The following is a 144179-nucleotide window of genomic DNA, read 5'->3' on the forward strand; positions in this document are numbered from 1 at the left end:
TTTAGCACACCAATCTACCAAGTCGATGTTCTTGCCACAATGAACATCCTCAGCTAGCTGGATTGTTGACAATACCTTGGTTTCTCTTTTGTCATCACAACTCACCAGCATCACGAGTTGTCATTGAAGAGTATCCAAGATATTTATCCAATCAGCAAAAGGAACCAAAATATCATTAATCCGGTCAAGAAAAATCAAGCTAAGCATGAAGTCACAATCATCTAAATGGATTACCTCGAAATCTTCCATGCTTTTTGACTTGTCTATTCGTAGTTTAACTCCTTGTGCTACTCCCACAGTTGGGACTTCTTTGGAATTAACAATTTTGATATTCTTGTTTGAATTGCTAACTAGGAGAGCAAGTTTACCCACAAATTTCTCTAATATGAACAAATTAGATGTAGCATATCGATAACAGCACTCCTCTTTTTGTTTACGATGTTGATGTCTACAACATCAACCCTTTCTACTTGCGATCACTCTTCACTTTAGTGGAATTGAATATCATTGATTCAAGCTTCAATAGACTCTCCTTATTGGACTTCACTTTCTCTCATTTACTGATGTGGATCTCGAGAATAATGTGGTTCCAAAAAAAATTGCTTTTAGTATTCATACGACCATGTCACAGCCATGTTTGCCATACGACCATGTGGTTGCCAGTGTAACTTTTGGGAATCATGTCCCTATTTGAAAATTTAAGTTTTCTTTTCCAATTTTATAACTTTACCTTTAAGTCCCTACATCCAAGTCTCAAATGCAACCAAACCAAATTACAATTTAAGCATATAAATCATTCATATTACTCACTTATTATTATACACCACAAGCATATTGAGTTTATGTTTAAGTTCTCAGAATTTATAATGTTTGCAAATTTTTCGTTTTAGTCCTTCATACTTATTCACACGCTATTTAGCCTATGTGCATGCCAAACTAAACCAAAATTTCAGCATCATACTCTTCTCCAAGCTTGATGATGTGATGAGATGAGCCGACCAAGACCTCAATATTAACTTTCCAAATCTATGTTCAACCTACGCGTTAAAAATAAATGCGTTAAGCCGGTGAAGGCTTAGTAAGAATATCAATAATTAAATTTTTTTTTTATTTGTAACAACTCATTTTTAGTAGTGTTGGAAACAGTGGTTTCAAGACCACAAATCCGATGAATGAATATGTAAATATTATTATTTAATATTTTCGAGTCTAATATAGTGTTATAATAAAGTTTGATTTGATCATTTATGTTATTTGATCGAATAATTAGGTTCAAGTGGTAAATCTTTAAAGTCAAGTAGGTTTAGAAAATAAGGTATTGGGACCTCGTTTCAATAAAATGAGCTCGTAGATATTTTATAAAATATTTACGAAGCGTTATTAGGGGAATATTAAAATTTGGTTAAGAAATTTTAATGTTTAAATAGTTAATTAAGTGAAAAGGGCTAAACTGTAAAAGATGCAAAAGTTGAATTCTATATGTTAAAGGAGTCAAATGGCTAAGAAATTTTAAATTAAAGGACTTAGTGGGTAATTATACCATGTATGTTGATAGTGGACAATGATGGGCATAATTTTGTCATTTTTAAGGTTATTACTACAAGGGAAAAATGGTAATTAATTAATAAATTAAGATAAAATAAAGATGAAAACAATGTCATCTTCTCCAAGAAAATGAACAGCTGAATTTTCCATGGAAAGAAACCAAAGCATTCGGCCATTCTTGATTCTTCATATATGGTGAGTAAATTTTGCCCCGTTTTTAATAATTTTTATGTTTTTAAGATCGTATTAGCTTAATCTAACCCGTGGGTCAAATTGCAAAACTGTTAAATGTTATAAGTTATTTCCTGGATTAATTTAATATGTTTTTGAAGACTTAAGATTGTTAAGTTTGGTTGTTAAATAAACAAGTTTTGTTAAGTGATTTTTGATAATTTTAATGTTTAGGGATTAAATTGTTGAAATAGTAAAGTTTAAGGTAAATTGTGTGAAATGGAGAAAAATATGGGCTGATATGGAACCCTAAGAAAATTGGTTAACATGAAATTTTATTAATTGTGGTGAAATTTCAAGTTTTGGGTTTAGGGACTAATTGCATAAAAGTTAAAATATTATGGTTAATTTTGTAAATTTTCCAATAATAAGAGTTATAAGTTAAATTAATTATTTTAAGTTATTGAATGGTTTAATTGAGTGAAATTTTATTATTTAGATCACAAAATGAACCAAACAGATCAAAATCGAGGAAAAGTTAAGTGTTGGATTAGTCGTCGACTTCGTTGTTACAACTGTATTTGTCGAGGTAAGTTTGTATAAGGAGGGAAATTATTATTTTCCGTTTTTGAATGAATGTATATAGTTATTTATGTTATGTTTAAATTAATTGATAAAGATGTGATAAATTATTATTATGGATCAAATAGAGGAATTAATCAAATTAAAGGATATGTGAACTATTACCAATGTATTTGGTGATTTGTTACTATGATTAAGGTGAGTCATAGTGTTTGTTGCGCAAATTGTAAGTTTCTTGAAAATAAGTTATTGTTGTTGGTAAATTGTATAAGTACATGTGAAAGTTTATATGTTGTTATAGTATATTAAATATTAAAATCAATTCATATGAAAGTGATTAATAGATGGTGATGATCCTTGTGATGGCACATTTACAGTATAAATATATTTTGAATTCATATTATGTGTATGGAAGCGATAAAGTGCCCTTAATTGATAAATAAGTATAAAAGTAATGGATTACATAAAATACCCGGTTGAACGTATTAATCGCTAAGATACGGTTGGCATGCCAATAGGGTTAGTATGCGCGCTTGTATGAGATTTGCAATTCAGTGCCTCTGTTTGCACTTCAGTGCCCCGTAAACACTTCAGTGTCCCTGTTCACACTACGGTGCCACTGCTTGCACATTCGTGCCATTGTTTGCACTTCAATACCCCTGTTATGCATCTATGATGCCTCTGGTGTGGTGTAGTTACCCGAGTATCTGAGTCAAGTTACTAGTCCATTGGGCTATGAAATAATTGAATTACAATCTATTTATGTGCTTATAAATATTATGGCATATATATACTATTGGTAAGTGAAAGATATTATAACGAGTTTCTTAGTTACAAGTATAGTTTCTTACCTTGAGTAAATGTAACACCCCTAACTCGTATTCGTCATTGGAGTAGGGTTACGGAGCATTACCGAACAATCGAAATAATAAAACATTCATTTCATACCTCTTTGTATACATAATCTAATTACATTCAATCACATACATAACGTCCCTTGATCGAGACCTCGAGGCCCTAGAAATACTTTAGAACAATTTAGGACCAAATTAGAAACAATTAGAAAGTACAAGAAAAAGATAGAAAAATTGGACTGCAGGGGTCACATAGTTGAGACACAAGCCTGTGCCTTAGGCCTTGCAACAATCAAAATAGGGACACACAACTGTGTCCCAGCCCATATTCTCACCCGTGTAAATCTTTGAGTTGGGTTACACAGCCAAGCCACATGACCGTGTGCCAAGCTGTATAACTCTCGAATTAGCCACACACGTCCGTGTGCTAGGCCGTGTAACAGCTTGACCTACATGCTTTAAAGCCTACAGGGGACACATGGCTGTGTCACCTGGCTGTGTGTCACACATGGCTGAGTCACACGCCTGTGTCTCAAACTGTGTGGACATGAATTTGCCAAAAAACAAGCCTTTTCCATCACCAATTCAAACAACCATCTAAAGGCCTTTAAAACACCTAACCAAAGCATCAAAACATGACTAAAACCAACACGAAATGACCAATTCAATAGTCCAAAACCATTCAACCAATATGCCATACAAGGCAGCTCAATTGCAAACATACAAACTTATTAAAACATGCATATGTTGATCACATTTCTATTGTCAAACATAACTCAACTTTTATCAAGCCATACCTCAAATATGATCATTAACACTTCAACATAGCTTACCATTTGAGCCATACCTTTCATGCATCATAAGTTCCAAAATGACACAAACTAACCAATATCAAATGGTGCCAAAACAACTTATACATGACAAAATCACCTATTATGCATACATGACATCAAAACACAAACACATTTGGTTATTATGTACACATTCATTAAACACCATTTTATAACATCCTAAATACATTCCAACCTCAAATTCAACTACGTATGTTTATACATGCCACTACCCTAGGAGATACAAAAACTACCAAAGTCGATGAAAAGTGTGAGCTGAAGGTTTGATCCGTCCAAAGTGTCAACAACAATGATCTATAAAACAATCCACAAGAACGAATAAGTTTATAAAGCCTAGTAAGAACATAGCATATCATTTAATCTAACAATAAATTGAATACGATTCACATGTTATTCGATTCAGAATTACCGAAGTCTAAACAAGGGTACATATGTGCAATTCAGGGGTATTAAAGTACAAATAGTGGAATGTATGTGAAATTTAAGGGTACTGAAGTACAAACAGGGGCACGTATGTGTATTTAAGGGGCACTGGAGTATAAATAGGGGCATGTATGTGTAATTCAGGGGTACTGAAGTACAAACAGGGGCATGTATACGCATTTCATCATTATTCTTCTAAAAAGATAGTAATTAAAGCATCATAATACAAGTACACAAATAGAGATTCATTTTGTATTAAAACACTATGAACTTACCTCGACGATATGAGCGTAACAACGAAGTCGATTAATTCGAGGCTTTAGCTTTTCCCTGATCTAAATTCGTACGAGGTCTATCTTGATCTAAATAGATAGATTCAATCCATTTAACACTTCTATAATTCAATTCAATTCAATCCATATTTCATATTTTTGCAAAATTACCATTTTCCCATAGCATTTAAACTTTTTACAATTTAGTCCTTAAGCTTACAAATTGGAATCTAAGCATTTTCATCCTTTTCTCAAGATAGCCAATTTCTCTAGGGACCTATATCAATCTATAAAATTCATCGTTTCACAAACTTACCATGAACTTTTATCATTTTTACAAATAAGTCCCTAAATGTCATTTTCATCCAAAATCATTTTACAAAACTAGTTTATTTATCAATAAGGACTTATAATCTTCCATTAAACATTAAGAATCATGCAAGAACATTCATGGAAAAATCCTAAATCTTTAATAGTTTTGCAAATTGATCCCTGGGCTAGCTAGGTTAAGCTACAACGACTTCAAAAACATAAAAATCATTAAAAACAAAGTTGAAATTCATACAATGCAAGCAAAATGACCTAGCCGAATACCTAGCAAGCTTCCATGGTGTTTCCTTATTTTATTTTCGGTGATGGTTGACAAAAATGAGAGAGATGAAGTGATTTTATCTTTTAGTTTAATTCTTAATTATCAAATTACCATTATAACCTTTAAAATCTTTAATAATTTCATCAAAATCATGCCATTCACATCCACTATCTTCATGAGTGGTTTAATTACCACCTAAGTCCTTTCACTTTAAAATTTCATAGCTATTTGACATCTTAACTAATAGAAGTCTACTTTTTCACCTTTTTACAATTTAGTCCTTTTTACGTAATTAAAGATGTAAACGTCAAAATTTCTTAACAAAATTTTTATATGACCTTACTAACATTCCATATAAATTAAAATAATAATAAAATAATAATTTACTCATCAAATTTTTGGTCCGAAAACCACTGTTTTGATTCGCTGAAACGAGCTGTTATAGTAAATGTGATTTATGGTATGGAAAAGTTCTTTGAAATGGACTTTGTGTTGATGTATTTGGATTTGAAAGGTAACATTTGAATTATGTGGACGAATAATTTATATAGTGAAATTATTTTCATGATATGAACGGGTAATTAAAGTTTTACAGAGTATATAACTATATGAAATGATCTATGATTTAAAGTAAGGATATGGAACATATGATAAGCATATTTAAAAGAAAATAAAGGTATAAGGAAGTCATGTGATAGATGAATGGTGAAATTGAATGCTTGATATGTTATATGCGTATTGCTTCACCATAGGAAAAGGGAAATACGAGCTATGGCTAAACGGAATTACTTATAGTTGATTAATTTATTACAACTGGCAAGTTTAACTCTGTAACATCCTAAATTAAGGCCTAGTCGGGATAGTGGTTTTGAGACCACAAATCCGATGTTAAAATATTTATTTTATGATCATTTCAGGTCTAGGATATGAGAATGAGCATGTGTTAAAGTTTCATGAAGAAATTCTATGCGTAAGGTGTCCAATTGGAAATTAAGGACCAATTTGAATAAATAGCAAAACTTGGGTACTAGAAGCAATTTGAATGAAATTAATTTGGAATATTAATTAACGGTCCCTAAAGAATAATTTACCCAATTTCTAAGTTTTTGGACAAAAATGGGCATGCATGGAAAATTATAAAAGTTTAGTAAGGAAGGGCATTTTGGTCATTTGGCTAATTAAAGAATAAAAAGGGAAAAATAAGTCAAAATCATGTCATTCATCATCTTCAAGCTGCCAAAATTTGCATGCTTTCCATAGCTAGGGTTTTCAACATTTCAAGCTCAATAGTAAGTGCTCTCTAGCCCCGTTTATAATGCTCTTCGTATTTTTGAGATCCTCGTAACATGCTCTTTCTATTTCTACCCATATCTCATGCTAGGGTTCATGTTTAGAAAATTACCCATGCATGAGATGTTTGTGTTTTGATGATTTATGAAGGAATATGAGAGTTTAAAGGATGGTAAACAACTTTTACTAAGTGGTTTTTCATGGAAATGACTTGAAGGACTAAATTGTAAAAGTTGTGAGAATGAGTAGAAAAATATAGAATGAAGGAAAAACATGGGCTGCTATAAGTGTGAATAACATTCAGCTAGGCTTGGGTAGCCAAGGAATTACATGTATTTCATTATACGAGCCTCAGGACCAAATTGTAAATATTGTAAAAGGTTAGGGGCAAAATAGTTATTTTGCCCGGGGGTGAATTTTAATCCTAAAATGAAAAATATGATGTATTAATAGTCTAATTTTATTGATATAGACCCCGAGGAACCAATTTCAAAGGTCGACCGTGGAAAACAAAAGGTTTCAAAATAACCGAGACACGAATCCGAAATGACTATCAAGTAAGTTCGTATAACCTGAAGTAAACTCTTAATATACTTGTAATGCATGTTCTTAAATGTATGACAATTTAAATATTCATTGCATAATAATCTATGAAATGTTTTAGTGTAAATGAAAAAGATGATAAATGTCTCGATTGAAATAAAAAGGGAAATTCGGTGGATAATTTATGGACTACATGGCATGAGATCCTGCATGTCTTGCAGAAAAGTATTTAATTCGGATGAGTAATTCAATAATCTCAAAATAGAAAGGATCTAGCCCGAACGGGTGTTCCTTGAGTGATCGAGCCTCCCGAAGAATATGGATGCATTAAGGATTTAGCCTGGACGGGTAATCTAATTGAGGACTGAATTTAGCTTGGACTGGGAATTTAGATCCGAGCTTATGAGAGCAATTGTCGTTAAAAGAGATTTAGCCTAGACTAATAATCCTGACATTGCTCTATGAGTTATTACTACGGGGGATTTATCCTGGACTAGTAATCCCACCGTAAGATGTAAGGTTCGCGAGGGTGCGTACTTGAGATGATCACTTGTATGACTTGACGGTAATTGGGCTATCCATCAAGATTTCTGAGAAATTTAATGGGATTAACATGAGAAATAGAGATGGGAATATTGAATTGATGAGCTTATATAAGACTAATGATATGATGCATTGTTATGAGACTAACTTGATGATTGAGTGTATGTGATAGGGAAACTATTTTATTCGTTTTGGAATCATTATCTAACATGGTTGTATACTAATTAACCGATAAGTTTACTTTCCAGTTATTCAAACTTACTAACCATATAAATGCTTACCCTCTTCTCTTTTCCCTATCTTACAGAGCCCGTGGACTCGTGAAGATTGGAAGACGGTTGGAGAATCAACACACTATCAACTTCTTCCGCTTTGGTATATAGATACTTTTATTTTGTTTAATGGCATGTAAAGGGTTTTTGGTTATTTTGTTATATGTGTCATTTGGCTAGCCAATGTAAGGGCTTAAATGGTATACTTATTCTTTTGTAAATGGCAATGAGATATGGCTCATATTGATGTAGGTTGTAAACCTACTAATGATGCATGTTTATGTTTAAATGTTTCATAAGATATGATAATGAGGTTTATCATGGATGGATGCATGAAATGGGACTTAAGAACTTGAGAGTGGATATAACATATAATGGTATATGGTTATAATATGGCCTAAGTGTAAAGTGTAAAATGTGCTATGTTAATTCCTAATATGCAAAGGATAATTTAGCATGTACTTAACTAACGAGATGAGGTTAACACGAAATGAGTTGTGCCAAGGTTGTTTAAGAGTATAATTAGGCATGTTAAATACTATTAAAGTCTATAAGTGTGTATGGTTGTTAGCGGGTGACCAAAGGCTTGGAAAATAGCCCTAAAAAGGTCCACACAGGTAGACACACGGGCATGTGTCTAGGCCGTGTGTGACACACGGTCAGCCCCTATGGGCGTTTTGCCTGGCCGTGTATCCCCTGCACCTAAAAGTTTTAGGTCAGTTCGCGTGGTAGTAAACACACGGGAAGAGATACGATCGTGTGTCTCAATTGTGTGGAGGACATGGCCTAGCACATGGGCGTGTGCCTTGGCCGTGTACCTCAAAATGAATGATGACATCATAAACAAAATGTTCGAGTTTTTAGACACAGGCGACGACACGGGCGTGTCTAGGCCGTGTGATGGACACGTGCATGTGCTTGGCCTTGTGAAAGCCCTTGTAGGTTCGAAATGGAAAATAAATCCAATAATTCAACACGGGTAAGGGACACGGATGTGTCCCCCAAGTACATAGGCGTGTGCCTTGCCTTTACACGGGCGTATGAGGCTTAAGCCTAGGAATTTTTATAAAATTTTCTTAAGTTCTCGATTCTGTCCCGAATCATTTTAATGTATGATTTGGACCTCGTAGGTCCATAATGGAGTTAATATGATTTTGTTCAATTGGTTTGAATTTTTAAATGAAAATTTATGACTCGTCTTTCCGAAATGTTTGAGTTTGTGTCCGGTAACGCCTTGTACTTTGTCCCAGTCTCAGGTATTGGTAAGGGGTGTTATATTTAGTGGTATTAGATCTACGGTTTAGTCGATTCTCAGACTAACATAGCATGTCTCAGGTTTAGCTATACATGCCATTATACAAGTTATGATAGTGTGGCATCTCCTAACCTTTTTAATTGTATTTGAATATAGTAAATGTCTTTCAATCAAGCCTAAGATAAGTTTGAGGGAGTCGAGAGCCATGCTCCAGCTTCTGTACAGTGATCTGTTTCTAGTTATAGTAGAAGGCCTATGTCTGAAGGCCGAGAAGAGGCTATAACAGCCTTTTTTGATATAATGGATGAGTGGTTCGAGGAATACCTGAGAAACCGCCCTGAAATACCACGTCCACCTCCACATGCTAACCGACCTGATGAAGTACCAAAGGTTGTTGAACCAGTGAGAATTGGTAAGGCCCTAGTGGATAAACTTAAGAAATACGGGGCTGAAAAGTTTAGGGCTAAAGTTGAGGATGATGCTGAATGAGCTGAGTTCTAGCTTGAGAATACTGTGTGAGTTTTGGATCAATTTTCATGTATACCCGAGGAATGCTTTAAGTGTGTTGTATCTCTTTTGAAAGATACTACATACAACTGGTGGAAGACGATATCCTCAGTGGTACCAAAGGAAGACATTACATGGGAGTTTTTCCAAGCTAAGTTTAAAAAGAAATACATCAGTCAAAGGTTTTTAGACTCAAAGCGAAAGGAGTTCCTGGAACTCAAACAAAGAAATAAGACTGTGTCAGAGTATGAAAAGGAATTTGTAAGGTTAAGTCAGTATGCAACGGAGTGGGTTCAATCAGAGATAGAAATGTGTAAGCGCTTAGAGGAAGGCCTGAATGAGGAAATTAAATTGCTGATTGGGATCCTATAAATACGAGAATTTTTCACATTAGCTGGTTGGGCCAAGAAGGTCAAAGAACTAAATAATGAAAGAAAGCAAGCCAAGAGAGAAGTTCAAGTTTCGAGTAAGAGGTCTTGCGGCAGAGCGCACTCCTTCCCCACAAAGAAATTGAGAAGTCATCAAGAACGTTCCACTTCATCAGTAGGATATTCATGTAGAGCAAGAAGCTCCAAACGACATAACTCGAAGTCTTCTTCCCTTATGGTAACTAGTGTGGGAAGCGTAGATGATCAAAAGCCAAAGTGTAGAAGCTGCAATAAATTTCACTTCTGAGAGTGCCGAATGAAGAGTAGAGCATGTTTTAGATGTGGGTCTCTTGACTACTTTCTCAGAGACTGCCTAGAGCGAGCTAATAAAGCGGTTGAATTAGCCCCGTAGGAAAATGCTCCTATTTCTTGAGGTAGACCCCTGAGACATCCCAGAAGTGCAAGTGGCAATCGATCTGTTGCTAAGGATGCTACTGTAAAATCAGAGGCTCGTACCCTAGCAAGAACTTATGCAATACGCGCTCGAGAGGAAGCCTCAGCTCCCGATGTCATCATGGGTACGTTTTCTATCTATAATACTCGTGTCATTGCCTTAATTGATCCAGGGTCAACCCATTCGTACATTTGTATGAACTTGGTGTCTAGCATGGATATGCCTGTAGAACCTATGGAATTTGTGATTAAGGTGTCAAACCCTCTAGGCAAGTCAGTCCTAGTTGATAAAGTTTGTAAGAATTGTCCTTTGACAATTCAAGGTCATGTTGTCTGGCTAACCTTATGTTATTGTCATTTGATGAGTTTGATGTAATACTTGGCATGGATTGGTTGGCTGTGCATGATGTGATTGTAAATTATGGTAGCAAGTATATCGAATTGAAATGTCCAGATGGTGTGTTGGATACTCTACCGGTTGTGATTATCTCAATGATGGCTCAAAGCTATATGAGAAAAAGGATATAAAGCCTACCTTACTTTCGTGTTGAATACTAAGGAATTTGAGTTGAAGTTGGAATTGGTACCGATAGTATGCGAGTATCCGGATGTATTTTCGGAAGAGCTACCTGGATTACCTCATGTTAGAGAAGTAGAGTTTGGTATTGAGCCAGTGCCTGGGACAGCTCCTGTCTCTATTGCTCCGTTTAGAATGGTGCCAACTGAACTGAAAGAGTTAAAAGCACAGTTGCAAGAACTGACGGATAAAGGTTTTACAAGACCGAGCTTTTCGCCTTGGGGTGCTCTAGTATTATTTGTAAAGAAGAAAGATGGTTCGATGAGGCTATGTATAGACTACCAACAACTTAATAAGGTAAATATCAAGAACAAGTATCTGTTGCCGAGGATTGATGATCTGTTTGATCAATTGAGGGGAGCCACTGTATTTTCTAAAATAGATCTGAGATCCGGTTACTACCAGTTGTGAGTTAAAGAGTTGGACATGCCTAAGACCGCTTTTAGGATGAGGTATGGTCATTTCGAGTTCCTGGTCATACCTTTTGGTCTAACGAACGCCCCAGCCATGTTTATGAACTTAATTAATCGTGTTTTCTGATCATACTTGGACAAGTTTGTTGTAGCATTCATTGATGATATTTTGATATATTCCCATAATGAGTCCGAGCATGTTGAACATCTGAGGACTATTTTACAGAACTTGTGAGACAAAAAATTGTATGCTAAGTTCAGCAAAAGTGAGTTTTGGCTTCGAGAGGTAGGATTTTTAGGTCACATTTTTTCGGATGATGGCATCTGAGTTGATCCGAATAAGATATCTGTTATTGTTGAGTGGAAGCCGCTGAAGAACGTAACCAAAGTTAGAAGCCTTTTGGGCTTGGCCGGCTACTATCGACACTTTGTAAAAGGATTTTCGATGATTGCAACTCCTTTGATGAGGTTGCTACAAAAAGAGGTTAAGTTTGAATTGTCAGAGAAGTGTCAGCAGAGTTTCGAGAGATTAAAGACATTACTGACCGAAGCTCTAGTACTAGTATAACCTGAGCCTGGAAAAGAATTTGTGGTTTATAGTGATACGTCCTTGAATGGACTGGGCCGCGTATTGATGCAAGAAGTTAAAGTGATAGCCTATGCTTCGAGGCAATTGAAACCACACGAGAGAAATTATCCAACACATTACTTGGAGCTAACAACCATTGTCTTTGCCCTAAAAATTTAGAGACACCATTTTTATAGTGAGACATGCAGTGTATTCACTGATCACAAGAGTTTGAAGTACTTGATGACTCAAAAGGAATTGAATCTGAGATAGCGGAGATGGTTAGAGTTGATTAAAGATTATGAGTTGATCATTGACTACCACTCAGGAAAGGCGAGTGTGGTCGCTGATACACTGAGCAGAAAATCCTTGTTTGCTTTGAGAGCTTTGAGCACGCAATTGACTTTGTTGGATGATGGTTCGATTTTGTTAGAGTTAAGAGCTAGACCGACATTTCTAAAAGAAATTTGCGATCCTCAGATCAATGATAGTGACTTGCAAGCTAAGAGAGCTCAATGCAAGTTAGGCACTGAATCAGATTTTCAGATTGGTTCCGATGGTTGCTTGATGTTCCGGGATAGGATCTGTGTACCAAGAGACTATGAGCTTATTCGGAAAATTTTGAAAGAGGTACATGATAGTCGTTTGTCTATTCATCTGGGAAGTACCAAGATGTACAACGATTTGAAGAAAATGTACTGGTGGAATGGCATGAAAAGAGGCATCTCTAAATTTGTATTGAAATGCTTGACATGTTAACAAGTCAAAGCTGAACACCAAGTACCTTCAGGTTTGTTACAGCCTGTGATGGTCCTTGAGTGTGTAACACACCTAACTCGTATCCGTTGCCGCACTAGGGCCGCAAGGCATTACTGAACATGCACATAGTTCCGAACATTCACACATTATCACAGGCCTTATCTTATATATATAAGAAGGGCATAAAACTAATTAAATATAAACATGTTACATTTACAAATCACAGATTAATCACCTTAACGGTAATCGAATGCTATAATAAAAAAAAGTTTATAGCTTTTATTTAATAATTCTATACAGTTGCAGGTTTAACCACTTAAGGCATATTACAAGATATTGTGCCTCTTAACAATTATGGCATAATTAATTTCACAAATAATCAATAATAACACACTAAACATTTAAATAATAACAATTCTATCATTTAAAATTAAGTTAAAAACTTAGTAAATGCACATCTGCATGCAAATATTTTATAAATGTATAAGTTATTTATAAAATAACCATTTTAATATTAATACATACTCCACATGTACTCCCTATTTATTTTAATCAACTAAACCTATTTTACAAATTATAATAAGTACATATCATTGTTCCAAGCCGTAAGGAATTACCGAATACACCTTATACATATATCTTACTTGTCATTTAACTAGTAGGTTATGAACTTGGTTCATTTTACAACCTTTATACTTTGTATAGCTGAGACACATAACAACTTATTAAACATTCTATAACATGAATATAATCTTAACATGAGTTTAATCCAAGACCACATAACAACTCGTCCTTTTACATCATGACCTGCCACACTTAACATGAATATATATATATGCCGAAATAATATTCATTCATAATCAACATTTCTAGCTACCATTTAACCGAATAAACTTGCCAACAAAAGAAGTTATTACTTTCAGTACAAGTCAATACCGTAGTATTTCAATCAAGGTAACATATCAAGTATATTTTATACTTACCAATTTGTCAAGGCCAAATCATTCAAAATACATCCTTCCCATAAATCAACTTCAACGCAAAAAATACATATCACCAAAAACATTCAACCATAGCACTTAATATTATTATGAAAATGAACACAAACCATAACTAAACTTAACCGATTTTAAGCAAGGTAGTTAAGCCATTTTCTCATGGCTAATATACATTCATTTCCAGAATAACTACCCCAAGACCAGCCTATACATGCCATAATTTAAGTTTAGCTTAAAGGTACTAAAGCAGTAGACAGTGCGATGAACTTGGCTGACAAATCCCTGAGCTCGCAGCTCACTTCCAAAAATCTATAAAACATAGTATCATAATACACAGAGTAAGCTACCGCAGCTTAGTAAGTCATAAGAAAATAAACAACTCATTATCATAATTAACTCATATTAAATATACAAATTGCATTAAAAACATTAACCACCTAAGCCGAATACATGTACAATCGTTTAATGCAACACAAATCAATTTCCCAAATCCAATAATCACAATATCCACACATCCATTTATTCTTTTATGCAACTTAAAAGTCAACTATTAATATCTCATATATATAATACTTAAGTAACCAAATATACAAATCTTATATACATATATTGAATTAGATTTCAATGTTACACAAATTAATCATTTACAAGCCGATTACACATATCATTATCCATGAATTTTTCATTTGCATTATACATGATTTATAGCTCATAACAATAATACTTTCTTACCTTATCTTAAATAAATATCAAGTTAACTCATACTTGACCATTTAGCTCATATTATACAATCTGAACACAATTACCTTTTCCCGATGAACCATTCGCAATTGGATAGGACACTCAAATAATCACATAAATCGTACAATGCCAACGTCCCAGACGTGGTCTTACATGTAACCACATATCGATGCCACTGTCCCAGATAGGGTCTTACTCGTAAACACATATTGAAATCACAAATCGATGCCATGGACTTACTCGCACACATATATCAGAATCCTATGTCATGACATACGTATCCTAGCTATTCCTAAGGTTCATACGGGGCTTTCAGACGACGTATCTCGGTCGAATCGAACACAGAAGTGTAGTAGCCACATTTAATCATATTTGGCCATAGTATATTTAAATTCTAACATTTCATAACAGCACATAAATATAATATTAAATTACTAATAAACACATTTATTTGCTTATAAACTTACCTCGGACGATACAAAACAGAATCAGGCAGCTAGTCGACGACTTTCGTTTTTTCCAAATCCAAATCCGATTTCTTTAGTTCTTGATCTAAACATATTCCAATTAAGTTCATTCAAACATATTTTCATTCAATTTAGTCCAAAAACACATAAATGGGCAAATTACCATTTTACCCTTGACATTTACAATTTTTTTTACAATTTAGTCCCTATTGCACAAAACACAAGATATAAAAAATTTCACAACACCCAAGTTAGACCTTATAGCGCCCATGCTCATACAAGTCCACATATTTTATCAATTTCACATTTTAGTCCCTCAGATTATTATTTTTGCAATTAAGTCCTATTTACTCAAAATCATCAAAAACTCCAATACAAAATATGTTAATCTAAAACATATCTTTCATTTTTCATCATCAAACAACAAAAATCACAAACTATCAACAATGACACAGCTCCAAATATTCATCAAAATCAAAAATTAAAGCTTGGATTTTGTAGTACTCGAAGCAACGGTCTCAAAAACGTAAAAATTATCAAAAACCGAACAAAAACGAACCTTGAATGAGCTTAAATATTGACCGAACCCTAGCTTGCTTTCTTTTCTTTTTATTTTGTTTGGTTTCGGCTACCAAGAATATGAACACTCAAATGACTTTGTTTATTTTATGTTTTATATTATAATATAACATATAATAATTTAATATTTAATTTACTTATATACCTTTACTAATATCATATAAAAACCATGTAACATATATCTTATGCCGTCCCACTTACTTATTAATGGGATATTTACAACATAAATGTCCCAACTTAGAAAGCCACTAACAATTTGGCCCTCATGCTTTAAACTATCAAGTTTTTAATTTACGCGATTAAGTCCTTTTATTTAATCGGACACCTAAACGACAAAATTAAATCACGAAAATTTCACAGATATAAATTCACACAAAATAAACACGGAAAATAATTTAAAAATATTTTTCTAACTCAGATTCGTGGTCCTGAAACCACCGTTCTGATTAGGGTCTAAATCGGGCTGTTATAGAGTGGAAGTGGGATAAGATTACTATGGATTTCGTGATTGGACTACCGTTGACCTCGAAAAAAGAAAGATGTTGTTTAGGTTGTGGTTGATAGGCTAACAAAGTCGTCTCACTTTATTCCAGTACGAACTGACTACTCACTTGACAAGTTGGCTGACTTGTATGTATCTGAGGTTGTGAGATGACACGGGGTACCGTTATCGATTATTTCAGATAGGGACTTGAGATTCACTTCAAGATTTTGGAAGACTCTGCAAGAAGCATTGGGTACAAAGTTGAATTTTAGTATGGCTTTTCACCCACAGACCGATGGTCAATCTGAATGGACGATTTAGATTCTTGAAGAAATGTTACGGTATTGCGTTCTCGAATTTTAAGGTAGTCGGGAAAAATACTTACCATTGGTGGAATTCGCCTACATTACAGACGAGTTTGAAAATGGTACCCTATAGGGCCTTGTATGGCAGGAAGTACTGAACTCCACTGTATTGGAAAAAACTTAAAGAAAACTAGATTCACGGAGTTGATCTCGTTAAGAAAACTGAGGAAAAGGTTAAAGTGATACGGAATTGCTTGAAAGCGGCATTATATAGGCAAATGTCGTATGCTGATTTGAAAATAAAAGAGATCGAGTTTCAAGTTGGAGATAAAGTGCTCTTGAAAGTGTCTCCATGGAAAAAGGTATTGAGATTTGGCCGGAAAGGCAAACTGAGTCCGCGATTTATCGAACCATATGAGATCACTGAAAGACTTGGACCATTAGCCTACCGTTTAGCATTGCCACCGGAATTGGAAAAGATTCATGACGTATTCCATGTATCCATGCTGCGAAGATATCGATCAGACCCTTACCATGTGATTTCACCTATGGAAGTTGAAATTAGATTGGACATGACTTATGGTGAAGAACCGGTCAAGATTTTAGCTCGAGAAGTCAAACAGTTGAGGAATAAGAATATAGCCTTGGTGAAAGTTTTATGGCGTCAACACAGAGTGGAAGAGGCTACATAGAAACCCAAAGAAACCATGAGAAGTCAATATCCAAACCTGTTTACTGGTAAGACTTTCGAGGACGAAAGTCCCTAAGGGGGAGAAATATAACATCCCGAATTAGGGCCTAGTCAGAATAGTAGTTTTGGGACCACAAATCCGATGTTAAAATAATTATTTTATGATCATTTGAGGTCCAGGATATGAGAATGAGCATGTGTTAAAGTTTCATGAAGAAATTATATGCGTAAGGTGTCCAATTAGAAATTAGGGACCAATTTGAATAAATAGCAAAACTTGGGTTCTATAAGCAATTTGAATGAAATTGCTTTGGAATATTAATTAGAGGTCCCTAAAGAGTAATTTACCCAATTTCTAAGTTTTTGGACAAAAATGGGCATGCATGGAAAATTATAAAAGTTTAGTAAGGAAAGGCATTTTGGTCATTTGGTTAATTAAAGAATAAAAAGGGAAAAATAAGCCAAAATCATGTCATTCATCTTCTTCAAGCTACCAAAATTTGCATGCTCTCCATAGCTAGGGTTTTCAACATTTCAAGCTCAATAGTAAGTGCTCTCTAGCTCCATTTTTAATGCTCTTCGTATTTTTAAGATCCTCGTAACATACTCTTTCTATTTCTACCTATAAATCATGCTAGGGTTCATGTTTAGAAAATTACCCATGCATGAGATGTTTGTATTTTGAAGATTTATGAAGGAATATGAGAGTTTAAAGAATGGTAAACAACTTTTACTAAGTGGTTTTTCATGGAAATGACTTGAAGGACTAAATTGTAAAAGTTGTGAGAATGAGTAGAAAAATATAGAATGAAGGAAAAACATGGGCTACTATAAGTGTGAATAATATTCGGCTAAGCTTGGGTAGCCAAGGAATTACATGTATTTCATTATACTAGCCTTAGGACTAAATTGTAAATATTGTAAAAGGTTAAGGGCAAAATAGTTATTTTGTCCAGGAGTGAGTTTTAATCCTTAAATGAAAAATGTGATGTATTAATAGTCTAATTTATTGATATAGACCCTGAGGAACCAATTCCGAAGGTCGACCGTGGAAAACAAAAGGTTTCGAAATAACCGAGACACGAATCCAAATCGACTATCAAGTAAGTTCGTATAACCCGAAGTAAACTCTTAATATACTTGTAATGCATGTTCTTGAATGTATGAAAATTTAGATACTCATTGCATGATAATCCATGAAATGTGCTAGTGTAAATGAAAAGATGATAAATGTCTCGGTTGAAATAAAAAGGGAAATTCGATGGATAATTTATGGCCTACATGACATGAGATCCTGCATGTGTTGCAGAAAAGGATTTAACCCAGACGAGTAATCCAATGATCTCAAAATAGAAAGAATCTAGCCCGGACGGGTGTTCCTTGAGTGATCGAGCCTCTCGAAGAATATGGGTGCATTAAGGATTTAGCCCGGATGAGTAATCCGATTGAGGACTGAATTTAGCCTGGGCTGGCAATTCAGATCCGAGCTTATGAGAAAAATTGTCGTTAAAAGAGATTTAGCCTAGACTAGTAATCCCGACATTGCTCTATGAGTTATTACTACGGGGGATTTAGCCTGGACTGGTAATCCTGCCGTATGATGTAAGGTTCGCGGGAGTGCGTACTTGAGATGATCACTTGTATGACTTGACGGTAATTGGGCTATCCATCGAGATTTCTGAGAAATTCAACGGGATTAACATGAGAAATAGAGATGGAATTTAATTGATGAGCTCATCTAAGACTAATGATATGATGCATTGTTATGAGACTAACTTGATGATTGAGTGCATGTGATAGGGAAACTATTTCACGCATGTTAGAATCATTGTCTAATATGATTGTATGCTAATTAACAGGTAAGTTTACTTTCCAGTTATCCGAACTTACTAAGCATATAAATGCTTACCTGTAACACCCCGTACCTGAGACCGTCGCCGGAGTCGGACACGAGGGGTTAACGGGCTTAATCCACTTATTTGCACAATTCATTTTAAAATTTTCCAGACAGTTGGCTAACTGTGTCACTGACACCTTAAAAATCATATCTTGAGTTCCACAACTCAAAAATTAGTTTCATAATTTTTACCTGAAACTAGACTCATATATTCATCTACAAATTGTTTTCTAGAATTTTTTATCAGGCCAATTAGTACAGTTTATTAGTTAAAGTCTCCCCTGTTACAGGGTGCGACTACACTGACATTTTCACATTACGACTTGGATATCTCCCTGTACAGGGCTTCAATACTGATGCCGTTTGTTTCTACAGAAACTAGACTCGAAAAGGAATCTGTACATATATGGCATGACTTCTAATTATCTCTGGTAAATTTATAATGAATTTCTAAAGTCGGAACAGGGACTCCAGAAACCGTTCTGCCCTGTCTCATGAAAACTTAAATATCTCTTAACATACTGTTCATATGATTGTTTCGTTACTTCCCTATGAAAATAGACTCATCAAGGTTCGTTTACATAATTTATTCTCTATTTAATTCCATTCCTACTATTTTTAGTGATTTTTCACATCCACGTCACTGCAGCCGTCAGCATCTGTCTTTAAGGTAGGCTTTACCTATTTCATAGTTTCCATGATTCAACTAGCCCTTTAACATAAATAGCAAAAAATATGATCATGATTAACCGTCCCAATGGCTAATCGTTTCCAAACATTTCCATACCTCTTAATGAAAAACATACAATGATTATAATACCATGCCCAAAGTATACTTAAGCCATTTTCGCATGGCTATCCAAATTTACACAAAACCGAAAGGTACATGACCTACAGCAAAAGGGTAATCCTATACATGCCATTTCAAAATTCAACCAAAAGTATACCAAAAGGAGCTTTGATAGTGTGGGAGACTTGACTTCAAAATCCGAGTCCGATAGCTGAAGAACCAAAATCTATAAAACAGAGAATCAAAGAAACGGAGTAAGCATTTAATGCTTAGTAAGTTTGAGTCATAAATTTAGACACAACCAAAGTATAGCATTTATGTAGCCAAACAGATAATTTCACATGCACAAATTCTCAATATCATACTTACTTCACATTACCAACCCTTATATTCATACACAAAGATCAACTTAGCCAAAGTCCGGTAACTCATTTATCAACTGAGCGAATACTTATTTGTAAGGGCTCAACTAATTCAAAGCACATACAAAACATACCTCATTGTTGGGATTTCACAAGCGTATTAACTGGAATTTTTACAGCAAGTTCATTCATTCCCTAATCACGTACCTTTGGAGTTTAACCGGATATAGCTACTCGTTCAAATGCCTTCGGGACATGGCCCGGTTATAGTAACTCGCACAAATGCCTTCGGGACTTAACCCGGATTTAGTATCTCGCACAAATGCCTTCGGGACATAACCCGGATTTAGTAACTCGCACAAATGCCTTCGGATCTTAGTCCGGATATAGTCACTTAGCACAAAGCCTTCGGGACTTAGCCCGGACATCATTCGAATAACCATGCACATTTATCAATAAATCATGACACATTCGTACTTCATTTTCATTAGCAAAACTCAAACACAAGGCACTTTTCACACTTGCAAATTTCGGCTCAATAGCCACACACAAAAAGCATGATTTTAATTTGCTTAAAACATGATCTAATCAAAGCATAATCTAAGTTCTATTACTCAAGAACTTACCTCGGATGTTGTCGAACGATTCCGATGGCTATTCGACCACTTTTTCCTTTCCTTTATCGGGTTTAGTTCCCCTTTGCTCTTGAGCTTAATTTAACAAATAAATTGATTTAATCATTTGAGCATCGAAAAGAGGAACTCAAGGTACTTAGCCCACATATATTTATTAGACATTAAAGTCACATATGTACGGAATCATGAATCAAACTCAACACATTAGTTAATACTCTCCTTAGCCGAATTTTCTAAGTCAAGATAAAGCCTTCAATATGCTTACCTATGGCCGAACAACACATCAACCTATGTACTCATTCATGTGGCCGATTATGCATGTCTATGTTGAGGCCAATTATATACTCAATACCACACACAAATGGCATACCTTTTACTAACTAATGCATTACATATTATAACTCAATACGCATCCATCATGTACTCCATAACTGAAACACCATCATATGTAAGTATATACCTTGAGATATTGTATATGTCATACCAATACGTCATGTGCAAACATATATATATATATATATATATATGTGCAAGAGCCGAATCTCAAAGTTGATTATAACTAAACATGAACATAAATCCAAAACACAAATCTTACCTACCATGCAATAAGCATAAATCATACTTATGGATATACCATGGCTGAATATATCACAACACCATACCATTTCAATTTTGGTCATGGTTAAACAAAGAACTTAATGTCTCACTCAAAAATGCTAAAAAGAAAATCCAAGAGTCATCAATCCACCATCACATGTATCATTATCAAGCTTCATATTTAGCATGCAATGGCATTAACACAAAATCCACCTTGGCGAATATCATCCCCATGACATAGCAAAGATTTGAACCATGGGCTAATTAGAACTCAAGCTAGCAACTAAAAATATGCATGAATCTCATGGCACAACCTCAAACATACCTTAATCTAGATACAAGTATGGCCAAACCTCTTCCTAATCCTCTTCCAAACCAAACATGAAGCAAGAACTCCTTCCTTCTTCCTTAGAATTTTCGCCAAAAGAAATGAAAAGGATGAACAAATTTTTTCTCTTTTCTTCAACGCATCGGCAATGGGGGGACACTCACACACATTCTTTCTTTTTTTTTTCCATTTCTTTATTACCCATACTCCTTATTTTATTTTTCCTAACATACCTCACTAACATAACATGTTTGTGACATGTTTCCACTCATAGCATGGCGGCCACTACTAATTAGGGGGAAATTTGACATGCAAGTCGTCCCTTTTGATTACATGCACTATTAGATCCTTATAGATTAGCCTATCACATTTCAAAAGTGTCACACAAGTCCTACTAGCTGAATTCACATGCAATCGACTAAATCGAAGCTTGAAATTTTCACACATTCATAATTACATATTCTAGACAATAAATATTACGTTCAAACATTTCGGTGACTCAGTTTAGCGGTCCCGAAACCACTTCCCGACTAGGGTCAATTTTGGGCTGTCACAGATTGGAAGCCTCCTAGGAATGTATCAAAGGTTAGAAACTTTTTTGGTCTCGCTAGTTATTATAGACGATTTGTAGAGGGATTTTCCATGATAGCTACTCCATTGACAAGATTGCTACAAAAAGATGTCAAGTTTGAATGGATTCAAAAGTGTCAGTAGAGTTTTGACAAGTTAAAGGTATTATTAACTAAAGCTCCTGTCTTTGTACAACTAGAACCGGGTAAAGAGTTTGTGATTTACAGTGATGCGTCCTTGAATGGACTAGGCTGTGTACTTATCCAGGAAGGAAAGGTAACTGCTTATGCCTCTAGATAGCTAAAGCCACATGAGAAAAATTATCTGATGCATGCTTTAGAACTAACTACCATTGTATTTGCGTTGAAAATCTGGAGACATCACTTTTATAATGAGAAGTGCCAAATATTTACTGATCATAGAAGTTTGAAATACTTGATGACTCAGAAAGATTTGAACTTGAGGCAAAGAAGATGGCTAGAGTTGAGTTTAAGGATTATGAACTAGTGATCGATTATCTCTGGGTAAGGTAAATGTAGTTGCTGATGCATTGAGTAGAAAATATTTATTTGCATTAAAAGCTTTGAACACTTAACCTTATTGGAAGATGGTTCTACCTTAGCTGAATTAAGAGCTAAGCCAATGTTTCTTGAAGAAATTTGTGAAGTTCAGAAAGATGACAGTGAGTTGCAAGCCAAAAGAGCTCAGTGTGAGTCGGGTATAGAGTCAGATTTTCAGATCAGTTCTGATGGTTGTTTAATGTTCAACAATCGGATATGTGTACCAAAGAATGATGAGCTTATTCTAAAGATTTTAGAGGAAGCACATTGATACGATCCGACTACATGATGAATCGAATTGTATGTAAAATGCCCAATCATCTACGAGAAGCAATGATAATTTAGTTTAATGAAATTGATATGGAATGAACTTGTTATGAAAAATTAGTAGCTAGTTTAAGCATATATGGTATGAAAAAGGTAAGGTGGAAAAAGTAGGAATTTGTTTTGGTTCGAAATAGTGAGATGTGAAAAGAAAGAATTAGTTTTGGAACCAAATGGTTAAGAAAGGAAAATGGATTGAAAAAAAGTGCAAATAAGAACCAATACCGATTTGGTATCGATCCGTTGCTTACAAGCCCTTTAGTTTGGTTTAAGAGTGGTTAAGGTGACCACGACCCACTATCTAGCAAGTTAGGAACCTTGGTATGTTTGAACACCACATTACGAGTAGTGATAAGTTTGGTTTTCGACAAAGAAAACATATGACACAACTAGCACACTAGCTAGCCAGCGAATCCTTGAACGAAAATGGAGAAAAGTTTTGCCTCACAAATTTGGCAGCATAACATTAACAAAATGTCAAAAAAATTTTCCATTCAATAAGCTAATTACATATATTTATAGTGTCAAAAAAAGGCTAGCTGAATGGTCACTTTTAATGAAGCTAATAATGAGCTCTAATGAAAAATCACAACTTTTGAAATTCTAACCCGAGTACTCCAACCTTCAATGTGATTTACTTCTTCAATTAAGTTGCTTTCAAATTCTTTTGAAGTCTCCATGACCAACCAACCAAAAAGACACCAGCTTCTTTGATGGAGAATTGAATGTATGTAATGATTACTCATGAAGAAAACGATTATAGAAGAGGAAACAAAGATGCTGCCCAATTTAAGGAAGATTAACACTCTCCTTTAATTAATAAAACAAATTCTTAATGATGTATAAAGCCTCTTTGTAACAGCCCCCTCTTTTGTAACTGAAATCTCTTGAAAAGTCACCTTATTGAATGGATAACACCTTTAAATGTAATGGATGTGAGCTGGAAAGTCACCTACAACTAACACATGTAACCGACACATTTATTCAATTATTAAACTTAAAACAAATTAACAACTAACTTAAATAAATGAACTATCACTTATGCATCATTTATTCCAGTAACTAGTTTAATTAAGAGAAGCATTATTAAATGAACTTTAGCTTATGCATCAATAAATTATCCTAGTAACTAGATTATTAAAAGAAGCAACTATTAAATCAAGTTCATAAAAAACTCAATTAATTAAACTAAAATGAGTTGTATTAATAACCAGCAACTCATTTGTTAAACTAAGATGCTTAAATGCAAGGATTAAAATGCAACTAAATGCAAAGCTAAAAAATAAAAAGTTCAATTTAGCTGGAACGGGTTCAAAGAGCTAGAATTAAGCTGAAATCGCTTTGCAATATGTTGCAAGGATACTTTATTGAACTGGTCCCAACTCATTCTATTTCTCCAACCAAAGCTTCGCCCCACAATTGGTTAACTATGGCCAAAATGGCCTCTTTGAATTGCTTAGCTCGAGCTCGAGTAATTGGTCCTTGGGGCAGCACCGTTGAATCCTTGCTGGAACTTGGTGTGCTTTGGGTCGTGATCGTATCATTCCCCCTTCTTTGAAACAACTTGTCCTCAAGTAGAAATCTGCGTCAAAAGGGGTTAAATTCGACACATTAAAAGTCTCACTAACTTTAAATTCACCAGGCAAATCGAGTTTATAAGAGTTTTCATTGACGTGCTTAAAAATTTGGAAAGGACCGTCTCCGCGAGGTAACAATTTTGGTTTTTGTTGAGCCGAAAAACGCTTCTTGTGCATGCGAACCCAAACCCACTCTCCGGGTTGGAAGACCACTCGTTTTCATCCTTTGTTAGCGTTACGCACGTATGACTCAGTTCTTGCCTCAATGTTATTTCGCACCTTTTGATGTAATTCTTTGACAAAGTCATCCTTTTTCTTCGCATCTACATGAACCAATCGATTAGTAGGCAAAGGTAATAAATCTAAAGGTGTCAATGGATTGAAACTATATACAATTTCAAAAGGCGAATATTTGGTAGCAGAATGGACGAAGCGGTTGTAGGCAAACTCGATATGTGGTAGGCAATCTTCCCTATCTTATGAACTTACACTTACATTTGTCAAAATATCTATATTAGTACATTGAGGACAATGTACATCTTAAGTGTGGGGGGGTATTAATTTCATTATCAGAAAAATCCCTGAATGACTGCCTTGTTCTATTGAAAAGCTCTCATATCATATTTAGGATAAATTTTGAGTGATTTATGATTTTGATTGATATATCTTGAATTAAAACATAGGCATTTATGTATTGAGTGTTTAAACTTTAAGACATTAGAGAATCAAGCATGATAAGTTGATTTTTAAGAATTTAAAATTTTAGGTTGTTTCCCCAAAGTTTAGGTATTACTTTGAGTTGGAATTCACAAGTTTTAAACTTCAAAAAGCCATAATGCTTGTGAGATTTTTGAGCCTTTTGAGCAACTATTAATTCTTTCATGCTCACTTTTATTATTGCTTTGAGTGCATCAGTAATGAACTGTTATTCTAGAACTTGCTTGATTATGCATGTCAAGACCACACTACTTGATTTGATATGTCAAAATGAGAAAGGCACTTAGGTTTAACCCACTCACTCTACAAAAGCCTACCTTCACAATTAACCCTTAGTGAACCCCTTTGAGCCAAACAACCCATTTCTTGTATTACCCTTAATATTAACCCTTAATCCATTATTGTTGAAATCCCCTTAAATTAAATTTGATCCCTATTTTTGTCGAAATTTGAATTGAAATAGTTGCTCAGCTATGTCTTGTTCTTAAAAGTTAGTCTATGTTATTTAACTTGTTCTTAAAAAAAAATCTGTGTATACACATTAGTAGTAATCTTTTGTTGTTGAGCTTAAGTATTTAAATTTCATATTCTGAGAAGAAGCTCTGTTGTACACAAGCAATGATTAAATATTTTTCTAGTTAAGTAATTTTTCAATTCGGTCTTGATTCTAACCAGCTTGTGACCACACCCCCCAACTAAGCCTCGTTACAACCCTTTAAATACCTTTTGATTGATGTATCATCTCAATTTATAGTGGTGGAGAATTGATTTTCATACAAGCCTATGGTAATAATTTTTCATTATTGACTATTGAGTGCTTTATTTATTGTCCTTAAACACCTCGAGTGATTTGAGTGAATCTTTAGTGAGGATGTGAAACTATGTAATATTCTGAATCAAAGGTAATTACTTAGATGAGGGGAGACACCTATGTTTTCAAGATAAAATGTTCAACTTGGAATGTTGAAGCTTTAATGTTCTTTTAGTTGAACTCTCAATGTATGATTACCTGTGGATTATTTTGAGATATTTTCGATAGAGATTATAAGTTGAGAAGAATTTATTTTGATTATGTGGTGAGAATTTTGCTTGAGGACAAGCAAATGCTTAAGTGTGGGGGTATTTGATAAACTGTAATTTATACATATTTTTACCGCATGCTTAACGTATTTTATGGATGATTTTTCCATAGAATTGGTGAATTCGATGCTCCTAATGCTTTAATTTCATGTTTTATAGTTAGGTGAGCATAGGAGAGCGAAAGGAACAAGAAACTGGCTAAAAACGGAGAAAATGGTCCAAAGTAAAAAATCAACATGGCCTGGACTTCCTCACACGAGCAGAACACACAAACGTGCCATTCTAACAGGCTTGAGCAAGGCCTGAAGTAATCGCACACGGGCGTGTCCTTGCCAAGCCCAAGTTAAGTCCAATTCAGAAAAGGCTAATTTGGAGGGATTTTACGCATCCCAAAGCCTACAAATACACCGTAGAGGAGGAAGAAAAGAGGACACAGAGAAAAGGAGGTAGGGAACTACTCAAGGGAAGTCAATTGATCCATCTCAGAAGCCGGATTCACTATCAAGACTGAAGATCTCCCATCAATTTCCCTTTAGAAGTTTTGGGTTTCCTTTATGTTTTGTATTCTTTATTCTTCTAAGATGTTTTCCTTTTTAGTTATGAGCTAAATCCCCTAAATACCTAAGGGGAATGAAACCTAAGATGAATCTTGTTATTATTTTCTGAATTGTGTCATAAATATTTAACTTGCTCTTAATTATGTGTTCTTAATTCTTGTTTTGATATCCTAGGATACTGATCAAGATAAGCTCTTATTCAGAGGAGGAATAGACCCTGTCTAAGAGTACATTTGTCATAATTAAGCGGAGTTGATTGCGCACCAAGAGATAGGGTGACAAGATTTTTCTGGATTTGGGTGAAACCTAATAAAGGGATTCATAGATCTAGTTAATGCAATCCTAGGGTGTTAATTAGAGAAAAGTCTCAATTATTCAATCTAGGGATTAGACGTTACTAGTCTTGAATAGGGATAATAACATAACTTAGGGATCTCTACGGAACAAGTTAAATGAATAAATTGTCCGATTCGAAGTCAGAATAACAAGTGAAGTCTAGGTGGATTCTTCCTTAGGTATTATCTTAATTCAACCGGTTTTCCATAAGTAATTCCCCAATTCTATTTTTCTTGCATTCTTAGTTTAGATAATTAGTTAGTTAAAACAAACCCCCTTATTCTTAGGCTAGATAATAAAAAGACAGTCATTACTAGTATTTTTAGTTCCTTTGGGTTCAACAATCTGGTCTTGGTAAAACTATACTACTGTTCGATAGGTACACTTGCCTACATCGTGCAAGAACGATTAATTATAAATATATAAAACTTACCTGTCACGAAAATCACGATCAACCCTCCACTCACAGCACCACAGTCAACCTGGATAGAATGTGTCTAATACATTCAATTGTCAAGGGCAGAAAGATTGATGTTGTTGCAATGCTCCAAAATGAAAAATGGAATTTTGGTTTTCCCGTCGTTGGCGATGTTACTGTGCCGACAGAAAGGGATCATTGCCTATGATGATAATGAGATCTTGGAAAATAAGGGACCAATCAATGAAACATCTATTGAAAGAATGACATGTGGCATAGATACGCCAACAATGAAGAAGGCAGAGACCAGCAAGACAAAGGAAAAACTAAGGCAGAGACCAAGGGGACGAACCTAACTACAGAAACATTGTTGTTACGCAAAATGAAGGATATTGAGAAGTTGGCCAATTCCATCAGCAATAAGCAGATCAGGTTTGTTGCTACATGGGTAGATCAGAAAATTTATTCTACGCTGATACTAGGGCCTAAAACAACTCTATTATAGCCATATTACGTCAGTTAAGCCCCACCCTACTCCCAAAATTTCTAGTATTCCCGCCGATTATACAAAAATCAGTTATCTTATTATACAAAAATCGGATAACATTTCTATTTATTTCTAATGAAAATAGACTACTAAGGAACCTATAAATATAAAATATGACTTATAATTCTTTTTGTACAATTTCTAGTGACTTTCCAAATTTGGAAGAGGGGATTAAGAAGTCACTCTAAACGAGTCTTACAGAAATTTAAATATCTCAGAATATAGACTTCCTTTGCTTCTCTATTTCTTTTCTATTGAAATAGACTTGATAATATTTAATTCTATATCTCATAACCATTTAATTTCATTTCTATAATTTTTAGTGATTTTTCAAAATAACATCACTGCTGCTATTTCCTAACTGTTCCATGGCCAACTCTTACTCTTTCATAATTTCTTTGCATCAAACCGCATTAAGGCATACATAATACCAAAACATGTTCTTATTTAGCTATATCATAAGCTAATCATTACCAAGTATTCACATGACATTATTTAATCATATCATAAGGACATACACACACAATAGCCAAGTCCCTATACATGCCATAACTTAAAGTATTTCTAGTCACAAAATATTGAGATAGCTCGTTGATAGTGTGAGGCGATCTCTGACGTCCTTACGATTTTTCGAGTTGGCTTTGCAATACTATAAAAAGAGAGAAAAGAAAGGGAGTAAGCATAAAACTTAGTAAGTTTGCGTGTAAATAAATAACAACATTCTAAATGAATTATCAAGATAACCTGAACCTTTCGAACATGGACTTATCTTACCTTCCATTTGGTACACTCTTTGAATATTCCGTTGAACCTTTTGGAATACTAAGGACACATGGGTACCTTTCCTTTTTAAACTTACCATTTCCATGTCTTGACATCGTCTTACGTCGTATCCATGCCTTATGAACTCACCATTGCCATGCCTTGGCATGGTCTTACATGGGATCTTTGCCTTATAGTAGTTTATCAATGCCATGTCTTGACATGGTCTTACATGATTTTCTTATCTTGTAGAACTTACCAATGCCATGCCTTGGCATGGTCTTACTTGGTATCCTTAAACCCTAATGTCATGACATTTATATCCTACACATTCCTAAGGTTCAATCGGGACTTTTAAGTATCATTTATCCATCAATTCTTGCTTCAATCATCAAGGAATAAATTTACAAAATAAATATATAGATGCTGAAAAATAACATGATTAATTATAAAAAATAAAACATAGCATTTATTTACCGAAAACTTACCTCGATACAAAATACGATCAAATATTTTGATTTAGTCCTCAACCATTTTCTTTCCTCGGTCTAACCCCGAATTTCGTTATTCTTGATCTATAATAGCAAATTTAACTTATTTAATATTCACATTTGTCAAAACAATCCTTAACTCTAACTTTGGCAAAATTATGATTTTGCCCCTAAATTTTTGCATATTTACACTTTTTCCCCAAGCCTCGGAAGTGAAACTTTATCCCTAATTCTTATGTTTTATGACATGCTGATAATTTATTTACCTACAGCAACATCAAATTCCCACTCTAACATGTACTTATGACCATTAGGTATTTTTACCGATTATGTCGTTTTACTCATTTTCGCTGAAAATCGCTTAGCTCAAGTCCTTTAACATAATTTCAAGCTTCATATTCTACCATAAAACATCAAAATAAACACATTTCACCTATGGGTTTTTCTAAATATGAACTCTAGGTTAAATTATTGCTAGAATAAGCAAAATCAAGTTACCGGGACTTTAAAAACGTAAAGAACATTAAAAACGGGGCTTGGAATCACTTACTATGAAGCTTGGATCCTAGCTATGAAGAACCCTTGAAATTTCTGCCTAACGAAGAAGATGGGCACCTTTTGCCATCTTTTTCCCTTTTTTAATCTTTTAATTACCAAATGACTAAAATACCCATAATTAAAACTTCAGTTATTTTTATCTATGTATGTCTATTTTTGTCCATGAAAACCTAATGGTCTAATTACCATTTAAGGACCTCTACTTCAATTATACTATTCAATTTAATCCTTCAGCATCTAAAACTCATATTTATCAACTTTTACAATTAAGCCCTAGTAGGCAAATTAAGCATGTTATCTATAAAATTTTCCATCGATACTCTAACACATGCATCTAATCACTCGGTAAATTATAAAAATTAATCGAAATAAACTTTTCTATCTCAGACTCATAGTTTGGTAACCACTGTTCCGTTTAGGCCCTATTTTGGGATGTTACATCACATCACAAAACATTTCCATATGCACATGCATAATTATATGGGCTTATAACCAATTAGCCAATATAGCCAATTTGTATGGCTACAAATTACATCCAACCTTTAGCCTTCACAAGCCAATGCATTTAACCAATTCATAATGACTCATAAAAAAATAACCAAGTCACTATACATCCAGAAACTTAAAGGGGTTTGCTTTCACTTATACCTAACATGATAGCTTGATAGTGTGATAGCATCTCCGGCGATCTCCAACCCGAGCTAGCTAAATTAACCTATAAGAGATGGGAAAAGAAGGGGAGTAAGATTTAAAGCTTAGTAAGTCCATATGAAAATAATAAGTATTTTATTAACATGCTTCTACCAATTCTCACAACATGATCTCAAGGTAACACAATCATATTTTCACTTTTTTTTAGTTATATTCATGACAAGCTGTCCACTTGAGTCATGGTCACTCAATTATTTATAACTTGAGCTACAGAATTCTAAATTATGATCTGCTAAAAGAATTTGAAACTAGACTCATATATCTTACTACCATGAAATTTTTAGAATTTATCAATTATCCAATAAGTACATTTTATTCTTAAAATTTACCAATGTTTTGTTGTCCAACAGTTCCGACCCCTCTTCACTAAAAATTAATTATCTCTACATACCGAGCTCAGATGATGTTCTTGTTTATTTCCTTTAATAATAGACTTATTAAAAATTTTAAGCATATAAATTATAACCCATAATTATTTTTTTACATTTTTAATTATTTTCCAATTTAAAATAGGGATTCTAAAATCATTCTAACATTGTCTTACAAAAATTCAAATATCTCATAATATGAAATTATTTTGCATACGAAGTTTCTTCTATGTAAGACTAGACTCAATAAGATTTAATTTCATATTTTATTTAGTCTCTCATTCGATTTCCACAATTTTTGGTGAATTTTCAAAGTTGGACTACTTTTAGTGCAATATAATGATAACTCTCATAAGTTCATTTTCAACTAATCATGAACTCACCATTTCATGGATTCCATGTTCAGTTACACAATGTAAGTTAGCATGATATTGCAAAAAAATTCATAATCATAATTGATACATCTTAGCTCACCAAAGTCTCAACATTTCAAAATCTCAATAACCATAAGCTTAGTATTCATACATGTACCCTTTCAACATTTTCCACATATTCATTCTTGTCTTTGACATACCCTTTTGGGACTATCATCAAATCATGCTTTTAATTACCCATTGAATGCTTGGAATACTATTGGATATGCGAAAAACTTGCACATGAGTGCCAGATATACTTACGTAGCCAAAGTTACCTCATAACATGTAACACTCGAAATAGAGCTACTCATGGGCCCGCTAGCTTAAGCTATCGGTCAGGGTGTAACTATGGTAGCTTCTCACACAAGCATTCACGTATCCAAACTGCTCAGGACTACCTAGCCGCCAGTAGGACATACAAGATCAGTACCTGGAACCAAATTACATGTATCTCGTACATCATGAACTCAGACCACTCAATGAGCTCAGATGTCACATATATATCACGAACCCAGACCGCTCAATGAGTTCGGATTCCTTAATTCCTATGACATGTCACTTATATCCTAAACTATTCTTAAGGTTCAATCGAGTTTTCAAAATAAAATGATTTTCAATAATTATCTTTTGTAACTTGTTTTTAAAAGCTTCTGTGACGATCAATGTTTTTAAAATGTAATAACGAATTGGTAAAACACATATTTTGCTAATGGAATCGATAATTTTTGCAGTAATAAAATAAACTAGTTTTCCATAAAGATCTCAATGAGTTTTACAAAACCCACTCTGATGTGACATCACAGATTTGGCCATAACATCTAGGCCGAGTATGGGGTGTTACATTTAATGGTATCAGAGCCTGGTTACAAAAACTCAACTGTGGATTTGGGTTTTTCCTAAAAACATAAATTTCAAAAGAATTGTTTCACATAGTGGAAAATATTTTGTGGTGTTGTTTTGGAAGGTGTGGTCTACCGAGTTCTCTGGCGCCGATTCTGTAAGTCCTCTAAAACTATTATTTTAACTAAAATACTGAGATTGTTATTGATAATAGATTGTACTGAAACCTTTATTAGGGTACCTAAAACTATAGTAAGACTTCGATCTGCGAGAATAAACAACTCTGAATTACTGATGTTATTTTTCATAAAACATTTGTTAACAAACATTGGAACGATAAAACTGATGCATAAAGCTATTAATACAGATAATATGCGAATCGACTATGAGCACCAGAGGTACTCGTGGAAGACGTAATATAGACCGTGGCGGAGGCTATGGAGGTGCTCGGGTTGGGTCTTCGGCATCAGGTCATATGCCCAATGTTGAGACAAGAGCGGCACTGGCTTCACCGGTGACTGAGACTGGGTCACATGATCGTGTAGCTGGGGACAACGCACTGTCCCAAGCTATGTTACGTATTCTAGAGAGGGTCGCTGGGCCTAATACTGGTACTGTGGGCTGTAGGTCGGTGACGGAACAACTGAGGTCTAATGGGGCTGAGATCTCTAAGGGTATCGCTAGAGTTTCCCCTAACGTGGTAGAATACTAGATAGAGGCCACGAGGAGGATTTTGGATGACCTCGATTGCACCCCAGAGCAGAAACTAAAAGGTGCACTGTCGTTGTTGAGAGATGAAGCCTATCAGTGGTGGTTTATTGTGAAAGAGGGGACTCAGTCCGATCGAATAACTTGGGAGTTTTTTAAGAGTGCATTTCAAGGGAAATATGTGGGCGCTAGTTATGTGGATGCCCGCAAAAGGGAATTCCTGAACCTGACTCAAGGGGATAAAACTGTAGCTGAGTATGAGGCAGAATTTCTGCGATTGAGTCGTTACGCGCGTGGCATGCTGGCCACTGAGTATGAGTGTTGTGTTTGTTTCAAGGACGGCCTTAAAGATAGTGTGCGAGTTTTGATAGCTCCATAGAGGGAGCAAGATTTTGTAGTGTTAGTTGAAAAGGCGAAGATCGTTGAAGATGTAAAGAGCATTGAGCGCCAGGATCGTGAGAAGGATAAGGGAAGAAATAAGAGGGTTTAGGAGCCCTCAGGTTCAGCAATGATATAAGGGAAAAAGGCCAGAGTTGATGCTTCGGTCAGAGTTGGGCCCCCTTTTGCTACTTTTGGGTTGCAGCCTTGTACAGTTTGTGGGAAACGCCACCAGGACGAGTGCTGGGTGTAGAAAGGGGATTGTTTAGGTGCAGATCTATAGAGCACCGTATTAGGGATTGTCCGCAGAGGCATGTTCAAATGCAAGCTATTAGTATGGGTACTGTTCAGCTGTAGAGGGTTTTCAGCAACCACCGAGAGGCTAGTGATCAGCTAGAGACGAAAATGGTACGGGCCGTGGTCTAGGGGCACCGAGGAGAGGTGCGAGTCATACTGAGGCGAGGCAGCCAGCACTAGTTTATGCTGTACGTCACCGGGTATGTTATTACATGTATGTTCTTTATTCATTATGTACCTTACACTGCATTGATTGATATTAGTTCTACGCACTCATATATAGCATGCTCTGTGTCTAAGACTTTGGTGTGAAGTGTGAAAACACTGCAAGCAAGGTATTGTGTTGAGTTAATTAGGGCAGTCAATGAGAGTGAACAAACTTTTTAAAGATGTGCCTTTGGAGGTTCAAGGAATGATTATTTTAGCAGATTTAATAGAGCTTCCTTTTGGGGAATTGAACCTGGTACTAGGTATGGACTAGTTGGTTAAGCATTAGGCGAACTTCGATTGTGCTTCTAAGTGAGTGGTCTTGAAAGCTGTGAAGGGCAACGAGATTGTTGTAATTGGGGAGCGTTGGAATTATATTTCGAATGTGATTTTTGCGCTAAGAGCTGAGAAGATGGTTCATAAGGGTTGTAAAGCATATTTAGCCTATGTGAATGCATCTGGGACTAAGGATGCATCAGAACAGTTAAAGATTTTCTAAATGTCTTTTTAGATGAGCTACCGGTGTTACCTCCTAATCGTGAAGTTGATTTTGGGACAGAGCTCTTGCCTGGTACAACTCTGGTGTCATCGCCCCTTATAGAATGGCATTGAAGGAGCTCGTGGAGCTCAAATTTCAAATTCAAGAGTTACTGGATCGAGGGTTTATCCGCCCAAGTGTGTCTCCGTGGGGAGCACCGGTGTTGTTCGTGAAGAATAAGGATGGAACTATACGCATGTGCATCGACTATCAGCAGCTGAATAAGTTGACTATTAAGAATAAGTACCTTTTACCGAGGATTGACGATCTTTTCGACCATCTTTGAGGAGTTTTGATTTTCTCTAAGATTGATCTCCTATCGGGCTATCATCAATTGAGGGTTAAGGAGACTGATGTATACAAGACAACATTTAGGACTCGTTACGGTTATTATGAGTTTCTTGTGATGCCGTTTGGGCTGACGAATGCACCAGCAACTTTTATAGATTTGATGAACCGAGCATTCCAACCCAATCTAGATCAGTTCATGGTGGTATTTATAGATGACATTTTGGTGTATTCGTGGACTGAGGAGGAACATGATGCACATCTTCGGGTTGTTCTGCAGATTTTGAGGGAGAAGGAGTTGTATGCTAAATTTAGTAAGTGTGAGTTCTAGCTACATGGGGTAACTTCCCTAGGTCATGTGGTGTCTATTGAGGGGATTAGGGTTGATCCTCGGAAAATTGAAGCAGTTCTAGATTGGAAGCAACCTAAGTCGGTGTCAGAGATTCAAAGCTTTTTGGGTTTGGAAGGGTATTATAAACAATTTGTTGAGGGTTTTTCATTGATTGCTGCACCCCTAACTAAGTTGTTGCGTAAAGGGGTACCGATAAACTGGACTAATAAGCAGCAAGGAAGTTTTGAGAAGCTTAAGAAGGTTTTAACTAAGGCCCCTATCTTGATACAACCAGAATTTGGGAAGGAATTCACTATCTACAGTGATGCATCACATGTTGGTTTGGGGTGCGTGTTGATGCAAAAGGGTAAGGTAGTGGTACTCGTACTGAAGATTTAGAGGCATTACCTATAAGGTTAGAAGTGTACCATTTACACAAATCACAAGAGCTTCTAGTATCTCCTTACTCAAAAGGAGTTAAACCTTAGGCAGCATAGGTGGGTCGAGTTGCTTAAGGATTATGACTGTTCGATTGAATACCATCTTGGCAAGGCTAATGTGGTAGCTGATGCACTGAGCCGTAGGGCTATTTCTGATTTGAAGGTGATGTTTGCCCATCTTAGTTTGTTCGACGATGGTAGTCTACTAACTGAGCTTCAAGTTAAACCAAATTGGATTGAGTCGATTAAAGTTCAGCAGTTGGAGGACGAGTCACTGGGTTCGCGGTTCTGACAGATAAAGGATTGGGAAACCTCAGATTTTGGGCTGAATAGTGAAGGAGTACTAGGTTTTCGTGGGAGAGTTTATGTACCGAAAGATGCTGGTTTAAGACTGTCTATACTGTAGGAGGCACATAGTAGTCCTTACGCTATACATCCTGGCAGAAATAAGATGTATCGAGATCTTCAGGAATTGTACTGGTGGCCAGGACTTAAGCTGGAAGTTACTGAGTTTGTGAGTAAGTGCCTGACTTTTCAACAAGTTAAGGCAGAGCATCAATTGCCTTCAGGATTTCTCCAGCCAGTTAAGATTTCGTTGTGGAAGTGAGAGAGGGTAATTGTGGAATTTGTTAGTGGGCTTCCCCTAACGCCTTCTAAGAAAGATTCGGTGTGGGATATCGTGGATCGATTTACTAAGTCTGCCCACTTCATAACTGTCCGTACTAATTACTCACTATAGAAGATGGCTAAGCTATATGTGTTTGAAATTGTGAGACTGCATGGGGTACTGGTTTCCATCATATTCGACAGAGATCCTCGCTTTACGTCACGATTCTAGAAGAAGTTGCATAAAGCACTGGGTACAAGGTTGGATTTCAGCACTGCGTTTCATCCTCAGACAGATGGTCAGTCAGAGAGGGTGATCTAGATTCTAGAGGATATGTTAAGAAGTTGTGTAATTGACTTCAGGGGTAGTTGGGAGGATTATTTACCATTGGTAGAGTTTGCGTACAACAATAGCTACCATTCTAGCATTCAGATGGTAGCTCACGATGCATTATATGGTCGTAGTTGCCGTACTCCTTCATGTTGGACAGAGTTGGGTGAACGGCGTGTTTTGGGTTTGGAGCTAGTATCTGATATCGAGGATAAGGTCATATTGATTCGAGATCGATTAAAAGATGTATCAGATAGACAGAAGTCTTACGCAGAAGGTTAGATTGATTCGAGATCGATCAAAAGATGTATCAGACAGACAGAAGTCTTACACAGATTTGAAGCGTAAGGAGATTGAGTTTTCAGTGGGGGACTTGGTGTTTTTTAAGGTCTCGCCATGGAAAATGGTGCTGAGGTTTGGTCCGAAGGGCAAGCTCAGTCCTAGGTTCAATGGACCTTATCGTGTATTAAAACGTGTAGGACTGGTTGCCTATCAACTTGAGTTGCCTCCAAAGTTGGACCAGATTCATGATGTGTTCCATGTCTCTATGTTGAGGAGATATCGCTCTGATCCTTCGCATGCTGTCTCAACTGAGGAGATTGAGGTTAGACTGAATCTGAAGTTTGAGAAGGAGTCGGTCCAGATCTTAGACCACGATGTAAAAATTCTGAGGAGGAAGTCAGTTTCACTAGTTAAGGTGCTTTGGCGTAAGCACAGCTCCAAGGAAGCTACGTGGGAACCTGAGGAGGCAACGCATCAGCAATACCCTCACTTATTTTGATCAGGTAAATTTTGGGGCCAAAATTTCTTTTAAAGGGGTAGAGTTGTAACACCCCAAATCCTTAATAATTGTATCGGTGTGTTTTGTTGTGTGTGGCTTGCTTGCTTTGTTGGTTAAGGGGGTTCCTGAGGGTGTGAGAAGTCCTGGGTTCAACCCTAGGCTCTAGGAAAATTTTAGGATTTTTATTGAATAACCTTGGTGCTAGGGGGCTTTTAAGTTAGTGAGGGCGTGGAAAAACATGAATGGCGTGTTGGTCAAGTGGAAAAAGGGCATGTGGGGTGTTCTAGAGGTCTTGAGTTTGAGTCATATTGCACACAGGGATGTTGTTTTTGCTAGGTTCCATGGAGGAGTCCTAGGCTGACCAAACTGGGTTGCTTGATTGAGTTTGAATGGGTGGTTAGGAGAGAAAATCTAGGAGAAAATGGAGGGGTTGGTATATGGATCAAGTTGAGGGTTGTATAGAGAGATTTCAGGATAATTATGGGGAGATGGGGAGTGAGGAGGTAGTTGGCCGAATGTGGGGCTTCTCAGGATGCTAATTAGGTTTTGTTACTCTAGTGTGGAAATTGTGCTTCTCTTTTGGGGTGTTAGCTGTCTGTTTTGGTGTCTTTTCTCTGAATTTTCATTCTTTTTGGGTTTTGGGAATTTGGGGTTTTATTTTGAGTATAGTGAGTGCTATTTGATTTTGGTCTTCTTTCTTTTCTCAATACTGTTTGTGCCGAACTCTTGCTTATCTCTCAACTTGGCTCAGTGTCTTCCTTTGTTGACCGAGCATCTGCTGTTGGCTACTATTTTCTTCTTTTATAAGCCTAGGGGCAAAAATGTAAATATGACAAAGTTTAGGGACAAAAATGTAACTTTTCCATAATATGATTTTTGGGAAACAATGAATAATGTGACTAATTAATAAGCTAAATGTGATATTATAGATCAAGGAAAATGAGATTTGGACTTGATCGGGGAAAAACAAGTATTTGACAGTTAAGTCCTTTTTTCACCATTTTTGGTATCGAGGAAAGTTCGTGCAATAATAATAATGCAATGTTATACTTGAATGTTAATGCTTGATATTACATGAATTGTAAGTTCATGTGTAAATAATAAGATATGTTACAGATTTTAATGCTTTAATGTCATATGAATTTAAATGCTTATTTGCTATCATGAATTATATGCCTTGATATTCCATGAGTATATGGTTGGTATTATGGATATCGTAAACGATGTTACAAGCAAGTTTGTGTAACATCCCATACCTGGCCTAGACGTTATGGCCGAATCTGTGATGTCACATCGGAGTCGGTTTTGTAAAACTCGTTGAGGTCTTTATGACAAACTATTTTATTATATTTACCGCAAAAATTACTGGTTCCATTAGCAAAATATGTGTTTTACCAATTCGTTATTACATTTTAAAAACATTGATCGTCCTGGAAGCTTTTAAAAACAAGTTGCAAAAGATAATTGTTGAAAATCATTTTATTTTGAAAACTCGATTAATACCGCTATCAGCTATGAATCAATTTAAATAAATCTGCAATTAAATAATAATTTAAAATAGCCAAATTACATAAAGTTTAACCCAATTAAAACTACAATTAAAAAAATAGTACGTAATATAACGGTGGTGAGGCCTTTCTCGAGTCCCTCGCAGCACCGACCCAGCTAAAGATTACCTACGTATGTAAACAGCAGAGTGAGTTTATGAAAACTCAGTGTGAATCACAATCTGGGCCTAAGACCATATCAGTAACAATATCAGTGTGGGCCGTGGCCCATTCCAGTACAGTACCACACATGCATATTTAAAACCTACCCAACCATTTTCTACACTCCAGTTCGCCCAGCCCTACACTCTATGTGGGGATTAAATCGACCCACCCATCCCTACACTCTAGAATAACGTACCGTTTACGACACTAATAATGTTTGCAGCAGAGCTGCCAATAGTAGGCATATAGCCTCTCAGTAGCCAATCATTTTTGCCCCTAGGCTCATAAAATGAAATTTATTCAATTTCTTTGTACTTTAAGCCTAGCCGAATCATTTTCTTAACAATAGTAGCCCACAATTTCCACTAAATTATACTTTTATGACAAAGTATATAACTTTTACAAATTAGTCCTTTTTAGCGTTTTCACTGAAAACTACTTAGCAAAAGTCATTTAACACACAAAAAACGTTCATATTCCTCCATTAAACATCAAAATAGCATATGGGTAAATTGTTAAACATCAACCCTAGCTCAAATAAATGGTAGAAATAGCTAGATCTTGTTACGAGGATTTCAAAAACGTAAAATCATTAAAAACGAGGCAAGAACGGACTTACAATCGAGCTTGAAAGCTTGGAAAATCCTAGCCATGGTTTCTCCATGCAAGTTTCGGCCATAGCTTGAAGATGGACAAAAATTAGCTTTTAATTTTGTTTTTAATTCATATTAACTACTAAATAACCAAAATGTCCCAAACTTAAAAATATTCTATTTCACCTATTTCATTTCCATTTTTGTCCACAAAAGTAACCAATGGTATAATTACCATATAAGGACCTCAAATTTAAAATTTCATAGCAATTAGACACCTTTAGCTTCTAGAATTCAAGTTTTGTACTTTTTACAATTTAGTCCTTTTGACCAAATTGAGTGCCCAAACGTCAAAATTTTTGAACGAAATTTTCACAAAATCATCCCGTGAAATTGTAGACCATAAAAATATAATAAAATAAATTTTTTTACATCGAATTTGTGGTCTCAAAACCACTGTTCTGACTAGACCCTAAATCGGGATGTTAAAACTCTCCCCCCTTTAGGGATTTTCATCCCCAAAAATCTTACCAGAAGAAGTTGCTTTCAAATTTCAGAAAACACTTTCACTAACTTGTCAGAATCACGAATCGATTTAACTTCGTATATCTCTTTTCAATAACCTTTTAACTTTAGCACACAGTGCCAAAGCATATCGTCAAAAATCTAAGTTACTCTCTTAGACTCACCATCAATCTACAAATGTATTACAATGCCAAGATACAACTGCATACTCATAGTTTCCTGTAGCTATTTCCATAATTGGGATATAGCCCTCGAATTTCAATCCGAAAAAAAATAGAAACTGATACTTTTCATAATCGAATAATCCTAGAAACATCTTACTCGATTAGTTTGTTAAATAAGAAATCAGTACACGTACGATTAATCAAAATCCGATAAAATCTTCCTTTTCGGAGATAAAGATAATTCAGATACGAAATCTATAGTGTTTCCATCTCATTTTCATTTTAGAATCATCACTGACTGTAATAGTCCTTAATACTCTTAAAGTTCAGCTTTTACCTATTGACAAATCGACATTTGAATACAGATACAAAATATCATGTAACATTCACAATCACTAGCGCATCTACTTTATATAACTACACATTTTATTACTCTTGGATGAACAGACTAGCTACTATTGAGCCTCGTACAACACTTTTGCATAAATTTTGGATTCATCAATACGCAAATTCTATCTCAAAATAACAATAATAACAGGAACCATGTACGACCTGACATTCAACATCAGAAGTAAACTCACTCTGAATCCATTTAAATTATAATTCACTATCACATTTTTGAGCTTCTCAGTTTCGCAAAGTAAACCTCGCTTTAACAATTAATATATCTACAATTAGACCATTGTCAAATAATATTAATCAAGTAACTAGTACTCATAAAAAAAGCGAAGATTTTCCATCCAGGTATCTGTAACTATAACTGCTTTCTCCATGATTGATCGATAATTTCCTGAAATCTTTCAATACCTCAAGTCATCAAAACTATCTTAAACTCAGATATTTTTCTGTGCCAACAAATACATTAAACTCTTATGATCAAGAAACATGTAACAATCTTTGTCGGACAAACAATGTCATCAAATTCTTAATATAGACGTAGTAGTGACCGTCTCTAAATCACTAGTTGAGTAGTTCCTTTTTAATGTGACATTAACCGTCTGAAAACTGGAACCATCACTTTACATTCTAGTAATAAAACACATACCAATCCATTCGATAGTGCATCACTGAAATTCATAAATTCAATTGACCAGTTCACTCTGATAAAACAACTGAGTTAATTTCAACTGTCAAATAATAACATACCAAAGTTCTCTTTTCTTCTTGTTGATAAAGCAACTCAAACACACAGTCTTTCAAATTTCTCTTAACATGCTAATTAAAGGTCTAGCAACCATATTAACTCAAGGAAATAGAATATTTGATTTAATTCATTGACTTTAATCAGACTTACCTGAGGGAAGAATCCATCATATAATTTTTAGCTTGTGCTCTTATTGTTTATACCTTTTCCAAAGACAATTCCTTCCATGAAAATCAGAGAAATCCAGACACCAGAATCACCCCATTCCTATTGTCGAATCCAGGAATATGATCATAATAAACATAGTCGTCACAGACTAAAGAACATACTTTAAAGATGAGCCATGTCCGATAATTTACACAATAAAGATGATAAGAGAACCCAAATATGATATCATAACAGAAATCTGAGAACATAACCCATAAGGAAATAATTATAAAGATCAGGATGATCCCCTAGAGAAAACGAGAAGAAAAACACTGCTTACAAGCTCTGGACTTCCTTTGTAACAGAGATAATATATTTTTCGTATATACTTATAAGATAAAGCAACATCCAGTAGAAACATAAGAATAACCTCACATAAATTTTCACCACCGTCTTTACCCCAGCATATTAGAATAGAATCCCAGAGAGATAAGAAAATGTCAATTGTAATTCAAATAGACTCACAGTGCTTTCATCTAACATTAGAGTTAGCCAAAATTTTCATAACATAAGAACTTCATCAAAAAATGAGCAATCACACACATATCTCTGAGGATAAAAGAATATATAGAATATCCAAAAAAGATCGCCATTTTCATTTCAACTGTAACTGTCGTACACAGACATCTTTACTACTCAATTATTATTTCTCTGACTAATTCTGTCATCAATAGCCTTGTATTATTCCATTCACTAACGAAAACCAATTCAAGAAAAATTTCAGCATACTCATACTTTAGACATCATATCTGAATAAGTCAATTAGTCGAGATTAACTTTTTCTCTAATTGTGATATCGAGTAATTCAGATGATCTTTAAAACACTGACATCTCTTACGGAACTATATTCACTTGCCAAACTATTCTTGACTCCGTATGCTTTACTAATTATTTCACCTTTAGTTTCCCCACTTATGAATTTATTCAATGTAATTCTCGTGAATCTTCATCATAAAGCAACACTGGTAAGGGGGTGAGGTCGTAAAGCCTCTAACTTGACTCTCATAAATACACACATATGACTTTGTGTTCATCATTAACATAGCATCATCCTAATCATATAATTCACCTCAGGCAAATTAACATACGTATTTATGTTACACGAACTTACTGATTGCATTTATTCAGACAATTGCACAAAACACACATTTCGTCAATTTTGAGTAACTCTATTTATCATTTTCACTTAATCAACCTTGCTGAGCACACAACATCATATGAATGCTAAACAAACATGGATGAACATTTCATCATATGAGCTTTCATTTCATTTCACATTTCCACATTTCTCAACTTAGGGTTATCCAATTTCATACTTTATCACATACATATCATGAACTTCTATTCATACCTTCCCAGATTTTAACACATCGTAAACACATTTCAATCATCTCAATATCATTTTCAGCAATACTAAAAATAGCTCGGTTGGAAGTCATCTCTATCTTAACAAAATAATTTCTTTAAAGTCGGGAGATATCGCACTATCACAAGTAGTAATATGGTATGTATAGCTAGACTCACATATGCTAGGTTAGTCTGAGAATCGACTAAGCCGTAGCTCTAATACCACTAAATGTAATACCCCTTACCTGTACCCAAAGCCGGGATAGGATACGAGGCGTTATCGAACACATACAGAGTCATTCATGCAAAACTGGTGTAACACCCCGAACCCTAGACCATCGCCGGTGTCGGACACGAGGGGTTAACAAGCCAAATCCACATATTGCACCCACCAATTTGACATTTCAGACAGTGGAAATCTGCGTCCTCGTCGCTTTAAAATCATATCTCGAGTTTCAAAACTCTAAACCGATTCCATACCCCATAATGATCATCATACAAACGATTATAGAATCATACTAAAACGTATATAAGCCATTTTCGCATGGCTATCCAAGCTTACACAAAACCGAAAGGTACATGACCTTCAACAATAGGGTAGTCCTATACATGCCATTTCAAAGTTCAACCAAAATTATACCAAAATGGAGGCTTTGATAGTGTAGATGACTTGACTTTAATGATCCCAAATCCGATCAGTAACGAGCAAAATCTATAAACAGAGAGCCAAAGCAACGGGTAAGCATTTTTTATGCTTAGTAAGTCTCAAGCAATAAAATCAGCTTTAACTAAAGCATTACATTCACATAGCCAAATGAATCATTTCATTAATACACATTCACATAATCATACTTACTTCACACTTCATCATTATACACTTTCACAAGATATCAACCAATTCAATAGTCGGAAACTCGTTAGTCGATTGAGCGGATGTTACTCAAACATATCGACTTTTCCAATGCACATATAAACATACCTTATTCTTTGGGCTTTTCGAGCGTATTTAATTAAATTTATTACAGCAACCAACGCTCACCTCCAGCCCAAGCTTCTTGAATACAACCGGATATAACCACATGCACGAATGCCTTGGTCTTAGCCCGGATAGAACGACTTGCACAAATGCCTTGGTATTAGCCGGATTTAACAACTTGCACGAATGCCTTGGTCTTAGCCCGGATGTAGTCACTAGCACAATTGCCTTGGTCTTAACCGGATATAATTACTAGCATAAATGTCTTGGGACTTAGCCGGATATCATTCAATTGCTCATGCACACATATACATCAATAATCATTACACATCCATATTTCATTTTCGTTACTAAGGCTCAAACACAAACATATCACTAGCATAATCGCCTTGGGACTTAGCCGGGTATCATTCAAATACTCATACACACATAAATCAATAATCATTACACATCCATATTTCATTTCACATAATTCGAGTAGGGTCATTTCTTGAGGACTTACCTCGGATGTCGTCGGACGGCTTCAACGGCTATTCGACCACTTTTTCCTTCCCTTTATCGGATTTAGCTCCCCTTTGCTCTTGAGCTTAACGAATACAAGTAGAAGTATTCAATATTTTTATCAATAATGTTTACTTGTCAATCACATTCGACATCTCATATCATCTCGCTTTATTATAATTTATCATTCAACCTTTAAACCAAAACGCCATTAAATGACCACATATACATACATCCATATATTTAAGCTCAAGAATTTTAATATAACATCAAGTGCTCAAATTACTCATGTGGCCGATTATACATGGTCATAATACACAAAAATCAAAAATAAATTCCAAGACTTTCACATCATATATGTACTAAGCCGAATACGTTGGCCAAGTTCACATACATTCTTCAATAATTCCTTCTTTAAACAAACACATCTAAGCCTTCCTTTCATATTATCAACTCCAACCATATACTGTAGCACCCCAAACCCGGCCCAGACGTTATGGCCGAATCTGACGTGCCACATTGGAGTTGAAACCCACGTTCCGTTTTAGTGTTTTAAAACCATACATTTTATTGAGTTAACAAAGTGTATGGAAGCTGGGCACCAGGTAGGTATCCGAGACAGAGGAGGTGAGCCATGAAGGCTGCTCAAGTACCAAGCTCTTTAATTGGATCCAATCCTAGACATGCCCACAACCATAGCCACACTTTGTTATATCGAGTTTAAATTTGTTTAAGTGGACGTCTTTGATAAATCGATTAATCGTGGTGTTGAGATATTTTGAAAACAAGTATCATTTTGAAAACACGTCCTAAGTCTAGTGTAACACCCCAAACCCGAGACCATCGCCGGTGTCGGACACGAGGGGTTAACGAGACAAATCCTCTTAAAGTACCGACCAATTTGGCATTTCTGGACAGGCTGGAAAACTGCGTCACCGTCGCCTTAAAAATCATATCTCGAGTTTCAAAACTCGGAAACTGGTTTCGTAAATTTTCCCTGAATTTAGACTCATATACCCATCCATGGAGTTATTTTTAGAATTTTTTGTTGCGCCAATTGGTACAGTTTATTAGTTAAAGTCACCCATGTTACAGGGATCAACTGCTCTGACATTCGCGTGTTACAACTTTAATATCTCTCTGTACAGGGCTTTAATACTGGTGCCGTTTGTTTCTAATGAAACTAGACTCAAAATGGAATCTGTACATATAAGGCATGACTCCTAATTCTTTCTGGATAATTTATGGTAAATTTTCAAAGTCGCGACAGGGGACCCAGAAACTGTTCTGGCCCTGTCTCACGAGAACCTTAATATTTCTCAGTATACTGCTCATATGGTCGTTTCGTTTCGTCCATATAAAAATAGATTCATCAAGGTTCAGTTCCATAATTTACTCACTATTTAATTCTACTTCTACTATTTTTAGTGATTTTTCAATCTCATCCCACTGCTGCTGTCCGCAACAGTTACTGCAGTAGACTATGCCAATTTCATGAATTTTTCCTTGGCCTTAATCATCCATCATACATGACACAAATTATGACCACCTTATCAAAATTTGAGTTTCTAAGACTCGTGGCTATAGGTTCTAGCATCCCACTCGACGACCACATAGGCCATTTTCACATGGCTTAAAGTTTACAACCCACAATTCGACAAAATATAATAGCCTATACATGCCAAATGTTCTTCAACAACAAAAACAATACCACAAGATTTCAGCCGGTGTGATGACTTCAACGACGGTTCCGAGCACGCAACAATACGAGTCCAAGAGACCTAAAATGGGTGACAAGAAAACACCGAGTGAGTTTACAACTCAGTAAGTCATAAGCATTCATCAATCCACCGATAAAGTTACTACTACATGTACAACAAATGAGGCTAGGTACTCGTCCATATCGAATCTATACCATAATACCTCGGACCTTTCGGTCCAATCTCGTACCAATTCATACATCCACATTTCATATTCTACACAACAAGATAATCAAGCATTTTACACATTAACTCATTTTCCAGCACAACCATACAATTTCAATCATCACATAGATTTAAGGCTTACCAAATTCAACCCCAAGCATGAACGTATTCTCTATTCGTCATGAGCTCGAGGTACTTACCGATCCGCTGTCCATACTCAATTCAATCGAGACACACCCTCCATATATATAGAGTACGCACACACAGTACTTATTACTTGATTTCGCACACTTAGTGCCACGTAATTTAAGCCCGCACACAAGTGCCATACCTCCGAGCTCGCACACCCAAAGGTCAGTATTTTTTCAGCTTGCACACTTAGTGCCATATATTTCCAGCACACACACTTAGTGCCGATCTCGTCACCATACACACGTATTGCCCGCACACTTAGTGCCGAAAGCAAACTTTCTACACATTTCACTATTTCTTTTACATTCAACAAATGTCATCACTCCATACACATACATTTTCATTTATATATATATATCATCCCATTAAACACAATTGCATAAATTTTACAATCATTTAAGCAATATCAAATACGTGCTTAATGACTTACTTCGTGTTGGGTAAAATAGTTCCAAGTCGGCTACTCGATGACCTTCGTCTTTCCCTTGCTTGATTCTCCTTCTTTAACTCCTTGAGCTTAATCAATAAATCACTAGTTTAACCATCTTGCTAAACATTCATAATTCAACTACACATGCATATGTATGCTTGTATATTCGGCAACCATTCTTACTAATCGCCCATTTGGTCGATTATACACCTAACCGAATATGAACCAAAAGTTGATTCAACATTACCTACATACTCACTTTAATGGCGAATATATATATATATGTACAATGTCAACTAACATCTTTTAATCACCTAATTTCATCTCATGAACATTTAATCAAATTTTCCCAATCTAGCATATATTTTCACATCCATTTGTAACATCATGTACAAACACATATACACATATATCAAAACACAAATTTTACCTATCATGCAACAAGCATAAATCGCACTTATGAGCATGCCATGGCGAATACATCCCACACCATCCCCTTTCAATTTTTGGTCATGGTTAAACAAAGAAAACTCCATGTCTTACTCAAGAATGCTAAAAGAAATTTCAAGAGTAGTCAATCCATCATTACATGTATCATCAACAAGCTTCACATTTAGCATGCAATGGCTTTAACACAATATCAACCTTGGCCAAATACCATTTCCATGGCATAACAAGGATTTGAACCATGGGCTAACATGAACATCAAGTTAGCAACTAAAACATGCATGAATCTCATGACACAACCTCAAACATACCTTAATCTTGACACAAGTATGACCAAATCTCCTTCTAGTTCTCTTCTAAACCAAGCATGAAGCAAAAATCCTTCCTTTTTCCCTTAGTATTTTCAGCCAAGATTTGAGAATGGATGAACAAATTTTTTCCTTTCTTTTCCTCTACTCACGGCAACAAAAGGGGGCATCCATGCTCATTTTTTTCATTTCTTTATTTTTTCTACATAATCCACTAACTAAACATGTTGGAAACATGTTCCCTTGCCCATATTCTTGTCATGGCCGGCCACTCTTCCCTTTTTTTGGGCAAATTGACATGCAAAACCACTCTTTTGCATGCATGTACTATTAGACCATTGTAAGATTAGCCTATCACCTTTCAACAATGTTTCATACAAGTCCATTTTAATAAATTCACATAGAAATGATCAAATTAATGCATGAAACTTTCACACATGCATTTACTAACATCATAAACATAGAATATAACTTTTAATTACTTATAAGACTCGGTTTAGTGGTCCCGAAACCACTTTCCGACTAGGGTCAAATTAGGGATGTCACAACTCTCCCCACTTATGAAATTTTCGTCCCCGAAAATCTTACAGTAAATAGGTTTGGGTATCGCTCTTTCATAGAGTCCTCGAGTTCCCAAGTGGCTTCTTCAATTCCGTGTTTATGCCACAACACCTTCACTAATGGGATTTTCTTATTGCAACTCTTTTACTTCACGCATCGAATGCGAACCGGTTCCTCTTCATAGCTCAAATTAGGTGAATCTCAATCTCGAGACGGAGCGATTACGTGTGATGGATCAGACCTATATCGTCAAGCATCGAGACATGGAAAACGTTGTGGATCCTTTCAAGCTCGGGGTAAAATTAATCGATGCGCTCATGGTCCAACTCGTTCGGATACTTCATACGGACCGATGAACCTCGGACTCAATTTTCCCTTACGGCCAAATCTAAGCACCTTCTTCCAAGGTGAAACTTTGAGAAAGACCTTGTCTCCAACACGATATTCAATATCTTTTCTTTTCAAATCCGCATACGACTTTTGGCGATCCGGCGACTTTCAAACTTTCACGAATTACTCGAACTCTTTGCTCGGCATCCTTAACCAAATCAACCCGAAGAATTTACCTTCATTAAGTTCAGTCGAGAATAATGGGGTACGGCATTTACGACCGTATAAAGCCTCGTAAGGCGCCATCTTAATACTTGATTGAAAGCTATTGTTGTGCGAATTCAATCAAAGGCGATCTGTTCCCATGAACCACTAAACTCAAGGATACAACATCTCAACATATCCTCGAGTATTTGAATTATCCGTTCGGATTGACCATCGGTTTGGGGGTGAAAGGCGGTCTGAAATGCAACTTGGTACCCAAAGCTTCTTGCAACTTCTTCCAAAATCACGAGGTAAATCTCGAATCTCTATCCGACACGATGGAAATAGGCACCCGTGTAATCTCACAATCGAGAAACGTACAATTCGGCTAGTTTGTCCATTGAAAAATCCGTGCGTCGACGGGATAAAGTGAGCCGACTTAGTCGGTCTATCGACAACGACCCAAATTGCATCCTTCTTACTCGCGACAATGGCGGTCCGGATACAAAGTCCATTGTGACTCGATCCCATTTCCACTCGGGTATCGTGATCGGTGAAGTAATCTGAAGGCACTTGATGTTCCGCTTTCACTTGTTGACATATTAAACATCTCGAAACAAAATCGAGATGTCTCGTTTCATACCATGCCACCAAAACCGACGTTTCAAATCGTTGTACATCTTCGTACTCCCGGGTGGATTGCCATTCGGCTACAATGGGCTTCGTTCAAAATTATTGGAATAAGTTCGAATTCTTTGGAACACAGACGACTTCGAACCTCAAACAATCGTCATCATCGATTTGAAATTCGAGTCCTTGTTGAACACACTCATCCCGTTTTGCAACCAACTCATCGTCGACTTTACGAGCTTCACGAATTTGACGTATCAATAATGGTTTGGCTTTCAATTCAGCTACTAACACATTGTCGGGTAGGATAGACAAGTGTACATTCATCGCTCATAAAGCAAATAGTGATTTCGGCTTAAGGCATCCGCAACCACATTAGCCCTTCCGGGTGATAATCAATGACGAGCTCATAATCTTTTAACAACTCGAGCCATCGCCTTTGTCGCAGATTTAAGTCTCTTTGGGTCATCAAATATTTGAGACTTTTGTGATCCGAATACACATGGCACTTCTCACCAAATAAGTAATGTCGCCATATCTTTAAGGCGAATACGATGGCGACCAATTCGAGATCATGGGTCGGATAATTTTTCTCATGTGGCTTTAATTGCCTCGACGCATAGGCCACAACTCGCCCTTCTTGCATCAATACGCAACCCAACCCAAGTAGGGATGCGTCACTATAAATGACAAACTCTTTGCCCGATTCGGGTTGCACTAGAATTGGGGCTTGATCAAATAAGCTTTCGATTGATCGAAACTTTTCGACATTTCTCCGTCCATTCGAACTTAACATCCTTTTGGAGTAACCGTCATTGGCGTGGCTATCGTCGAGAAACCTTTACAAATCGTCGGTAATAACAAGCAAGCCCCAAAAAGCTCCTAACTTCGGTAACATTCCTTGGTGGTTTCCAATCGACTATGGCGAAATTTTGTTCGGGTCCACCCGACACCGATGCGGACACCACGTGCCCCAAAAGCTAACCTCTTTCAACCAAAATTCACATTTCTTGAACTTTGCGTATAATCGCTTATCTCGTAAGATTTGCAACACTAGCCTCGGTGTTCAACATGTTGATTTCATCTCTCGAATAGACCAAAATGTCACCGATAAATACAACTACGAACCGATCCAAGTATGGCCTGAAAATTCTATTCATTAAATCCATAAACACTGTAGGGCATTAGTGAGCCCAAACGGCATCACCAAGAATTCAGTAGTGACCGTACCTTGTTCTAAAAGCGGTTTTGGTATGTCCGATTCTCGGACCCTCAACCGATAGTACCCGACCTCAAATCTATCTTTGAAAACACCGAGGCTCCCTTTAATTGATCAAACAAATCGTCAATTCGTGGCAATGGATATTTATTCTTTATCGTCACTTTATTGAGTTGACGATAGTCGATGCACAACCTCATGGTTCCGTCCTTCTTCTTCACAAACAATACAAGTCGCCCCATGGAGAAAAACTCGGTCGGCGAAACCTCTATCCGTCAATTCTTGCAATTGAACCTTCAATTCCTTTAATTCCATTAATGCCATACGATCACGGGCTATTGAAATCGGCGTAGTACCGGTACAACCGATGTCGAATTCCACTTCTCGAACCGGTGGCAATCCGGTAACTCCTCGGGAAAAACATCTGAATACTCACAAACCACTGGTACCGATTCGAGTTTCCTTTCCGTCTCTTTACTTCCAAACACATACGCAAGGTATGTTTCACACCCTTTTCACATACCTCCGGCGGTCATAGAAGATATTATCATTGGCGCTCCTTTTAAATCGATGAGACTCGACTCGACTACCTCATTATTTGCACTCCTCAAATCAATGGTTTTCCTTTTGCGATCCACCTTTGCATCATGTACTGATCACCAATCCATACCAAGAATAACATCGAATTCATGAAATGGTAGAAGCATCGGATCGGCGGAAAAGCAGATTCTCGAATTATTAGGGGCATCTCTTGCACACTTTATCAACAAGCACGTATTGACCCAAAGGGTTTGACACTGAATTACGAACTAAGTAGACTCAACGGTAGAGTCTTCTTTGGATGCTAAGGTTTCACATACATATGAGTGAGTAGAGCGGGGTCAATCAATGCAATCACAATAGTATCAAAGAGAGTAAAAGTACCAGTGATAACGTCGGGGAGGATGCCTCCTCTCGTGCGGATGGCATATGCTCTAGCAGAGCACGGGTCTCGGATCGGACGGTAGTATTAGAGGCTCCTCTCGATTACCACCCCTACCTCCAGAGATTCTCGGGGCCTACCTCCAGCCGTCGTTCCACTAGGTCTTGCACCTTGCGTCTTATTCCTCTCATCTAGCTCGTGCAATCTCTAATGAAGTGGTCCTTGAACCGCATCCATAACAGCCCTATTAACAGACTTACCCCAACATTCACCTAGGTGTCGTCTTCCACATTGGGGGCATTCAGGTCTCTCTTGACGATTATTGCCCACACTAGCTACTGAAGTAGCTTGGGAGTCCGTCAATGGTCGGGCTCTAATGGAAATTCCATGATGCGTCCTCGACTTACTGGTGTCCTCCTTGAACCTCTTTACAGCCGAGAACGGAGCTTTACTCGTCGATCTTTTACGGTAATCTCTTGTTTCAAATTCAGCCTTCTTCTTCTCCTTCCCAAGTTCTTCCGCCTTGCAGGCTCGTTCGACTAGTGTCACGAACTCCTTTATCTCCAAAATTCCCACTAGTAACTTTAACTCTTCATTCAATCCTTCTTCAAATCTTTTGCACATCGCAACCTCATCAGCCACACACTCCCGAGCATACCGACTAAGTCTTACGAACTCATGTTCGTATTCGATCTGATCATCCGGCCTTGCTTGAGTTCCAAGAATTCCTTACGCTTATGATCGATGAACCGTTGACTAATGTATTTCTTTCGAAATTCGGATTGAAAGAAATCCCAAGTAACTCGTTCATTTGGGACTATGGAAATTAAAGTCCTCCACCAATAGTAAGCTGAGTCTCGCAACAAGGATATAGCACACTTAAGACATTCATCGGGTGTGCATGACAGTTCATCTAACACTCTAATGGTGTTATCGAGCCAGAACTCGGCCTTTTCGGCATCATCAGTAACTATGGCCTTGAACTCCTCGGCCCCGCGCTTCCTAATCAAGTCCACAGGTGGTTTACTCAGCCTCACAGGATCAATAACTGGAGGCATTGTGGGCTCTTGGGGTGGAGTATTTAAATTCGGGAATGGTTGGACAGCCGGGTTGGTTCGGGCATATTGCGCGACCCACTCATTCATCATAGTGAAGAAGGCTTGTTTCGCCCCTTCATTTTAATTATTCGCGGATGACTGAGGCTCAACAGGCGGTGTCCCTTACGCGGGAGCAGCCGCTACACTTTCAACGTCATCCGCCAAGGGTCTCTCTACCCCGGGTTCCATTTACTAATCAAAACAAAAATTTCAACCGTCAAGTCATCACATTTTAAGCACTAACAATTTGGCATGTATAGCTAGACTCACACGCGCTATGGTAGTCCTAGAATCGACTAAACCATAGCTCTGATACCAATTAAATTGTAACACCCCAAACCCGAGACCATCGCCGATGTGTCGGACACGAGGGTTAACGAGACAAATCCTCTTAAAGTACCGACCAATTTGGCATTTCTGGACAGGCTGGAAAACTGCGTCACCGTCGCCTTAAAAATCATATCTCGAGTTTCAAAACTCGGAAACTGGTTTCGTAAATTTTCCCTGAATTTAGACTCATATATCCATCCATGGAGTTATTTTTATAATTTTTGGTTGGGCCAATTGGTACAGTTTATTAGTTAAAGTCACCCATGTTACAGGGATCGACTGCTCTGACCTTCGCGCGTTTCAACTTGAATATCTCTCTGTACAGGGCTTTAATACTGGTGCCGTTTCTTTCTAATGAAACTAGACTCAAAATGGAATCTGTACATATAAGGCACGACTCCTAATTCTTTCTGGATAATTTATGGTAAATTTTCAAAGTCGCGACAGGGGACCCAGAAACCGTTCTGGCCCTGTCTCACGAGAACTTTAATATTTCTCAGTATACTGCTCATATGGTCGTTTCGTTTCGTCCATATAAAAATAGATTCATCAAGGTTCAGTTCCATAATTTACTCACTATTTAATTCTACTTCTATTATTTTTAGTGATTTTTCAATCTCATCCCACTGCTGCTGTCCGCAACAGTTACTGCAGTAGACTATGCCAATTTCATGAATTTTTCCTTGGCCTTAATCATCCATCATACATGACACAAATTATGGCCACCTTATCAAAATTTGAGTTTCTAAGACTCGTGGCTATAGGTTCTAGTATCCCACTCGACGACCACATAGGCCATTTTCACATGGCTTAAAGTTTACAACCCACAATTCGACAAAATATAATAGCCTATACATGCCAAATGTTCTTCAACAACAAAAACAATACCACAAGATTTCAGCCGGTGTGATGACTTCAACGACGGTTCGAGCACGCAACAATACGAGTCCAAGAGACCTAAAATGGGTGACAAGAAAACACCGAGTGAGTTTACAACTCAGTAAGTCATAAGCATTCATCAATCCACCGATAAAGTTACTACTACATGTACAACAAATGAGGCTAGGTACTCGTCCATATCGAATCTATACCATAATACCTCGGACCTTTCGGTCCAATCTCGTACCAATTCATACATCCACATTTCATATTCTACACAACAAGATAATCGAAGCATTTTTACACATTAACTCATTTTCCAGCACAACCATACAATTTCAATCATCACATAGATTTAAGGCTTACCAAATTCAACCCCAAGCATGAACGTATTCTCTATTCGTCATGAGCTCGAGGTACTTACCCGATCCGCTGTCCATACTCAATTCAATCGAGACACACCCTCCATATATATAGAGTATGCACACACAGTGCTTATTACTTGATTTCGCACACTTAGTGCCACGTAATTTAAGCCCTTTTACGATTGCCATACCCTCCGAGCTCGCACACCCAGTGCCGTATTTTTTTCAGCTTGCACACTTAGTGCCATATATTTCCAGCACGCACACTTAGTGCCGATCTCGTCACCGTACACACGTATTGCCCGCACACTTAGTGCCGAAAGCAAACTTTCTACACATTTCACTATTTCTTTTACATTCAACAAATGTCATCACTCCATACACATACATTTTCATTCATATATATATATCATCCCATTAAACACAATTGCATAAATTTTACAATCATTTAAGCAATATCAAATCGTGCTTAATGACTTACTTCGTGTTGGGTAAAATAGTTCCAAGTCGGCTACTCGATGACCTTCGTCTTTCCCTTGCTTGATTCTCCTTCTTTAACTCCTTGAGCTTAATCAATAAATCACTAGTTTAACCATCTTGCTAAACATTCATAATTCAACTACACATGCATATGTATGCTTGTATATTCGGCAACCATTCTTACTAATCGCCCATTTGGTCGATTATACACCTAACCGAATATGCACCAAAAACTTGATTCAACATTACCTACATACTCACTTTAATGGCGAATATATATATATATGTACAATGTCAACTAACATCTTTTAATCACCTAATTTCATCTCATGAACATTTAATCAAATTTTCCCAATCTAGCATATATTTTCACATCCATTTGTAACATCATGTACAAACACATATACACATATATCAAAACACAAATTTTACCTATCATGCAACAAGCATAAATCGCACTTATGAGCATGCCATGGCCGAATACATCCCACACCATCCCCTTTCAATTTTTGGTCATGGTTAAACAAAGAAAACTCCATGTCTTACTCAAGAATGCTAAAAGAAATTTCAAGAGTAGTCAATCCATCATTACATGTATCATCAACAAGCTTCACATTTAGCATGCAATGGCTTTAACACAATATCAACCTTGGCCAAATACCATTTCCATGGCATAACAAGGATTTGAACCATGGGCTAACATGAACATCAAGTTAGCAACTAAAACATGCATGAATCTCATGACACAACCTCAAACATACCTTAATCTTGACACAAGTATGACCAAATCTCCTTCTAGTTCTCTTCTAAACCAAGCATGAAGCAAAAATCCTTCCTTTTTCCCTTAGTATTTTCAGCCAAGATTTGAGAATGGATGAACAAATTTTTTCCTTTCTTTTCCTCTACTCACGGCAACAAAGGGGGGCATCCATGCTCATTTTTTTTCATTTCTTTATTTTTTCTACATAATCCACTAACTAAACATGTTGGAAACATGTTCCCTTGCCCATATTCTTGTCATGGCGGCCACTCTTCCCTTTTTTGGGCAAATTGACATGCAAAACCACTCTTTTGCATGCATGTACTATTAGACCATTGTAAGATTAGCCTATCACCTTTCAACAATGTTTCATACAAGTCCATTTTAATAAATTCACATAGAAATGATCAAATTAATGCATGAAACTTTCACACATGCATTTACTAACATCATAAACATAGAATATAACTTTTAATTACTTATAAGACTCGGTTTAGTGGTCCCGAAACCACTTTCCGACTAGGGTCAAATTAGGGATGTCACATCTAGCCCATTTGAATAATTATTAACCAATTTTTAAAGTTATTAAAATTAAAATAATTCCGAAAAGAAATAAAAGGAAAGTTAAAATTGGCCTTATTACAACCCAAAAATAAATAATAATTAAAGGAAATTAAATGAAAACCAACACTTATTTAAAAGTCCAAAGACAATCACCGTGGCCACTCTGAATCCCCTCCGGCCCAAGTCCCCACATCAAGGCTCACCTGCAAGGTTAAGGAAAGGGGGTGAGTTTGGAAACTCAGTGTGCAACAAGCCCCTTTCAGAGCCCAAAACAATAGCAGCCTGTTGGGTCTAAGCCCAAATCCAATCTCAAAACATGTACTGGGCCATAGCCCTTTTCATATTTCATATCTCATAACACTTGGCCAAGCCTTTTCAAAATTTCATATTCTTGGGCAAGCCTTTGTCAGAAAGCGGTATGGCCGTAGGCCCATTTCGATATCACATGTAATGTCAAATGAAAGAATGCAACCCATTTGGGAGACTACTCAACCCACCATCCGCTACTCTCCACCGTACCAACCAACACACCATGTGGGATTAACTCGACCCACCCGCCAAACTCTCCTTGGCGGCATATTTGTTTTATCATATAACCGAGGCCTAGCCTCTTTTAATAATCAGGGCAAAAGCCCTTTCAATAAGCGGGGCATAAGCCCTTTTATAAGCGGGGCATAAGCCCTTTTGATAAGCAGGGCATAAGCCCTTTTGATAAGCGGGGCATAAGCCCTTTTCACTTCCTCCATCCATATAAAACCCAACCCAATGCATTTATGATTACCTCATGTGCATATCATACATATCATGTGCATAGCATACATTTCATGTGCATATCATACATACCATATTTATCAAAATCCCATGTATTAAAATCATACATAAACCCTAGGGGTATAATGGTCATTTTACCTAGGGGCAAAACGGTCATTTTCATATTATAAGGGTAATCTCGTAATTTTAACAAAAATTAGGGTTTCCATGTTCATTAACGATTACTAACAATCCATGGGTGCAAACAGTGATTACGGCCCATTTTAGCGAAATCGAGTTATTGGGCCTAAAACCCTAATGGGCCCTACTTAGCCAATTTCATCGTCTAGGCCCACTTAGCCTAATTCCATAACGGTTTTAACAGTCTTATCATGCAATTTAATAGATTTCTGTTTTCTACCAATTTTACCCAAATGGGCCCGAAAGCCTATTGGGCCCTATTGCAGCCCCTCGAGGCCCAACTTACCGTGAATGCCAAAAATCACGTTCTTACCGTTTCCAATGTTTCTGATCATAATCTCATCGATTCTAACTAACTAGTGAGCGTTCGCTTGCTCACAAGTCCTCAAAATGCCAGAATTTCGGCATTTCGGCTTTTCGACATTCATCGCTTTAAACTATGAAAAGGGTTCGTTACACACCTGATTTGCGATATTCCTTGACGAGATCTCCTATGCGATTTCTCCTATAATCAACCACTTATAGATTAGACCATGTTAATATTAAACCAAATCGAAAACTACCTATTATCATCACTTACACATTCGGCCACCATCCACAATGGCCCTTGGGTTCATACCTTTGCCGAAGTTGATGACTAGATTTAGTCACTCCGATGATCCAAGCTTTTCACACACTCCTCGATCGGTAGCCTTTAATCCTCACTAGCACCAACAAACCAAATAACACCAAAACCCTTTTAGCCTTAGTCGACAGAGGGGTTTTCAGCTTTTCTTAAACCACAAGATACAAATGGAAAGAAGGTTCGAATACTTACCAAGAGATCTACTCATTGAAGAACGTTCCAAATACCTTCCTACCCCATATCCGTTGTGAATCCAACTTAAACGTGCGTAGAAAATAGATCTAAATATTAATTCTCGAATCACTAAAATATGAAGCTTTCGGCTTTTCAGAAAATATTAATCTAAGCTATTTAGAGGGTTAGTACACACCTGTTATGGGTTGAAGTTGAAACATTTCCAAAATCAATCGCCTACGATAACCACCACATCACTCAAACTTAACTAATCCAATATCAATATATGTAAATCCTAAGCACATCGGTCATACTGAAACATAAGGGCATATTCGTCATTTTACCATACGAGGGTATTTTGGTAGTTTTACAAATTGAGGTATTGCGGTAATTTCACAAACCAAGGGTATTTTAGTAATTTTGTAAATCGAGGTAAAACAAGAATTACGTAAATTAAGGGTAAAACAAGAATTCTATAAATCGAGGGTAAAATGGTAATTCTATAAATCGAGGTAAAGCAGTAATTACGTAAATCGAGGGTAAAATGATAATTATGTAAATCGGGGTAAAATGGTAATTATGTAAATTAGGGTAAAGCAAGAATTCTATAAATCGAGGTAAAATAGTAATTACATAAACCGAGGGTAAAAGCAGTAATTACGTAAATCGAGGGTAAAACGGTAATTTTACAAATCGAAGGTAAAACGGTAATTCTATAAATCGAGGGTAAAACAGTAATTTTGTAAATCAAGGGTAAAACAATAATTCTGTAAACTGAGGGTAAAACGGTAATTCTGTAAATCGAGGGTAAAACGGTAATTTTACAAATCGAGGGTAAAACGGTAATTCTATAAATCGAGGGTAAAACGGTAATTTTACAAATCGAGGGTAAAACAGTAATTCTATAAACTGAGGGTAAAACGGTAATTCTATAAATCGGGAGTACTTTGGTAATTTTACAAGTCGAGGGCATTTCAGTAATTGGTAAACTAAAGTATTCTAAACATGGATAACAATACGAATGGGCCTAAAGCCTATTCTCGGCCCAAATGGGCCCACACGCTCGTGTGGCCCTTTTAGCCCAAACCTAGCCACAGATATGCGATTCACCTAGCCTAGTCCAATATTTACTACACAATCAAACAACTTATCCAATTGGGCCCGTAGGCCCATTGGGCCCACATAGCCCCTTCATTACCATCGCGTCCAAGTAGCCATCCAACAACAAGAGTAGTGATAAATACACACCGATAGGAGACTGGAGTTAATCCACGCCCGAGCACTCTTAGCCGACGCCCAACCCAAACGAAAGCACGCCATACAAATGAAAGGGATCAGCCAAGAAAGGTACATTTACAATCCTCATGGTTCCCTCTATTTAAAGCCAGCTTTGTATCCACTCTTATATTAGCTTCCTAATGTGGGATCCCTCCAACATTAGAGTTTAAATTCAACACCAAGTCTTGCCGCCCCCTGTTAGCAAAATAAATGCTCTTTGCTTGCCATGGGATTCGAACCTATGCCTCCCCTTAAATGCTCCACATGCTACTTGCCACTAAGCCACAAGGCTTTTTGTGTCATTTATTTAACACAATAATTTAAAAACCCTCATCCAAGCATCCAGGTTTTTTTTTTTCACTTAATACCAAAATTTTTGCTAAAGCCCAAGTTTGAACCCAAGATTTCTCCAACACTTCTCAAAGCCATTAACCACTAATAGCAAACATTTAATTGTTTCATTTCATTGCACAATTAAATACCTATATACAACCTCCTTACGGACCCCCACTCAAGGCCCAATACTTCTAGGCCCAAATTCGGGGTGTTACATATACATTATTCAAGTATAACATTTTCATATTCGGCAATAGTATTACACATAATAGCCGATTCTTCTTACTTTGTATTTATGCATCTACTTGATCATTCGTTTAGTTCAAGCACCCATACACCAAGATTCATCAGGTTTAGCATGAAACATAACCTTAATCCTCAATAACCATTATGGCCGAAAGTTCTAGTCACCCCAAAATCACAATTTCTAACATGGGTCACCTAAAAAAAATACTTGGTAACTAGCTCAATTTCATCTAAAATTTCAAGGATTCATATGAATTTCTCACCTTATTTATGGCTTAGAAACCAAATGGTTGCTCTCTTTTTCTCCCTTAGAATCGGCCAAGAAGAATCAAGAACAAAGACTTGTTTCTTTCACCCATTTCTAATTATTCCTTAAATCATAAAGGCAACAACCATTTCCCCTAAACATCTTCCATGGCCGAACACTTGTATTACTACCACCTTCAAAATTTTTGACATGGGCAAGTAAAGGACTTAGTAACTAGCATCATATATGCAAAGATTTCAAAGACTAACATGGATTCCATACCTTAGTTCAAGCTCAAGTGACCGTATGCTAACTCTTCCCTTTTCTTCTTGAAGGATCGGCTAAGCTAGGAGGAAGATGAACCAAACTTTTTTTTTTCTTTGCTCAATACACGGCAATGGGGAGGGGGCAACCACACATACCCATTTTTTTCTTTTCTTCCTACTAACACCAATATAATAACCATTCTAACATCAACCATTAGCAAAACATGTTGGAAACATGTTCCCTTTGCCCATAATTTGTCATGGCCGGCCACTAACCTTAGGAAATGGGATAATTGACATGCAACTCCATTTATTTCACTTCATGCATTATTAGGCCACTTAAAAATTCACCTATCACATTTTCAAGTCCTAACACATGGGTCCTTTCTTATAAATTAGCACCTAATTAATAAAAATCAAGACACGAAATATTTACGCATACAAATTCCACATACAATAAGCACGAGAATATAATACCTAATTATTCTTGTGACTCGGTTTTGTGGTCCCAAACCACTCTCCGACTAGGGTCACATTAGGGGTGTCACAACTCTCCCCCACTTAAGAGATTTTCGTCCCCGAAAATCTTACCGGTAAATAGGTTTGGGTATCGTTCTTTCATAGAGTTTTTGGGTTCCCAAGTAGCTTCTTCTATCCCGTGTTTGAGCCATAACACTTTTACTAACGGAACCCTTTTGTTTCGCAACTCCTTCACTTCACGAGCTAGGATACGAATCGGTTCTTCTTCATAACTCATATCGGCTTGAATTTCAACCTCTGATGGACTAATCACGTGCGATGGATCAGATCTATAGCGTCGAAGCATCGAAACATGAAAGACATCGTGAATCTTTTCGAGTTCAGAGGGTAAAATCAGACGATATGCCACTGGACCGACTCGCTCGGATATCTCATATGGCCCAATGAACCTCGGGCTCAACTTGCCCTTACGGCTGAATCTAAGTATCTTTTTCCAAGGTGAAACCTTGAGAAACACTTTATCTCCCACCTGATGCTCGATGTCTTTACGCTTCAGATCCGCGTACAACTTCTGACGATCGGAGGCTATCTTCAGACTTTCACGGATTACTTTCACTTTCTGTTCAGCATCTCTAATCAAATCCACCCCGAAAATTTTGCTTTCACCGAGCTCAGTCCAAAACAATGGTGTACGGCATTTACGACCGTACAAAGCCTCGTAGGGTGCCATCTTAATACTTGATTGAAAGTTGTTGTTGTGGCGAATTCAATCAACGGCAAATACCTTTCCCATGAACCATCGAACTCGAGGATACAACATCTCAACATATCCTCAAGTATCCGAATTATCCGCTTCGGATTGACCATCGGTTTGGGGTGAAAGGCGTGCTGAAATGCAACTTGGTACCCAAAGCTTCTTGCAACTTTTTCCAAAATCGCGAGGTAAATCTCGGATCTCTATTCGACACGATGGAAATAGGCACCCGTGCAATCTCACAACTGAGAAACGTCTGATTCGGCTAGTTTGTCCATTGAAAAGTCCGACGACGGGGACAAAGTGAGCCGACTTAGTCAATCTATCTACAACGACCCAAATCGCATCCTTCTTACTCACGACAATGGCGGTCCGGACACGAAGTCCATTGTGACTCGATCCCATTTCCACTCGGGTATCGTGATCGGTCAAGTAATCCTCAAGGCACTTGATGTTCCGCTTTCACTTGTTGACATATTAAACACCTCGAAACAAAGTCGGAGATGTCTCGTTTCATACCATGCCACCAAAACCGACGTTTCAAATCGTTGTACATATTCGTACTCCCCGGGTGGATCACCATTCGGCTACAATGGGCTTCGTTCAGTATTATCGAAATAAGTTCAATTCTTTAGAACACACAGACGACTCGAACCTCAAACAATCGTCATCATCGATCTAAAACTCCGATTCCTTGTTCGAACACACTCGGCCCGCTTTTGCAACCAACTCATCGTCGACCTTCTGAGCTTCACAAATTTGATGCATCAATAATGGTTTGGCTTTCAATTCAGCTACTAACACGTTGTCGGATCGAGCGGACATGTGCACATTCATCGCTCAGTAAAGCGAATAATGATTTACGACTCAAGGCATCCGCAACCACATTCGCCTTTCCGGGTGATAGTCAATGACCAGCTCATAATCCTTTAACAACTCGAGCCAACGTCTTTGTCGCAGATTTAAGTCTCTTTGGGTCATCAAATATTTGAGACTTTTGTGATCCGAATACACATGGCACTTCTCACCAAATAAGTAATGTCGCCATATCTTTAAGGCGAATACGATGGCAGCCAATTCGAGATCATGGGTCGGATAATTTTTCTCATGTGGCTTTAATTGTCTCGACGCATAGGCCACAACTCGCCCTTCTTACATCAATACGCAACCCAACCCAAGTAGGGATGCGTCACTATAAATGACAAACTCTTTGCCCGATTCGGGTTGCACTAGAATTGGGGCTTCAGTCAAATAAGTTTTCAGTTGATCGAAACCTTTCTGACATTTCTCCGTCCATTCGAACTTAACATCCTTTTGGAGTAGCTTCGTCATTGGCGTGGCTATCGTTGAGAAACCTTTTACAAATCGTCGGTAATAACCGGCAAGCCCCAAAAAGCTCCGAACCTCAGTAATATTTCTCGGAGGCTTCCAATTAAGTATGGCTGAAATTTTGTTCGGGTCGACTCAAATACTCGATGCAGATACCACATGCCCTAAAAAGCTAACCTCTCTTATCCGAACTCACACTTGTGAACTTAGCATATAACCGCTATCCCGTAAAATTTGCAAGACTAACCTCGGTGTTCAAAGATGTTCGGTCTCATTTCTTGAATAGACCAAGATGTCATCAATGAATACGACTACGAACCGATCCAAATATGGTGCAAGATCCGATTCATCAAATCCATAAATACCGCAGGGCATTAGTAAGCCCAAACGGCATCACTAGGAACTCCTAGTGACCATATCTCGCTCAAGGCGTCTTGGGTACGTCCAATCTCGAATTCGCAATTGATAATAGCCCGATCTCAAATCTATTTTCGAGAACACCGAGGCTCTTTCGGTTGATCGAACAAATCGTCGATCTGTGATAACGGATATTTGTTCTTTATCGTTGCTTTATTAAGCTGACGATAGTCGATGCACAGCCTCATGGTTCCATCCTTCTTTTTCACAAACAACACTGGTGCACCCCAAGGCGAAAAACTCGGGCGAGCAAAACCTCTGTCCACCAATTCTTGCAACTGAGCTTTCAACTCCTTTAATTCCGTTGGTGCCATACGATACGGAGCTATCGAAATTGGAGTGGTACCAGGTACCAATTCGATGCCAAACTCTATTTCCCGAACAAGTGGTAAACCCGGCAATTCTTCAGGGAAAACATCCGGGTATTCACAAACCACTGGCACTGATTCGAGTTTCTTTTCTGACTCCTTGTCATCGAGCACATACGTAAGGTACGCTTTGCACCCTTTTCTTACATATTTCCGGGCCAACATTGCTGATATTACAGCTGGCAACCCCTTTAAGTCCGTAGACTCAACCCGAATTATCTCGTTATTCGCGCACCTCAAATCGATAGTCTTTCTTTTGCAATTTACAACCGCATCGTGCATGGTCAACCAATCCAAACCAAGAATAACGTTGAATTCATCGAACGGCAAAAGCATCAAGTTCGCCGGAAAACAAGAACCTCGGAATACTAGGGACTTTTCTTGCACACCTTGTTGACAAGCACGTAATTACCCAAGGGTTTGACACCGAATTACAAACTCGAGAGACTCAATAGGCAAAGTCTTCTTTGGATGCTAAGGTTTCACATATATAAGAATAAGTAGAACCGTGGTCAATCAAAGCAATCACATTAGTATCGAAAAGAGTGAAAGTACCGGTAATAACATCCGGTGAGGCAAAGATCCTCGGCGTGCGGCGTATGGCATAAGTCCTAGCAGAGCACGAGCCTCAGATCTGATGGTAGCATCTCTAGATCCTCTCTGACCGCCACTAACATTGCCCATATTTCTAGGTGGCCTACTTCGAGCAGTGGTAGCACCCGGGTTTCCACTTTGACTTATATTTTGTTCGAGCAACCTCGGGCAATCCTTGATAAAGTGGTCGGCTGATCCACACTTATAGCAGGAGCGATCACGGAACCTACAGCTCCCCGAATGCCATTTGCCACAATGCAGACACTCCGCTCTCTCTCGGCGATCATTTCCACCACTGGCGATCGAAGTGACTCGTGTGGTCATAGGGGGTCGATCGCGATCTCGTCTAGAAAAGCCCGAAGTGCCTCTAGACCGGCTCACATCATCTCGAAATCTCTTCGATGCCTGTTGAAGAGACTTTCCCGAGGACCTTTTTCGGAATTCTCCAGTTCCCACATCAACTTTTGTTTCTCCTTTCTAAGCTCTTGACTTTACAAGCTCGCTCAACAAGTACTACGAACTCTCGATTTCGAGAATGCCAACGAACATCTTTATATCATCATTCAGCCCATCCTCAAGCGTTTTTACATAATAGCTTGGACGAAATGCATTCTCGCTGCGTCGGCTAAGCCTCACAAATTTTCGTTCAGTAGTCGAATCGACATAGAGCCTTGCTTAAGATCAAGAAATTCCCTTCGCTTTTGGTCGATGAATCACCGATCGATATACTTTTTTGAACTCGGTTTGAAAGAATTCCCAAGTCACTTGCTCTCTAGGCACCACGAAGTCGAGTACTCCACCAATAGTAGGCGGAATCGCGTAGCAAGGAGATGGTACACTTTAAGCACTCATCGGTGTACAAGATAGCTCATCGAGCACCGGATAGTGTTGTCCAACCAAAATTCAGCTTGCTCGGCATCGTCGCTATCCGTAGCCTTGAATTTAGTGGCCCCATGTTTACTTAATTCTGTCGATCGGGGGCTTACTTGACCTTATTTGGTCGATTCGGAGGTATTGTAGGTGCGGGGTTACATTAGTCGGGAATGGAGGTTGTGGAACAGTAGTGTTAGTTCGAATGTATTGGTTGAACCAATCATTCATCACACTATAAAAGGCTTGCCTAGCCTCATCATTCGGATTGTTGGCCATAGGTTGAGAGTCCGCCGGTATTGTCCCTTGCGCGGAGCAGCGCCACACTCTCCACATCATCGCTATTGCTCGGTTGGGATCGGATCCATTGCTATAAACAAACACAAATTCAGATTGTCGAAATCACCACACTATCAATTTATCACTATATGGCATGTATAGCTAGACCCCAAACATATCACGGTAGTCCTAGAATCGACTAAACCGTAGCTCGATACCAATAAAATTGTAACACCCGAACCCGAGACCATCGCGATTGTCGGACACGAGGGGTTAACAAGCCAAATCCACATATTGCACCCACCAATTTGACATTTCCAGACAGGCTGGAAATCTGCGTCACTGTCGCCTTAAAAATCATATCTCGAGTTTCAAAACTAAGAAACTGATTCCATACCCCATAATGATCATCATACAAACGATTATAGAATCATACTAAAAACGTATATAAGCCATTTTCGCATGGCAATCCAAGCTTACACAAAATCGAAAGGTACATGACCTTCAGCAATAGGGTAGTCCTATACATGCCATTTCAAAGTTCAACCAAAATTATACCAAAATGGAGGCTTTGATAGTGTAGATGACTTCGACTTTAATGATCCCGAATCCGATCGCTAACGAGCAAAATCTATAAAACAGAGAGCCAAAGCAACGGGGTAAGCATTTTTTTATGCTTAGTAAGTCTCAAGCAATAAAATCAGCTTTAACTAAAGCATTACATTCACATAGCCAAATGAATCATTTCATTAATACACATTCACATAATCATACTTACTTCACACTTCATCATTATACACTTTCACAAGATATCAACCAATTCAATAGCTGAAAACTCGTTAGTCGATTGAGCGAATGTTACTCAAACATATCGACTTTTCCAATGCACATATAAACATACCTTATTCTTTGGGCTTTTTGAGTGTACTAATTAAATTTATTACAGCAACCAACGCTCACCTCCAGCCCAAGCTTCTTCAGAATACAACCGGATATAACCACATGCACGAATGCCTTCGGGTCTTAGCCCGAATAGAACGACTTGCACAAATGCCTTCGGGTATTAGCTCGGATTTAACAACTTGCACGAATGCCTTCGGGTCTTAGCCCAGATGTAGTCACTAGCACAATTGCCTTCGGGTCTTAACCCAGATATAATTACTAGCATAAATGTCTTCGGGACTTAGCCCGGATATCATTCAATTGCTCATGCACACATATACATCAATAATCATTACACATCCATATTTTATTTTCGTTACTAAGGCTCAAACACAAACATATCACTAGCATAATCGCCGGGACTTAGCGGGTATCATTCAAATACTCATACACACATAAATCAATAATCATTACACATCCATATTTCATTTCACATAATTCGAGTAGGGTCATTTCTTGAGGACTTACCTCGGATGTCGTCGGACGGCTTCAACGGCTATTCGACCACTTTTTCCTTCCCTTTATCGGATTTAGCTCCCCTTTGCTCTTGAGCTTAACGAATACAAGTAGAAGTATTCAATATTTTTATCAATAATGTTTACTTGTTAATCACATTCGGCATCTCATATCATCTCGCTTTATTATAATTTATCATTCAACCTTTAAACCAAAACGCCATTATATGACCACATATACATACATCCATATATTTAAGCTCAAGAATTTTAATATAACATCAAGTGCTCAAATTACTCATGTGGCCGATTATACATGGTCATAATACACAAAAATCAAAAATAAATTCCAAGACTTTCACATCATATATGTACTAAGCCGAATACGTTGGCCAAGTTCACATACATTCTTCAACAATTCCTTCTTTAAACAAACACATCTAAGCCTTCCTTTCATATTATCAACTCCAACCATATACATTATTCAAGTATAGCATTTTCATATTCGGCAATAGTATTACACATAATAGCCGATTCTTCTTACTTTGTATTTATACATCTACTTGATCATTCGTTTAGTTCAAGCACCCATACACCAAGATTCATCAAGTTTAGCATGAAACATAACCTTAATCCTCAATAACCATTATGGCCGAAAGTTCTAGTCACCCCAAAATCACAATTTCTAACATGGGTCACCTAAAAAAAATACGTGGTAACTAGCTCAATTTCATCTAAAATTTCAAGGATTCATATGAATTTCTCACCTTATTTATGGCTTAGAAACCAAATAGTTGCTCTCTTTTTCTCCCTTAGAATCGGCCAAGAAGAATCAAGAACAAAGACTTGTTTCTTTCACCTATTTCTAATTATTCCTTAAATCATAAAGGCAACAACCATTTCCCCTAAACATCTTCCATGGCGAACACTTGTATTACTACCACCTTCAAAATTTTGACATGGGCAAGTAAAGGACTTAGTAACTAGCTTCATATATGCAAAGATTTCAAAGACTAACATGGATTCCATACCTTAGTTCAAGCTCAAGTGACCGAATGCTAACTCTTCCCTTTTCTTCTTGAAGGATCGGCTAAGCTAGGAGGAAGATGAACCAAACTTTTTTTTTCTTTGCTCAATACACGGCAATGGGGAGGGGCAACCACACATACCCATTTTTTTTCTTTTCTTCCTACTAACACCAATATAATAACCATTCTAACATCAACCATTAGCAAAACATGTTGGAAACATGTTCCTTTGCCCATAATTTGTCATGGCCGGCCACTAACCTTAGGAAATGGGATAATTGACATGCAACTCCATTTATTTCACTTCATGCATTATTAGGCCACTTAAAAATTCACCTATCACATTTTCAAGTCCTAACACATGGGTCCTTTCTTATAAATTAGCACCTAATTAATAAAAATCAAGACACGAAATATTTACGCATACAAATTCCACATACAATAAGCACAGAATATAACACCTAATTATTCTTGTGACTCGGTTTTGTGGTCCCGAAACCACTCTCCGACTAGGGTCACATTAGGGTTGTCACAACTGGGCTATAAAATTTCATTCAACTTAAACTGAATCCAACACATGTACATTATCCTTTATACGGGCCTTCGAGGCCCAAAACATACACCAGAGGTGATTTGGGACTAAACCGAGAATTCTGAAAATTTTACAACACTTAAGAAATTTTCCATGTTTTGAGAGTCACACGCCCGTGTAGATTAGGCCATGTGGTCACACACGCCTGTGTGTCTTCGGACACGCCAGTGTCCACAGCCCGTGTAACTCTCTGTTTATGACATCATTAACAAATAAGGGTCACACAGGCAAGTCACACACCCGTGTGCTAGGCCGTGTCCTCCATACGACTGAGACACACGATCGTGTCTCTTCCTGTGTAGTTGAGAAAATGACTATTTACCAAGCCCTTTGTCACCCTTATTTGCACATAAATAAACACAACTTTAATAGTAAATTTAATGGCATAAATAAACTACCATCAAGCAATAACATATCATTTTCATACCATCATCTATCATGCATTAAACATCATGCCTTACCAAATCATTTCATGCTAAATTCACACTCAAAAGGCATTAACATATGAATAAACTCATATCCATTATATATATATCAAGAAAATATAAATCACATCACAAAATATTTCCATATGCACATGCATAATTATATGGGCTTATAACCAATTAGCCAATATAGCCAATTTGTATGGCTACATATTACATCCAACCTTTAGCCTTCACAAGCCAATGCATTTAACCAATTCATAATGACTCATAAAAAAATAACCAAGTCACTATACGTTCCAGAAACATAAAGGGGTTTGCTTTCACTTATACCCAACATGATAGATTGATAGTGTGATATCATCTCTAGCGATCTCCAACCCGAGCTAGCTAAATTAACCTATAAGAGATGGGAAAAGAAGGGGAGTAAGCTTTAAAGCTTAGTAAGTCCATATGAAAATAATAAGTATTTTATTAACATGCTTCTACCAATTCTCACAACATGATCTCAAGGTAACACAATCATATTTGCCCCTTTTTTTTACTTATATTCATGACAAGCTGTCCACTCGCGTCATGGTCACTCAATTATTTATAACTTGAGCTATAGAATACTAAATTAAGATCCGTTAAAATATTTTGAAACTAGACTCATATATCTTTCCACCATGAAATTTTATGGATTACCCAATAAGTACATTTTATTCTTCAAAGTTACCCCTGTTTCACTATCTGATAGTTCCGACCCCTTTTCACTAAAAGTTAATTATCTCGACATACGGGATTTGGATGATGTTCCCATTTGTTTCCATTAATGGACTCATTGAATATTTTTAAGCATATAAATTATAACGTATAATTATTTTTGTACAATTTTTAATGATTTTCCAAATTCAAAACAGAGGATTCCAAAATCATTCTGACATTGTCTTACAAAAATTCAAATATCTCGCAATATAAAATTCTTTTTCTTACAAAGTTTCTTCTATGTAAGATTACACTCAATAAGATTTAATTTACACTCAATAAGATTTAATTTCATATTTTATTCAGTCTCTAATTAAATTTCCATAATTTTTGGTTGATTTTCAAAGTCAGACCACTACTGCTGTCCAAAACTATTTTAGTGCAATATAATGATAACTATCATAAGTTCATTTTAAACTAATCATGAACTCACCATTTCATGAATTCCATGTTCAATTACACAATGTAAGTTAGCATGATATTGCAATAAATTCATGATCATAATTCATACATTTTAGCTCACCGACATCTCGACATTTCAAAATCTCAATAACCATAAGCTTAGCGTACATACCTATACCCTTTCAACATTTTTCACATATTCATTCTTGTCTTTGACATACACTTTTGGGACTATCATCAAATCATTCTTTGAATTACCCGTTCAATGCTTGGAATACTATTGGATATGCGAAAAACTTGCACATAAGTGCCATATATACTTACGTAGCCAAAGCTACCTCATAACATGTAACGCTCGAAATGGAGCTATTCACGAGCCCCTATCTTAAGCTATCGGTCAGGGTGTAACTACGTGGGCTTCTAACACAAGCTGTCAGGTATCCGAACCATTCAGGACAACCTAGCCACTAGTAGGACATACAAGACTAGTTCCCGGAACCAAATTACATGTATCTCGTACATCATGAACTCAGACCACTCAATGAGCTCAAATGTCACATATATATCACGAACCCAAACTGCTCAATGAGTTCGGATTCCTTAATTTCTAGTGACATGTCACTTGTACCCTAGACTTTTCATAAGGTTCAAATGGGGTTTCCTTGCTTGTCACATCACTGTCGAACTTGCTCGTAATGTCATTTACGATATCCATAATACCAACCATATGCTCATGGAATATCAAGGCATATAATTCATGATAACAAATAAGCATTTAAATTCATATAACATTAAAGCATTAAAATATGTAACACATCACATTATTTACACATGAGCGTACAATTCATGTAATAACAAGCATTAACACACTCTTGCTTATCTCTCAACTTGGCTCAGTGTTTTCCTTTGTTGGCCGAACATCTTCTGTTGGCTACTATTTTCTTCTTTCCTCTTCTTCTTGTGCAAACATTCTCTGTTGGCCAAACACTCTTTTGAGCTCTTTTCCCTTTTTTGTTCGATTTTGGCCTGTGAAAATAGATCGTCTCCTTCTTTGTTCTTGTGCTTTTATTTGTCATGAGCGAATATCCTTTATTTCTTCTTTGGCCGAACCTTAATAGGGTTTTGACGGCATTCTTCTTTTTCTCTCATATTCTCTTCTACTCTTTTTGGGTATGTCTGATTCTTGCTGTGATATTGTTAAAATTGCTTAGGCACTGGTAAGTTTGCACAAACTGAATCTTTGGTGGTTGTTCTCTTGAAGATTCAGATTTTTTTCACTTTAAGCTGAATAGTGCTAATTCTTTTTGTCAAGGGTGTTTTTTTTGTTTAACACTCTTTTTGTACGACTTCTGAATAGGGATTCAATTTTCTTTACAAGATGTGGAGCCGATTGTTCCTTTACAAGTGACTGCTTCTTGGTTTGTAAGTGTTAAAGATTTGGATGTGATTCTTGGGTTTGCAAAACCTTATTAATTGATTAACTGTTTTGTGAAGGGCCCAGTGCTGGGAAAGATTTGTGGTTGGAACAAGGAGGGGCTACGATTGTTGTTTGGTGAGTAGTGTTTGGTTAAAGGTTCTGTTCAATAGTATTAGGGTTTTGGTTTAACAAGGGTGTTAGACTAATGAAAGGTAATGATTGACTATAGGTTCTAGATTTCGGTGGCAGTACGGCTACAACTCTATAAAAGGTGTGTAATCACACCCCTTTTACTGTAAAGCGGCAAATGCTGAAATGCCAAAAGAACGGCAATGATTACCACACGAGCGTGCAAATGCATGTGTAGAGATTCTGATGTGAGAATAGAGGCCACCATGAGTGAACTCATGAGCTATAGCTGTAATAGGCCATGTTGGGCCGATATGGGCTATGTGGGCCCAATAGGCTTATGGGCCCCACACAGATATACATTGTTATAAGTGGAAAATCACGAGCTAGGATATAGTGTTTGCATGGCCGTAATTGAACTTAGGCTTAATGGGCCACACTAGCATGTGGGCCCACTTGAGCCGAGTAATGGGCCTCGGGCCCATCTACACCGTTTGACCATCTAGGATGCCTAGGTCTTGTGAGACAACTGTGAACCTACTGTTGGGTCAGTAAGTGTATCTGAACCCTAGTTAGTGAAATGACTATTTTACCCTTTTGAGGTAAATGACCAAAATAACCCTATTTGATAAATGATTGTATGAGCATACCATGTTTATAATATGTACATCTATATTATGTTGCATTGCATGGGGTGGGATTTTTGATATTGGAGGAAATGTAATGAGAGGCTATATGCCTACTATTGGCAGCTCTGCTGCAAACACTGTTAGTGTCATAAAAGGTATGTTATTCTAGAGTGTAGGGATGGGTGGGTCGATTTAATCCCCACATGGAGTGTAAGGCTAGACGAAATGGAGTGTAGAGGATGGTTAGGTAGATTTTATATATGCATGTGACATGTAACATCCTGATTTTTGGGTTTTTCGCGATTCTTGATATTTTAAGTAAATTTCTAAAATTTGGTATGTGATTATAGAATTCATAATTTGGGTATGTTAATGGGCTTATGGAAGGCCCATGAGTTGGCCAAAACCCGGTAGAATTTTTAAATTTTGGACTTAGGAGTTAGGGGTTCTGGCTAGGTGCCCTTATATTAAGTTGTGGGTAAAATGTATCACACAAAGAGCTTTGGTAAAGTGGCAAGGGTGACGCCACTAAGCTCCTAAAAAGGTGGCGTGTGGAGCATTAGGGAAGTCCTGGGTTCGATTCCTGTGTTGGCAAATAAGAGGATTTATTTTATGTGCGGGAAGGGTAAGTGTTGGAACCTAAGTGGATTACAGAAGAGGAGAGTTGGATCAAGTCAAAGGCATAAATTAAGGAGGGATAAGGGGAGAAATTTTAGGGATTTGAGAGAAGGATAGAGCTTAGCCGTTTGGAAGGGAGATTTGAGAGGGGATTTTCGGCAGAAGGGTATTAGGTTAGTTAATTTCGGCATTAGGGTCTTAGGGTGCCGATTTCTTCTTTGGTATGTAGCCTTCTTCTCTTTTCTTTCTCCTCTTGCCGATTGTTCTTAAGCTAATCCCTCTCTTTTCTCTTTCGTTATTTCTTCCACAAACTCTCTACATCTTATTCTTCCTCTCTTTCGTTTATAGTAAAAGCCGAACCTATCATTCTTTTCATTGCTAACCGAATATCAACAAGCCAAATCCCGAAGGAGTCAAAGGAAGTCGATTGCTTTATAAAGGTATACACTTGTTCTTTTTCTTTTTAGCCGATTCTTGTTATTTTAAAAAGCCTTTCAACTCTTGTGTCAACACCCTTTTTGGTCCATAACCACTTTTTCTTCAGTGACCCAAAAGCCAAAAGCACAGCACCCTTGGGTAACTTGGTGGCCGATTCGTAGGATCCTTGTGGTACGGGTTCTGCTAGTGTTTTAGAGTTGTGACTGCGTTGAATCGGAGTTAACACGGGATTGAAACCGTTTGGGTAAGTGAACCTTGGTAAGTGCTCGTAACTTTAATCAATTCAATATTAGGGAGTTTAAGAAAAGCCGAAACCTCTCTAATTTAGGGAGATGGCCGAATATGGGCATAGACTTTATGGGGTCTTCTTTTAATATTTTTTGGTTTATTTATTGAAGGAGCAGCAAGGTGTAGTGTCGTTTTGGAGTAGCTTGGATCACCGGAGTAGCTAGGCCTAGTCATCAATCGCGACAAAGGTAAGGTGCCTAAAGCCATTATGGATGGTGGCCGAATGTGTAAGTGTTAATATTGGAAAGTTCTTATTTTGGTTCAATTATTGCGAGCTGATCTAGTTAACAATTGATTATAGGAGAAATCGCATAGGAGATCTCGTCAAGGAAAATCGCAAATCAGGTGTGTAAACGAACCCTTTCATAGCTTAAAGCGATAAAATGCCGAAAAGCCGGAATTTTGGCATTTCGAGGACTTGTGAGCAAGCGAACGCTCACTAGTTGGTTAGAATCGATGAGACGATGATCGAGAATGATGGAAACGGTAAGAATGTGATTTTTGGCGTTCTTGGTAAGTTGGGCCTCGAGGGGCCGAAGTGGGGCCCATTGGGCTTTCGGGCCCATTTGGGTAAAATTGGTAGAAAACGAAAATCTGTTAAATTGCATGATAAGACTGTTAAAACCGTTATGGAATATAGGCTAAATGGGCCTAGATGACGAAATTGGCTAAGTAGGGCCCATTAGGGGTTTTGGGCCCAATAACTCGATTTCGCTAAAATGGGCCGTAATCACTGCTTGCACCCATGAATTGTTAGTAATCGTTAATGAACGTGGAAACCCTAATTTGTGGTAAAATTACAAGATTACCCTTATACCATGAAAATGACCGTTTGCCCCTAGGTAAAATGACCATTATACCCCTAGGGTTTATGTATGATTTTAATACATGGGATTTTGATAAATATGGTATGTATGATATGCACATGAAATGTATGATATGCACATGATATGTATGATATGCACATGAGGTAATCATAAATGCATTGGGTTGGGTTTTATATGGATGGAGGAAGTGAAAAGGGCTTATGCCCTGATTATCGAAAGGGCTTATGCCCCGCTTATAAAAGGGCTTATGCCCCGCTTATTGAAAGGGCTTTGGCCCTGATTATTAAAAGAGGCTAGGCCTCCGGTTATATGATAAAGCACTATCTTTGCCGTGGAGAGTTTGGCGGGGTGGGTCGAGTTAATCCCACATGGTGTGTTGGTTGGTACGGTGGAGAGTAGCGGATGGTGGGTTGAGTAGTCTCCCAAATGGGTTGCATTCTTCATTGAAATTATATGTGACATTGAAATGGGCCTAAGGGCCATACCGTTTATAGTAAAGGCTTGACCAAAGAATATGAAATATGAAAAGGCTTCGCCCAAGATATGAAATATGAAACATGAAAAGGCTTGCCCAAGATATGAAATATGAAATATGAAAAGGGCTACTACCAAAGTGCATGATTGAGATTGGATTTGGGCTTAGACCCAATAGGCCGTTATTGTTTTGGGCTCTGAAAGGGGCTTGTTGCACACTGAGTTTCCAAACTCACCCCCCTTCCTTAACCTTGCAGGTGAGCCTTGATGTGGGGACTTGGGCCGGAGAGGATTCAGAGTGGCCACGGTGATCATCTTCGGGCTTTTAAATAAGTGTTGGTTTTCATTTAATTTACTTTAATTATTCTTTATTTTGGGGTTGTAATAAGGCCAATTTTAACTTTCCTTTTATTTCTTTTCGAAATTATTTTGATTTTAATAACTTTAAAAATTGGCTAATAATTATCCAAATGGGCTAGACTTAGGACGTGTTTTCAAAATGATACTTGTTTTCAAAATATCTCAACACCACGATTAATCGATTTATCAAAGACGTCCACTTAAACAAATTTAAACTCGATATAACAAAGTGTGGCTATGGTTGTGGGCATGTCTAGGATTGGATCCAATCAAAGAGCTTGGTACTTAAGCGACCTTCATGGCTCACCTCCTCTGTCTCGAGATACCTACCGGTGCCCACTTCCATACACTTTGTTAACTCAACAAAATATGGTTTTTAAAACACTAAAACGAAACTCGATTTTCAACTCCAATGTGGCACGCCGATTCGGCCATAACGTTAAGGGTGGTTTGGGGTGTTACATTTAGTGGTATCGAGCTAAGTTGCAACAACTCTACTGTGGATCGGGTCCAAAATGTTTTCGAAAACTTAGGCCTAAGAAGGGTATTTTTGGAAATGGCTTCGAAAAATTCATTTTAAAGATGTTTTACTGAGAATATATCTTAAAAGGTACCGGTTTTTTGCTTTTAAATCAAGAGTTCAAAATAAAGTGAGTTTTCAAATCAAAGTTTTTAATTTCTATTTTCGATAATCAAAAACATGTTTTTTTAGTTCTAAATGGATTGGAGAAAGAAGTGGCGCCTTGAATCCCGGCACCAAGTCTGTAAGTATATTTTCCTTACAATATATGATATTGATATGATATTATGAATAGTCTTGAGACCCTACTATGAGACTTTAGCTAGGTAGAGTAAACAGTAGGAATGAGGCGTAGCTAGGCTACGATGATCTGAAAAATCCTTGAACCGCTATATCTACATAAGATATTTTCTTAATAAACAAGTGGAACGTTATACTAATTTCATAAAATTCGTAAATCGATAATTCGATATGAGTACTAGAGGAGCTCGTGGTCGAGGCGCGGACGTGGTCGCGGAAGGGTGCAAGTGAATCCTCATCCTCGGGGCATAGGCCACCGGTGAGCCACCGTGCCGCAAGCAACAGAGACGGGTCTTATGATCGGGTGCGGGGATGACGCTTTATCCCAAGCCATGTTAAGGGTTTTAGAAAGAGTGGTGGAGCTAGTCTTGGGACGGTGAGTAGGGGTCTATATCGGAGCGACTCCGCCAACCCAGCAGGCAGGTATTTAGGGTGTATCCGAGTGGCCTCGAATGTGGCGAGAATATTGGTGGAGGCAACAGAGCGGATCATGGGCGACCTAGGCGCTCGGTGGAGCAAAAGTCGAGAGGAGTGTCATTGCTACATGATGAGGCATACCAATGGTGGATCACCGTAAGGAGAGTACCCCAATTGAGCAAGTAACACGGGAATTGTTCAAAAGCGCCTTTAAAGGGAGGTATGTTGGAGCAAGCTATGTGGATGCTCGTCGAAAGGAATTCTTGAATCGACTCAAGGTGATAAGGCATGTAGCAGTATGAGGCGAATTTTTGAGGTCGAGTCGATATGCTAGTGGTATAGTGGCAGCTGAATATGAGCGCAGTGTCCGCTTTGAGGATGGTCTCCGCGATGAGCTTAGGATATTGATAGCTTCACGGAGGGAGCGTGGTTTTCTTTGCATTGGTAGAAAAGGCTAAGATAGCCGAGGAGGTGAAGCTGAGTGAGCGACAGAATCGTGAGAAGGATCGACCAGATTCAAGAGGGATTTTGACCCTCAAGTGCCACAAATCGAAGTGTTAAAAGAGCAAGGATGGAGGAACCGGTTCGGCGGTTCGAAGAATACTTGTAGACCTTGCAGCTTGGGGGACTGTGGTAGGGTGCATATGGGGAGTGTTGGAAACGAACTGGAGCATGTTTTCGATGTGGGTCAAAGGAGCATAAGTTGAGAGAGTGTCCTCGGAGGATGGCTCAGAGCTAGCGGCGAGCAAAGGGATGTCCAACCACGGCGAGGAGGACCACCACCACAGAGAGGGTCGGGGCAAGGTAGAGGTGGAAATGGTAACAGACGAGGACGTGGGGCACTGGCGAGAGGTGCTTGGACATGTCAAGCTCGACAACCGGCGTTGGTTTATCTTGCACGACGTCGTGAGGAGGGTGACACTCGATGTTATAACTGGTACGTTCTTCATTCATAGCATGCCTTACACTGCTTTGATTGATGTGGGTTCCACCCACTCGTATGTTGCTTGTGATGTATCGGGGGCTTTGGATGTGCTTCCTGAGAAGACTGTGAGTGGGGTATCAGTAATAAGTCCATTAGGACATTCGGTTAAGGTAGATAAAATTTTTAGGGCAGTACCGTTAGTGACACAAGATAAAATTTTTGAAGGAGATTTGATAGAGCTGCCATTTCGGGATTTTGATCTTATTCTGGGAATGGATTGGTTAATTAAGCACAAGGCGACGTTGGATTGTGCTGCAAAGAGGATGGTACTAAGAACTACCGAAGATGAGGAGATAATGGTCATAGGGGAACGAAGGGATTATTTATCCAATGTTGTTTCAGCGTTAAGAGCCGAGAAGTTGATCCGGAAAGGTTGTGAGGCGTACTTGGCCTTTGTGAGTCAAACGGGACTTGAGGAGATAACGGTGGAATCGGTTAGGACTATTAGGGAATTTCAGGATGTATTCCCAGATGAACTTCCTGGATTACCCCGAATAGAGAAGTCGAGTTTGGAATCGACTTACTACCTGGAACAGCTCCTGTGTCTATTGCGCCTTATCGGATGGCACCAAAGGAGTTGGTAGAATTGAAAGCTCAGATTCAAGAGCTATTGGATAGAGGGTTTATAAGACCAAGTGTTTCCGTGGGTAAGTGCACCGATCTTGTCAGAAGAAGAAAGATGGGACTATGCGAATGTGCATTGACTATCGGCAGTTGAATAAGCTGACTATCAAGAACAAGTATCCGTTACCAAGAATTGATGATCTGTTCGACCAATTAAAAGGAGCCTCGGTGTTTTCTAAGATCGACCTTCGATTGGATATCATCAATTAAGAGTTAAAGAGGGGATATTTATAAGGCGGCGTTCGGGACTCGATACGGACATTACGAGTTTCGGTAATGCCATTTGGGTTGACTAATGCCGCGGCATTCATGGATTTGATGAATCGGGTATTCCACCATACTTGGATCGGTTCGTAGTCATTTTTATTGATGATATCTTGGTGTATTCGGAAACGGAAGAGAAGCATGATGAGCATCTTCGTGTAGTCTTGCAAGTGTTAAGGAGAAGCAACTTTATGCAAAGTTTAGTAAGTGCGAGTTTTGGTGAAGGAAGTTACCTTCTTGGGGCATGTTGTGTCTGCGAGGGGATCAAGGTGGACCTCGAAAGATTGAAGCAATTTTGAATGGAAGCCACCAAGTCGATGTAACGGAGATTCAAGTTTTCGGGGTTGGCGGGTTATTATCGAAGATTTGTGGAAGGATTTTACGTGTTGGCGAAGACCGATTAATCTAAACTTATAAGGAAGGGAGTACCTTTTGTTTGGTCGGATAAAAGAAGAGGCTTTTGAGAAGTTGAAGAAGGTTTTGTAAGCGCCGCTTTTGATTCACCAGAGTCCGGTAAGGATTTCACGATGTACAAATGATGCGTCACATGTAGGTTTGGGCTGCGTGTTGATGCAAGAGGGTAAAGTGGTCGCTATGCTTCACGACGACCTAAGCCATATGAGGTGAACTACCCTACTCATGACTTGGAATTGGCAGCAGTAATCTTTGCACTTAAGATATGGATGCATTACGTATGGGGAGAAATGCATCATCTATACGGATCACAAGAGTCTTAAGTACTTGCGACTCAAAAGGAGTGAATCTTAGGCGTGAAGGTGGATAGAGTTGTTAAAGGACTATGACTGTTCGATCGAGTATCACCCAAGTAAGGCGAATGTCGTGGCTGATGCGCTAAGTCGAAGGGCGGTGGTAGAATTAAAGGCGATGTTTGCTCGTCTAAGTTTGTATGACGACGGAAGTTTATTGGCGGAGTTCTGTGTAAGACCGACTTGGGTAGAACAGATTAAAAGCAGCAGTTGGAGGACGAGTCGTTGGTTGCTCGGTTTCGGCAAGTTGAGAAGGGGGAGAATCTTGACTTTGGGTTAAATAGTGAGGGAGTTCTTTGTTTTCGAGGAAGAATTTGTATACCGAAAGACTCCGACTTGAGATTGATGATTTTGAAAGAGGCACATAATGGACCTTGTGCTATGCATCCAGGAGGGAGTAAGTTGTATCGAGACTTGCGAGAGCAATATTGGTGGCTTTGGGCTTAAGCGAGAAGTGACCGAATTTGTTGGGAGGTGTTTGACATGTCAACAAGTGAAGGCCGAGCATCAACTACCTTCGGATTGTTCTGGTAGGTAAAGATACCACTTTGGAAGTGGGAAAGGGTAACTATGGACTTTGTAAGTGGGTTGCCGTTGACACCTTCTAAGAAGGATTCGGTTTGGGTGATTGTGGATAGACTCACGAAATCTGCTCATTTCATACTGTCCGAACCGATTACTCACTTGAAGTTGGCCGATTGTATGTGGCGGAAATAGTACGGTTGCATGGTGTGCCAAGATCGATAATTTCGCATCGAGACCCAAGGTTTACATCTCGATTTTGGCGAAGTTGCATGAGTCATTGGGAACGCGATTGGATTTCAAGACGGCTTTTCACCCTCATCGGATGGGCGATCGAGAGGGTTATTCAGATTTTAGAGGATATGTTGAGGGTTGTGCTATTGAGTTTAAAAGGCACTGGAGGACCATTTGCCCTTAGCGGAGTTCGCGTATAACAGATTACCAAGCAAGTATTCAGATGGCTCCATATGAGGCACTATATGGGCGAAGGTGTCGTCGCCTACTTGTTGGGCGTAATTGGGGAAAGGCAAATACTTGGACCGAGTTGGTGGCGACATCAAGACAAGATTAAGGTGATCAGGAAGCGGTTAAAAGAGGCGGCGGATCGACAAAAGTCTTATACCGATCTGAAGCGTAAGGATATTGAATATGCGGTAGGAGACATGGTCTTTTTAAAAGTTTCGCCTTGGAAGAAGATCTTGAGATTTGGTAAGAAGGGTAAGTTGAGCCCACGGTTTATTGGGCCTTACCGAATCATTAAGCGGATAGGGCCAGTGGCTTATCAGCTAGAGTTACCTCCAGAATTGGATCGCATTCACGATGTCTTCCATGTGTCCATGCTAAGCGATATCGTTCGACCCAACTCATATCGTGCGATTGCGTAAATTGAGGTACAATCGATTTGACCTTTGAAGAGGAACTCTGCAAATACTTGATCGTGATGTCAAGGTGTTGAGAAGGAGGTCGATCCGTTGGTGAAGGTACTTTGGAGGAACCATGGCAAGGAAGAAGCTACTTGGGAGACCAAGAGGCAATGCGTCGTGATACCCTCAACTGTTTGGACCATGTAAATTTCGAGGCCGAAATTTCTTTAAGGAGGGTAGAGTTGTAACATCCTGATTTTCGGGTTTTTCGCGATTCTTGATATTTTAAGTAAATTTCTAAAATTTGGTATGTGATTATAGAATTCATAATTTGGGTATGTTAATGGGCTTATGGAAGGCCCATGAGTTGGCCAAAACCCGGTAGAATTTTTAAATTTTGGACTTAGGAGTTAGGGGTTCTGGCTAGGTGCCCTTATATTAAGTTGTGGGTAAAATGTATCACACAAAGAGCTTTGGTAAAGTGGCAAGGGTGACGCCACTAAGCTCCTAAAAAGGTGGCGTGTGGAGCATTAGGGAAGTCCTGGGTTCGATTCCCTGTGTTGGCAAATAAGAGGATTTATTTTTATGTGCAGGAAGGGTAAGTGTTGGAACCTAAGTGGATTCTGTAAGAGGAGAGTTGGATCAAGTCAAAGGCATAAATTAAGGAGGGATAAGGGGAGAGATTTTAGGATTTGAGAGAAGGATAGAGCTTAGCCGTTTGGAAGGGAGATTTGAGAGGGATTTTCTGGAAGGGTATTAGGTTAGTTAATTTCGGCATTAGGGTCTTAGGGTGCCGATTTCTTCTTTGGTATGTAGCCTTCTTCTCTTTTCTTTCTCCTCTTGCCGATTGTTCTTAAGCTAATCCCTCTCTTTTCTCTTTCGTTATTTCTTCCACAAACTCTCTACATCTTATTCTTCCTCTCTTTCGTTTATAGTAAAAGCCGAACCTATCATTCTTTTCATTGCTAACCGAATATCAACAAGCCAAATCCCGAAGAAGTCAAAGGAAGTCGATTGCTTTATAAAGGTATACACTTGTTCTTTTTCTTTTTAGCCGATTCTTGTTATTTTAAAAAGCCTTTCAACTCTTGTGTCAACACCCTTTTTGGTCCATAACCACTTTTTCTTGATGACCCAAAGCCAAAAGCACAAGACCCTTGGGTAACTTGGTGGCGATTCGTAGGATCCTTGTGGTACGGGTTCTGCTAGTGTTTTAGAGTTGTGACTGCGTTGAATCGGAGTTAACACGGGATTGAAACTGTTTGGGTAAGTGAACCTTGGTAAGTGCTCGTAACTTTAATCAATTCAATATTAGGGAGTTTAAGAAAAGCCGAAACCTCTCTAATTTAGGAGATGGCGAATATGGGCATAGACTTTATGGGGTCTTCTTTTAATATTTTTGGTTTATTTATTGAAGGAGCAAGAAGGTGTAGTGTCGTTTTGGAGTAGCTTGGATCACCGGAGTAGCTAGGCCTAGTCATCAATCGCGACAAAGGTAAGGTGTCTTATTTTGGTTCAATTATTGCGAGCTGATCTAGTTAACAATTGATTATAGGAGAAATCGCATAGGAGATCTCGTCAAGGAAAATCGCAAATCAGGTGTGTAAACGAACCCTTTCATAGCTTAAAGCGATAAAATCTTGAAAAGCGAATCGGCATTTCGAGGACTTGTGAGCAAGCTAACGCTCACTAGTTGGTTAGAATCGATGAGACGATGATCGAGAATGATGGAAACGGTAAGAATGTGATTTTTGGCGTTCTTGGTAAGTTGGGCCTCGAGGGGCCGAAGTGGGGCCCATTGGGCTTTCGGGCCCATTTGGGTAAAATTGGTAGAAAACGAAAATCTGTTAAATTGCATGATAAGACTGTTAAAACCGTTATGGAATATAGGCTAAATGGGCCTAGATGACGAAATTGGCTAAGTAGGGCCCATTAGGGTTTTAGGCCCAATAACTCGATTTCGCTAAAATGGGCCGAGAATCACCGTTTGCACCCATGAATTGTTAGTAATCGTTAATGAGCGTGGAAACCCTAATTTGTGGTAAAATTACGAGATTACCCTTATAATATGAAAATGACCGTTTTGCCCCTAGGTAAAATGACCATTATACCCCTAGGGTTTATGTATGATTTTAATACATGGGATTTTGATAAATATGGTATGTATGATATGCACATGAAATGTATGATATGCACATGATATGTATGATATGCACATGAGGTAATCATAAATGCATTGGGTTGGGTTTTATATGGATGGAGGAAGTGAAAAGGGCTTATGCCCGATTATCGAAAGGGCTTATGCCCCGCTTATAAAAGGGCTTATGCCCCGCTTATTGAAAGGGCTTTGGCCCGATTATTAAAAGAGGCTAGGCCTCGGTTATATGATAAAGCACTATCTATGCCGATGGAGAGTTTGGCGGGGTGGGTCGAGTTAATCCCCACATGGTGTGTTGGTTGGTACGGGTGGAGAGTAGCGGATGGTGGGTTGAGTAGTCTCCCCAAATGGGTTGCATTCTTCATTGAAATTATATGTGACATTGAAATGGGCCTAAGGGCCATACCGTTTACAGTAAAGGCTTCGGCCCAGTAATATGAAATATGAAAAGGCTTCGGCCCAGTATTATGAAATATGAAACATGAAAAGGCTTCGGCCCAGTATTATGAAATATGAAATATGAAAAGGGCTACGGCCCAGTGCATGATTGAGATTGGATTTGGGCTTAGACCCAATAGGCCGTTATTGTTTTGGGCTCTGAAAGGGGCTTGTTGCACACTGAGTTTCCAAACTCACCCCCCTTCCTTAACCTTGCAGGTGAGCCTTGATGTGGGGACTTGGGCCGGAGAGGATTCAGAGTGGCCACGGTGATCATCTTCGGGCTTTTAAATAAGTGTTGGTTTTCATTTAATTTACTTTAATTATTCTTTATTTTGGGGTTGTAATAAGGCCAATTTTAACTTTCCTTTTATTTCTTTTTGAAATTATTTTGATTTTAATAACTTTAAAAATTGGCTAATAATTATCCAAATGGGCTAGACTTAGGACGTGTTTTCAAAATGATACTTGTTTTCAAAATATCTCAACACCACGATTAATCGATTTATCAAAGACGTCCACTTAAACAAATTTAAACTCGATATAACAAAGTGTGGCTATGGTTGTGGGCATGTCTATTGTAACACCCCAAACCCGAGACCATCGCCGGTGTCGGACCCGAGGGTTAACAAACCAAGTTCACATGTTTTTGCCCACCAATTTGACATTTCCAGTCAGGCTGGAAAACTGCGTCACTGTCGCCTTAAAAATCATATCCCGAGTTTCAAAACTCGGAAACTGGTTTCGTAAATTTTCCCTGAATTTAGACTCATATATACATCCATGGATTTATTTCTAGGATTTTTGGTCGGGCCAATTGGTACAGTTTATTAGTTAAAGTTACCCAAGTTACAGGGATCGACTGCTCTGACCTTCGCGCGGTATAACTTGAATATCTCTCTGCACAGGGCTTTAATGCTGGTGTCGTTTGTTTCTAATGAAACTAGACTCAAAATGGAATCTTTACATATAAGGTATATCTCCTAATTCTTTTTGGATAATTTATAGTGAATTTTTAAAGTTGCGACAGGGAACCCAGAAACCATTCTGGCCCTGTCTCACAATAGCTTTAATATCTCTTAACCTGTAACTCCTATGACCGTTTCGTTTCTTCCATATGAAAATAGACTCATCAAGGTTCATTTACATAGCTTATTCAATATTTGATTCCATTCCTATGAATTATGGTGATTTTTCACATTCACGTCACTGCAGCTGGCAGCATCTGTTTTAAGGTAGGTCTTACCTATTTGGTAGTCTCCATGAACCAACTAGTCTTTGCCATACATAGGTTCATATATGATCATTTTAACCATGCCAATGGCTGATCATATGACCAACAATCCCATTTCAAGCCATAGCCACATCATGACACCAAATATATACATACAAACCACAATTATTCTAAGTTCATGTTCCTTTTCGAGCCATTTTCGCATGGCCGTACATACTTACATCACCACATATTTAACAAACAAGGGTAGTCCTATACATGCCATCTCAAGTTCAACCAAAATTTATACCAAAATGGAGGCTTGATAGTGTGGATGACTTGACTTCAACGATCCCAAATCCGATTGCCTCGGCGAAATCTAGAAAACTAAGAGCCAAAGCAATGAGTAAGCATTTTTATGCTTAGTAAGTCTCAAGGAATATAATCAACTCTAATTACAGCAATACATTCACATAGTTAAATGCATCATTTCATTAATGCGCATTCACATAATCATACTTACTTTACCATCCCAACTCTTATGTTCATACACAAATAGCGGCTTCATTAAGGCCGATAACTCGCTCCAAACATAGGAGCGGATATTCATACGCTCTTACTCCTAGCGCAGCAAAGCACACACCGCACTTACCTTATCATTGGGAAATTTCACAAGTGCATTAGCTGAAATTTTCCAGCAAGCTCATAATTTTCAAATCACATACCTTCGAGTTTATCCGGATGTCGGTACTCGTTCAATCGCCGGGACATAGCCGGTTATGGTAACCCGCACCAAGGCCAACGGACTTTACCGGATATCACGATTTGCACAAATGCCTTGGTCTTAGCCGGATTTAACAACTTGCACGAATGCCTTGGTCTTAGCCCGGATATAGCTACTAGCACAATTGCCTTGGTCTTAACCGGATATAAATTTCAGCATAATTGTCTTGGGCTTAGCCGGATATCATTCAATTTCTCATGCACACATACATCAATAATCATTGGACATACATATTTCATTTTCCTTACTAAGGCTCAAACACAATTATAATCATTAGCATATTCGCCTTGGGACTTAGCCCGGTGGAATTCAAATACTCATACACACATAATCAATAATCATACACATCCATATTTCATCTCACATAATTCAAGTAAGGTCACTTCTTGAGGACTTACCTCGGATGTTGTCGAACGGCTTTTTCGGCTATTCGATCACCTTTTCCTTCCCTTGTCCAATTGTGGCCCTCTTAGCTCTTGAGCTAATTCAAACAAATTCAATTTATTAAAACCTCATTGTGCTTGCTTATGGCGAATATGACAAGGATTTTAAATGGTCATATGGCCACTCTTTAGCTTGAATACACAATGGTCATGCACATTTTATACTACATCAAGCAATTCAATACAATTTATTTGAGCATCAAGGAAATGCTAAGGCCTTCAATAGGCTACCCAAGGCCGAATATTCATGTACATGTTGAGGTCAATTTTGCACTTAATACCTCACAAAAACAGCATGCAATCTACTAATTTATGCTTTGCACATTGTGGCCCAAAACTTATAATATAGCATCAAGCACTTATATGTGTGCTAGGTCAATTGTGCTTGCAATTTCACAAGCATTCTTCCACATTTTCTTCTTTAAATCAATATATTCATCACTTAGTTCATAACCAAACATAATGTGCAATCATATATATGCATATATGAGCATGGCCGAATTTTCAAGGTGTCCATAGCCATCCAAAACACAAACTTTTAACTAACATGCAAGAAGCATGAATCATGCTCAAGAATGCATCATGGCCAAGTATGACAATCATGCTCCTTTTCAACTTTAATCATGATAAAACAAAGAGAAAACTCAAAATCTTACTCATGAGTAGAAAATCCATCATTGCATGCATCATCATCAAGCTTCACACTTAGCATGCAATGGCTTTATCACCATAACAACTTTGGCCAAATACCATTTCCATGGCTTAACAAAGATTTGAGCCATGGCTAACATGCACATCAAGTTAGCAACCAAAACATGCATGAAACTCCTAACACAACCTCATACATACCTTAATCTTGATGCAAACTTGGCCAAATCTCCTTCTAGATCTCTTCCAAACCAAGCATGAAGCAAAAATCCTCCTTCTTCCTTAGTTTTGGCTCAAAGAAAGGATGAACAAATTTTTTCTTTCCTTCTCTACAACTCACGGCAATGGGGGATTACCACACTCACACACATTTTTTTCATTTTTTATCACCCATACACCTTTGTTTATTATTTCACCCTAATGCACCAACAAAACATGTTTCATGACATGTTTAGCCCATCCTCCTTGTCATGGCGGCCACCACCTATAAAAGGGGGAATTTGACATGCAAGTCCATTATTTTGCATGCATGCTTTAATTAGTCATCACACATTTCCTATCATACTTTCAAAGTTCATTACTAAGTCCTTTCTTGTGGAATTCACCCTTATAACACTAAATCAATCATCATAAAATGTCATACATGAGCACACACATATTATAGGCATCAAAATAGATTTTTAATTATTTTATGCCTCGGTTTTGTGGTCCCGAGACCACCTTCCGACTAGGGTCAATTTTGGGCTGTCACAACTCTCCCCACTTAAGAAATTTTCGTCCCGAAAATCTTACCGTAAATAGGTTTGGATATCGCTCTTTCATAGAGTTCTCGGTCTCCCAAGTAGCTTCTTCTATCCCGTGCTTGAGCCATAACACTTTTACTAGCGGAACCCGCTTGTTTCACAACTCTTTCACTTCGTGATAGGATACTGAATCGGTTCTTCCTCATAACTCATTTTAGCTTGAATTTCAATTTCGATGGACTAATCACGTGCGATGGATCGGATCTATAGCGTCAAGCATCGAAGCGTGAAAGACATCGTGAACCTTTTCGAGTTCGGGGGCAAAGTCAAGCGATATGCCACTTTGGATCGACTCGCTTCGGATATCTCATATGGCCCAACGAACCTCGGGCTCAACTTGCCCTTACGGTAGAACACGAGTATTTTTTCCAAGGCGATACCTTGAGGAACACTTTATCACCCACGATACTCGATATCCTTACGCTTCTTATCCGCGTCGACTTACGACGATCGAAGGCTATCTTCAAACTTTCACGGATTACTTTCACTTTACATTCGGCATCCCTAATCAAATCCACCGAAAATCTTGCTTTCACCAAGCTCGTCCAAAACAATGGTGTACGGCATTTACGCCGTACAAAGCCTCGTAAGGTGCCATCTTAATACTCGATTGAAAATGTTGTTGTAAGCGAATTCAATCAACGGCAAATACCGTTCCCATGAACCACTAAACTCGAGGACGCAACATCTTAACATATCCTCAAGTATCCGAATTACCCGCCGGATTGACCATCGGTTTGGGGGTGAAAGGCGGTCTTTGAAATGCAACTTGGTACCCAAAGCTTCTTGCAACTTTTTCCAAAACCGCGAGGTAAATCTCGGATCTCTATCCGACACGATAGAAATAGGCACCCGTGTAATTTCACTGTCGAAAACGTACAATTCCGCTAATTTGTCCATTGAAAAATCCGTCGACGACGGGGACAAAGTGGGTGACTTAGTCAATCGATCTACCACGACCCAAACCGCATCCTTCTTACTTGCGACAATGGCGGTCCGGATACAAAGTCCATTGTGACTCGATCCCATTTCCACTCGGGTATTGTGATTGGTGAAGTAATCTGAAGGCACCGATGTTCCGCTTTCACTTGTTGACATATTAAACATCTTGAAACAAAGTCGGAGATGTCTCGCTTCATACCATGCCACCAAAACCGACGTTTCAAATCATTGTACATCTTCGTACTCCGGGTGGATTGCCATTCTGCTACAATGGGCTTCATTGAGAATTATCGAAATGAGTTCGAATTCTTTGGGACACACAAGCGACTTTTGAACCTCAAACAATCGTCATCGTCGATTTGAAACTCCGAGTCCTTGTTTGAACACACGCAGCCCGTTTTGCAACCAACTCGTCGTCGACTTTTCGAGCTTCTCGAATTTGGTGTGTCAATAATGGTTTGGCTTTCAATTCAGCCACTAACACACCGTCGGATCGGACGGACAAGTGCACATTCATCGCTCGTAAAGTGAATAACGATTTACGACTCAAGGCATCCGCAACCATATTCGCCTTTCGGGTGATAGTCAATGATCACTCATAATCCTTTAACAGCTCGAGCCAACGTCTTTGTCGCAGATTTAAGTCTCTTTGGGTCATCAAATATTTGAGACTTTTGTGATCCGAGTATACATGGCACCTTTCACCAAATAAGTAATGTCGCCAAATCTTTAAAGCGAATACGATGGCGGCCATTTCGAGATCATGAGTCGGATAATTTTTCTCATGTGGCTTTAATTGCCTCGACGCGCAGGCCACAACTCGACCTTCTTGCATTAATCGCAACCTAACCCAAGTAGAGAGGCGTCGCTATAGATGACAAACTCCTTGCGGACTCGGGTTGCACTAGAATTGGGGCTTCATCAAATAAGTTTTGATTGATCGAAACTTTTTGGCATTTCTCGTCCATTGAACTTAACGTCCTTTTGGAGTAGCCGTCATCGGCGTGGCTATCGTTGAGAAGCCTTTTACAAATCGTCGGTAATAACTAAGCAAGCCCCAAAAACTCGAACCTCAATAATATTTCTGGAGGCTTCCAATTAAGTATGGCTGAAATTTTATTCGGTCGACTCGAATACCCGATGCAGATACCACATGACCCAAGAAGCTAACCTCTCTTAACGAACTCACACTTCTTGAACTTAGCATATAATTGCTTGTCCGTAAAATTTGCGGCACTAACCGCGGTGTTCAGCATGTTCGGTCTCATTTCTTGAATAGACCAAGATGTCATCAATGAACACGACTACGAATCGATCCAAATATGGTCTAAAGATCCGATTCATTAAATCCATAAATACCGAGGGCATTAGTGAGCCCAAACGGCATCACTAGGAACTCATAGTGACCATATCTCGTTCGAAGGCGGTCTTGGGCGCGTCCGAATCTCGGATTCGCAATTGATAGTAGCCCGATCTCAAATCTATTTTCGAGAACACCGAGGCTCCCTTGATTGATCGAACAAGTCGTCAATACGTGGCAGCGGATATTTGTTCTTTATCGTCGCTTTATTAAGTCGACGATAGTCGATGCACAACCGCATGGTTCCATCCTTCTTTTCACGAACAACACCTTGGCGCACCCTAAGGCGAAAAACTCAGGCGAGCAAAACCTCTATCCACCAATTCTTGCAATCGAGCTTCCAACTCCTTTAATTAGTTGGTGCCATACGATCACGGAGCTATCGAAATTGGAGTGGTACCGGTACCAATTCGATGCCAAATTCTATTTCCGAGCAGTGGTAAACCCGGCAATTCTTGAGGAAAACATCCGGTATTCACAAACCACGCGCAGATTCGGGTTTCTTTTTCGATTCCTTGTCATCGAGCACGTCGCTGTGCGCCGCACTCTTTTCTTACATATTTTCGGCCAACATTGCGATATTACGGTGGCAACCCTTTAAGTCCGTAGACTTAACCCGAATTATCTCGTTATTCGCGCACCTCAAATCGATAGTCTTGCTTTTGCAATTTACGACCGCATCGTGCATGGTCAACCCATCCAAACCAAGAATAGCGTCGAATTCATCGAATGGCAAAAGCATCAAGTCCGCCGGAAACAAGAACCTCGGAACACTAGGAGACTTTTCTTGCACACTTTGTTGACAAGCACGTAATGACCCAAGGGTTTGACACGAATTACAAACTCGATGAGACTCAATAGGCAAAGTCTTCTTGGATGCTAAGGTTTCACATATATAAGATTGAGTAGAACCGGGGTCAATCAACGCAATCACTTTAGTATTGAAAAGGGTGAAAGCACCGGTAATGACATCCGGAGAGGCTGACATCCTCGGCGTCTTGGCGTATGGCATAAGTCCTCGCAGGAGCACGAGCCTCGATCGATGGTAGCATCTCTAGATCCTCTCGACCGCCATCGACATTGCCCATATTTCTAGGTGGCCTACCTCGGCGATGGTAGCACCCGAGTTTCCACTCGACTCACATTCATTCAAGCTTCCTCGGGCAATCCTTCCTAAAGTGGTCGGCCGATCCACACTTATAGCGGAGTGATCACGAAACCAACGACTCCCGAATGCCATTTGCCACAATGTTGACACTCCGCCTCTCTCGGCGATCATTTCCACCATGGCGATCGAAGTGACTCGTGTGGTCACGGGGTCGATCGCGTCCTCGTCTAAAAAGCCCAAAGCACCTCTAGACGGTTCACATCATCTCGAAATCTCTTGATTGCTTGTTGAAGAGACTTTCCGAGGACCTCTTCGAATTCTCCGGTTCCCACATCGACTTTTGTTTCTCCTTTCTAAGCTCTTCGACTTTACAAGCTTGCTCAACAAGTACTACGATCTCTCGTATTTCGAGAATGCCAACGAACATCCTTATATCATCATTCAGCCCATCCTCGAAGCATTTACACATAATAGCTTGGACGAAATGCATTCTCGCGTGTATCGGCTAAGCCTCACAAATTTTCGTTCATAGTCGGTAACCGACATAGAACCTTGCTTAAGATCAAGAAATTCCCAAGTCACTTGCTCTCTAGGTACCACGAAGTCGAGTACTCCACCAATAGTAGGTGGAATCACGTAGCAAGGAGATGGTACACTTTAAGCATTCATCGGTGTACAAGATAGCTCATCGAGCACCGGATAGTGTTGTCCAACAGAAATTCAGCTCGTTCGGCATCACCATCATCCGTAGCTTTAAATTCAGTGGCCCCATGTTTTTGAATCCTATCGATTGGGGCTTACGACCTTATTGGGTCGATCACCGGAGGTATTGTAGGTCTTGGGGTTGCATTAAATCGGGAATGGAGGTCGTGGGACGGTAGTGTTAGTTCGAATGTATTGATTAAACCATTCGTTCATCACACTATAAAAGGCTTACTTAGCCTCGTCATTAGGATTGCTGGCCATAGGTTGAGAGTCCTTGGCGCTGTCCCTTGCGCGGAGCAGGCGCCACACTCTCCACATCATCAGCTATCGCTCGGTTGGGATCGGGATCCATTGCTATAAACAAACATGAAGTCAAATTGTCAGAATTCACCACACTATCGATTCATCATTTAATGGCATGTATAGCTAGACCCCAAACACCTCACGGTAGTCCTAGAATCGACTAAACCGTGGCTCGATACCAATAAAATTGTAACACCCCAAACCCGAGACCATCGCCGGTGTCGGACGAGGGTTAACAAACCAAGTTCACGGTTTTGCCCACCAATTTGACATTTCCAGTCAGGCTGGAAAACTGCGTCACTCGCCTTAAAATCATATCCCGAGTTTCAAAACTCGGAAACTGGTTTCGTAAATTTTCCTGAATTTAGACTCATATATACATCCATGGATTTATTTCTAGGATTTTGGTCGGGCCAATTGGTACAGTTTATTAGTTAAAGTTACCCAAGTTACAGGGATCGACTGCTCTGACCTTCGCGCGGTATAACTTGAATATCTCTCTGCACAGGGCTTTAATGCTGGTGTCGTTTGTTTCTAATGAAACTAGACTCAAAATGGAATCTTTACATATAAGGTATATCTCCTAATTCTTTTGGATAATTTATAGTGAATTTTTAAAGTTGCGACAGGGAACCCAGAAACCATTCTGGCCCTGTCTCACAATAGCTTTAATATCTCTTAACCTGTAACTCCTATGACCGTTTCGTTTCTTCCATATGAAAATAGACTCATCAAGGTTCATTTACATAGCTTATTCAATATTTGATTCCATTCCTATGAATTATGGTGATTTTCACATTCACGTCACTGCAGCTGGCAGCATCTGTTTTAAGGTAGGTCTTACCTATTTGGTAGTCTCCATGAACCAACTAGTCTTTGCCATACATAGGTTCATATATGATCATTTTAACCATGCCAATGGCTGATCATATGACCAACAATCCCATTTCAAGCCATAGCCACATCATGACACCAAATATATACATACAAACCACAATTATTCTAAGTTCATGTTCCTTTTCGAGCCATTTTAGCATGGCCGTACATACTTACATCACCACATATTTAACAAACAAGGGTAGTCCTATACATGCCATCTCAAGTTCAACCAAAATTTATACCAAAATGGAGGCTTGATAGTGTGGATGACTTGACTTCAACGATCCCAAATCCGATTGCCTCGGCGAAATCTAGAAAACTAAGAGCCAAAGCAATGAGTAAGCATTTTATGCTTAGTAAGTCTCAAGGAATATAATCAACTCTAATTACAGCAATACATTCACATAGTTAAATGCATCATTTCATTAATGCGCATTCACATAATCATACTTACTTTACCATCCCAACTCTTATGTTCATACACAAATAGCGGCTTCATTAAGGCCGATAACTCGCTCAAAGATAGGAGCGGATATTCATACGCTCTTACTCCTAGCGCGCAAAGCACACACCGCACTTACCTTATCATTGGGAAATTTCACAAGTGCATTAGCTGAAATTTTCCAGCAAGCTCATAATTTTCAAATCACATACCTTGAGTTTATCCGGATGTCGGTACTCGTTCAATCGCCTTGGGACATAGCCGGTTATGGTAACCCGCACCAAGGCCAACGGACTTTACCGGATATCACGATTTGCACAAATGCCTTGGTCTTAGCGGATTTAACAACTTGCACGAATGCCTTGGTCTTAGCCCGGATATAGCTACTAGCACAATTGCCTTGGTCTTAACCGGATATAAATTTCAGCATAATTGTCTTGGGCTTAGCCGGATATCATTCAATTTCTCATGCACACATACATCAATAATCATTGGACATACATATTTCATTTTCCTTACTAAGGCTCAAACACAATTATAATCATTAGCATATTCGCCGGGACTTAGCCGGGTGGAATTCAAATACTCATACACACATAATCAATAATCATACACATCCATATTTCATCTCACATAATTCAAGTAAGGTCACTTCTTGAGGACTTACCTCGGATGTTGTCGAGCGGCTTTTTCGGCTATTCGATCACCTTTTCCTTCCCTTGTCCAATTGTGGCCCTCTTAGCTCTTGAGCTAATTCAAACAAATTCAATTTATTAAAACCTCATTGTGCTTGCTTATGGCCGAATATGACAAGGATTTTAAATGGTCATATGGCCACTCTTTAGCTTGAATACACAATGGTCATGCACATTTTATACTACATCAAGCAATTCAATACAATTTATTTGAGCATCAAGGAAATGCTAAGGCCTTCAATAGGCTACCCAAGGCCGAATATTCATGTACATGTTGAGGTCAATTTTGCATAATACCTCACAAAAACAGCATGCAATCTACTAATTTATGCTTTGCACATTGTGGCCCAAAACTTATAATATAGCATCAAGCACTTATATGTGTGCTAGGCGAATTGTGCTTGCAATTTCACAAGCATTCTTCCACATTTTCTTCTTTAAATCAATATATTCATCACTTAGTTCATAACCAAACATAATGTGCAATCATATATATGCATATATGAGCATGGCGAATTTTCAAGGTGTCCATAGCCATCCAAAACACAAACTTTTAACTAACATGCAAGAAGCATGAATCATGCTCAAGAATGCATCATGGCCAAGTATGACAATCATGCTCCTTTTCAACTTTAATCATGATAAAACAAAGAAAACTCAAAATCTTACTCATGAGTAGAAAATCCATCATTGCATGCATCATCATCAAGCTTCACACTTAGCATGCAATGGCTTTATCACCATAACAACTTTGGCCAAATACCATTTCCATGGCTTAACAAAGATTTGAGCCATGGCTAACATGCACATCAAGTTAGCAACCAAAACATGCATGAAACTCCTAACACAACCTCATACATACCTTAATCTTGATGCAAACTTGGCCAAATCTCCTTCTAGATCTCTTCCAAACCAAGCATGAAGCAAAATCCTCCTTCTTCCTTAGTTTTGGCTCAAAGAAAGGATGAACAAATTTTTTCTTTCCTTCTCTACAACTCACGGCAATGGGGGGATTACCACACTCACACACATTTTTTTCATTTTTTATCACCCATACACCTTTGTTTATTATTTCACCCTAATGCACCAACAAAACATGTTTCATGACATGTTTAGCCCATCCTCCTTGTCATGGCCGGCCACCACCTATAAAGGGGAATTTGACATGCAAGTCCATTATTTTGCATGCATGCTTTAATTAGTCATCACACATTTCCCTATCATACTTTCAAAGTTCATTACTAAGTCCTTTCTTGTGGAATTCACCCTTATAACACTAAATCAATCATCATAAAATGTCATACATGAGCACACACATATTATAGGCATCAAAATAGATTTTTAATTATTTTTATGCCTCGGTTTTGTGGTCCCGAGACCACCTTCCGACTAGGGTCAATTTTGGGCTGTCACATCTAGGATTGGATCCAATCAAAGAGCTTGGTACTTAAGCAGCCTTCATGGCTCACCTCCTCTGTCTCGGATACCTACCTGGTGCCCAGCTTCCATACACTTTGTTAACTCAACAAAATATGGTTTTTTAAAACACTAAAACGAAACTCAGATTTTCAACTCCAATGTGGCACGTCAGACTCGGCCATAACGTTTGGGCCAGGTTTGGGGTGTTACATGACAGCCCACACTGATATTGTTTCTTATATGGGCTTAGGCCCAGATTGTGATTCACACTGAGTTTTCATAAACTCACTCTGCTGTTTACATACGTAGGTAATCTTTATTTGAATTCGGTCTTTGCGAGGGACTCGAGAAAGGCCTCACCACCGTTATATTACGTACTATTTTTTTTAATTGTAGTTTTAATTGGGTTAAACTTTATGTAATTTGGCTATTTTAAATTATTATTTAATTGCAGATTTATTTAAATTGATTCATAGCTGATAGCGGTATTAATCGAGTTTTCAAAATAAAATGATTTTCAACAATTATCTTTTGCAACTTGTTTTTAAAAGCTTCCAGGACGATCAATGTTTTTAAAATGTAATAGCGAATTGGTAAAACACATATTTTGCTAATGGAACCAGTAATTTTTGCGGTAAATATAATAAAATAGTTTGTCATAAAGACCTCAACGAGTTTTACAAAACCGACTCCGATGTGACATCACGGATTCGGCCATAACGTCTAGGCTGGGTATGGGGTATTACAAAAACTTGCTTGTAACATCGTTTACGATATGCATAATACCAACCATATACTCATGGAATATCAAGGCATATAATTCATGATAGCAAATAAGCATTTAAATTCATATAACATTAAAGCATTAAAATATGTAACACATCTTATTATTTACACATGAACTTACAATTCATGTAATATCAAGCATTAACATTCAAGTATAACATTGCATTATCATTATCACACGAACTTACCTCGTTATCAAAAATGGTGAAAAAAGGACTTAACCGTTAAATACTTGTTTGTCCCCGATCTAAGTACAAATCTCGTTTTCCTTGATCTATAATATCACATTTAGCTTACTAATTAGTCACATTATTCATTGTCACCCAAAAATTATATTATGGAAAAATTATGTTTTTTCCCTTAAACTTTATCGTATTTACATTTTTGCCCCTAGGCTCGTAAAATGAAATTTATTCAATTTCTTTTTACTTTAAGCCTAACCGAATCATTTGCATAACTATAGCAGCCCACAATTTCCACTAACTCACACTTTTATGACAACTTTTACAAATTAGTCCTTTTTAGCGTTTTCACATAAAACTACTTAGTAAAAATCGTTTAACACACAAAAAACATTCATATTCCAACTTAATTCTTGAATCATGTGAACTATCATGGAATAAGTTGGATAAATTTGATTGAATGTTGTATCTTTAATTCTTTGATGAATGATTTAGGCTACATTAGTAATGGATGACTAGTATCATTCTTTGAATCTTGAATGAATCTGCCTTTTACTATAATAGCCCAAAATTGGGTCTAGTTGGAACAGAGGTTTCTGGACCACAAAATCTGAGATATATATAATTATTTTATGATTATTTTGAGGTCTATGATATGATTGCATGATTGTGTGAAAATTTCGTGAAGAAATTCTATGCATAAAGTGCTTAATTTGAAGTTAGGGACTAAATTGAATAAGTTGTAAAACTTGCATTCTAGAAGTTTCTAGTATGAAATTGATTTGAAATATTAATTAGGAGGTCTTAAATAGAAATTTTACCAATTTCTAAGTTATGGGAAAAAATTGGACATGGATGGAGTTTTTGGAAAGTTTAGTAGTAAGGGTATTTTGGTCATTTAGGGGTAAAATGAATTAAAATACAAAATTAAAAGCCAATTTTGCTCATCTTCTTCACCATGGACGTGTATACCAAGGGATATTCCATGGCTAGGGTTTTCAAGCTTCCCAAGCTCAATTGTAAGTCTGTTCTAACCCCGTTTTTCAAGTTCTTTACGTTTTTGGAGTCCCGGTAACTCGATTTAGCTTATGCTAGCAATAATTCAACCTAGGGTTCATATTTGGAAAAATACCCATAGGTAAAATTTGTGTATTCTGGTGTTTTATGATACAATATGAGGTTTTAAGTTATGTTAGACAACTTGTGCTACTCAGTTTTAAGTGAAAACGAGCAAAAGGGCTTAATCGGTAAAAATACCTAATAGTCATAAGTATATGTTAGAGTGAGAATTTGATGTTTCCATAGAAGGGAAAAGTGATCATCATGTCATAAAACATAAGAATAAGGGATGAAGTTTAATTCCCGAGCCTAGGGGCAAAAGTGTAAATATGCAAAAGTTTAGGGCAAAATTGTAATTTTTCCAAAGTTTGAGTTAAGGACTGTTTTGAATAGTACATTAATTAAATAAGTAAAATATGATGTTTTAGATCCCGGAAAATGAGATTTGAACCTAGAATGAGAGAAAAATTGAAAATTGGGAAAGTTGGTAAAATGGCCGTTTTAATATCAACGTAAGTTCATATGTATAATAAGCATTAATTTATGCATGTTTTAATGTAAAATTGATATATTTACTATGATCTCCGAGGTGTTGAAAGTATGTAAGTTGGTATGATAATAATACAACAATAATGTTTGTAATTTATATTTCAAAGTTAAATTTAGTGAATTAATTGAATTATGTTAAATTAAATGATTATAGTGCCAAGTTTATGAATTGATTTAAAAATATGTCTATGGTACATGAAGTGCATTGAATTATCATACATAAATGTGATTTCTATGATTATGGATATTATGGGAAATTGTAAGCTCATATGATTTTTAATAAGACAATGTGTAATTTAATGTTATTGCGTTGATATTAAATGAGATGTAAGTTTATATGTAAGTGATACATCACTATTACTTGTATTATGATATTTTATAAAAATATTGGAAATATGTTTGTGGATAATTGCTTGATTGGTGAAATTGTTGGAAAAGAGAGAGAAATCCCGGTTGAACCTTCGGAAAGATTGGATGATACAGATGGTATGTAGCTAGGTCACATGTATAGTGCTGAGTACACATCATGTGTACAAGAGAGCTACAAGACATTATGATGTAGCTAGGTCGCATGGGTGATACTATGTGTACACTATGTAGACAAGAGAGCTACGGGATATATGTAGCTAGGTCGCATGTGTGGTTCCAAGTGAAGAACACCATGTAGACAAGAGAGCTACAAGATAAACCGACTAGGTCACATGGGTGGTACTAAGTGTTCACCATGTGTACAAGAGAGCCGAACTATATGATGGGTGGAGCTATGTGCTGAAACCACCAAGTATCGAGGATTGATCCGAAGTGTTCAACGGGAGACTCTCTATGTATTGCTTTGTGAGTTTTGTGATGAATAAGTGCAGGAACTTGGTTATGTGAATGATGTATTCATTAAGTGACCAGGATGTGGTAAGGTTATAAACAAGTAAGTTATACATGAGGATGATTTTATGGTGACCTTGTGATCATGGGCCTATACTTGTGATGTATGAAATGTGGTGAAAATGATTTGTTATATGTATGTTAAAATGAGGTTAATACAAAGAAAGTGTGAAAGAGTGAGTTAGTAATAAAACTATTTTGGACAATAGCAGTGATGTGATTTTGAAAAATCACCAAAAATAGTATAAATTGAATCAGAGACTGAATGAGATATCAAATTAAATCTTAATGAGTCTATTTTCATATAAAAAAACATACAAAGCAAAGGAGTTCTATATTTTGAGATATTTATGTTTTTGTGAGACTGATTCAGAATGATTACGTGATCCCATGTTCTGACTTTGGAAAATCCCAAAAATTTGGATAAAAATAATTAGAGGCTAAAAATTATATTTTTAAAATCCATAATGAGTCTATTTTCAAGATAAATCAACAAGAACATTATCCGAGTTCTGTACTGAGAGATAATTATTTTTTAGTGAAGAGAGGTCAGAACTGTCAGAAAGTGAAACAGGGGAAATTTTAATGAATAAACTGTACTAATTCGCTAAACCAAAAATTATGAAAATTTTATGGTGGAAAGATATGTGAGTCTAGTTTCAGTGGAAATTTACGGATCTTAATTTGGAGTGCTTTAGCTTGAATTATAAATAATTAAATGACTATGACTCGTGTGAACAGTTTGATGTGAACATTTATTAGTAAATTGTGAAATTGTACTTACAAGAATGCTATATACATTAAGGATGTGGAATGGAGAGGAGGAGGAGGAAAATAAATATATGTGGAATACATGGAAACTATGGTATATGAAATATTGATATAATGAAATAAATGATATGTGTTTATAAGAAAACAAAAAGAGAATGTTATGTATCATGACATGTGTATATATATATATGACTAGTCTCAATGTAATGCTTGTTGGGTATGGAATTGAATTGAAATGTTTCAAGCAAACATGTTATTCTGCGCATCTAGATCATGGTATTTTATAAAGATATGATCTAGCTTTAAATATGAATGCTTGATGATTAAGCTGAAGATATTTGGTAAGATGATAATCTTGGTATAAATGTATAAGTGGTACTATAATAAACAAGGTAAAATGAGTATGAGAGACACATGTATGATGACATACAAATGCTATGTTTGTGGTTTAATTGAGGATGTTTAATCATTAAATGAATACCATGTTATATGCTTTTGATTTTGTATAAGTGTGTAAGTGATCAAGGTTGACCAAAGCTTGGAAAATAGCCTAGGTATATTCCATTACAGCAGAGACACGACCATGTGTCTCGGTGTATGGAACACTGACTTTGGGACAGGCGTGTGGAACCTTAAAGCATGAAATTTCCAAGATTTTCGTAAGTTCTCGGTTTAGTCCCAAACCCTTTCTAAAGTATGTTTTGGGCTCCATAGACTCAAATAAGGGACTATGTGTAAGAGAATGAACGCTTTGAAATATGAATAAAATTTTATGGCTCATATTTTAGTTTAATGTTTGTATGTTTATTTGGTAACGCCTTGTACCTTAGCCCGGCCTCGGATACGGGTAAGGGGTGTTACATTTACATCTACTCATATGTATATATAGCTACGAATAAGAGACACTCCAAAGTGAGTGTATGGTGAAATGTTAAAAAGGGAACACTCCAATGCAAGCGTTAGAAAAATGAATCTGGCCAAAGGCTATCATTGCATGAGTGTGTGTCGGTGCAATTACGTATTCCCTAGGGGTGTAACGCCCCAGAAATTGGGCCTAGAAAGTATTGGGCCTTGAGTCTGGGTTCGGGGAGAAGATGACCCGAATAATTTAGATGTTCTAAATTAATTATTATTAATTATTAGAATTATGTTTAGTTTAGTAAATAAATAAAATACGAAGGGTTATGGTATAGGAAAAAGGTCCCGGGCTCGGCCAATAGCTTTAGCAAAATTCTCAAATTTTGCCTCTTAAGAGAATCTGGGTAGTAGGCCTTATTAATAATTTGGGCTGAGTTTTAGCATAAAGAAGCACCTGGCCTAGTGGCTAAGCTCGCTAGGAAGGCTGGGACGTGCCTGGGTTCAAGATACGGTGCGCGCAATTCGGGAGTTTTTATGGAGATCGCGACTGGAATAAGGGTTAAGAGGGGTTGCGAGTATAATTTAACACAAGGAGCGTCTGTTGCACGGTGCCAGCAGCATGCTAGGCCTGCCAAGAGGTTATGGGTTCGATTCCAGGGGAAGGCGAATTCTGTTTTATTTTTAGCAAGCCAGAACTGAAGCGGGTAAAGGTTAAAATTAAATGTGAAAGGATTATGTCATGAAAGGAACTTCGGTGTAGTGGCAAGCAATGTGTCTGTGGGGTTAAAAGGTCGCAGGTTCAAGTTGCGTGGAAGGTGAAATTCTCTTTCATTTTTGAGCGGACCAATGCTTCAGCAGGTAAGGTTTATAATTAATTGTAACCATATGTTACTAAAGAAGAAAGCGTGGTGCAGTGGCCAGCAGCTTGGGCGAAGGCGCAAGGGCATAAGACGGACGGAGGTTCAGGGTTCGAGCTTCATCTCGCGCATAAGGTTGGGAATTTTGCAGCTCACGTGGGGGAGAGTCAGAGTTTGACCGAAACTCTCCTAGCATTGGCTTGAGTCGGTGAAGCGGTGGACTGCTACTGGTGGTACCAAGAGGTTCGATGGGATTTAAATTGGTGGGGGCTGAAATTTAGGAGAAAAGTATGGAATTTGAATTTGGGAAGGAATTTATGCCGCAATAAGATTTATGGTAGAGTACCAATTCGGCTATAGGCAATTAAATGCCGAAAAACTCTTAAAATTTTGGTGTATGGGTTGTCTTTCTTTTCTTTCTTTCTTTATTTATTTAGTCTTGGGTATTTTTAAGTAATTAATCGATTTAGGTTGGGGCCATTCATAGCAACTATTATTTTTGAGATCGACCTTCATCGTTTCTCCTCTCTTCTTCCATTCTCTTTCCTTCTTCTTTTCTTTTCTTTTTCTCTCTATCTACTTTCTCCTCTTCTTTTTCTTTTTTCCTCTATAGCCAAATCTTCCTATCACCCTGTACATCTCCATCTTTTATCAGTCGTTTCTAAACCTTCAAACCATTTACCATAAAAAGCCTAAATCCCGAAATCCTATATTTTCTTCTGTGTCGATTTTTCCTAGCCAAATCTTTTTACTTCTCTTCATCATTCTTGACAGATTCTCTAGTCCTCTAAACCCTAAGTTTCTGTCGACAAAGCCATTACAAAATCCTCATCTTTTCTTCACTGTTACAAAAAACCGAAAATGTATAGCCATAGGGACATAGCCGAATTTTAAGATTACTGAAGGCTCGACTTTTGTTATCATTTGAGGGCTTAGAACTGCATCAGAATCGAGTAGGAATTAGGGGGAATCGTTGACTGAAGGAATCAGTGTGTGACCTAGATGCTGTTGATCAAGGGCTTAGACAAGTGGAACAACTGCATCTAAACCTAGTCGCTAACTTCGGCAAAGGCAGTTCATGTGTGGATCTCGTCAATGAATCGTCATAAAACAGGTGTGTAAACGACACCCACTCATAGACTAGATCAGCAAAAGTCGAAAAGCTGAAATGCTGGAAAGCCAGCATTTTGTAAACTTGCGAGCGTGCAAGCACTCGTGAGATGGCTGTTTGTTAGTTTTGGTAATCTAAAGCGGTATGATTGCAGAGTGCACAATTTCGTGCACTTTAGTATATTTGGGTTTAATGGGCTGAAAATGGGTTAATGGGCTAACAGGCCCAATTTAGTAAAGACACTCGGTAAGTGTTTCTGTTGATGCGTTAACGGTTGTAGGATGTATGTAAACCCTAAAATAGTGAATTTTACTAAAATACCCCTAAGTATGAAAATTACCATTTTACCCCTAGGTGCAAAATGACCGTTATACCCCTAGGGTTAATTTTTACTGAAATGCATGATATTCTGATTCTGTTTTTTGTATGCCATGACATGTATATCTATTGTATGGGATCTGGATTACGTTATGGAGGAAGAACTAGTTCTGGTGGCTGTGCCACATACTCTGATATAAGCAGCTTTGCTGCAGATTATAGTTAGTGCCGCAACCGGTGCTAATACTGTAAGTGTAGGGATGGTGTGGATGATTTATTCCCCACAGGAATTGTAGGGATGGACGGAGGCAAGTGCAAGGTTGGATGGGGTTATCATGCATTAATCATATGAGACTGTTTTGTTATGGGCCAACTGTATTGAAATGGGCCCAACTGTGTTGATATGGGCAAGGCCCAATATATCTTGACTCGTAATAGGGCTACAACCCAGATTAATACTGATATGGGCTAGGCCCAATATACTCTGATACTGTAAGGGGCTATGGCCCAGATTAATATTGATATGGGCTGAGGCCCGATTAACTGATTTACGAATAGGGCTTAGCCCGGTAAAAGCTTGAACCGATTTGGGCTCGGTTGGGATACTTTACACATTGAGTTTTCCAAACTCACCCCCTTTCTCTTCCATCCTTGCAGGTGAGCCCTAGTTGGTGGACTTGGAGCTGGGCGGGATTTAGAATGGCCACGAAGATTAAGTTTTTGTTTTCTTTAAAATAAGTTTCGCATTTATTATTTTGATTATTTTTATTCTGGTTTAAGTTGTAATAAGGCCGCTCTTTCTATTTTTTTTAATATTTTGGGTTATTAAATTGGTTAGCTCTAGGCGCGTTTTATAAAAGTTACTTATTTTCAAAATATCACGACACGAGCAAAGCTTTCATAGCGTAAATGTTTTCAAAGGAAATAAATATTTTAAATGGACTTAAACTTAATTTGTTGTTTGTGGACAAGTAATATGCTTTAAGTGTGACAATGGATGTGTGCATGTCTAGGATTGGATCCATGAAGAGCTTGGTACTTAGCGGTCCAATAGACTCACCTCCTCTTTTACGGCTTCCTACGGTGCATGACTTCCATTCACTTTAATCTATAACGAAAATATTCTTTTCAAAGATTTTTAATTAAAACATGAGTTTTACAATAACGCTCCAATGAGTTTTACATCAAGAAGGGTTTTCAATGAAAACATGGTTTTCGAAAAACACATCAATGTGACATGCCGAATTTGGCCGTAACATTTGGGTCGGGTTTGGGGTGTTACAAGGGGTTTGTTGCACTCCATCGTTACTTCTCAGGAACAAGGGTAAAGTAATTCAACAATATCCCTTACTCACAAAAAAAAAAGAGACATATATTGTATAATAAATGATGTATTTGTAGATAGAATTTAAGATTTAAAGCATGATACTGGTTTTAATGAAGTTGCAGTCTTATTTATTCATACTAATGTATTATCGATGCAATATTCTGTCATATGAATGTGACTCATTCATAGGGATTTTATGTGATTCAAGTTGAAAGAATGATCATTTGCCGTAGTGAATTCTTGTGTAGCCTTGCTAGTTTTTGTTTTACTTGAGGACAAGTAAAAACTCAAGTTTAGGGTGTGATAGCACTAGAAAGAACATATGTTTTCTCCCTACTTATTGGTTAATTTGTACATATTTAGTTATCATTAGCACATATTTTAGTATTTTCATTTTAGTAAATTGTATTTTATAACTCAGTGGATCTCAACCTATTTATCCTTAATTTTGTCATGTTTTGGTATTGATGTTGCTACATGAGTGTTTTTAGATTGCACCTAGAATTGTCGCCGCACTTGACAGTTGTCTGGATAACAACAAAAAGTTGTGAGTTGTCCAATCTGGTACAACTAGCTTATACATACTGAGGTAACATGAATCTGATGAAAGGAAATCTTTCCTATTTGGATAAATATCAATATATTTACGTGAAAAAAAGGAGAGGAGAGAGGATATTTATCTTCTTGAACCTATCTTTTGAAGCTTTTCAGTGATGGTAGCTTAAACCTCGTACGACTAAACTAATGTGAAAGGGATATAGGTTACCTCTTAATGAGGAGCTTTGACTGAGACACAAAAGGGAGTTGAGAGATCAAGTCGATATATTCTAGGAATAGTACTCTCTATTTGTTTCTTTTATATTTCTTTTCTAAACAGTGGTAATTACTTTCTATTTCATGTTTGTACGGAAGTATACATGATTTTTGGGTTAAATGTTATTTTAGTCAATCTTGCTTCAACTATTTAATCTTTCGGTTTGAATGTTTTCAGCATGGAAGTGTTATTGCGATCACTGACACTAGAAAGTGCAGCGATAGTTCAAGCTAACAAGCATGACAAATTAGAGGAATTTAATCCACTTGTTCTTAATAGTGTTCCATTACCATCATCGGAAGGTGTGGTTAATGTGCATGTTTAAGTCTTAGATTAAATATAAAGGTTAAGCTTGGTAAGATATTCATTGCAATTTAATGCATCGACAATTACCTATCATTTTTTACATTGTGAGCACTTAGCATTCTGTTGAATATTCACGTTGGGGTTCCCATTAGAAGGTACCAGCCAAGAGATAGATGAGTTCAACTCATTCTCATTTGACAAAGGCAACAAAGCTCGAGTGACCAAAATTGCATGAGAAATAGAAGGGAGGAAGCTCGAGGCAATAATACCCCATAAAATGATTTGGGGTTGGCTCTGATTTGGTACCAAATGGCTTGCAATGTGGATGTGGAAACATGAAAATATACACACTTTTTCATGCTCTTTTTCACTCAAATTCATGCAATTTCGGTAAAATTCGTGTCAAAGAATAAATAATAATTATAAAATAATTAAATTGCACTCAAATTATGAAAATGTCAAATTTTAATTAATTTTATATGAAATTTTTATTAATTATTTTTGATAGATTTACACAAAGGGCGAAAAACGGCTCGACAGACACTACTAGAAGTGCAAAACCGAGAAGTAATTTTAAAGCATCAAGATGAATTAATTTTTCATCCTAAGATGGTCCAAATTATGTGTATTAATTCATAATATAACTAATTCTAATTTTAATCCAATTTAATTTGGGTTAAATAAATTATTGTTAATTAATTATGAAAAGGGGCCAAGTTGAGTTGAATAGAGAAAACTGATCCAATTGAGCACTAGGCAGCCCCAAACCGGCCCACATGCTGACCCAATCCACTTGCTTGGCTGATTATTTGGCTTGCAAAATGGCCCTTGATGACTCCTTCAAATTGCATTCAAACCCTTCCACTATTTATGCCTTTCTAGACTTGCCCCTACCTTAAAATAGCATGTTTGAAATCTTCAAACATGCCACATGTGTGGCTAGTCATGGGAGAGTCTTTGGCTGCTGATTTTGGCTATTTTTAGAAGCCTTCTCAACCTATAAATACCCCCTTGGCTGCTTACTTCAAACACATCTCAACTCTTCACTTCTTTCTCATTTTTCTCTCTTCATTTCCCTTCCATTGTTCTTCATTTTCTTCTCCTATTCCCTTGTCAATTTCACCTATTGAAAGAGATTCAATCAACCACTATTTGGAGTAGCATTCAAGTGTTCATAGAAGCTTCGGTTCGACAAGAACAAATGGAGAAGGAAGAGTAGAGCAAACTAGTCAGGCCACGAAGATAACACCGAGTTTGATTCTTGTTTCCTATCCTTTTAATTTTGTTGTTGTTATGATGAACATGTCTATGTATATTTGTGATGTTGATATGTTTATTTTAATTAATATGGCTTAAATTTAATTTGTGTTAGGTTGATTGCATTTCGTTTACTTAATTTATTAAAATTGTGTTTGTGTTGTTATAGGCCTCGATAAGATGTTTGATTTTCTTGCATTACAATTGTAAGGTAACTAATGAATTAATTATTTAAATGAATTGAAATTGTAATTAATTGACATGATACTTAATCAGTGCATGTCTAATCATGTAAGGTAGTTGAGGATTAAATTAGCAACGGTATCTAACGATACATTAGCCTTGCATAACTTGCAAGAATGTTGTGATTAAACTGTTTCAAGGTAGAAATAAATTGTTACCTCACGTAATCTTTTATGTGCTTATGAGATTGAATTAATTTTTTGAATTGGCATAGAGATATGTGAAAGAGATTATTTTAATTTCATAAGTATGTATGTACATTAACACATTTGCTTATTAAAATTTGTTTAATCAGTTGAATTGACATAGAGATATAGTCAGGAGATAAATGAATTTTTTGGTAAGTAAGTATGTTCATAAGTTAGCAAATTACCAAGTTGCCGTGAATTTATTTGTAACAACATAAACATGAGTTTAATAATTCTAAGTTAAGAAATGTAATTAATCTAAGACAATTATGCCATGTTGATTAAAACCATCTTTTGAAATCGTGCATTGGAACTTTTATTTTCTATTTATTTATTTTACTTAGTTAAAAATCTTAAGTTTTTAATCACCTCCTCAAATCAAAATATTTTTTTCACCAAAGTGTTTTGAATTGCATTCATAAATAATTCTTTTCACATTCCCTATGGATTCGATAACTCGACATTTACTTGTCACTTTATTACTTGTTGCGATTGTGTACACTTTCACATTTTTTTCATTATAGGATGCCACGTTGATTGAAGATAAGGAATCACCATTGGAATCAAATGAAGGGCCTGGTTCATATATATCGACAGAGGAACAAATGTCGGATTAAAGTGTCGAAAGCCAGCTAGAAGTTCTTTTATGGTGGGGACACGAATCATCCCAGTTTTTAAAGAACTTATATTTCCCGCTTTAAAATTCGTTAGTTTATTTTTGTTAGTTTTTAGTTTTTTTATTTTTCCCACCGCAGGTGTAGATACCATGAAGTGATAGAACCCAAAAAAATCAAAGAAGCCATAAATTGGGCTTGATTTTGCGACATTGCTCCCTAGTGTCGTGACATCCTAGGCATAAATAACCGTGAAATGTGGAAGGGCCAAGTTCATCTGAGACATTCTATCATCCATTATCGACACTTACTAATTTTTTCTCTTTTTTTATTTTCTTTACATCATTATTTTTCTTTTTCACAGTATTTTTTAGGTACTTTTTTGTAATAGCTCATTTTTCAATGGTGTCGAAAATGGTGGATTCGGGGCCACAAATCTGACGAACGAGTCCATTAATATTATTATTTAATATTTACAAGTCAAATATAGTGTTGTAATAAATTTTGATTTGATAATTTATTTTGTTTGAATGAATAGTTATGTTCAAGTGGAATTTCCCTAAAGCTAAGTGGCTTTAGAAAAAGAGGTATCGAGACCCCAACTTACCCCGTAAATATTTTATTAAATATTTGGTTAAGAAATTTGGTTAAGAAATTTTAAGGTTTAGATAGTTAATTAAGTAAAAATAAATATATCGTAAAGGTTGCTAAATGGGTCAAATGGCTATGGAATCTATAATTAATAGACTTCTATGGTAAATAAACCACAAAGGTGGCCAATCGGCATTTTTGGACAAATTCTTGTAGTTATTAGTTATTATACTAAGGGTAAATTGGTAATTAAATAAATCAAATTAAAACAAAATTAAACCAAAGAAAGCTATCATCTTTCTTCTCCAATATCACCGAAAACTAAGCAGGAAAAACCACCATTTTTGCATCCTCAAGGTTCGACTATGCTTAAGTCGTTTTCATGGTATGAAATTTTTATCCCTTTTTAATGATTTTTATGTTTTTGGACTCATTTTAGCTGAATATAGCTAGACCGAGGGTCAATTTGTAAATTTGTTAAAAGTTTAGGGACTTGACATGATATATTTTGAATGTGTTTTGAATTAAATGATAGATTATTAAATTTGGTGGTTAAATAAACATGTTTTGTCAAGTGATTTTTAGTGATTTTATGGTTTAGGGACTTATTGATGAAAATAGTTAAATTTCATAGAAATATTGTGAAATAATGATAAATATGGGTTGTTATAGGTCCCTAGGATATTCTGCCAGTATGAGTAATGATTAAGTTTAGTGAATTTACACGTTTAAAACTTAGGACTAAATTGCGTAAAAGGTAAAATGTCAGTGTAATTTTGTAAAATGATGATGGAAGGACTAAATTGTATAAAACAACTTATTTATGTTCTATAATTGTATTAATTGAATGAAATATTACTTTTTAGATCAAGAAATGTAACAATCGGTTTTGAATCAATGAGAAAAAAAGAATCAAATTAGTTATCGGCTTCGTTTTCTTATAACAATATTGGTCGAGGTTAGGTACCTATATTTTAACCATTGACTCAGCATCCAACAACAGTCCTGAATTCAACATTGGTGACGTATTTCTTTTTGTGTCTTGGCATGTACCTAGAAGGATAATGTTAGTGTCAAGATCTTTTGGTCTATAGTTAAATTCAGTGAAGATTACTTAAATTGAATGTCATGTAAACTTTTGGATTATGCTTTGCCTTGGAACAAATTCTTGTATATTGTTCTGAATGAAATAAGTATGTTTCATGAGCTTGATTCTTTTGGATGTAAATAATTGTTGATATGAATAGGTAAATATTGTGTTCAATGAAAACTTGGTGAGGATAGACATATTTTCCTATTTTGGTGGATGTTTAAGTAGGAAAATTTGGTTAAGGTTATATGTTCTTTTAACTTGTTTATTTGAATTAATAATATTTGTTGATGTGCCTTTGAATGGCATATTGGTTAAGTATAAGATAGATGAAATTTTGGCATGTAATTGCTGATTTGAATCTGATTATGTACCTAGGAAATTATCTAGATGTGGTATGTCTTTTTGTACAAGGAATGGTGTATGCAATGGCTTGATTTAGGGGTTAAATACACTACACACGATCTAAGACACTGACAATCGCACATCCGTGCGACACACACGGCCCACTCATACATTCGTGTGTCTTATTGTCTTTAGGTGTAGGTTTCAAACGGCCTGGTACACAGCCCACGTCATAGTCGTGTGTCTTGAAACAGTTTGTTAAATGGTCTAAGACACGACCCGTGACGCGGCCATGTGACCTTAATTCAAATATCCGCACGAGCAGACATACAGGCTAGGACACCGTCTTGCGTCTGAACTTCAAATGTCGACACGGTCTAGATTGTGACACTTAGTATAACAGCCTGTTTAGACCCTAGTCGGAATAGTGGTTTTTGGACCACAAGTCTGAGTCAGAAAAATGTTTTAATATTATTTTGTGTGTTTATGGCATGAGATTAGATATCTGTGAAAGTTTGGTGTGTTAAGTTTATCATTTAAGTGGTTAATTTGAGAAAAGGACTGAATCGCGTAAAATGCAAAAGTTACATTCTATTTGATAAAGGTGTCCAATTGCCATGGCTTATTAAATGAAAGGTACTTATGTTGTAATTAGTCCATTGATAGTGGAGATGGACATAAATGGCAATAAAATGAATATAACACCCCTTACCCATGTTCGATGCTGGGACAAGGTACGAGGCATTACCGGACTTAAACATACACATACATGCAAAAATCGGGCCATTAAATTTCTTTTAATTCAAACTTTTTAAACACATGCATGTCATCCCTTAATTGGGTCTACGAAGCCCAATACATACATCGGGATTGATTTGGGACTAAACTGAGAGCTCTGAGAAGTTTCAGGAAAACTTGGAAAACTTTCCCAAGAAACAGAGTCACATGCCCGTGTAGACATAGGGACACGCCCATGTCCTCAGGCCGTGTAACTCTCTGTTTATGATGTCAGCATGAAAATCAAACCACATAGCTAGGGCACATGCCTGTGTGTCTCCTGGCTATGTCCCTCACGAGGTTGAGACACACGGTCATGTCTCAGCCCGTGTGGCCAACACTTAGCCTATTTTCCAAGCCTTCATGTTACTCATAAACCCTTACAACCTTATACATATTAAAACCACAAACCATGGAATCATTTTAGTGATTAAACACTCTTTAATAAGATATATTCATAACATTAATATGTCCTCTTACAAGCAATGCATCTACTATGTAATATCAAGTCTAGATTCCTTAATTAACATTCATTAGACTTGTCATTTTGATGATCACTTTTACCATTATACTATGGTTATCCACTCATCCATCCAACACTCATGTTCAACCATTATCACATTGGTTTTATAACATGCAATTACTACATGGCCATGACCACCTCAATTGGTCATAGAGCATACATGCAACACACATGTCATATTACCAACCATGCATGACAACCAAACATAATCACATCATAAACATTAGACATAACATGAATAGCTAGATTTACAAACCGAAACAAATATGAGCCACATCTCATGGCCATATATATAACACCCCTTGCCCATATCCGACACCAGGATAGGGTTCGAAGAGCTACCGGACTTAAGCGAAAACTTCCATACTAAAATCGGCCATGAAATTTCGTTCAAATTTAAAACTTTTTTTTTCACATACATTTTGTACCTTAAACGAGCTTATGAGGCCCAGACCATACATTCGGGGTGGTCCGGGACTAAACCGAGAATTCAAGAAAAACTAAGAAAATTTCATGCTTTAAAGCTCCACACGCCTGTATGGGTATAGGGCACACACCCATGTGGAATTAATTTCTAATTCACACCTACAGGTGTTTTCACACGGCCAGGCATACGCCCCTGTCATTGGCCCGTGTCCTTCACACAGCCACGACACGCCCGTGTCTTAGCCCGTGTGCAAAAACTTGGGTATTCTATTTCTATCATCAGCATCCCCAAAATGTCACTTCCTGACAATCTGAACCTTCTGCACTAAAGTTTAATTTTCTCATAGCACAGGACTCGAATAATGTTCCCGTCTATTTTTTTGAAAATAGACTCATTAAGGATTCTAAAAATATAATTTATAACTCATAAATATTTTTGTACAATTTATAATGATTTTCTCAAATCGAAACAGGGGATTTCAAAGTCATTCTGACTCTGTCTCACAACAATTTAAATATTTCATAATATGAAATTCTTTTGCTTACACCGTTTCCTCTATGTGAAACTAGCTTCAATAAGATTTAATTTAATATTTCATTCAACCTCTAACTCATTTTCCACTATTTTTAGTGTATTTTCAAAGATACACCACTGTAGTAGCCTAAAACTATCCTGGCTAATTTACTCATTCACCATTATTGTTCACCAAAATAATACAACATCATTTCATTTATCATGGTAAGAACGCATAGCTATGCATCATAAGCATGGACCCATAATCTCAAAGTCATCAAGTATCAAAGACTTATTCCAAATCATGCGATTTTCATAGTATTCACCAAATACTATATACATCATAGATTATCACATATCAAGGCATTACTCATAAGTTCAGTGTACATACCTATACCAACTCGTACTAAAGTATATAATCATACCTTCTTTAACATGCTCTCCTTAGAGCTTTCATCACATCATTCATTACATTACCCGTTGAACACTCGGGATGCTAAATGATGTTTGGAATTATCTTACACCAAATAGAATACCAAAGCCATGTCCCATACATGGTCTTACATGGATCCACATATCGTTGCCATATCTCAAATATGGTTTTATACAAGGTCTCATGTTAGTGCCGATGCCATATCCCAGACATGGTCTTACACTAGCACACATATCATCACATTTTCATTGAATCATCATCACAAGTCAATTCCAATAAAGGAATATATCCATATTTCGTAGAATATCAAGTATTAAGCACATGATAATGAAGTTGATAAACTACTTTCTTACCAACTTACTCATTTCAAAGTGACATCATATTCCATCAATCATCCAATATATTAAGTCATATGATATATGCAATATTAATAAGGAATGTAATTCAAACATAACTTTGCATTATTATTATCATACAAACTTAGCTCGACACCAAATTGGTAGAAGAGACCTAAACATCAATTTCTCGTTTTTCCTCGTTCTAAGCCTGAACCTTGTTTTTCATCATCTATAACATCACATTTAACTTATTAAAACAATATACTAATCAAATTCATCCAATGACACTTTCTGGCAAAGTTTAGATTTTGCCCCTATACTTTGCCATAATTACCAAATTGCCCTTAGGCTCGTAAAATTATTTTTATTCAATTTCCTTACTCCTTAAGCCTAGATGAACCAATTTTCATAACTATAGCAACTCATAATTTCAACTATTTCACACATTTATCACTTATTTTACAAACTTTACAAAATAATCCATTTAGGTGATTTCATGCAAATTTCTTTCATGAAAGTTGTTTATACCACTACCAAGACTCATATTCTTCCATAAAAACTTAGCAAACAATACATATGCTTTAATGTCAAAACCCTACACTCTTAATCATTTTGCAAGATAGTTCCCTCTTTTGAAAGCTCATGCTTTAGGGGTTCCAAAAATGTAAAAATTATCAAGAAAAAGCATTCAAAACACTTACTTACTAGGGAAATATGTTGCTGAAATTTTCCAGCTCTCAAACCCCCCACGTTGCTGCCATTTTCGGTGAAAGAGTAGAAGAAAAATGACAGAAAATGACAACTTTTTCTTTATTCTATTTTATTACCAAAAAGTCACTTTAAATCCCATAAAATATGGCTTTTTGACCAATCTTGTCTCCCTTGGCCGACCACCTCTATTAAAAAGGGTATAACTGCCCTTTAAAGGCCTTCAATTTTAGCTATCTAGCTATTAGACACATTTAGCTACTAAAATGCAACTTTTACCTTTTACGTGATTCAGTCTTTTTTTCGAAATTAAGCCCTCAAACGCCAAAATTAATTCACCAAAATTTTCAATCATGCTATAACTCATAAAATAACATCAAAATAATTTTCTCTGACCTTGGAATGGTGGTTCCAAAACCACTGTTCCGACTAGGCCCAAAATCGGGCTGTTACAATATACATATAAGTTAATATGAGCCAATAAATTTGGCGAAAATCATAATAATACATATCATGAAACTAGATCCCTATACATGCCACTCACTTGAAAATTTCTAACATATGCTTCATTATTCCAAATGTAGTGACTTAATAGTGTGATGATGCCTCCGACGATCTCCAACCCCGAGCTAACCTGACAACACTAGAGAAATGGAGAGGAGGGAGTAAGCCTAAAGCTTAGTAAGTCCATATGAAAATAATGAACAATATGTCAACATGCTTCTCAAGGTAATACAACCATATTTGCATTTTTAGTTACGTTCTAGCCAAGCTGTTTTCTCGAGTTATAGTTACTAAATAATTTATACCTGGAGCTACAGAACTCCAAACTAAGATCTACTAATTTTCCCTGAAACTAGACTCAGATATCTTCTCACCATAAAATTTTCAGAATTTTTTGTCTAGCCAATAAGTGCAGTTTATTCCTTAAATTTACCACTTTTTCACTGTTGGACAGTTTCAACCCCTCTTCACTAAAAATTAATTATTTCGTAATACGAGACTCAGATGACATTTCTGTCTATTTCTATTGCAAATAGACTCATTAATAATTATAAGCATATAAATTATAACCTATAAATATTTTTCAACAATTTCCAATTATTTTCTCAAATCGAAACAGGGGATTTCAAAATCATTCTAACTCTGTCTCACCACAATTTAAATATTTCATAATATGAAATTCTTTTGTTTACACTGTTTCTTCTATATGAACTAGACTCATGAAGCTTTAATTTCATATTTTATTCAGCTTCTAACACAATTTCCACATTTTTTGGATGATTTTCAAAGTCATCCAACTGTTGCTATCCAACACTGTTTTAGTACAATATAATGATAACCATCATAAGTTCACTTTCGACTAATCATGAACTCACCATTTCATGAATTCCATGTTCAAATAAAAAATATAAGTTAACATGATATTGCAAAAAAAAAATAATCATAATTCATATATCTTAGCTTACCGATCTTTCAACATTTCAAAGTCTCAATAACCATAAGCTTAGTGTACATACCTGCACTCATCGTAATATATTATATAACCATGCCTCTTTAACAAGCCCTTCTCGGGATTTTCATCACATCTATTGCATTACCCATTGAACCCTCGGAATACTATTGGGTGTGCAAAAAACTTGCACATAAGTGCCACATATACATACATAGCCAAAGCTACCTCATAACATGTAACGTTCATAATAGAGCTACTCACGGGTTTGCTCATAAAAGCTATCGGTCAAGGTGTAGCCACACGGGCTGCTCACACAAGCTGTCAGGTATCCGACCAATTCAAGGATCACCTAGCCATAGGCAGGACACACAAGACCATTACCTGGAACCCAATTACATGTATCGTATCCATTATGAGCTCGAACCAATTCAATGAGTTCGGATGGTCACATCCATAGTGAACTTGGACCAACTCAACGAGCTTAGATGCCTCATATATATCACGAACTTGGACTAACTCAACAAGTTTGGATTTCTAAATTTCTAGTGACATGTCACTTGTATCCTAGACTATTACTAAGGTTTAGAAGGGATTTTTCGATACCCCATCTCTGTCGAACTTATCAAAGTGTCTATCTCACTATCCATAGTATCAATTGCCCATTCATAGCATAATAAGGCACAACTCAAATAGCAAATAAGCTTTTAAGAATTTACATAACATATATCACATATTGCATATATCGCTTGTCATGGATCATTATTTTCTTACCTTTCATGTAATATTCTTCCATGTCATGTATCCACATCATATGCACCATTTCATCAACTTCCCAATAAATATTAAATCATACAATATATGCAATAATAGTAAAGAATTATAATTCAAACATAACATTGCATTATTATTATCATACAAACTTACCTCGAATGTAAATTTCGGCCAATTACTCCATTTTAGTCCATAACCTCGTACTTTTTGATTTAAGCCCGAATTTTGATTTTCTTGATCTAACATGATTAAATTCACTCATTTAATCATTACATTAATCAATACATTTTATGCATCGCATTTTGGCAAAATGACCATTTTGCCACTAGACTTTCACTATTTTATGATTTTACCTATAGGCTTGTAAATCGATTTTTATCGAATTTTCTCACTACCCAAGCCTAGCCGAATTCTTTTTATACTAGAAGCAGCCCACAATTCCAATTATTTCACACAATTCCTATCCACTTAACAAACTTTACAAAGTAGTCCATATTAGGTGCTTTCATGAAAATCCTTTCACAAAAGTTGTTTATGACACAATCAAGACTCATGTTCCTCCATAAAAATTCAGAAAACAGCATAAATGCTTTCATGGCAAAACCCTAGACTTTCAACCTTTTTACAAAATAGTCCCCCATTAGCTAGCTCATGCTAGAAGGGTCTCAAAAATGTAAAAATCATCAAGAAAAGTCATCAAAATCACTTACTTGTGAGGGTTAGAAGTTGCTGAAATTTTCACGCTTCCATGGCCATTTTATTGGGTAAAACTCAGTGTAGAAGAAAGAGAAAAATAAAAAGATGATAGCCTTTTTCTTTTTGTTTTATTTTATTACAAATTAGGCCACCTAACCTTTGACCATTTTAATATCCTTGTCTCTATGGCCGGCCATCTTTCACCAAATGGCCTATTTGCACTTTAAAGTCCTCTAATTTTGGTTCTCTAGCTATTTAACATATTTGGGTAATAAAACAAAACTTTTTCCCTTTATGCGATTTAGTCCTTTTTTGCAATTAAGCTCACAAGCACTAAAATTAATTCACTAAAATTTCCATACACTCATATAATCATGCAATAATACATGAAATAATACAAAAATAATTTCTTGACCTCGGATTTGTGGTTCTGAAGCAACTGTTTTGACTAGGCCCAAAATCGAGCTATTACAACTCTCCCCCCTTAGAGACTTTCATCCCCGAAAGTCTTACCAAAAAATGAGGTGGTATTCGCAGAGTCTTCATTAGTCACAACATTTTTTTGGGAACCTCTACTAAGATTGAGCTTTTAGTTCTTAACACTTCAATCTCTTGTACAAAATTCATGAACGGTTTTTCATCATACAACACATTAACTGAATCTTGACCTATATCAAACAACTCATATACACGAAAGGGTACGTTCTACACCGTATAACACGTATACACATAACACACTTGAATCTTTTCAAATTCAACCTTATACTGTCTATAATTTCATACAGTCTGATAGTTTGTGAATTCGATCTATTAATTGCCTGTAAATTTTCAGAGCTTCCTTTAGCTTTCCCAAGAGGTAACGATATAAACCTCAAATCTCAATCCGGTTAATGAAGACTAACATTCAAAGAAATCTAACAACCTCGGAGACACATAATTTCCATTTACTTGTCAAGTGAGAATTTTGTACCTACCACAACGATTTGCAATTTCGCCAAACATATGACAACAAATCACATAACCTTTCTCTGCTGCACAGACTTACAATAAAACTTTAGTTTTAGCCTTGTACTCAAGTAAGACGAAACCATCAATAGACAAGATTAACCGTATAACCATCATTCTCAATGAAATCGAGGATTTTCTACCCAAGTATTGGTAGCTGCCTTTTGCTTTACTCAAAGATCAGACAATAACTATCTCGTAGTCTGGCAACCGTCCTAGTCATCTACACTACCTCAGACTCAAATCTTTATATGACATCGGACACTTTAAGCTATCACATTACCTTATAGTCTTAAAATACATCTTAATCCACTTCATAACACATCACTGGAAATCATGAATTTCTTGCCCATCGTAGGCCAAGCCAAATCTAACATTTCAATTAACAATGTTGTCGATTATTCAAAACCTTGCTAACATGTAGTCGACCAGGCCGACTTTCACAAAGGCGATAATTCTATCAATTAGGACAACCTTAACTTATAATAATGTCTTTTAACATTCACATCATTCATTCATCAGTACCGGACTTTAACCCATAAAGAAATAGAATTTTATTTCCAAACCTAAGAATAGACTTGGGTATAAATACATCATTTAATCTTTCGAACGAACAAACAACTCACACAGATTGAACAACCGAATCAATTTTAATTACCAATCAATAATAATTCAAGAAATCCTTTCGTACTAGTGATAGAACAATTCAAACATACAATCTTTTATGATTCTTTCATAACACAATTTAAAAATCACTATAAATTGTTTTAGTCCAAGCAGATCATATGGTCTTTTGCTAATTCCAATAGAAAAGCAATGTTATCAGTAAATGAATCCCAAAACACAATCTGGACTTGAGCTACCACAATCCACACTCTGACTAATTTCACCCCTTTTATGAAAACTAGAAAACTTCACATCAATATCACTGTGTTTTTGTGATCAGACTAAAGGTATAATCATAATAGACACTTTTAGCTCTAACCCAGGAATATCCTATACAATGAACCATGTCCGATGCATATTAATAATAGGAATGACAAGAGAGCCGAGACATTTACATTCAATATATGAAGACATAAAAAAATTCTGAGATCATAGCCCAGATGGAATAATAAAGATCATAACAATCCCCAGGAAAAAGAAATCCAGAAGAAGATACCATACAGACCCATTAGAATCAAATGCAACAAGGACCACAAATTGTTTATATATATATACTAGAACAAAGTACCAATTAGAAGAAACAGAGTCATAGCATCACACACAATCCCTTATCAACTTTCATCAGATAGAATAATATATGACACTAGAAAGAAATAGAACGATGCAGATTATAAACCAATCAAATGGACAATGCTTTCGACTATCATCAAGATTAAACAACTTTCTCGTATGATAAGAATTTTATCGGAATATAGATAGCCACATGAATACCTCAGAAAAGATTGTCAAAATCTGTTTAACTGAACTGTCATATTCAGACATCTTTACCCTTCAAACATTATTCCCTCAACTATTTATGTTATCACTAACCCGGCATCATTCCATTCATTACTGAAAATCAATTTAGTAGAGATTCCAAGTATTTCATCCCTATAATACCATACCTGACCGGATCGGTTAATCAAAATTAACTTCTTTCCTAACTGAGACATGGCATAGTTCGAATGATCTTTCAAACAATCTGTTATCTCTTTTAATACTATATTTACTAAACAACCCATTTTCTATCTCGGATTACATTTATAATTATGCTACCACTGAACTTTTTAGTTTCACACTTGGGAACTTATTCAACAATATCTTATGAAATTTCACTATGGGACCATTGGTAAAGGGGTGAGGTTGTAAAACCTCTAACTCGACTCTCATATATACACGTTTGTAGATTAGCATTCATCATTATCATAGCAATGCCATCATAGTTATACTATGCATTTCAGGTAGATTAACATGCATATTTATGTCATATAAACTTTCCGATTATCTCATCTAAACAAGTACAATAATACATACATTTTATGAAATTCGGGTCAATTTATTTATCACATTCACATAATAAAAATACGTCAAGCACGTAGTATCATAAGAATGTCAAACAATTACGGATAAGTTCATCACATAATAAATTTTCATTTTGTACATCATCATATATTCATCATAGATTTTTATTCATACCTTCGTGAGTCTCATTTCATCATAAGTGCACTTTACTAAGATACTTTAGCATCATTTCCAACATGGTCGGATGTAACTCAATTGGAGAGTATCTTTGCCTAAGCGAGATAGACCTCATTCGCGTTGAGAGACATCGCATTATCCCAGATTTTATGTGGAATGTATGGCTAGACTATCGCAAATGCTAGGTTAGCCTGAGAACCGACTAAATCATAGCTTTGATACCACTAACTGTAACACCCCTTACATGTGTCTGATGCCGAGATAAGGTACGAGACATTACTAGCCTTAAACATACACATACATGCACAAATCGAGCCATAAAATTTCTTTTAATTCAAACTTTTCAAACACATGAATGTTGTCACTTAATTGGGTATACGAAGCCCAATACATGCATCGGGATTGATTTGGGACTAAATCGAGAGCTCTAAGAAGTTTCAGGAAAAGTTGAAAAATTTTCCCAAGAAACAGGGTCACACGCCCGTGTGGACATAGGGACATGCCCGTGTGTCCTTGACACGCCCGTGTCCTCAGCTCGTCTAACTCTCTGTTTATGACTCCAGCATGCAAATCGAACCACACAACCGGGCCACATGCCCGTGTCTCCAGGCCGTGACCCTTGCACGGTTGAGACACACGGCTGTGTCTAAGCCCGTGTAGCCAACATTTAGGCTATTTTCAAAGCCTTCATGTTACTCTTAAACCCTTACAACCTTTTACATATTAAAACCACAAATCATGGCATCATTTTAGTGATTAAACACTATTTAATAAGATATATTCATAACATTAACATGTCCTCTTACAAGCAATGCATCTACTCATGTAAAATCAAGTCTATATCCCTTAATTCACATTCATAAGACTTGTCATTTTGATGATCACTTTTACCATTATACTATGGTTGTCCACTTATCCATCCAATACTCATGTTCAACCATTATCACATTGTTTTTATAACGTGCAATTACTACATGGCCATGACCACCTCAATTGGTCATAAAGCATACATCCAACACACATCTCATATGACCAACCATCCATGGCAACCAAACATAATCACATCATAAACATTAGACATAATATGAATAGCTAGATTTACAAACCAAAACCAATATGAGGCACATCTCTTGGCCATATACATATAAGTTAATATGAGCCAATACATTTGGCCAAAATCATAATAATACATACCATGAAACAAGATCCCTATACATGCCACTCACTTGAAAATTTTTAACATATGCTTCATTATTCCAAAGGTAGTAACTTGATAGTGTGATGCTACCTCTGACAATCTCTGCAACACCCTATCCCGCAACTGTCGCCGGAATAGGTAAGGGGCATTACTAGATAGACAGAACATCACAGATCAATACAAAATCATGAATATCACATAATATTAATGTATAAGCAATTCAACAATTCATCCCTTATGGAGGTCTCCAAGACCAAAGAAATACTTTTAGAAAAGGTCGGGATAAAACCGAACACATTCAGAATTTTAAAAACATAAAAAAATAATTTCAATTCTATTAAGGTCACATGTCCGTGTGACAAGGCTGTGTGCCTTACACAGGCAGCAGACAGACCCATGTGATCCAACTATGCCAAAATAGAGTATATATACTGACTTTTATACACGACCTGTAGACACGACAGTGTGCCATGGTCGTGTGATACTTAGCTAGCTACTGACTTAAGCCCATGACCATATGACACGCCCATGTGTCTTAACCGTGTAATCTTAAGAGGTTACTGCTTTGCATACACGGCCACAAGGCACGCCCATTTTTCCTGACCGTGTGGCACAATGCAGGCTTGGTTTAAGACAACTTGCCATCCCTTTTTGGGTCATTCCTACAAACAATATTAAACAACATTTCTACCAAAATTTTCAACCAATTCCATGCTCAAAACATGCTTCATTATAACTAAATTATCATCATTCAATAACCTACTCAAATTCATACCAAAACACATTAAAAATCTTATTACAACAATATGCCAAAATGCTTATTTCATAGCTCACTTATGGCACCTTCTAACTCATGCTTAAACTTACCATTTCCTCAACTTAGCACATTTCAAAATGACCATCACATACAAGGCCATATAACCATTACAAGTATACACAATTTGGCATCACAAACTATTTACCAAAACTAAGTACAAACATACCATTTGCTAGCCAATTCACATGGCATAACATATATACATATCAAAGCTTAAATACATAGACATTCTAGCCTATACATGCCATACTTAAAGATATTTACACTTTCAAAAGAATCGAAATAAGTTCGATAGTATGGTGACAATCCTCAACTATCCTCGAGCCTTCAGTAGCTACGATAATTGTAAAATAGACAAAGATCACACAGAGTAAGCTACAAAGAGCTTAGTAAGCCAAATACAATTAGTTTAACTATTAAAGCATATAAAGTAAAAATCAACAGCAAGAATTCATAGCCATTTCATAGAATAGTTCATGATCCTAACTATGCTCATTTGCTTGTATACATTTCATGTTTCATTTCCATGATTTCATACATACTTCGCATTCATTATTTCACAGAAATAGAGTCTTTCATATTCAGAAATTTAGTACGATACAAATGCACCGTATAGATTATACATTTCATATATTCATTCTCATATGTCATACTCTATCATCAGACAGTTTAGAAATGATACAGATATTCATAAACGGGTACAATACTGATGTCCCAAATGTGGTCTTACATGTAATTCAGTATATTCATTCTCATATGTCATAATCTAACCCAGACAGGGTCTCACACGAATTCAGATACGATGCCGATGTCCCAGACATGGCCTTACACGTAAATCTCAAATCAAAGCCTGTGTCCCAGACACGGTCTTATACGATATCTCAGATCGATGGCAACGTTCCTGTAGAAACATACAAAGCTTTTCAGATACTAGCATATTCTCGAAATTTACACGGAATTCATTCATCAGGCTCTCACAGCTGTCCAATAAAGATATAACTAGTACATACAACATTCAATCAATTTAACATGTAATTGTATTTTGACTTACCTCGTACAAATTTCAGATAGAAACGAGTCGACTATTCAACTATTTTGGACTTCCTTCGATCTAAGTCTGATTTTCTTTGTTCTTGATCTAATACAATTAAAATTCAACCATTCAATCATTCATTTCATTCAAAATAATCCATGAACACATATTTAGGGCACTTTGCATTTTAGCCCTTACAATTTCACACTTTGAAAATTTAGTCTATTTTTCACAAAATCACAAATATGAAAAATTCACCTAGACTATAGCTTGGCCGAATATACATATCTTTCATACAAGCCCAAATAACATATTTAATTTACAATTTAGTCCTTCAAAACCTCATTTTCACAAATTAGCCCAAATATCTCCATTGTATCAAAAATTCAAGAACAAAGCATGGTAATCTCACATATATCTTTCATAATCCATATAAGAACATTACAAAACTCATATAATCATCAATGGCACATTTCATAATCTTCAAGAAAAATAGAAATTCAGACATGGGTTTTGAAGAACACGAAGCAACGATCACAGAAACATAGAAATTATCAAAAACGGACCAAAGTACATACCTTAATCAACCAAATCAACGACCGAACCCTAGGATGGTCTTCTTCTTTCTATTTTCCTGATACAATCTGCTATATGCATGATAATAATGACCAAGTTCATGTTTTCATTTTATTATAACAACTTTAATAAATATTTTCCCATTTTTCCTTAGACTAATAAACATTAAAACTTACCAACTAGATGTCCATACTTGTCCACTAGTAACATAAATGGTAAATTTGACACGCAAGGACCCTCAGCTAAATAAGCCAAATCAAATAGACACTTTTAACATCTAGCACACAGCTTTTACCTTTTTCGTGATTGGGTCCTTTATCAATATTCAGTACGGAAACAGACAAATTAAATCACAGAAATTTCTTAGATGCAAATTCATTCATCATGGACACAGAAAATAATTTTAAAATATTTTTCAGACTCAGATTTGTGGCCCCGAGATCACTATTCTGACTAGGGTCTAAATTGGGCTGTCACAATTCTCCCCCTTAGGGATTTTTATCCCCGAAAATCTTACCGTTAAACAGATTTGAATATTGCTGTCTCATTGAATATTCAAGCTCCTACGTGGCCTCTTCAATGCCATGTCGATGTCACAATACTTTTACTAACGCAATATTCTTATTTCGCAATTCTTTAACCTCACGAGCTAAGATACAGATCGGCTTTTCTTCGTAAGTCATATCAGATTGGATTTCAATATCAAACGGGGAAATTTTCTAACTCAGATGGTAGCCTCAATCTATAAGCAACCGGTCCAACTTGCTTGATGATTTCATAGGTCTGATGAACCTCGGACTCAACTTGTCTTTTTTACCAAATCGGAACAGTTTCTTCCACAGAGATACTTTTAGAAACATTTTATCACCGATCTTAAATTTTATATCTTTTTATTTTAAATCCGCATAAGATTTCTGACAGAGGCAACTTTCAGACTATCCCGGATTACTTTCACTTTCTGTTCTATTTCTTTTATCAGATCAATACCGTAAATCTTATTCTCACTAAGCTCAGACTAGTATAACAGAGTTCTACACTTTCTACCGTATAAGGCTTAGTACGGTGTCATTTTAATGCTCGATTGAAAGTTATTATTATAAGCGAATTCAATCAAAGGTAGATATTGTTCCCACGTACCTTCAAACTCAATAATGCAACATCTCAACATATCCTCGAGTATCTGAATAATCTGCTCGGATTGACCATCCGTCTGCGGGTGAAAAGCAGTACTGAAGTGCAATTTTGTGCCCAAAGCCTCTTGCAATTTCTTCCAGAAACGCGAAGTGAATCGCGAATCTCTATCAGACACAATAGACATAGGCACACCATGCAATCTCACAATATCATGAACATATAACTCAGCTAATTTATCAACTGAGTAATCAAATTGAATTGGAATAAAATAAGCTGATTTCGTCAAACGATCAACTACAACCCAAATTGCGTCTTTCTTTCTCGAAGACAGGGGCAAACCCGAAACAAAATCCATGGTTACTCGATTCCACTTCCACTGAGGAATCATAATTGGTTGTAACAAACCAGATGGCACCTGATGCTTAGCTTTAACTTGCTGACAGATTAAACATCTCGAAACAAAGTCAGAAATATCTCTTTTCATTCTCGGCCACCAATATAGTTGTTTCAAATCGTTATGCACTTTCGTACTTCCCAGATGTACAGAAAATCTACTACTGTGAGCTTTACTCAAAATCGTCTGAATTAACTCTGGATTTCTTGGAACACAAAGTCTATTTCTGAATCTCAAAAAATCATAAACATCAACTCGGAATTCAGAATCACACTGAGCTTGTTTTGCTATTAATTTATCATCAAACTTCTGAGCCTCGCAGATCTATTGTGTAAACAAGGGTTTTGCTTTCAATTCGGCACAAACCAAGATATCATCATACACTGCTAAATGAGCGTTCATCGCATGCAACATAGACAATGATTTCAGACTCAGAGCATCCGCTACCACATTTGCTTTGCCCGGATGATAATCAGTAACCAGCTCGTAATCTTTTAACAGTTCTAACCGTCTTCTCTATTGCAGATTCAAATCTTTTTGCGTCATTAAATACTTCAGACTTTTATGATCAGAAAACACGTGACATTTCTCACCAAACAGATAGTGACGCCAGATCTTCAAGGCAAACACAATAGCAGCTAACTCGAGGTCGTGAGTCGGATAGTTCTTTTCAAGCGGCTTTAGTTGTCTCGAGGCATAAGCTATAACTTTTCCTTCTCGCATTAGAACACATCCCAGACCAATCAACGAAGCATCAGTATAAATCAAAAATTCTTTACCCAATTCAGGATGTACTAAAATCATAGCTTCAGTCAATAAAGCTCTCAACTGATCAAAGCTGTTCTGACACTTTTCAGACAACTCAAACTTCACATATTTCTAGAGAAATTTTGTCAACGGAGCCGCAATCATCGAGAAACCTTTTAAGAATCTTCTATAGTAACCAACAATTCCCAGAAAACTATGGACTTCAGATACATTCCTCGGAGGTTTCCAATCCAGAATAGCTAAAATTTTACTCGGGTCAACTCCGATACCAGAGGCTGATACAATATGACCCAAGAAACCAACTTCTCGCAACCAAAACTCACATTTACTAAACTTTTCATACAATTGTTTATCTTGCAGAATCTATAGCACTATTCTCAGATGTTCGACATGCTCAGATTCATCATGTGAATAAATCAATATTTCATCAATGAATGCCACAACAAATTGATCTAGATACAGTTTGAAAATTCTATTCATTAAATCCATAAAGACAGCAGGTGCATTTGTTAATCGAAAAGGCATAACTAAAAATTCATAATGCCCGTACCTTATTCTGAAAGTAATTTTTGGAATATTAGAGTCCTTTACTCACAATTAATAGTAACCTGATCTCATATCTATCTTTAAAAACATAGTAGCACCTTTCAATTTATCGAATAAGTCATCAATTCTGGGCAAAGGATATTTGTTCTTTATAGTCACTTTGTTAAGCTGACGGTAATCAATACATATTCTCATTGTGCTATCTTTCTTTTTAACAAATAGAACAAGAGCACCCCATGGTAAAAAGCTTGGTCTAGCAAATCCTTGATCGGTCAATTCTTGTAACTAAGACTTTAGTTCTTTTAGTTTGGTCGGAGCCATTCTGTATGGAGCTATCGAAATTGGGGTAGCACCAGGTACCAATTCAATGCCAAATTCTATTTCTCTAACTGGAGGTAATCCTAGAAGTTCTTCAGGAAACACATCAGGGAACTCACAGACAACAAGTACAGATTCAACTTTCTTATCATTCACTTTCGAGTCTAACACATAAGCTAAGTAGGCTTCACAGCATTTCTTCACATATTTTCATGATTTCATTACAGATATCCCGGCTGGTAGTCAATTCAGATCACTAGACTCAATTTGAATTATCTCATCATTCTTACACCTTAAATCAATGACTTTTCATTTGTAATTCACAATAGCATCGTGCAAAGTTAACTAGTCCATTCCCAGAATTATATCAAATTTGTCGAAAGGAAAAAACATCAGATCAGCAGGAAAACAGATATCTCGAATCAATAACGGACAATTCTTGCATACTTTATCAACCAAGACACTTTTGCCTAAGGGGTTCGATACTCTAATTACAAATTCAGTAGACTCTACAGGCAAAGTCTTACTGTGCACTAAATTCATACAGATATAAGAATGCGTTGATCCAGGGTCTATCAATGCAGTCACAGAAGTATCATAAAGAGTAAAAGCACCAGTAATCACATCTGGAGACCAGGCTTCCTCACGAGCTCGGATAGCATAGGCTCTGGCAAGTGCTCTGGCCTCAGATCTAACAACAGTATCCCTAGTAGCTCTTTGACCACCACTTGTATTTCCCGTATTTCTGGAAGGACTACCTCTAGCTGAGATGTTGCTCGGTCTCGGATTCTATACATTCTCTTGCTCAGCAGGTTCAGAACAATCTATTACAAAATGGTCCAAATATCCACATTAGAAATAGGCTCGGTCATTCTATCTACAATTTCCCGGATGTCTTTTATGACAATGTTTACATTCAGGTTTCTCAGATCAGACATTCTGGACACTTGCAACAAAAGTAACAGGAGCTTTGAAATTCGAATGCAATTTAGCTCGATCTCGATTCGAATGTCTTACATCAGCCTTTGAATGGCTATGATCATCTCGGAATTTCTTTGACACAAACTGAAATGATCTACTCGAAGATCTCTTTCTAACATCTCTAGCTTCAGAATCAGCTTTTCTTTTCTCTTTACATAATTCTTCAGCTTTACAAGCTCGCTCAACAAGCACTGCCATTTCTTTAATTTCCAAAATCCCAACTAACAGACGAATATCTTCGTTTAGTCCATCTTCAAAACTTTTGCACATTATTGCTTCATTTGATACGCATTCCCGAGCACACTGGATCAATCTCACAAATTTACATTCATATTCAGTAACAGACATTCGATATTGTTTAAGATTGAGAAACTCATTATATTTCTGATCGATGAATCTCTGACTAATATATTTCTTCCGAAATTCAGCTTGGAAGAAATCCCAAGTAACCCGTTCACTCGGAACCATAGATATTAAAGTTTTCCACTAATGGTACGCCGTATATATCAAAAGTGAAACGACACATTTTACACATTCCTTAGGATTCAAAGACATTTCATCAAACACTCGTATTGTATTCTCTTACCAGAATTCGGCTCTTTAGCATCATCATTCGTTGTAGCTCGGAACTCTTCAGCCCCATACTTTCTAATCTCATCAACTGGTGGTCTATTTAATTGAACCGGATTCACTGAGGGCATAACAAGAATTTGAGAAGGATTAACCGGGGGTGGAGGTTGTTGTACAACCGGATTGGTTCTAATGTATTAGATGAACCAACCATTCATCATCTGATAGAAGGCTTGTTTAGCCTTATCATCACGGCTACTCGTAGTCGGTCGAGAATTAGCTTTCACTGTCCCTTGCGCGGGAGTAGGGCATTGCTTTCAACATCGTCAGCTATAGCTCTATCGGGATCCATTTGCTATATAAAAGCACATTTCAATGTCAGGATTGATCACACTATCACAGTTTCAGATATATGGCATGTATAGCTAGACTCACATACACTATGGTAGTCCTAGAACTGACTAAACCATGCTCTGATTCTAATAAAATGTAACACCTCTATCCTGTAACCGTCCCGGACTAGGTAAGGGGCATTACCAGACAGACAGAACATCACAGATCATTATAGAATCACGGATATCACATAATATTAATGCATAAGCAATTCAACAATTCATCCCTTATGGAGGTCTCCAAGACCTAAAACACACTTTTAGAAAAAGTCGGGACTAAATCGAACACATTTAGAATTTTCAAAACTTAGAAAAAATTTCAATTCTATTGAGGTCACACGTCCGTATGACCAGGCTGTGTGCCTTACACGGGCACCAAACACACCCATGTGATCTAGCCGTGCCAAAACAAAGTATATATACTGACTTTTACACACGACCAACAGACACGGTCGTGTGCCATAGTCATGTGATACTTAGCTAGCTACTGACTTAAGCCCATGACCATATGACACGCCCATGTGTCTTAACCGTGTAATCTTAAGAGGTTACTGCTTTGCATACACGGCCACAAGGCACGCCCATTTTCCCTGACCGTGTGGCACAATGCAGGCTTGGTTTAAGCCAACTTGCCATCCCTTTTTGGGTCATTCCTACCAACAATATTAAACAACATTTATACCAAAATATTCAACCAATTCCATGCTCAAAACATGCTTCATTATAACTAAACCATCATCATCCAATAACCTATTCAAATTTATACCAAAACACATTAAAAATCTTATTACAACAATATGCCAAATTGCTCATTTCATAGCTCACTTATGGCACCTTCTAACTCATGCTTAAACTTACCATTTCCTCAACTTGGCACATTTCAAAATGACCATCACATACAAGGCCATATAACCATTACAAGTATACACAATTTGGCATCACAAACCATTTACCAAAACTAAGTACAAACATACCATTTGCTAGCCAATTATCATGGAATAACATATATACATATCAAAGCTTAAATACATAGACATTCTAGCCTATACATGCCATACTTAAAAATATTTACACTTTCAAAAGTACCAAAATAAGCTCGATAGTATGGTGACAATCCTCAACTATCCCCGAGCCTTCAGTAGCTACGATAACTGTAAAACAGACAGAAATCACACAGAGTAATCCACAAAGAGCTAAGTAAGCCAAATACAATTGGTTTAACTATTAAAGCATATAAAGTACAATTCAACAACAAGAATTCATAGCCATTTCATGGAATAGTTCATGAGCCTAACTATGCTCATTTGCTTGTATACATGTCGTGTTTCATTTTAATGATTTCGTACATACTTCGCGTTCATTATTTCACAGAAACAGAGTCATTCATATTTAGAAATTTAGTACGATATAAATGTACCTGTATAGATTATACATTTCATATATTCATTCCATATGTCGTATTCTATCATCAGACGGTTTAGAAACGATACAGATACTCATAAATAGGTATAATGTCGACGTCCCAGACATGGTCTTACATGTAATTCAGTATCGATGCCTCTGTCCCAGACAGGGTCTTACACGAATTCAGATACGATGCCGATGTCCCAGACATGGTCTTACACATAAATCTCAAATCGAAGCCTGTTTCCCAGACACGGTCTTATACGATATCTCATATCGATGACAACGTTCCTTTATAAACATACAGAGCTTTTTAGATACTAGCATATTATTAGAATTTACTCGGAATTCATTCATTAGGCTCTCACAGCCGTCCGATACAGATTATGACAAGTATATACAACATTCAATCAATTTAACACGTAATTGTATTTTGACTAACCTCGTATAAATTTCGGACGAAAACGAGTAGATTATTAAACTATTTTGGACTTCCCCCGATCTAAGTCTGATTTTCTTTGTTCTTGATCTAATACAGTTCAAATCAACCATTCAATCATTCATTTCATTCAAAATAATCCATGAACACATATTTAGGGCACTTTGCATTTTAGCCCTTACATTATCACACTTTGATAATTTAGTCCATTTTTCACAAAATCACAAATATGAAAAATTCACCAAGACTTTAGCTTGGCTGAATATACATATCTTCTATACAAGCCCAAATAACATATTTAATTCACAATTTAGTCCTTCAAAACCTTATTTTCACAAATTAGCCCAAATATCTCTATTCCATAAAAAATTCAAGAACAAAGCATGATAATCTCACATATATCTTTCATAATCCATATAAAAACATTACAAAACTCATATAATCATCAATGGCACATTTCATAATCTTCAACAGAACCATAAATTCAGACATGGGTTTTGAAGAACACGAAGCAACGATTACAGAAACCTAGAAATTATCAAAAATAGACCAAAGTACATACCTTAATCAACCAAATCAATGACTGAACCCTAGGATGGTCTTCTTCTTTCTATTTTCATGATACAATCAGCTATATGCATGATAATAATAGCCAATTTCATGTTTTCATTTTATTATAACAACTTTAATAAACATTTTCCCATTTTTCCCTTGAGTAATAAACATTAAAACTTACCAACTAAATGTCCATACTTGTCCACTATTAACATAAATGGTAAATTTGACATGCAAGGACCCTTACTTAAATAAGCCAAATCAAATAGGCACTTTTAACATCTAGCACATAGTTTCACCTTTTTCGCGATTGGGTCCTTTTTCAATATTTAGTACGGAAACAAACAAATTAAACCACAGAAATTTCAGATATGTAAATTCATTCATTATGGACACAGAAAATAATTTTAAAATATTTTTCATATTCAGATTTGTGGTCCCGAAACCACTACTCTGACTAGGGTCTAAACCGGGCTATTACAATCTCTAACCCCTAGCGGACCTGACAACACTAAAGAAATGGAGAGGAGGGAGTGAGCTTAAAGCTTAGTATGTCCATATGAAAATAATGAACAATATGCCAACATGCTTCTCAAGGTAATACAACCATATTTTCATTTTTACTTATGTTCTAGCCAAGTTGTTTTCTCGAGTCATAGTTACTTAATAATTTATATCTGGAGCTACAGAATTCCAAATTAATATCCACTAATTTTCCCTGAAAATAGACTCACATACATTCTCACCATAAAGTTTTTAGAATTTTTGGTCTAGCCAATAAGTACAGTTTATTCCTTAAAGTTACCCCTTTTTCACTGTTAGATAGTTCTGACCCCTCCTCACTAAAAATTAATTATCTTGTAATATGGGACTTGGATGACATTCTAAGCATATAAATTATAACCCATAAATATTTTTCTAAAATTTCCAATGATTTTCTCAAATCGGAACAGGGGATTTAAAAATCATTCTAACTCTGTATCATAACATTTTAAATATTTCATAATATGAAACTCTTTTGCTTACACTGTTTCTTCTATATGAAACTAGACTCATGAAGCTTTAATTTCATATTTTATTCAGCTTCTAACATAATTTCCACAATTTTTGGTTGATTTTCAAACTCATCCAACTGCTGTTGTCCAACATTGTTTTAGTACAATATAATGATAACTATCATAAGTTCACTTTCGACTAATCATGAACTCGCCATTTCATGAATTCCATATTCAAATACAAAATATAAGTTAACATGATATTGCAACAAAATTTATAGTCATAATTCATATATCTTAGCTCACCAATGTCTCAACATTTCAAAGTCTCAATAACCATAAGCTTAGTCTACATAGTTGCACTCATCGTAATATATCATATACCCATACCTCTTTAACAAGCCCTCATTGGGATTTTTATCACATCTATTGCATTACTCGTTGAACCCTCGAAATACTATTGGGTACGTGAAAAACTTGCACATAAGTGCCACATATACATACGTAGCCAAAGCTACCACATAACATGCAACGCTTACAATAGAGCTACTCACGGGTTTGCTCATAAAAGCTATCAGTCAAGGTGTAGCCACACGGGCTGCTCATACAAGCTGTCAGGTATCCGACCAATTCAGGGTTCACCTAGCCACCGGCGGGACACACAAGACCATTACCCGATACCCAATTACATGTATCGCATCCATTATGAACTCAGAGCAATTCAACAAGTTCGGATGCTTGCATCCATAGTGAAATCGAACCAACTCAACGAGTTTAGATGCCTCATATATATCACGAACTTGGACTAACTCAACAAGTTCAGATTTCTAAATTCCTAGTCACATGGCACTTGTATCCTAGACTATTCTTAAGGTTCAGACAATATTTTTTGATACCCCATCTCTGTCGAACTTACTCAAAGTGTCGATCTCACTATCCATAGTATCCATAGCATAATAAGGCACAACTCAAATAGCAAATAAGCTTTTAAGAATTTACATAACATATGTCACATATTGCATATATCGCTTGTCATGGATCATTATTTTCTTGCCTTTCATGTAATATTCTTCCATGTCATATATCCACATCATATACACCATTTCATCAACTTCCCAATATATATTAAATCATACAATATATGTAATAATAGTAAAGGATTATAATTCAAACATAACATTGCACTATTATTATCATATAGACTTACCTCGAATGTAAATTTCGTCCAATTACTCCATTTTAGTCCATAACCTCGTACTTTTTTATTCAAGCCCAAATCTTGATTTTCTTGATCTAACATGATTAAATTCACTCATTTAATCATTACATTAATCAATACATTTTATACATCACATTTTGGCAAAATGACCATTTTCCCCTAGACTTTCACAATTTTACAATTTTACCCCTAGGCTCATAAATCAATTTTTATCGAATTTCCTCACAACCCAAGCCCCGAATTCTTTTTATACTAGAAGCAGCCCACAATTTCAATTATTTGACACAATTTCCATCTATTTAACAAACTTTACAAAGTAGCCCATATTAGGTGTTTTCATGAAAATCCTTCCACAAAACTTGTTTATTACACAACCAAGACTCATTTTCTTCTATAAAAATTTAGAAAACAACATAAATGCTTTCATGGAAAAGCCCTAGACTTTCAACCATTTTGCAAAAAAGTCCCCCCATTAGCTAGGTCATGCTACAAGGGTATAAAAAATGTAAAAATCATCAAGAAAAGTCATCAAAATCACTTAATTGTGAGGGTTAGAAGTTGCTGAAATTTTCAAGCTTCCATGGTCATTTTCTTGGGTAAAAATCGGTGGAGAAGAAAGAGAAAAATAAAAAGATGATAGCCCTTTTCTTTTTGTTTATTTTATTACAAAGTATGCCACCAACCTTTGACCATTTTAATATCCTTGTCTCCATGGCTGGCCATCTTTCCCCAAATAGCCTATTTGCATTTTAAAGACCTCTAATTTTGGTTCTCTAGCTATTTAACATATTTGGGTGGTAAAACAAAACTTTTTCCTTTTATGCAATTTAGTCCTTTTTCGCAATTAAGCTCACAAACACTAAAATTAATTCACCAAAATTTCCATGCACTCATATAATCATGCTATAATACATAAAATAATACTAAAATAATTTATTGACCTCAGATTTGTGGTTTCGAAACCATTGTTCTGACTAGGCCCAAAATCGGGCTATTACAATGAATGTTTTTTAAATGGTTAGGCCCGAAATCCAGCTGTTACAATGAATTTTTTTTGAATGGTTTAAATTAAGTTTAAAATTGTAAATTGTTTAAAATGCGAATATTAATAAAAAAAACCATTTTATTCATCATCTTCCACCTATATTGCCGAAATTGAGGAAAGAAATACAGTTTTGAATGCTCAAAAACATTCGACACTTGTGTGGCTTAATTATGGTATGTTTTTTGCTCAGTTTTTGATGATTTCTACATTTTTGTGATCGTTGCTTTGAGTACTAGCTGGTCCATGCCTAATTTTGGAATGTGTGGTTGATTTTGAAAGTTGTCATTAATGAATGCTTGAGTTTTTGAATCTTTGATGATGAATAATGAAAGCTTGGTGTTTGATATACATGTTTTCTAAAGTGATTTTGAGTAAAAATACATATTAGGGATTAATTTGTGAAAATATGAAAATGTGTGATTAAAGGTGTGAATAAATGAAAGATATGGGCTACTAGAGACTATATGAAAATTTGGTTAAGCATGAGAAATGTGAAATTATGTGTATTTTTTGATTTTATGATATAGGGACTAAAATGTCAAAATGTGAAATTTCAAGGGCTAAAGTGTAAAATGCCCTAATTATGTGTCTGTGGATTGAAATGAATAAATGTGTGATTAAATGAGTTAATTTTGAATTCATATAGATTGAGAAAGAAAGGAATCGAATTTAGATCGAGGAAAATCGAAGGTTATAGAATAATCGACCCGATTCATCCATTCTAAGTACGAGGTAAGTTCATATGTGATAAATGAAGTTACAATTATGTTTTTAATCCTTTAATAATGCATAAATTGTATATTTGTGACTACAATTGTGTACGACGACGAGTCTACGATGTTTGGCACTTAGTGTGTGTTTCAAGATAGCTTCAGCTATACACAGTACTTAGTGTGTGAATTGAAATAGCTTTGGTTTATGTGGCACTATGTGTGCGATACCGAGATATCTTCGGTTCAATGTGTTGGCACTAAGTGTGCAATAGCTTTATAGTTTCGGCTAAACATTTATGCGCAAAGTGTGCAAGTTCTTAAAGCATTGAAAGATTTTTGAATGATATAACGTATTGAACAAAGAGGTGAGGATGAAATAAATAAATACAGGAAAGTACAGGTACGTACAATACCTATGTGGTAGTTGATACTATGTGTATGAAGCTTGATGAAATGATATATACATGATAAATGGTTATGGACTAGAATTGAATGAAGAGATGAGAACTATTAAGTGTTTATTAGGTGATGATTTAGATAATATGAACTGTTGAGTATTTTTGGTACGAACTTACTAAGCTATGAAGCTTACTGTGTTTTATTTGTCTGTGTTTTATAGATTACTAAAGCTAGTGCGGACTTGGGGATCGTCGGGAATACGTGTAACATCCCTAACTGTATCTGTCACCGGGCTAGGGTTAAAAGGCATTACTAGACATATCGAAACATTTCGCCTTCATTTCACAAACATCATAGCATCATAGTCAAACATCAACATAAAGTCCCTTTCTTAGGTCAACAAGACCTTAAACATGCTTTAGAAAGAGGTCAGGACTAAACTAAGCAGATACAAAATTTTTAAAACTTAAACATTTTTTTCTAATTTACAAAGGTCACACGCCCATATGAATAGGCCGTGTGCCTTCCACGGCATTAGACACGCCCATGTGTCTAGGCCAGGGAAAAACAGAGCATACATACTAACTTGCCCGCATGGCCACAAGACACGCTCGCATGCTTGGCCGTGTGAAAATTAGGGAGCTACTGACTTGGATCACACGGCCGACCAAATGCCTATGTGCCAGCCCGTGTTCCACATACGACCGATAGACACACCCGTGTGTCTAGACCGTGTCAAAACTGTAGTGTATACTGACTTTAAATTGTAGGGTACCCTAGGGGACACACGGCCATGTAGCGTAACTGTGTGTCGCACGCGGTTGAGACACACGCTCGTGTCTCTGCCCATGTTGACGAAAATAGGCCATTTGCAAGGCCAACTTGCCACCTTAATTTTGGGTACTTCCTACAAGATCTAAACCAAAACATTTCATACCAAATTCCAACTAATACATAACCAAAACGTACATCATTCATGCCAAATCATAAGCCAAAGTCATACCAAAACATATGATTCACAATCTCAATTTATTTCATTCATTCACATGATTAAATCTTACCAAATTCCAAAATAGGCACATACCACAACTTACCAAAATGACCAATTCTATTAGCCATTCATGAACACATTGTATTGACCATATTCAATCACATAGCTTATACTCAAAAGTCATTCATAAACACAACCAAAACAAAGCCATATTGCATGGCTAGATATACACATTATGTAACAATCCAGTTTAGACCCTAGTCGAAATAGTGGTTTCGGGACCACAAATTTGAGTCAAAAAAATATTTAAATATTATTTTTTGTGCTTATTATATGTGAATTAGTATGTGTGAAAAGTTTGTACGAAAATTTTATCATTTGTGTGTTTAATTTGTTAAAAGGACCTAATTGCATAAATGTAAAAGTCTCTTGCTGCTTGTTATAGTGCTTAATTGATTTGTCTTATTAAATATGAGGTCCTTATGTTGTTATTATGCCATTTGCATGGTAAGTGGACTATTCTAGACATGAATTAAATGAGTTTTACGTTTTATCATTAAGGTTATATAAGTAACTTAGTATTTAAGTTAGTATAATTAAAACAAAACATAAAAATTAGGCCATTTTATATTCATGTTAGATGAATATATCAAAGAAAAATAAAGAAAAAGGATTCCTAGGGTTCGGCTTTGATTCTCGTTGATTAAGGTAAGAGTTTTGTTTCGTTTTCGATAATTACTATGTTTTTGTGATCATTGCTTTGTGTTTTGCTAAGCCCATGCCTCAATTTTTGATTTTATTGATGATTTTGTGTTGAGCCATTGATGAAACTATGAGTTTTATTAAGTTTGATGATAGTAAATGAAAGATATGTGTTAGGTTAGTATATTTTGTCTTTGAATTTTTGATGAATTTGAGTAATTTGGGCTAATTTGTAAAAATGAGATTTTAAGGGACTAAAATGTGAAATAAATGAAATATATGGACTTTTATGAACTCCATAAAAATTCGGCTAAGCATGTGTAAAAGGAAATTATGTGTATTTTGTGATTTTGTGAAATATGAACGAAATTGTCAAAATATGAAAAATTCGGCTAAGCATGTGTTTTTGGATTGATTTGAATGAATATGAGTTTGAAAAAGTTAAATTTGAATTTATATAGATCAAGACCAAAAGAAAACGAAATTAGATCGGGGAAAGTCAAAAGTCTCGATTCCGTTTGTTCGAATCCGTACTAGGTAAGTCGATATACAAATAAATGTGTTTAAATTGATTTATTCATGTATATATGTCATTGTCTTGTGATGAATGATAATATGAGGGCTGAATATGAGATATTGGAGAAAGTATCGACAAAGTTTCGACATCTGAAAGTCTCGTACGAGCCTTAGGAATAGTATAGGATACATATGTCATGACATAGGATCCGATATGTGTTATCGTGTAAGACCACATCTGGGACATTGGCATCGACTTATAATTTACGCGTAAGACCACGTCTAGGATGTTGGTATCGTATTTGATTTCATGTAAGACCCTGTCTAGGATAGTGGCATCGATATTTGATTACATGTAAGACCACGTCTAGGACGTTGGCATTGTACGAGCTTTCCGAGCTATCCGCTTGTCCTTATGATTCCAAATGGTTCAACGAGCATTCCAAGAAAATGAACTATTATGTGAACATGTATTCGATTCAGGTACATTTGAATTGAGTATCATATTTGATGATGAAAGGTAAGTATATGTACCTTTGTGAAGATATGGTATAATTATGAAAAAATATGTTATTTGAGTAAATAGATTGGAAATATGTGATTTGTATGTGAACTATGAGGTGTATGTTAGCATCTTGTCCATGAAATATATGTATTTTATGATATGTATATGGTTAAGTTGATAAGGTTATTTGTATATGACTTACTAATCTTTTGAAAGCTTACTTTGTGTATGGTTGTATTGTTTTATAGATATCGTAGCTATCGCGAGCTCGGGGATCGTCAAGGATTGTCACCACACTATCAAACCTTAATTTGGTACCTTTTGAAAATGTATATTAAAGTATGGCAAGTATAAGCTAGAAGTAATTAGATTATGTTTTGTGATATGTATATATTTAGCCATGTGATATGGCTTGGTTTTGGTCTGATTTTGATATATGATATGTGATACAAATTATGCTTATGTGATGTGTTCATTAATGGCCAAGTGAATTGATTAATTTAGTAAATTTTAGTGTGTGCTCATTTAAGGATTTGATAAGATTTTGATATGAGAATGAATGAATTAAAAAGAGGTTATGAAACAAATGATTAGATGTAACACCCCGATCCCGAGACCATCACCGGTGTCGGACACGAGGGGTTAACAAGTCAAGTCCACATATTTTGCCCACCAATTTGACATTTCCAGTCGGGCTGGAAAACTGCGTCACTGTCGACTTAAAAATCATATCTTGAGTTTCAAAACTCGGAAACTGGTTTCGTAAATTTTCCCTAAATTTAGACTCATATATCCATCCATGGATTTATTTCTAGAATTTTTGGTCGGGCCAATTGGTACAGTTTATTAGTTAAAGTCACCCCTGTTACAGGGATCGACTGCTCTGACCTTCGCACGTTACAACTTGAATATCTCTCTGTACAGGGCTTTAATACTGGTGACGTTTGTTTCTAATGAAACTAGACTAAAAATGGAATCTGAAAATATAAGGAATCACTCATAATTATTTCTGGATAATTTATAGTAAATTTTTAAAGTTGCGACAGGGGACCCAGAAACCATTCTGGCCCTGTCTCACAATAGCTTTAATATCTCTTAACAAGTAACTCCTATGACCATTTCGTTTCTTCCATATGAAAATAGACTCATCAAGGTTCATGTACATAGCTGATTCACTATTTAATACCATTCCTACAAATTTTGTGATTTTTCACATTCACGTTACTGCAGCTGGCAGCATCTGTTTTAAGGTAGGTCTTACCTATTTTGTAGTCTCCATGAACCAACTAGTCTTGCCATACATAGGTCCACATATGATCATTTTAACCATGCCAATGGCTGATCATGTGACCAACATTCCCATTTCAATTCATAGTCACATCATGACACCATATATATATATACAAACCATAAATAGTCTAAGTTCATTCTTCACTTTTACGAGCCGTTTTGCATGGCCGTACATATACATCACCACATTTTTAAACCAACAAGGGTAGTCCTATACATGCCATTTCAAAGTTCAAACAAAATTTATACCAAAATAGAGGCGTTGATAGTGTGGATGACTTGACTTTATTGATCCTGAATCCGATTGCTATCGGCGAAATCTATAAAACAGAGAGCCAAAGTAACGGGTAAGCATTTTATGCTTAGTAAGTCTCAAGGAATATAATCAACTCTAATTACAGCAATACATTCACATAGCCAAATGCATCATTTCATTAATACACATTCTTACTTCACACTTCATCATTATATACTTTCACAAAGTATCAATCAAGTCAATAACTGAAATTCATTAGTCGATTGAGCGAATGTTGCTCAAAGCGTGTCGACTTTCAATGCACATATAAACGTACCTTATTCTTTGGGCTTTTCGGTGTACTAATTGAATTTATTACAGCAACCAACACTCACCTCCAGCCCAAGATTCTTGAATATAACCGGATATAACCATGTGCACAAATGCCTTGGTCTTAGCCGGATAGAATGACTTCATACGAATGCCTTGGTCTTAGCCGGATATAGTCACTTGCACAATTGCCTTGGTCTTAACCGGATATAATTTCAACATAATTGTCTTGGGCTTAGCCGGATATCATTCAATTTCTCATGTACACATACATCAATAATCATTGGACATACATATTTCATTTTAGTTACTAAGGCTCAAACGCAAATATAATCACAAGCATATTCGCCTTCGGACTTAGCCGGGTAGAATTCAAATGCTCATACACACATAATCAATAATCAATACACATCCATACTTTGTTTCACATAATTCAAGTAGGGTCACTTCTTGAGGACTTACCTCGGATGTTGTCGAGCGGCTTTTTCGGCTATTCGATCACTTTCTCCTTCCCTTGTCCAATTGTGGCCCTCTAAGCTCTTGAGCTAATTCAAACAAATTCAATTTATTAAAACCTCATTGTGCTAGCTTATGGCGAATATGACAAGGAGTTTAAATGGTCATATGGCCACCCTTTAGCTTGAATACACAATGGTCATGCACATTTTATACTACATCAAGCAATTCAATACAATTTATTCGAGCATCAAGGAAATGCTAAGGCCTTCAATAGGCTACCCAAGGCGAATATTCATGTACATGTTGAGGCCAATTATGCACTTAATACCTCACAAAAACAGCATGCATTTTACTAGTTAATGCTTTGCATATTGTGGCTCAAAACTTATAATATAGCATCAAGCACTTATATGTGTGCTAGGCGAATTGTGCTTGCAATTTCACAATTATTCTTCAACATCTTCTTCTTTAAACAAACTTATTCATCACTTCCTTCATAACCAAAACATCATGTGCAAACATATATATACATATATGAGCATGGCGAATTTCAAGGTGTCCATAGCCATCCAAAACACAATTTTTAACTAACATGCAAGAAGCATGAACCATGCTCATGAATGCATCATGGCGAATATGACAATCATGCTCCTTTTCAACTTCAATCATGATAAAACAAAAGAAAACTCAAAATCTTACTCAAGAGTAGACAATCCATCATTGCATGCATCATCATCAAGCTTCACACTTAGCATGCAATGGCTTTATCACCATAACAACTTTGGCCAAATACCATTTCCATGGCATAACAAAGATTTGAGCCATGGCTAACATGCACATCAAGTTAGCAACCAAAACATGCATGAAACTCCCAACACAACCTCATACATACCTTAATCTTGATGCAAATTTAGCCAAATCTCCTTCTAGATCTCTTCTAAACAAAGGAAATGAAGCAAAATCCTTCTTCCTCTTAGTATTTTCGGCCAAAAGGAGAGAGCAAGCATGAACAAATTTTTTGTTTTCTCTTCTTGGTTGCTGCAATGGGGGATGCTACTCTCTCACACACATTTTTTTTTTCATTCTTTTCTCACCCATGCTTAGTTGTTTATTATTTCTAACATCATCCATTAGTAAAACATGTTGGGAACATGTTTCCCCTTGCCCATAATTTGTCATGGCCGGCCATCCACCTTAGGGAATGGGATAATTGACATGCAACTCCATTTATTTCACTTCATGCATTATTAGGCCACTTAAAAATACACCTATCACATTTTCAAGTCCTAGCACATGGGTCCTTTCTTATAAATTTGCACCTAATTAATAAAAATCGAGACACGAAATATTTACGCATACAAATTCCACATACAATAAGCACGGAATATAACACCTAATTATTCTTGTGACTCGGTTTCGTGGTCCCGAAACCACTCTCCGACTAGGGTCACATTAGGGGTGTCACAACTCTCCCCCACTTAAGAGATTTTCGTCCCCGAAAATCTTACCGGCAAATAGGTTTGGATATCGCTCTTTCATAGAGTTCTCGGTCTCCCAAGTAGCTTCTTCTATCCCGTGCTTGAGCCATAACACTTTCACTAGCGGAACTCGCTTGTTTCGCAACTCTTTCACTTCTCGTGATAGGATACGAATCGGTTCTTCCTCATAACTCATATTAGCTTGAATTTCAATTTCTGATGGACTAATCACGTGCGATGGATCGGATCTATAGCGTCGAAGCATCGAAACGTGAAAGGCATCGTGAACCTTTTGAGTTCGGGGCAAAATCAAGCGATATGCCACCTGGACCGACTCGCTCGGATATCTCATATGGCCCAATGAACCTCGGGCTCGGCTTGCCCTTACGGCCGAATCGAGTATCTTTTTCCAAGCGATACCTTGAGAAACACTTTATCATCCACGATACTCGATATCCTTACGCTTCAGATCCGCGTCGACTTCGACGATCGGAGGCTATCTTGAGACTTTCACGGATTACTTTCACTTTCATTCAGCATCTCTAATCAAATCCACCCGAAAATCTTGCTTTCACCGAGCTCGGTCCAAAACAATGGTGTACGGCATTTACGACCGTACAAGGCCTCGTAGGGTGCCATCTTAATACTTGATTGAAAATTTGTTGTTGTAAGCGAATTCAATCAACGGCAAATACCGTTCCCATGAACCACTAAACTCGAGGACGCAACATCTTAACATATCCTCAAGTATCTGAATTATCCGCTCGGAGTGACCATCGGTTTGGGGGTGAAAGGCGGTGCTGAAATGCAACTTGGTACCCAAAGCTTCTTGAAACTTTTTCCAAAATCGTGAGGTAAATCTCGGGTCTCTATCCGACACGATGGAAATAGGCACCCCGTGTAATCTCACAATCTAAGAAACGTACAATTCGGCTAATTTGTCCATTGAAAAATCCGTACGTACAGGGACAAAGTGAGCCGACTTAGTCAATCTATCAACCACGACCCAAACCGCATCCTTCTTACTCGTTGACAATGGCAGTCCGGATACAAAGTCCATTGTGACTCGATCCCATTTCCACTCGGGTATCGTGATTGGCTGAAGTAATCCTGAAGGCACCTGATGTTCCGCTTTCACTTGTTGGCATATTAAACATCTCGAAACAAAGTCGGAGATGTCTCGTTTCATACCATGCCACCAAAACCGACGTTTCAAATCATTGTACATCTTCGTACTCCCCGGGTGGATTGCCATTCGGCTACAATGGGCTTCATTCAGAATTATCGAAATGAGTTCAATTCTTTGGAACACATGACGACTTTTGAACCTCAAACAATCGACATCGTCGATTTGAAACTCAGTCCTTGTTTGAACACACTCGGCCCGTTTGCAACCAACTCATCGTCGACTTTACGAGCTTCTCGAATTTGGTGTGTCAACAGTGGTTTGGCTTTCAATTTGGCTACTAACACACTATCGGATTGGACGAGACAAGTGCACGTTCATCGCTCAGTAAGCGAATAATGATTTACGACTCAAGGCATCCGCAACCACATTCGCCTTTCCGGGTGATAGTCAATGATCAGCTCATAATCCTTTAACACTCGAGCCAACGTCTTTGTCGCAGATTTAAGTCTCTTTGGGTCATCAAATATTTGAGACTTTTGTGATCCGAGTATACATGGCACCTTTCACCAAATAAGTAATGTCGCCAAATCTTTAAAGGCGAATCGATGGCGGCCAATTCGAGATCATGAGTCGGATAATTTTTCTCATGTGGCTTTAATTGCCTCGACGCATAGGCCACAACTCGACCTTCTTGCATTAATACGCAACCTAACCCAAGTAGAGAGGCGTCGCTATAGATGACAAACTCTTTTGGGACTCGGGTTGCACTAGAATTGGGGCTTCAGTCAAATAAGTTTTGATTGATCGAAACTTTTTGGCATTTCTCCGTCCATTCGAACTTAACATCCTTTTGGAGTAACCGTCATCGGCGTGGCTATCGTTGAGAAGCCTTTACAAATCGTCGGTAATAACAAGCAAGCCCCAAAAAGCTCCGAACCTCGGTAATATTTCTCGGAGGCTTCCAATTAAGTATGGCTGAAATTTTATTGAATTCGACTCGAATACCGATCTGAGATACCACATGACCTAAGAAGCTAACCTCTCTTAACGAACTCACACTTTGAACTTAGCATATAATTGCTTATCCGTAAAATTTGCAAAGCACTAACCGCAAGTGTTGACATGTTCGGTCTCATTTCTTGAATAGACCAAGATGTCATCAATGAACACGACTACGAATCGATCCAAATATGGTCTAAAGATCCGATTCATTAAATCCATAAATACCGCGAGGGCATTAGTGAGCCCAAAGCGGCATCACTAGGAACTCATAGTGACCATATCTCGTTCGAAGGCGGTCTTGGAGTGCGTCCGAATCTCGGATTCGCAATTGATAATAGCCCGATCTCAAATCTATTTTCGAGAACACCGAGGCTCCCTTGATTGATCGAACAAGTCATCAATACGTGGCAGCGGATATTTGTTCTTTATCGTCACTTTATTAAGTCGACGATAGTCGATGCTGACCGCATGGTTCCATCCTTCTTCTTCACGAACAATCTTGGCGCACCCAAAGGCGAAAAACTAGGGCGAGCAAAACCTCTATCCACCAATTCTTGCAAGCGAGCTTTCAACTCCTTTAATTCCGTTGGTGCCATACGATATGGAGCTATCAAAATTGGAGTGGTACGGTACCAATTCGATGCCAAATTCTATTTCCCGAGCAGTGGTAACCCGGCAATTCTTGGGAAAACATCCGGTATTCACAAACCACGGGCACAGATTCGGGTTTCTTTTTCGATTCCTTGTCATCAAGCACGACGCAAGGTACGCCGCACCCTTTTCTTACATATTTACGGGCCAACATCAGCGATATTACGGTGGCAACCCTTTAAGTCCGTAGACTCAACCCGAATTATTTCATTATTCGCGCACCTCAAATCGATAGTCTTGCTCTTGCAATTTACAACCGCATCGTGCATGGTCAACCAATCCAAACCAAGAATAACGTCGAACTCATCGAGCGGCAAAAGCATCAAGTCCGCCGGAAAACAAGAACCTCGGAACACTAGGGGACTTTTCTTGCACACTTTGTTGACAAGCACGTAATGACCCAAGGGTTTGACACCGAATTACAAACTCGATGAGACTCAATGGGCAAAGTCTTCTTGGATGCTAAGGTTTCACATATATATGAATGAGTAGAACCGAGGTCAATCAAAGCAATCACATTTGTATTGAAAAGAGTGAAAGTACTGGTAATAACATCGGAGAGGCGGCATCC

General features: G+C 37.1%; 1 long non-coding RNA gene across 1 annotated transcript; it reads right to left on the reverse strand.

Moving 5' to 3' along the window:
• Positions 1-56259: 56259 nt before the first annotated feature.
• LOC128291505 (uncharacterized) lies at positions 56260-58095 on the reverse strand. Its single transcript, XR_008281311.1, has 4 exons — positions 58030-58095; positions 57832-57916; positions 57674-57717; positions 56260-56464 (listed from the first exon to the last, which is right to left on the reverse strand). It is a non-coding gene; the product is annotated as an uncharacterized LOC128291505 (long non-coding RNA).
• Between the last annotated feature and the right edge of the window lie 86084 nt (positions 58096-144179).

Source organism: Gossypium arboreum, chromosome 4, assembly GCF_025698485.1.
Source record: "Gossypium arboreum isolate Shixiya-1 chromosome 4, ASM2569848v2, whole genome shotgun sequence".
Taxonomy (NCBI): domain Eukaryota; kingdom Viridiplantae; phylum Streptophyta; class Magnoliopsida; order Malvales; family Malvaceae; genus Gossypium; species Gossypium arboreum.